This window comes from Mercenaria mercenaria, chromosome 13 (assembly GCF_021730395.1).
Source record: "Mercenaria mercenaria strain notata chromosome 13, MADL_Memer_1, whole genome shotgun sequence".
NCBI lineage: Eukaryota > Metazoa > Mollusca > Bivalvia > Venerida > Veneridae > Mercenaria > Mercenaria mercenaria.
Genome location: NC_069373.1, coordinates 27,277,597 through 27,420,999, shown reverse-complemented (window position 1 = coordinate 27,420,999; position 143,403 = coordinate 27,277,597). Strand labels below are relative to the sequence as shown.

The window sequence follows — 143,403 nt, the reverse complement described above, 5'->3', positions numbered from 1 at the left end:
TTCTATTATCAATACTGGATACCTGTGTAGAAAGAGAATGATTTATAGTAAGTTACCAGTAGATCTAGATTTCTATACCTATTCTAGCGACAACATGGACAATCCATCATCATAGTTGTACCTTTCAGGATTAATTAGACAATGTACTATATGCATTCAATTAGCCTGGGAAGCCATTGATAATATTTGTGCTTTATCACAGGAAATCATACCTAAAGATGCCACTTAATCTGTGCTAGCTAGTGTTAATTGGAATTCATTGAGTTTCTGATATTATCAACGGGAAATCTGAAGGAGTTTCCAAATTCCGTAGATTACTAGGTCTGAATTAATATAACATCTTGACAGCTATGACGCTAATTTAAGTTTAAACTGACAATTTTAAAGAACAACTTGCTGGAAAAGCTATGGGAGGTACAAACTGAAATTTGTCTATGGCCCGGAAATGCCCGGAAACCTTCGGAAGTACACGCTTCCGATCTGTCTTTTCCGTGAGAATTCCGTTTCTAATTTTAGCCATGGATTATTACTTTCAGAAGTTATCGTTCTTTATCAAACACCCGCATATTTCGGGTGCAATACAGGTGGCGCTGCAGTCGGAAAACAGGTTTCCCCAGGCTGTCAAAATGTTAGAAATTGTCAGGCTGGATTCCCAGGCTAGTTTCCGTACCAAAAAGCAATAAAAACACCAAATTCTAATGTGTGTCCATAACATAAAGTTTGGCAGTAATTAAGTTTTTAAAGCATTGGTCAATGGCTTTTATCGTTTTGCTAACAAGCAGATTAGAATAAAATGTATGTCTAGTCAAATACGGAATATATAATGGATATATTGGACAGGCACGTGGTACAAATGTGATTCGCTGAGAAAAATATGTATTGAATGATATGTGTATATTCTAGATGCAAATTATAATTATAATTAAAATTCAAAAAAAATGACTGTCGAAAACGGCCGCTGTAATTGCAATTGGCAGTTGTTGAAGTCAGCTGTCGGCTATCGAAAATACAGCTGTATGAAAGGAAAGTAAAAAAAAATGTCTTGCATACATGTTATGTGCTTCGTAGTGTCTCTTCTTCATGTATATTTTGTATTTGTTATATATATTTGTGTTTTTAGCTCACGTGTCACGAAGTGACAATGTGAGCTATTGTGACCGCTTGATGTCCGTCGTGCGTCGTCCGTCATGCGTCGTCCGTCAACAATTTCTAAAAAATCTTCTTGAAAATCACTGGGCAGAATTACACCAAACTTCACAGGAATGATCCTTCGGTGGCCCCCTTTCAAAATTATTCAAAGAATTGAATTCCATGCAGAACTCTGGTTGCCATGGCAACAGAAAGGAAAAACTTTAAAAATCTTCTTGTCCAAAACCACAGGGCCTAGGGCTTTGATATCGGGTGTGTAGCATCATCTAGTGGTCCTCTACCAAAATTGTTCAAATTATCCCCCTAGGGTCAAATATGGCTCCGCCCTGGGGGTCACATGGTTTATATAGACTTATACAGGGAAAACTTTGAAAATCTTCGTGTACAAAACCACATGGCCTAGGGCTTTGATATTTGGTATGTAGTATCATCTAGTGGTCCTCTACCAAGATTGTTCAAATTCTCCCCCTAGGGTCAAATATGGCCCCGCCCGGGGATCCCAAGTTTTACATTGCTTATATAGGAAAAAAAGTTTAAAAATCTTCTTGGCTGAAACCACAACACTTAGACCTTTGATATTTCATATATCATATAATTTGTAGCATTGTCTTATGGTCCTCAACCAAAATTGTTCAAATTGTACCCCTTGGGTGAAAAGAGGCCCTGCCCTGGGGGTCCCAAGTTTTATATAGACTTATATAGGACAAAGCTTTAAAAATATTCGTGTCTGAAACCATACGACCTAGGTTTTTGATATTTGGTATGATGCATTGTCTAGTAGTCCTCTACCAAAATTGTTCAAATTATGCCCCTGGGGTTAAAAGAGGCCCCGCCCTGGGGTCACTTAGTTATTATGTGAGTTATATAGGAAAAATACTTAAAAAATCATCTGATCCTATTTCCAAGACTGTTTAATTATAATTACCTGATGACCCTAAGTAATATGATGCCACTTGACTGTGACATTGACCTTCTGACCTACTATCTTGTTTTTTAAGATACAGCCTTGAAATTTTGATGACATAACACTGTTTTGCACACAAATCGTAAAACTGAATTTCATTGACCATGAATGTGACCTTCTGACTTTCTTAATATTTTATCATCAGTTTGACATTTGAAACATGTAGCTCATATTACTCAGGTGAGCGATCCAGGGTCTTCATGACCCTCTTGTTGCGATTTCTTTCGTCTTTCATTTGTGTACAATGTGTATACTTACAGTCAGTAAACAGTTTATATATACTTATGTTTGGTCCTTATTGTCATGACGAGTAATTCAGGTTGGTTTCATTATCATTGTCTTTTCGGTTTAGGGACTAAGAGTTGCTTAGTTCCTTTCGTCCGTCCGTCCGCCCGCAGTGTCTTGTCCGGCTGTGATTCTACATACATGGACTGATTTTCAAGTACTGATTTTTAAACTTCAAACATGTGTTACCAATGACACAAGTATATGTGAGCCCCAATGACCACCTCCGATGTCATTATCACAAACAAACTTTAACACAAAGCTATATATGAGTATTTTGTGTCGGACTGGCAATTTCTGCATGCATGGACCAAATTTCAAATATATTCAAGTTATTCCATAGGTTTATAAAGCAATATTTCTTGTCCGGCGTATTACTTAATTTTTCCTTGAGAGATATTGAAATATGTTACACAAATGTTAACTACAGCCAAAGGATTTTGGACATGCAAGTGTCATCACCCTTCTTGAACATTAAGATCGAACTTTCAGGTCCGGTCTCTTGCAAACATTTTATCCGAAGCACAACTTTGTTACTCAATGTGGTATTTTGAAATAATTGTATATACAATTATTAATTATATTATACAATCAATAATGTATAATAATTACACAGTAAAGCTCAGAAAGGCCAAGGTTGCATTTTAAATTAATGTTTATACTATAGTGTCGTATAGTAGAACTTTTATTTTCATGCGGTTTTATTTGATAGCTGACTGTGTTGCATGGCAATTTCACTTATTTCAATGTCCTTTTCCTGACTTTTTGAATAAAAAATCTGGATTAAATAGCTGGCTTACAGTTTCTAGGTAATGATATTATGGGTTTACTCTTTTTTTTTCGCATTACACATGATTATAATTTCAAAATCAATTCAATATTATATTGTTTATGGATATACTAATTAACTAAGTTGCCAGTTGCTTCGGGATAATGTATACATAAGAATACACCTGACCAGAATTTATAGGAAAGTAAAATAGCCTGTTCGTGACATTACGATGTCGTGGACACTTGATTCTGATAGCAATTTTAATCATCCCCAGCTTTATTATATTTGACTGGCATATCATAGTAGGTTGTCCCCCTTGAAAATTATCCGATAATCAATATTGGTTTTCCTGCTGATATTACTTTGAGCAATAGATTATATAGGAAAATTATTTTCAATGATTAATTTCAAATATGTCTTTTGGTTTGTGAATATTTTACCAGATATGACAGTATACATCAATTTCTCCTCTTCCAAAACATGACAACTTATGACCACATATGTAGTTGTTCTTGACTTTATAAACAATACAATAGTATATTTATAATTGCAATAGGATAAAAGCTTCTTGCTTCCATTTAATGTCGAAGTATACCAAGAAATTAAAAACTGTTGGATTATTTTACAGTTCTGATGTAACTTAAACGGTGTTAATTTACGGAACTGCATATACCAACAACTGATGTACGATTCAATATAGATTTTTGAAATAATAACGTTCGTAATTGTCTCATTAGACAAAAAATAGAAAACAAATGAACAGAACAGAATAGAACAGAGCTTTGATTTTTCACCCAACTGTTTATGAAAACAATACGAATCAACATAAATTACATTAGTTCCGACTGAAAGCTGAATATCTTTGAAATCTTGAAACGTTCGGCGACAGGAGAAAAACGGCGTCAATAAGAATAATTTTCTTAGAAAATAGTGTAATTTGCATATTAGGCGACCAGTAAAAGCTGGCAAGAGGGAGCGGGGGAGAGAATGTGTACATTTATTTAGATAAAAGATACAGCATGATTTTCACGCTACTGTACGGAGAAAGGGGGAAGTTAACAGACGCGCAATATCATATCTATTTTAGAAGTGAAAACAAAGCATGAAAAAAACAAAAAACAAAAAAAAAAAAAACAAAAACATTTATAATAGCATGCTTTGCATGAGTTTGCACGGTAGGATTATTTCTTAAGTACGACCTATATTTTTGTCATGGTTTTGTTCGTGGAAAGCATGCAAAATAGACACACTTTAGTTTACACGGATAAATTGTATTTCATGATTGAATTGTATAATAAGTACATACACATGTCTGAATAGCATATTTGATTTATGTATATCATTGATTATATAAGACTAAAGTAACTTATGGCCAGTTTTGCAAGTATATATGGCCGGTTGCAGGACAGATCGTCCGATAACTCGCGGATCAACGCTGAGCGGCAGGTTGAGTTATCTACCTATAATCTCCAGATTATCCCGGAGTCAGATGGGTTGCGCATGAAAATTTCAAGGCTTACTCAATTGAGTAATGGATGATCGGCGAATCATGTTTATTTAGCATTCACATGTATAGTGGGTGTATGGGTATACACGGGGTTTAGCTTTATAAAATTAATAGTAATGATAATACTTACTTTATTTCCTGAAGGTTTCATACTTAGTGTACAAATACAAATATTGTACAACTTATTTCCAGTAAGACCTTCAGTTAAATTTCACATACATTCACACATCTACACAATCATACAGTCAATTTATGATTATACATTTATACGAAAATACACATATCAGAATTACTTAAATTTTCTTCGACAAACAGGTCTCAAATTAAAGAAGTCTTAAATAAACATGATATACACGAAGTATAAGTATAACAATAACTATGTTTTATTAGAATTACCATGCGTCGCAAAGATTCATTCACGACAATTAAGATGTGCCAAAAGGAAAGTATGTCTAATAAAAAATATATATGTTCCAGATTTGGATAATAAGATAACACATTTATAATTATTATTGTTAACCGAATTATTCAACATTCATGCTCATTTGGAAACAAAAGAACCGCGCCATGAGAAAACCAACATAGTGGCTTTGCGACGAGCATGTATCCAGACCAGCCTACGTATCCGCGCAGTCTGGTCAGGATCCATGCTGTTCGCTAACGGTTTCTCTAATTGCAATAGACTTTGAAAGCGAACAGCATGGATCCTGGCCAGACTGTGCGGATGCTGGTCGCAAAGCCACTATGTTGGTTTTCTCATGGCGCGGTTCTTTTGTTTCCAAATGAGCATGAATGTGGAATAATTCGGTTAACAATAATTACATTAATTCAACAAAATTCTTGTTTCAATACAAGTAACTGAAGATGCCTAGGCAAAAGGGCGTTTTATTTTCTCCTTATGAGAAAGAAGTTTTTATAGAGCTTGTAGAGAATAATAAAATCATAGAAAGCAAATGTAACAATGCGAAAATATTTTGTTTCAGAAGGAGGGGGCTTTGACGGAGATAGTAACATCATAATATATCTTTATTTGAACTCTATAAAGTTCCTCAAACATATCCAGGTAATCAAACACAGACAAACTTTAATTTACCTCATGTACAATTGAAAACAAACCATGTATATAAATTGAAATATGCTTTGACTCGGCGATAAACCTACTAACAACCAGGTTTATACAAGAAGTGTCCACTGAGAAATCATTACCGTGAGAATTTCGTCGTGCAACCCAACCATATCTTGGCCAAGAATTGTAACGGTTACCTAAGAAGGCGTTTCATGCAACCCGTTTGATCGGCGGATCACAATAACTCTCGTTTAACTCTAGCTTATGGCCGTCTTGCAACCGGCCATTAGTAATGTCTTAACCCCCGATTTAAGCCGTGTCGGATATATTTACAACACTTAAGTCAGCACGTGAATAACGGGGCACGACAAAAGTTAAACCTTCGATTGGATTTTTCTGCTTTAAGCGGTGTCAGCAATGGCTTATCTTTTTATTGTTATTTTAAACCTGGGGCATAGGTGGTTTAAGAAAAGATGGTGGTGGAATATTTGGACATGGATTTAAATTTCCAGCATGAAGTTATAGCAGAAATGTTGAGGAGGGAGAGAATGATACCGGACTGAGCAAACCCTTTCGTTATGTACGACGATTTGGACATTTGGATAGATTTCGTCTCAGTGCAAGCATAAATATATAATGGCCAGTTTTTCAACTCTAGCACTAAGGAAGGCTCAAACCAGTATTAGTTAAGCCATCGCTCAACCTTGTTGTCTAACGGATTTTTACTAATACTCGGCGGGTATTTTTGCGATGTATTAGCTAAGCCTTGGTCACACACTACGAAGATGTAGATACAGTCATCGGACTGTTTCGCTGTATGTTTTCATAGATAAAACGTGTTACTTTGGTGATTAACTACTTCTCAGAAAATACAAAGACACAAAAACACTAGCGCCCGTCTAATGAATGAAAAGAAAATGCTGGGAAAAAGGTAAATTTATTTCAAGGTAAGACTACAAACACTCCTTTGTTTGCTCATTGTCTTATTGTTTTCTTTATTCCTGAATATTCCACCTTTCTTGTACAAAACACTTGTAATATGCACTTGTAATTAGGAATGCATTTGTAAATTTAAATCAATAGTATAGGTACTCAAATAGCACTTGCAAATGCATGAATTTCAAAATCCACACGTCATTGAAAGGAGACGTATATACACAGACGTGTATATCCATATTTATTATACCTCACATAGATGTCCAATGCAAATTTCCCATTAGTTTAACTTGCATAATATATTATATACCCCAGTGATTTTATATCACATGCGTAAAATCGTTATTTTCAATTTCTGCGCAGGTGATATGATCCATAATTTCATATCACATGCGCAACAGTGTTATTTTGTTTTTCTGCGCATGTGATATTATTTTTTCATATCACCCGTTGAGAGATTGATAGTTTCGCATTGATTAAAAGATTGAGTCGATAAATCTTCAGACGAGGCGCTTATATAATTATACGTTAGGATTAAATTACCCTTTTCTGGTGCTCTTGCATGTGCGAACACGGCCGTTACTTTTTAAGCTAGGTACAAAATATTTCGAAAACAATTTTTCATCAAATATTGAATCGAAACTACCACAATAAGTTTGGAAATGATATAACTAAGAAAATGAGTGCTCACACTTATATGTTTCGTTTAGAAAAAAGAAAGTTATCGCCGTTTTTCGAATGCTACTGATTGACGCAATGTTGAAATATTAAAACAAATATAGTGGTCAGCGATATGTAAACATCTCGACTAAGTCTATTAAAAAATTAGTCTTATTACACAGCAAAGTCGCCACAAACTATGAGTGCTAACAAGTAAAGGCTCTTTAATTCTGTCTTCATTATTTGTTTAGTAATTACTTTTTAATGTTAAATAAATTATTATGTTGATTCTCCAGTAAATGCTTTGACCCTTATAAGCTTTCGGTATAATAAAATAAATATTGCATTCCTGAGAGGGTGATATGAAAAATGTTCACCCCTCGGAATATGAATATAGACCACGGCTGGCGCCTCGGTCAATATTCATATATCTCGCGGTGAACATTTTTCATATCACCCTCTCAGGAATGCAATATTTATATAATATATGTTCACCTACATATTTGTGCGTTACATATATTTATAATTAATTACATGCACTTATATATTTATGCTTGCACGTATATTTTGAAACGTGTACAAACGTAGCGAATTTAGTAAAGTTAAAGGCCTAGATTCACTACTATATAAGTGTCCCCCCCCCCCCCCCCCAAATCCAATATACAACTCCCATCTTATCTGCTGCTTATCAGCGATTATGTAATAGCAACTGATTAGAGAGCAATTACCACAGCAGGGACCCCAACTAGACCATGAAGATGTGTGCAGTGGAGTTGAAAGAAATTAATTTTTCTTCAGTAAATGTGGAATGATAATAATAATAATTACTATTTTGATATTATGTAGATGATAATAACTATTATTTTAATGTTATAATAATGATAATACTAGAAATAATCATAATCATAATTATTATTTTCATTATTATTATTATTATTATTGTCATTATTATTATTATTATCATATGTATATTATTATTATTTTTATTTTATTACATACAGGATGATAAAAGATACAGTAATAATATTGAAAATAATAATGATAATAAAACACAAGTATAGTAAAAACTTCTTGAGTTCTTTGTGCTGACAAACAATATTTTTTTATTTGGAAATTGATTTTCATGTATTCATGTAATCAACATTACGTCGGCATCGGCGTCGCCGTTGGTTTAAGTTTTTTTTTTGGCGACGACGTCTAAATTCGTTTTCGTTACCTATGCCACGAGACTTCAGTTTGCAAATCAAACTACTTGATAACGCATTATAGATAATTTATCAAAATGGAAGATTTATGCAACACTCTTCCTGATTGGACGACAGTGTCAATTTCTTTCACTCTGTTGATTGTGCTACGCTGAGTGAAATGTAGACAAAGCGTTTATCCTAAACGACGCTGTTCACAGTTTTAAAGCTAACTTTCGCTCAGTATATTTAGCAAGAATATTGATATATCTCAAAATAATAAGTAAGTTTAATAAATATGATAAAAACCTGTTCAAATACCAACATATATCAAATTAAAGAAGGAGCTGAATACGGTCTGCGTATCACATGAATAAGGGTGTGATAAGAGTCTTTTATGTAGAGAAGTGCTTTTTAAAAGATTTTCCTTGTTACAATTGTCGTCTGTATATGAAAAGGTTTCTTGCTTTTGTGACTTATTCAGATTGCATATTAAAATGAGTACTTGTTTGCTTTGATATATTTGTTATAAATTATTTAACTGAATTATTATATATGAATATTTTTCTTTAGTATGGTATGCAAATATTGAACTCAGTTGAAATCTGTTTTATTATATATATGCTATATAATGACTGAATTTCATTACACTGAAATGAAGGTACGCTGCATACAGTTTATCTATGTAATATGACTACGGTCAACCTTTGTTTATGAAACAGAAATATTGAAATAATTACAATTGTATGTTTTGCTTGACCTTCACTTTTTTATAGGTGTGACGTCATTGTCCAAAGATTCATGAATAGCGAATATGCATTTGTTAAAGCGGGATCAGTTGGCCTATTTTATAAATAAATAATAATAATAAATAAAAAAAAATCCTTTAATTGATTTTTTCTCATGTATTCTAATCAAACTTGATTTGGAGCATCTTTATTAGGCCCGCAACCAACTTTGTCCAGCTGGGACATTTGACCCCTTTTAGGGGCTGCTAGAGCTAAAACTAGAAATGCCTTTATACAGCGTCTCATGAACAGCTTGGTGGATCTTTGTCATACTTGGTCTGGAGCATCATTATAAAGTCCTCTTCCAAATTTTATATAGGAACTTGGGCCCTATTAGAGACCACTATAGCTAAAAGTAGATATGCCTTTCTTCGCATTAACCACTAAAATGTAATGGATTTTTATCAAACTCGATGTGTAACAATATCGTAAGGTCTCCTGCTATTTTGTTACAAATGGGGATAGGGACCAATTTAGCTAAAAATATAAACACGTTTAATGACCTCTTCTCATGAACCGCTTCATAAATCTTCATCAAACTACTGCTGTAATTATTTGTCTAAGGATAAACGAAACAAAATTGCAACCCTACGAAACCTTTGCGAAAAATTAAAAGAGAACCATTTAAATTGTTAAAGTGCGGTGTTCAGTTTTGCAATTCGAAAAATGTTAGATGAAAGATGAATGTTAGATGAAAAATTCATAAACTTCTTTCCTTATTACAATTCGCCGACCATCATTTTTAAAGATATTTCTTGTGATAAAGTAAAACATATCTAATACTAGCTTTGCTGAGACAAAATCTATCCAAAAGTCCAAATCGTCGTACATAACGAAAGGGTTTGCTCAGTCCAGCATCATTCCCTCCCTCCTCAACATTTCTGCTTTAACTTCATGCTAAAAATTTAAGTCCATGTCTAAATATTCTGCCTCCATCTTTTGTAAACTACCTATGCCCAAGGTTTAAAATAACAATAGAAAGATAAACCGTTGCTGACACCGCTCAAAGTAGAAAAATCCAATTGAAGGTTTAACTTTTGTCGAGCCCCGTTATTCACGAGCTGACTTAAGCCTTGTAAATATATCCGACACGGCTTAAGTCGGGGCTTAAGTCTTTACTTAATAGTCGAAAAACTGGCCATGAGAAAGGCTAAAACCAGTATTAGTTAAGCCATCGCTCAACCTTGTTTCCTAACGGATTTTCACTAATACTCGGCGGGTATATTTGCGATGTATTAGCTAAGCCTTGGTCACACACTATGAACATGTAGATACAGTCATCGGACCGTTTCGCTGTATTTTTACATATATATAACGTGTTACTTTGGTGACTTACTATTTTCGCGAAAGAAAGTCTCATAGAAATCATAGAAAAATACAAAGACGAGTTGGTTTAAGTTTTTTTTATAAAGTAAAACATCTCTAAAACAAGTTTTACTGAGACGAAATCTATCCAAAAGTCAAAATCGTCGTACATAACGAAAGGGTTTGCTCAGTCCCTCCCTCCGCAGCATTTCTGCTTTAACTTCATGCTGGAAATTTAAACCCATTTACTAAATATTCCGACTCCTTCTTTTCTTAAACCACCTATGCCCCAGGTTTAAAATAACAATAGAAAGATAAGCCATTGCTGACACCGCTCAAAGTAGAAAAATCCAATTGAAGGTTTAACTTTTGTCGAGCCCCGTTATTCACGTGCTTACTTAAGCGTTGTAAATATATCCGACACGGCTTAAGTCGGAGCTTAAGTCTTTACTTAATAGTTGAAAAACTGACCAATAGTGTGTGACCACAGCTAAAATATGTCTGCCGTTAGAATACAAGGTTGAGCGATGGCTTAACTAATACTAGTTTAAGCCTTTCTTAGTGCTAGAGTTGAAAAACTGGCCATTAGACACTATAAATAAGTAGACAGAGTGAATCAGAGCTAATAAAAAAATGAGTTCGGATATCAATGATACACATACACCAATGCTGATAAGAAAAATCAGAATCTTGATTCATAAATAGACAAGAACATTCAAACAAAGTGGGAGTACATTCATCTTCACACAAGTTTCGGTTTTCTCGAGGAAAACTACATGTTTTTGTGGGAAAGCTCGTTTATAAAATAATCCTCGGATTTCAATGTTTAGCCGTTATTTTCTGGCGAGATTCAAAGTTTCAGAAGAATAGAAAAGAAATTTATTTAAATGTTTTCATTTTCTGTTACATGACAACACGACTTTCGCAATATCATGTTGTTTTTTTACAGAAATGTTTTATATCTTTATAAGAATAATATTTCTATATGAATCTATAAAACAACATGATATATAAAAAAACTGGCTACACGTTTTATTGCTTTCTATGGGGTAATATGCGAGTTTAATTTCCTTTTATTGCCCAGAGCAAAATATTAAGATCAATGGAAAATTCGTGACAAAGAATTATTGACTTGGGTCATGAATGGCACGACTTATAGCTAATGTAAGGGAGACAATCCAGTTTGAAGTGAATTGCTTTAACACAGTCAATAATTAAAGGAGAGAATTCTTGAAAATTCTTGTTAAAAGCTGACCATGTATATTTTCCTCATCACCCGACAAACTGTAATAAATTTAAAAGCATCGTAGACAGGAAAATGGGTGCTTTCCTCGCCACAAAGCGTTTGCCAAACATTCTTAATTTATACACTTCTGCCAAATGCTTTTCACGGACCATATGTGTAGCTAACGTATAAACTAGAACTTGGGCCAAGTGTTTTAAGTTTATTTGTTATAAAAAAAAAGGAAATTACAACAAAAAAAATAATAATGAGCAATTTTCCACGCGTGTACGATGCCGCACATCCATGTGGGTAAGCCGTCACGTGGCTATCATCACAGGCACATTAACGTGGGTTAGCCACCACGTGGCTATCATCACAGGCGCTTGAAGCTCTATCAATAAATATATGTATTATCATACCCACCTACCTAATAAACTATGAAACAATCATCATTTTACAAATAAAACATACATACATAACATGAACAGAAAATATTTTATTTCTCACAAAAACTATTACAGTTTCTAGTGACAAGCAATAACATTTTGATATTCATCTGATAACGAAATTGTGACACTAAGAATACAGATGTGTCCAAATGAATGGATGGAAAATATTTTCGGATGGACATACATAATTAACAACGGTTTGATGTGTGTCGATATCTGTACAATAACATATATATACAGTCTAAAGCTGATATTTCTACTAGTATCACCTTCATTATACAATATGTTTAATATCTTAGACAGAAACGAATATTATACATATATAAATATCTGCCCTAAACTCACAATATGTCTTATGATCTGGCATATTACACATTCACTCTAGTGTTTTGTAAATAGTAGTCTTATGGCATAAAAACAATATACTTCATTATAAACAAACCTGTTTCTCACTGCAAGATCGCAGTCTACTAGACAAATTCAAGTCATGACTGGAATAGTCTCATACATGTACAATGCTGCTTTAGAACAGAAGTTATATTTACAAATAACACAAACATAATTACCGGTATACATAAAATAATTCATATTACAGTCTAAGTGTGCATATTTCAAGTGCATCCTGTATACATTTAGCTAACATATATAGTTCTGGTTTATTTTTGGTGGATAACAGTTGGGTAAATTCAAACATACTTGGTCTAGATCTATAATAATGCTTGATATATTTACGTCTCACTTGTTCATACGGGAAACATTTAAATACAAAATGAAATTCATCTTCTATATCATTGCTATTACATATTTGACAAAACCTTAAATTTCTATCTATTCTATCTCGACCATATCGGCCAGTCTGTATTCTTAGACTATGAGCAGACACACGAAGTTTTGTAAGTGCAATGCGCAGATTGCGAGACACAATATTATTTAAATATGGTCCCAGTGCTAACGATTCTTTAACACTTTTATACAGAGTCAGTACTTCCATACTATTAACACCATTTCGCCATTCTTGGGTAAATTCGTCTATCAGACGTTGTTTAAACATAGAAATAAATGCTGAATCTACATTCCTCATCAGATGCCTATTATTTATAATGTCATTCCATTTATACAAAAACCCGTATTTTGACAAAAGATCTTTAACATGAGTAAACCAATTTACTTTGCCCACGGCGGAATCATTAAGCTCGGAGATTACAATGGTTTTAAATATAATATTATTGCACTGACATAGTTTTAACTAATATTTTACAATGCGCACATACCTATTAAGATATAAAGGTTACCGTCCCAATTCCCCATAATACTGCAACATTACATGTGGATTGCCTAACTCCTATACACGATAACGCCTCCTCTCCCAAGTGCGAGGTTGTTAAGTCTTTTTTGGCTTCTGAAAAGGTGCAAGTTGTAAACCATCCGCCTTATTCACCTGACCTGAGTCCCTGTGACATTTTTATATTTCAAAGGTTTAAGAAAATGCTTTCTGGAAGGAAATATAAGTCCAGAAGTTCTCTTGGCAGCGCCATATATCAGTGTCTAAAACAGATACCAAAAGACTATTTATCTGCTTTTAGTGATTGGGTAAAAAGGTTACAGAAACATGTGTTTCGGTAAAGGGGGAATACTTTAAAGGTTTGTAATAAAAATATTTTTATATAAAACGTAGCACTTAAGAAATCCGAACCCAATAGTAGTAATATAAATACTAAAACTGGCGAAGTTTGACCCCAATTTGACCTCTTACCCTTGACCCAAACTGACCAATGCTGACCAATTAAAAAAAAACACAGGTTTTAACAAATTACTGTGAAAACCTTTGGTTTGATAAAGTACTGAGAAAATATATATTTAACTTTCAAAATATCTTAGAAAACTTTAACAAAAACTTTACACCCGGACTGAAAAACAATTTACAAAATAGTTTTAGCTTCTGAAATTGCATAGGATCATTTCTTGATAAATGCGACTTCATTTTACAAGTTTATGAACAAAAAAAGAATACTTTGTAGACATTTCTCATTCTCTTTTCTATTAAAATATGAACATAAATCATTTTTACATTTTAAACATATTTCCCCCCAGTGACGCAACAAAATAGTTCACATGCCTTTGTAAATAATTATTATATATGTATGCTGCAAAAATGGTACTTGGTCACAGGGGGGAAAGTGTTTAAAATTGTAAGAAACTACGTACCAGGTGTAGGCAAATGAATTTTACATAAATATTTGACACTTATTGCATGTGTTTCCTAAACCTTACATATCTACAGCTTTATTCATATTTGTAAATATTTCAAGCATAGGAAACACTTAACTAAATAAATAGCGGACATAGAAAGTCAAGCTAGAAAGCAGACTGATCCTTATAAGTATATCTTATGAATTTTTCAATCAGATCTATTACCTCTTGACAGTCGTAAGTCCGTCGATTGAGTGTCATCAGGATTGATACAACTGCGTCTGTCGTAAGTCAAGAACCAAGCAAGTGGCTTATATTAGACATATTACATATATGTGTCTTCAACGTCAACATGACAAAGAGATACAGACGAACTTCTGTGGGAATAGTGCCACTTTGGTGCAAATCGTTTACTTTTTGTAGGACACAATTGAAGCGAACCTAGAATGCATTTTAAGAACAACATTTGCTTTTATTCGATGCAGCATCCTATACCCTAACAGAACTACACCAGACACCATCTCCTTTACTGACCCAGTTGCTACCAGAACTAACACTGACACCCATAGAACTAATACTGACTCACCCAGAAGTAACACTGACACCCCCAGAATTAACATCAATTCGCTCACACGTCTGAAACTTATTTCGAGGCCAACTAAAATATTAGTTAGGACTTCAAAGAACTAACACAGACACCCTAAGAATATCTACATAAATGTTGGTACTAGCTAGTGAAGTTCTGTTCCACTGATATAAAATGCTAAAAGTAAGGCATCCCTGAACCCACAGTGGAATAGGCATTCCCTAACGTGACCATAACGTCATGTACATTACGAACCTTACCAAAAATAATAACTCTAACTACAAATAACATTTCAGATTATTATTTGATAATCGTCATATACGAAGCACATGCGAGGCGCAACATGAAAAATACACAATTTTAACCATATTATTACAACAATTCATAATTTTCAATACATTTATACATATAAATATATACTTTTGGCATTAAACATATGCCTAATAACAACATGAAAGCTTATTTCTCTCATAATGTAACTTGTACATATCAGTTTACTAATCATTAGTACTTCACACTGCCAATAACGTCAAAACATTACTTAAATATAAAATTTAACGTGTGAACAGTTACGCCTCGCAAAGCTGAATGACCACTTTTCATAAATTATTACCGTTTATCAATGCGCTATGTATTATAGCGCATAATCAACTGTCCGTGACTATCTTACAGGGAAAATTGTTTTCATTTAATTCGTAAACTCAAACTCAGAAAACTATATGTCTCCTGCACCCCTCCGCTTCAACTGAAAAAGGCCAACTACGCCAATGTATGGCCAGCTACACCACTGCATGTACGCAATAATAATCCTCCACATAATGCCCTGTCAGTATTGTACATTTGTAAATACAATATAGCAATAGATGTATAGAAAACAAACAATAAGCTATGATCAATGCATCAGTTATCATGGGCACTCGGGTGGAAATAACTGAAGTACAGTTATGGGTCCAAAAGTTTTGTTCCACTTTTATTTTTTCCTTTTCGTTTATTCTTAAAATGTCAATAAAACTGATAATCTGCATAGTATAAGTTTATTTATTGTGTTAAAATATTTCATAGTAGACCTACCTTTAATGCCGATGTTTATTTTAAACTAAAAATACACATTTTAAATTGTTTTAAAATATGACCCTTAGTTACAAACTGTTCGAATTTCAAGAAAACAAATATTAAATAAAACTATTTTTTGTAACAGTTTGATAGGAATATAACTTATTTATCAGTATTTGAAGCCATTATGTAAAACTATCAGCTATTGAAGTCAAGAAATAGCATTGAACTTAGGGCAAAATCCGTAGCATAATGTCCGATGTCCTTTGTAACAATGTATGTTAAAACATGCGATTAAACCGTTCATATACTGACTTTTTAACCTATAAATTTATCCCACTATACGATCTACCGGTATCGTTTTGCTGAACAGGCGGTTATTGGTTTCTCGCTGGAGAGAATGAATGCTCTTGGTTTTAGTTACTATATAAATTTAGCCGTGTAGAGTTTTGTCCCTTTGACCATGTGAAAACGATAAATCAGAACAGCTTTAGTAAAATGTGAAATAGGAAGTGATAGTGTTTTCATTTTGTTTTATATTGTTAACTCTCAGTATTTTATACAATAAATCATAAATGTTTATACCATCTTGTAACATTTTAATGAAAAATAAACAATAGTAACCGCATAATACACTTGTTTTGTCTTGATATTGTATGTTATTGTATTTTACATCCGGGATGTAATTTATTACTTCTTTTGGTGGTGGTAAACCGAATGGGTCAAAGTATATTTTATTTACATAACATACCCAGTGTGTTCCAGGCCTAACAGAGTCATCCAAATTTATAATTCCACACAACAGCGAGCCACGGGGGACCATGTATGTCATCAAAATTTCAAGGCTGTATCTTAAAAAACAAGAAAGTAGGTCAGTAGGTCAAGGTCACAGTCAAGTGGCATCATATTACTTGGGGTCATCAGGTAATTATAATTAAACAGTCTTAGAAATAGGATCAGATGATTTTTTAAGTATTTTTCCTATATAACTCACATAATAACTAAGTGACCCCAGGGCAGGCCCTCTTAACCCCAGGGGCATAATTTGAACAATTTTGGTAGAGGACTACTAGACAATGCATCATACCAAATATCAAAAACCTAGGTCGTATGGTTTCAGAAAAAAAAATATTTTTAAAGCTTTTTCCTATATAAGTCTATATAAAACTTGGGACCCCCAGGGCAGGACCTCTTTTCACCCAAGGGGTACAATTTGAACAATTTTGGTTGAGGACCATAAGACAATGCTACAAACCAAATATCAAAGGTCTAAGTGTTGTGGTTTCAGCCAAGAAGATTTTTAAACTTTTTTTCCTATATAAGTCAATGTAAAACTTGGGACCCCCGGGCGGGGCCATATTTGACCCTAGGGGGACAATTTGAACAATCTTGGTAGAGGACCACTAGATGATGCTACATACCAAATATCAAAGCCCTAGGCCATGTGGTTTTGTACAAGAAGATTTTCAAAGTTTTCCCTGTATAAGTCTATATAAACCATGTGACCCCCCGGGGCGGGGCCATATTTGACCCTAGGGGTATAATTTGAACAAACTTGGTAGAGGACCACTAGATGATGCTACATACCAAATATCAAAGCCCTAGACCATGTGGTTTTGTACAAGAAGATTTTCAAAGTTTTCCCTGTATAAGTCTATATAAACCATGTGACCCCCCGGGGCGGGGCCATATTTGACCCTAGGGGGATAATTTGAGCAAACTTGGTAGAGGACCACTAAATGATGCTACATACCAAATATCAAAGCCCTAAGCCATGTGGTTTTGTACAAGAAGATTTTCAAAGTTTTCCCTGTATAAACCATGTGACCCCCGGGGCGGGGCCATATTTGACCCTAGGGGGAAAATTTGGACAATTTTGGTAGAGGACCACTAGATGATGCTACACACCAGATATCAAAGCCCTAGGCCCTGTGGTTTTGGACAAGAAGATTTTTAAAGTTTTTCCTTTCGGTTGCCATGGCAACCAGAGTTCTGCATGGAATTCAATTCTTTGAATAATTTTGAAAGGGGGCCACATCAGGATCATTCCTGTGAAGTTTGGTGTAATTCTGCCCAGTGGTTTTCAAGAAGATTTTTTTAGAAATTGTTTGACGGACGACGCACGACGGACATCAAGCGGTCACAATAGCTCACATTGTCACTTCGTGACATGTGAGCTAAAAACACAAATATATATAACAAATACAAAATATACATGAAGAAGAGACACTACGAAGCACATAACATGTCTGCAAGACATTTTTTTACTTTCCTTTCATACAGCTGTATTCTCGATAGCCGACAGCTGACTTCAACAACTGCCAATTGCAATTACAGCGGCCGTTTTCGACAGTCATTTTTTCGACCATGCCTATTTAACGGCTAATATATTTTTTCAGAAAGAACGTAGAACCTGAAACTTCACACAGGTGTTCCAAAAGGACACATCTGTTAAACCAGATGATAAAAAATTTCACAACCTGTCATAAAAAAACAACTTGCCCGAAACTTTGGATTTTTGTACGACTTTTCAAACTGAAGAAACTGTTAGCGAATTTCAAAAAAACAAAAGATCGTTTTCGGCACAGAAATTGTAAATGTAAGCTATGTCCATTTCTTGGCAAAATTGTCTAGTTGATTTGCAAGAACTGGCTTCGTTTCAATAGAAATAAATGAAAAACTTTACCTACAGATTTACAGCTGGGTTACATTTCCAGCGTTTTTTTTTCTCCAGCGGGCGTCAGGATAACCTGTTATCCAGTGTAGGTCTGCTACCCTAATCAAAGCACTAAAAGTGCTGAATGCGGCGGGCTTAAATAGAAGACAAGCTAGCGGAGAACTGAAATAACGGAAGATTATATTTTAAAATCTCTCTTTCTCAAAACAGTGAGATTTAGAATTTTAATTATAATTTCATCTAGAATATACACATATCATTCAATACATATTTTTCTTAGCGAATCACATTTGTACCACGTGCCTGTCCAATATATCCATTATATATTCCGTATTTGACTAGACAAAATTTTTATTCTAATCTGCATGTTAGCAAAACGATAAAAGCCATTGACCGATGAAAGTATCCGCATGAATATCAACTTGATGCAATGTTGCATACGTCTAAAAGATGAGTTCATGTCCGTTTGATTGCCTTTTTCCTTTTTTACCGAGAATAAAAGGCATAGAATAACAAGAAAACAATGGCCAATGGATGCTCACCAAAATAAGATTATTGCATATTAAATGAAACAAAAGGACCATGATGGCCCTATATCACTCACCAGAGTTGATCTGACCTACTGACCTAGTTTTTGACCTCGCATGATCACACATGACCCAGTTTCAAACTTGACCTAGATATTATCAAGACAAACATTCTGACCAAGTTTCAGGAGGATCGGATTACAACTGTGGCCTCTAGAGTTGTAACAAGCTTTTCTTTTGATATGATCGGGTGACCTAGTTTTTGACCCCACATGACCCAGATTAGAACTTGACCTAGAAGTCATCAAGACAAACATGCTGACCAATTCTTATGAGTTTTAAACTGAAACTGTGGAGGTTAACAAGATTTTCCTTTGATCTGGCCTAATGACCTAGTTTTTTATTCTAACTGACCCAGTTTCAAACTTGATCTAGAGATCATCTATACAAACATTCTGACCAAGATTCATAAAGATTGGGTTACAACTGTGGCCTCTAGAGTGTTAACACGCCTTTCCTTTAATTTGACCGTGTGACCTAGTTTTTAATCCCACATGACCCAGATTCAAACTTGATCTAGAGGACATCAAGACAAACACTTTATCCAATTGTCATGAATTAAACTGTGGAGTGTTTACAAGATTTTCCTTTGATCTGGCCTACTGACCTAGTTTTTGACCATACATGATCCAGTTTCGAACTTGACCAAGACATCTTCAAGACAAACATTCTGACAAAGTTTCATAAAGATTGGGTCACAAATGTGGCCTCTAGAGTGTTAAAAAGGCAAATGTTGACGGATGACGCATGTCGCACGACGAACGCCGCCTGACAATGACTAGTCACAATAGCTTACCTTGTGCACTTCGTGCTCTGGTGAGTTAAAAAGTGGAATTCACTGACGGGGCACATATAGTTTTAAAAAATACTCATGTTGAATAATAAAATATTAAAACCTCATTGGAAGATCATCCCACCATAACATGAAGATAAAATGCGCACCACCTCTTGTTGCCAAGAAATATCCTGACTAGAATGGCTCTATAGTTCATTAAAGTTGAACAATCAAAGGGCAGTAACTCAGTGATAATCATCAGACCGGAACATGAAGATAATATGCAACTTCTGATAAAGTTTCTATTGTATCCAGCCACTCAGGACAAAAAAATGGTACTATAGTGTACTAAAGTTGAATAATAAAAGGGCAATAACTCAGTGAATCATCTGACTGGAACAAAGGGCAATAAGTCAGTGAAAAATCATCTGACTGGAACATGAAGAAATATGCACATTTCCTCTTGGGAGAAAATCTTCTGATAAAATATTGATGAATTCCAGGAAATGGAATTTTTGTATACTATGATATGTAATCACAGGACAATAACTTTGAAAAATCATCCAACCAGAATATGAAGATAATATGCGCATCTGATATAGTGATAATTATTATTTAACAAGAGATTTAAAGAAACAAAACCTTTAGTTGGTGAAAAATGGCTGTTTTTACTGGCACATATACTGTACCAATGCGCATAACCATCGGGAGGCGATGGTACGATGATGAAAATGCGATGGTACGATGGTGATAACGCGATGGCATCATCTTAGCACCCACTTATCAATAAGCATCAGCAGCTTTGCGGAATAACGCTATTAGCGTATCGTGTTTTATAATTTTTGTAGTGATTCCTAGTGAATGCTTTAAAACTTAATTACTGCCAAACTTTATGTTATGGACACACATTAAAAATTGGTGTTTTTATTGCTTTTTGGTACGGAAACTAGCCTGGGAATCCAGCCTGACAATTTCTAACATTTTGACAGCCTGGGGAAACCTGTTTTCCGACTGCAGCACCACCTGTATTGCACCCGAAATATGCGGGTGTTTGATAAAGAACGATAACTTCTGAAAGTAATAATCCATGGCTAAAATTAGAAACGGAATTCTCACGGAAAAGACAGATCGGAATCGTGTACTTCCGAAGGTTTCCGGACATTTCCGGGCCATAGACAAATTTCAGTTTGTACCTCCCATAGCTTTTCCAGCAAGTTGTTCTTTAAAATATGTCAGTTTAAACTTAAATCTGCGTCATAGCTGTCAAGATGTTATATTAATTCAGACCTAGTAATCTACGGAATTCGGAAACTCCTTCAGATTTCCCGTTGATAATATCAGAAACTCAATGAATTCCAATTAACACTAGTTAGCGCAGATTAAGTGACATCTTTCCTGTGATAAAGCACAAATATTATCAATGGCTTCCCAGAATGCATATAGTACATTGTCTAATTAATCCTGAAAGGATCGTTCAGTCACCTAACATAACAAGTTAAACCTACAACTATGATGATGGATTGTCCATGTTGTAGCTAGAATAGGTATAGAAATCTAGATCTACTGGTAACTTACTATAAATCATTCTCTTTCTACACAGGTATCTAGTATTGATAATAGAATTGTAATTAAGTATAACTATTTAGTGTGTTATAACCTTTAACGCGTGGAAGAGACTAGGTTATAAAACACTAAATAGTTGTTGTTCTTTATTCTATATAAAACTGACCTATTTCCAATGACCGCAGCACACATCAGGACCCATTTTAAATTTCTGTAACTTACATTTTCTTGAAGAATATTGTCAGTGCTAACTAAAAATCAAAAGAAAAGTGGGGGTCATGTTTGATGCAAGAAAAATAATTTCAGTCAAACACACAAACTGCAAAATCAGCTAAAAAATGAGACCCCAAATTATACTGGTGGTGTATGATCTAAGTTTCCATGAACATTTTTGTCATGTTGTTATTTCATTATGAAAATGTTACCTCCATGTCAAGCATAGATCTGTCATGTGATTTTAGCAAAATAATTGCAAAGAAAATAAGGAAAATAGCTCTACAGAGCAAAAAAACTGAGGACTATTTGTATCCGCCATTATGCAACTACCATTTTTTTCGGGCCATTTTTCTATTTAGTGTCTGTATGCCTCTATCACAAAAACAAGATGGCGTCATAAACACCAATAATTAAAGAAGTCCGGTAATACCTATTAAAACAAAAAATATCATTCGCCTAGATTTTGCTCTTTATTCTTAGTAAAATGCAAGAAGGTAGGATAATATACAAATTTCATCAAATGCATTTTTACGGTGTAATAACAATGAAAATGTGGACTATTTTGTCACAATGTGTTGTTTGGTTTTGTCCAATGACATTCCGCGAAGTAAAATAGTTCTGTTCTTGAACTAGTTTGACGGGTTTATTACTGTATAAAACAGGTTTACCATACAAGATATAAATACTTTAAAAATCATCACGCAGTTAACACTAACCCTTCTTCTCATTAAACTATCTGTTTTACAAGAATTATTACGCTTCAATTTGATGTGTTATTCGGATTGTCTTCAATTTTCGATCTTCTGCATGATGGCACACCTTGTAACTGTGAGTGTTAACTAAGCGGCAGAGGCCGCAAGCGGCCCGCCGCAAAAATGGCGCATATTTGCTCTTGTCCGCACAATAAACTCCTTATTTCAGTTTCGATCTGCAAAGGTAGCAGATGCCAGTTTTCGGACTTTTCGCAAACCGGCCGGAGACTGTCTTCCTTCGATTCAGCAGAATTCAACTAAACAATGTCACGGCAGTGTCTGACAAATCCATTGCCCGGAGCCCGCGGGCTACCAGAAATTTTCGTCGGGCTACCAAAAAATTCCTGACGTAAGCCCGCCGGGCAACCATAAATTTAAAGCTTTAGTAGCCCGGTCATTGTATATTTTACAAAATCAACATCTGGTCGTTTCCTCAATTATAGCTTGCAATAAACAACAACTGACTGTGTAATGATTATCCGGTTATAACCAGTTCAAACTGGTTTAATCCCGCCCTCTAGCTGCAGAAACAGTCTCCGCCTACGCGTATCACTATCAAAATATGTAAGCCAGGGCTTTTCCCACCACAGGCATCAGTATCGGACGTCTTCCTTCGATTCAGCAGAATTCAACTAAACAATGTCACCGTGAATGTGATTTGAAAGAAATAAAGCATGTAGTTATCATGTATTTGTATGTATTCTTAAAATCCAATAGAAATATTTGCCATTTATAAGACACTGTAGTCCATAGGTAGCTAATAGTGAAACAGGTTCGCGAAAATATGGACAAATTTTCCAAAATATTGCCATATTTGGCCTTGTGGCAAAAAGTGAGGGGAAAAGCAGGAGTCCAACAATGCATATAGTGCCTTGAACACAAGCCTCTCCTGTATCTATTCCGCATAACAAAACTATCTGTCAACCGGTTACTTTTTTCAGTACTCCTTGAATTAGGCCTCTGTTGTTTTGACATTTGCACATAGAGCCAGCAATCAACATTCGCAGTTTCGCATCTGACCAACTACAGGACACTAATTCCGTTCAGGCCGGCTGTATACTTGTCAGAAGTTTTTTAAATGTCCATTACACATCACCAATGCACAAAATCCGCATTGAATATCATTTTGAATGAAAACACGACCTTCAGTTTTGACACTTACCTTTATTTTAAGATTTTGACCCTGACCAATTCGCATCTAAGGCTGGAAACTACCAACTGTGCTACCAAAAAACTTGCCGTGTGGGGTGTATAAACACGAAAACCGTCTCATTTCATGCAGAATGCATTCTAGATATGTAGTGAAAAAGTGTAGATCTAATTGAAGCACTAGCTCTACACAAGTTTGTGCTAGATATGGGAAAATTAGGATCTATCTACTATGGACTTCTTGAAGCACATTTTTCGACTGATTCACCATTCCTACAGACAAGAGACAGTCACAAATTATGCCCTTAGACTGTGTTACTTCCCTTGTCTTACATGCGCTCATGTAGATTTGTTTTTCGTCTGCAGTAGTATAGGGATCTTTCATGCCTGCCTGTGTAAGACAGGTTTTTCCCTACCCGAGTGACAGTGTGGAATGAAAAACCGAGCGTTAGCGAGGTTTTTTTTCCAAGCTGTCCCGAGGGTCGGGAAAATAGCTGTTTTAATCGGGAGAGTTTTAATCAGGCAGACATGTTGGATAATTTTTCTTGCCTATTACGTTCAAAATATATTGTAATGACAAATAGATTTGGGTATTTCCTGGCATTATTTATATAGTTTATGACGTCATAATAGTGCCAGTACTATGTGACGTCACCGGAGTGCACGCTATTTTAGACATGGTTTTTCCCTATGGAAAGTGCTCGGACAAATGTATACTTTCCCCGCTGGGTAGGCAAGACTATTCTAAATATACGCAGCGTGACGTAAACACGGGTAAAGACTCAGCCAATCATTGCTCGCTGGAAATCTCTAGCAGGCGTTAATTTATTTATAGGGATAAGTTCTTTATACATTTTTCATATTTTCCTTAAAATGATACAGTATCTTTTGAAATAATAAAAATCGTTTGCATTTTTCAGCTCTTAGATCTAATTCCTTCAGGTAGAAATCTAAACATTTCAATAACTGCCTTATATTTCTTTTATTTACAATATCATTTTTTCATTGTCACATTTTAATAACTTCTCTATACCAGTGGCAAAATCTTAAAAGCGTATCAAATATAGTCGCCGGTTTACGCGACTAATAGAAATTATTATGGCAACAATGTCATTCGGCCATAAATCCTTCACAGACGCGGAGTTTGAACCTATGCGTCTGTGAAGGTTAGTGTGAGAATAATTCTTTCAATCTTAAATTATCTCCTTTCCAATAATTCTCACAAAACCTTTGGACATCATAAGCGTAGACATTCATAAGGTTTTAAGCGGTCCTGTACCAGACACCGGCGCGAACAGCAACGAACAAAATGGTCTCTGCGTAATAAGAAAAGTGTTCATAGCGGTACTGGCACAAAGAGAATTACAAATAATGGTATGCTCAAGATATAAAGCGGACAAGCGGCCACCTTTGTCTCAGTGACCCAAAATGAATAGGGTTCATCTTCAGTCCAGTACAAATGTGAAGACCACAGACATCAATTAAGGTACTGAAGGAACAATGACGTACAAAGTCATTCATATTTGTCTATATGCTGGGGACACAAAAAAGAAAACTCATGCTGAAAGAAGAAGTTTTTATTTTCATAAAAAGAAGTTCAAATCAATTGAACGTTTTCGTTCTCTGCTCAATAATCGTAGTAAATAACATACTGTGTTCATGCATCAATTCTTTTTTTCTGGCATGCAGAAAACAAAAAATCTCGAAGACGTAAAAGATCAACATAACACACAAATCTATATGTAAAATAAAGGCATAAATTGAGTACTGAGATAAAAAAAATCAAAACGATACAAAATAAAAAATACAAGTCATCTAAAAAAAAACTAAAACAATTGATGGAAAATTGTGATCCATCATAGAAATTGTTATGCTGATATAGCACCTTTCTTGTTTAGTTTTGTTTCTTTTTGTTTTCTGTTGTGTTTTTTTTTTAAAACATAAACTTCCATGTGGTGAAGGCTGACCAAAATATTACACTTTCATGTCTTAAAGGTATTTATAGTGTACATTAAATTGTGTACTAATTATTCTTATATTTTCAGACAGAGTCATGAAAAAAATCGGCATACCCTCACAGCACATCGACCACGCCCTGTAACACCAAAAAATAGTTACTGAACTATTGTAAAGTCTAACCAAAATATAATACTTCATTATCAAAGACGTGAAATATTTCGTCTTTTGCTACATCCTGACAAAATTTCGAGCTTGAATCTGAAATATATCTAATCACATGGTTTGATTTAAAGGGAATTCCTATAGTTTTTATGCGCATCTTTCTGTGCAGCCGACACTTTCTATGGAAAAGTGAAGTGAAGTCAACATTTGTTGAAACGTGACAGACGATCTTAAATATGAGGAATCTTGAATGAAATAACATTTTTGATAAGTTTTATCAGTAATCAAATGTTGATAATCGTTTATGTTGTATTGACAAGTATCATGCCTGACAGGTATCTTGCCATTTTTGTGATTGTGCTTTCACATCGCATTTTAGTGACAAAGACAGTGTTGTTCATATAATGTAGGCATGAAGGGGGCAATTAGCCGGATATGCCTCCGTGGTCCACTCGAATGTAGTCCACATCAATATATAGTGCAATTTTCCCGCCTAGTAAAGGCGATTTTCATGCCAGATATAAGCTTTATTGATGCTTGATTGTAAAAATGAATGTCCGCAGATGATTTTAAGCTACGTTATATGCTTCAAAAGTTGATTTGAAGCTGCCTTGTAAAATGAAAGTGAAAGTAGGTATTTCCTGATGTCTACCTACGCAATATTAGCGTTTTCATCACATGTCTCAGTCACGTGACCATGGTTTCACTGCATTATGGTCAACCCCATATTTTTTGGGTATATTTTGATTGCCTAAAGACAGACCTTCAAGACAAGGGTAGTCTCACAGGAAGTGAAAGGCTAGAAATCTTGATAAAAATATGTTATAAGTTGTTAATTTTATATAGAAAAAAGTAGCGGAGGCATTTAATACCATCATACCTGTAAGACAATTGACTTAGTACTGATAAGACAATATCACCTTTCAGATTATTTAGAATTCAATTATAGAAAGAATTAACAATTTTTAAAACCATTTTTTTAACTTCTAGCAGATATACATGTAATCAATTTGGTCAGGTTCGCGCCATTTTCGTCCGACAGGTGTTGTATTGAAACGGTCTTAACATAAAATTTAGACTGGTGACTTATACATTTTTAGCCATTTTTATGCTCACAATACAATTATTTATACACAACAAAAACAGGAAAAAATTCTATGAAACAGTTTTTTCAAAATAAAAAAAAAAATTCTTCACTACGGGTATTTTTCATTGAAAAAAGTATACAAAAGTGAATATGAAACAAGATTTTTTTTCATTTGTACCCATTATTGTAAGGATATAGTATTACAAATATGACTGTAATATTAAATAAGTATATGATAAAATCTGTAAAAAGAATAAACCTTATTGTGCTGTCTTGATGTATATATATATATGTAATATTAAAAAGCAGACAATTATGAAAATGTTGAAAAATCGCCGGCAGTTTCAGCGATAGTGGGTGTGTTCAAAACAATTTTTCACAAAATCATGCCTGGTGACCCATTGTTTTTATTTGTTCATTGTTTTCAGCACAAATGTTCCTATCATATATGTGAATTTGAAAACATTCTATGAAAGGAAAAAACTAAAGGAATTCTCTTTAATTGTCAAATAAAAACATTTTGGGTAAACTGCCATGACAATAAGTCTGTACTTTCAGATATTTCATGACACCGGATTGTCAATAAGAGTATTTGTGATATATAAAACAACAGTTAAACAAGAGGGCCCTGAAGGCCCTGTATTGCTCACCTGACCTATTGACCTAAAGATCATCAAGATTAAAATTCTGACCGAGTTTCATTCAGATATGGTCATAAATGTGGTCTCTAAAGTGTTAACTAGCTTTTCCTTTGATTTGACCTAGTGACCTAGTTTTTGACCCCCACATGACCCAGATTCGAAGTTGACCTAAAGATCATCAAGATTAATATTCTGACTAAGTTTCATGAAGATACAGTCATAAATGTGGCCTCCTGAGTGTTAACAAGCTTTTCCTTTGGTTTGTCCTAGTGACCTAGTTTTTGACCCCACCTGACCCAGATTTGAACTTGACCTAAAGATCATCAAGATTAACATTCTGACCATGTTTCATTTAGATATGGTCATAAATGTGGCCTCTACAGTGTTCACTAGCTTTTCCTTTGATTTGACCCAGTGACCTAGATTTTGACCCTATATGACCCAGATTCAAACAAGACCTTAAGATCATAAAGATTAACATTCTGACCAAGTTTCACGAAGATACAGTCATAAATGTGGCCTCTACAGTGTTAACAAGCTTTTCCTTTGATTTGAACTGGTTACCTAGTTTTTGATCCCAGATGACCCAATATCGAACTCATCCAAGATTTTACTAAGGGCTACATTCTAACCAAGTTTCATTAAGATTGGGCCAAAATTGTGACCTCTAGAGTGTTAACAAGTTTTTCCTTTGATTTGACCTGGTGACCTAGTTTTTAACCCCAGATGACCCAATATCGAACTTGTCGAAGATTCTATTGAGAGTAACATTCTGGCCAAGTTTCATTGAGATTGGGCCAAAATTGTGACCTCTAGAGTGTTAACAAGCTTTTCCTTTGATTTGACCTGGTGACCTAGTTTTTGACCCCAGATGACCCAATATCAAACTCGTCCAAGATTTTATTGAGAGTAACATTCTGACCAAGTTTCATAAAGATTGGGCCAAAATTGTGACCTCTAGAGTGTTAACAGTCAAATTGTTGACGACGGACGGACGACGACGGACACAGGGCGATCACAAAAGCTCACCTTTGAGCACGTTGTGCTCAGGTGAGCTAAAAAAGGAATAATTGTATACAAAAGATTAAATGCATGTTTTGTTGATATGGTACACTTTTACAGTTCACTAGTACATGTACATCCTGTACATATGTACAACCCGTCTGGTTCACTAGTACATGTACATGATGTACAGTTCACTAGTACATGTACATTCAGTACACACGTACATCCTGCCAGTTTACTAGTACATGTATATCCTGTACGGTTCACTAGTACACGTAGGTCTTGAACAATAAATTTGTTTTAAACCATCTATAATGGTTAATGCTGATCAGTTGACTAATATATTAAATATTTATATATAAATGATAAAACCCGCATGGTCATACAATGAACCCAAAGTTTCTGGTGCAGAACATTTCACGAGACTAATAAGAAAGAAAAATACAATCGGAGTACACACGAAAAAGTCGACATGTTTGCGTAGATTATAACTCACTACTTCAGACAGAAATGATTAATACTTATGTCATAATGAGCTGTGATGATTTAGGTATAATTCTCAGTCCACACTTTTACATGATTTTTCAGTAACAGAAAAAAAGAAGATTTTAACTGCTCTTAAGTTTACTGTTTCCAATAATTTCTCTATATGATAGAACAGCCACAGCAGCATTGTTGGGGATAATCCGGTGCATAGACCTTCCTCTCCGAACCGTACACCCAGTAACGGGATTTAAAGTCTTCCCATTTGTACTCTACCTCAGTGACTGGTACACCACGAAGTGTTTGGCGCTGAAAATACAATAATTGAAAACTCAATTTCTTTGAAAATGCACATAAGAACATAAGACTTCGGGTACTGTTATTGTTATTTCGGACTGAAAACATAGCATAACATCCAAAATCTGAAATCTGATATACCAGGAGAATATATAAGCCGTCAACGTAAAAATCTTACAGAAAGCAAATATTACACAACAGATAGATATAGAACAATACCTCGTGTTTAAAGGGAGATAATTCAGATGTAAGACAATACGAGTCACGACTATATAGTACTAGTATATGGCGACTTTCAGCTGTAGTTGTGCAGACAGGCCATGAGTGCTTCCCTAGATTTAACTGACAACTGGACTGAACCACTTACTCTCAGAAAACCAGTTACATTTCTTGCTCAAAAAGAAGACACCTGGTGTGACTTGAAATAAGAGTATTGTGGGACAAGTGATTCAAACATTGCAGCGGTATCAACGCAGCTACAGAAGTGCCAATTGCTTACTTGTTTGTGTATCAGTTCGTTCGGCCATTTGGTTCTGTGAGCATTGACCATCTTAGCTGATTGCTCATTAATCTCTTTCACTGGGTAAGTATTGATTGGCCATACCTGAAATATTCCAAACTGAAACATGTACCTGATCCTACATACGTGAAATATTCCAAACTGAAACATGTACCTGATCTTACATACGTGAAATATTCCAAACTGAAACATGTACCTGATCCTACATACGTGAAATATTCCAAACTGAAACATGTACCTGATCTTACATACGTGAAATATTCCAAACTGAAACATGTACCTGATCTTACATACGTGAAATATTCCAAACTGAAACATGTACATTATCTTACATGCGTGTACCTTATCTTAAACACGTGAAATATTCCAAACTGAAACATGTACCTTATCTTACAAACGTGAAATATTCCAAACTGAAACATGTACCTGATCTTACATACATGAAATATTCCAAACTGAAACATGTACCTGATCTTACATACGTGAAATATTCCAAACTGAAACATGTACCTTATCTTACATACGTGAAATATTCCAAACTGAAACATGTACCTGATCCTACATACGTGAAATATTCCAAACTGAAACATGTACCTGATCTTACATACGTGAAATATTCCAAACTGAAACATGTACCTTATCTTACATACGTGAAATATTCCAAACTCAAACTGAAACATGTACCTGATCTTACATACGTGAAATATTCCAAACTGAAACATGTACCTGATCTTACATACGTGAAATATTCCAAACTGAAACATGTACCTTATCTTACATACGTGAAATATTCCAAACTCAAACTGAAACATGTACCTTATCTTACATACGTGAAATATTCCAAACTGAAACATGTACCTTATCTTACATACGTGAAATATTCCAAACTGAAACATGTACCTGATCCTACATACGTGAAATATTCCAAACTGAAACATGTACCTGATCTTACATACGTGAAATATTCCAAACTGAAACATGTACCTTATCTTACATACGTGAAATATTCCAAACTGAAACATCGACCTTATCTTACATACGTGAAATATTCCAAACTGAAACATGTACATTATCTTACATACGTGTACCTTATCTTAAATACGTGAAATATTCCAAACTGAAACATGTACCTGATCTTACATACGTGAAATATTCCAAACTGAAACATGTACCTGATCTTACATATGTAAAATATTCCAATTTGAAACATTTCAACCATACTAGAATTTAACACAAACTTGTGTTAACTGGGTAAGACATGATTATTATATAACAATGCAATACTTCATGTATACCAAACACACAACTTTTTTGTGTTGAAGATCGTGCTTTGATCTTAATCTTTAATATATGCAAGAATTTACTCCGTACTGACCATTGGTAGTTCTTGTTGGAAGAGAATATTTCCGCCAGCAGTTGCTACAAGTTCGTCGGGCATGTCGGTGGTCTCCAGTATGTAGTCGTCATCATGGTTTATACTTGCAAATATAGTAGTTAAAACCTATTCAATATCCGACTAAATCCTTCATACCTTTTAACAATCTACACAATACAGTATGTATGTATTCAAAGAGATTCTTGTTTATTTTCAAACAAGTGTTTTTTTCTCTAAATTCATTGGTCGGCTTCTGTTTACAAAATCCATTACTTTGATAGTGTTGGAAGAAAATACAAATGTACAACATTATTTCGATTGTATCTTTCGTAATGCCCGCCAGATTTTCGCTACACTTTTGCAGAGAAGCTAGCTTTAAAAAAATGAATTCCTTATTCTATGGCTTTGACTGACCAATTCTGTTCGAAAATGCAAGTACGCACAATTGCTCGACACGGTAGCTCTAAAACATAACTTCACGCATTCACTATAAATGATGAATTTTTATTCCTTCTCTTGAGAAGGAATATTATAGTTTGGTTAGTCACACTTGACTGAGCTACTGATATCGAAAGCTGTTGTCATTACAAGCTGGCCAGTCAAACTCCGCGACCTTAGAAATAACCTATGACGTTAAAACTATTCTTTCCTAATTGAGGCGACTCTCTAACTGAACACGTCCATGGATTACATATTACTAAACCCGAGGATGGTTGACTGATTCTTTTATTTCCTCCATTCTTGAAGAACATAACATATGTACAAACAAATTTACATGTAAACAACTAAGTATTATCGTTATTTTCAAATGCATGGTTAATATGTGAAAACAAACCCCATTGCGACCCTTTAATTATGTGTAACAAATTCACGCATCGAATCATAACGGATTGGCCGGGTCAATGTCTTATTGCCGTATTTACTCAACTGAAAGTGGTAACAGATTTAACTAGCGTAAATATCTACTTGACATTTTTTGGCAGTATAAAACAGACATTGCAACCAAAATTTTACAAGATGATCATTATATATTTATATAGATGTGCCCTAGAAGGAACTTTTGGTATGCTTTAACTTGTAAAATAGCTTTACATTCCCCTAAACAAAAGCTACTCACAATTTCACTTTCAGCTGGATAAAGCATTTAAGCTTTCTATAACCTTCACAATCATCGCACGTGACACGCCCGTCACCTCCGCAGTCCATGCACCTGTAAACATACAATATGTGTACATTTGGCATGATTTGCGCGTACGAGTAATTAAGACTATAGATCGATACAGGAAGATACATTTTTCGAAGGGGCCGTCTCAACATAACTTGATCACTGGTACATTAGTATATTATATGTGGTAGGAAACATGCGTATTACGATGATAAGGCCCGGGGTATTAAGCCACCACTTTGAGATGGGGGATATAGGTTTCGCTTTTTCTGCATGAGGAAGAATTGACCTCATGACCGATATGGCAGAAAATCGAGACAACAGCTATATGGTATTGGTAACGGGTGACCAGCATTGCGATGTCGATATCTATTGCCTCCGGGTATCATCAGCTGGATGTTTATTTCAATTTCAAGAGGTTTTCCATAAGAAATAAAACTAGAATGTGTCTGTAGGACACAGGGTGTGCCCCCACTGGTATATCTGTCACAAATATGGGGCAATAATTCAAATGTTTGCTGTCTTAATGGGGTATAACCTCAACAAACATTTTATGAAAAGGATTCATTATTCTAGGCCCTATACTTTTTGAGCTATGAGCATCACAAACAAAAAATCCACTATTTTGGCTATTTCAAGGGCCATACCTCTGTAATAAGAGCTAAGATTCTCAAGAAGAATGCCAAGTGTGCAAGGTCACATCACGATAAAGACTCCAGCAAGGTTTCCTGAATTTACATCAAATACTTTTTGAGCTAGGTACATAATAAGGTGAAAAAGTGCATTTTTTTTACTATTTCAGGGGCCATAACTTTAAAAATAGGGTGTGGAGCCAGCCAAAAAATTAGAGGTGTGCAAGTTTATATCATGATAAAGACTTACGCAAGTGTTCAACCATTTATATTAAATACTTTTTGAGCTAGGTTTGTCACAAGGTGAAAATGTACAGTTTTGACTATTTCAGGGGCCATAACTCTAAAAAAGGGGGCGCGCCCAAATGAAAAATAGGAGGTGCACAAGTTCATATCATGTGTAATAGTGGCCCCAGGTTCTTAGCATAACCTCGGACTGACAGACAGCAAGTGATCACAATGGCGTTACACGGACAGACGGACGGATAATCATGAACACACTTGTAGACAGTGGGACACTGGATGTTGGACACTGTTATTAAAGACGAACTAATATATAGTGACTAATATATTTTATTTAGTATATATTCAATTATACTAATATAGAAACTAGCTATTAAATGAATGATAATTATATTGTAAGTCCTAAATTTACTTAAAGAATTATATTTATATTAATTTAATTGAAAATATAATGATATGGCCGAATTTAATGGTCAACGATATTCGTTTATGAGCAGTGGACTAAGTCCAAGTTTAAATGTCAAGGCTAAGCCTTGTTATACTGACCTTAGAGGTGCAGTATTTAACCGACCGATACACTATTGTGTCTCGGTATATATACGGTCAGTGGTAGAACAAAAACAATTGATTGGTTAATCTAAGGAATAAACAAGTTCTTAAACCAATCAAATATGTAAACCAATGAAAATAGAATATAGTTAAATTCTGATCAATGACAGAAGGCGTATTATCTTAACATTAAAACTCATGCAAGGTTTCATGAATCTATATCAAATACTTCTTCAGCTAGGCATGTCACAAGTTGAAAATGTGCATTTTTGACTATTTCAGGGGCCATAACTCTGAAAATAGGGGGGGGGCGGACCAAAACGAAAAATAGGGGGTGCGCAAGTTCATATTACGATTAAGACACATGCAAGGTTTCAAGAATGAATCTATATCAAATACGTTTTAAGCTAAGCGTGTCACAAGGTGAAAATGTGCATTTTTGACTATTTCAGGGGCCATAACTCTGAAAATAGGGGGTGGAGCCTGATGAAAAATAGGAGGTGTGCAAGTTCATATCATGATTAAGACTCATGCAAGGTTTTATGAATCTATATCAAATACTTTTAGAGCTAGGCATGTCACAAGGTAAAAAATGTGCATTTTTGACTATTTCAGGGGCCATTACTCTGAAAATAGGGGGCGGAGCCAGATGAAAATTAGGAGGTGCGCAAGTTCATATCAAGATTAAGACTCATGCAAGGTTTCATCATTCTATAACAAATACTTCTTGAGCTAAGCGTGTCACAAGGTCAAAATGTGCATTTTTGATTATTTCAGGGGCCATAAATCTGAAAATAGGAGACAGAGCCAGACGAAAAATAGGAGGTGCGCAAGTTCATATCATGAACTAGGCCCGTCACGAACTTCGGACGGACGGACGCACAGATGCACGGACAAGACCAAATCTATATACCCCCACCACTCATGGGGGGGGGGAGGGCGGGGGGAGGGGAGCACAACAAGCATTGCATGCACTTTTAGTTACAAACTATGTTAAAGAAGGGACCTTTCATAAGAAATTTAAAAAGTCATTTTTTACCAAAACAATACTTAATATGTAGTTTCTTAAATTTTTGTCTTTCAAGTCACAAAATATCAATAAATAGAAACAAATAAATTTTAGAATTGACATTGTAAAATCATGTCGATTTATAATAGTTAATTCTGCTCTTTCTTTTCTGTGTGACATATAGTTTATGCTATCAAATGTTTCAGGCCCCAGGTTAAAATCCTGATAATGACCTTGTTAGATTTTTACAACCACGTCCATTTTTAATTCACAAAAATACACTATAAAAGTTGTGTTTTTTGAAAACGGTTGATTACAATTTATACTATTACATGTGTAGATTTTATTTTATTTGATTTTTTTTTTACTCTAAAATGGTTCAATATCATACGTATATCAATTAAATAATTCTTTATATATCGGGAAAGTAAGAAATTAAATGATTCGAAAATTATGGTACGTTTTTAGAACAAGAGATCACAGAGTGATCTTGGCGCCCACCAATGTGCCATTTTTGAGTGTTCCAAATTTCAAGACTTACTGACTAGCTCAAGGTCAAATTTCATTTCCGTACACAACACTGTGCATATGGTCCAAATTCGAAAGCTGTAGCTTGAGAAATGTGAAAGTAGGTCACTAGATCAATTTCAAGGACAAAGTTCTTTGAACACAAAACTATGCATGTGCATCAAGTTTGAAGGCTGTAGTTTGAGAAATTTGAAAGTAGGTCACTAGGTCAATCTTAAGGTCAAAGTTTATTTCGGTACACAAGACTATGCAAGTGGTCCAAATTTGAAGGCTGTAGCTTGAGAAATGTGAAAGTAGGTCACTAGGTCAAAATCAAGGTCAAATTACACTTCAGAACACAAATCTATGCAAGTGGTCCAAATTTGAAGGCTGTAGCTTGAGAAATGTGTAAGTAGGTCACAAGGTCAAAATCAAGGTCAAATTACACTTCAGAACACAAATCTATGCAAGTGGTCCAAATTTAAAGCCTGTACCTTCAAAAATGTGAAAGTACGTCACTAGGTCAATGTCAAGGTCAAAGTTTGTTTCGGTACACAATCCTATGCATGTGGTCTAAATTTGAAGCCTGTAGCTACAGAAATGTGAAAGTAGGTCACTAAGTCAATCTTAAGGTCAAAGTTCATTTCGGTACACAAAACTATGCAAATGGTCCAAATTTGAAGGCTATAGCTTGAGAAATGTGAAAGTAGGTCACTAGGTCAAAATCAAGGTCAAATTTTATTTCGGAACACAGAACTATGCATGTGGTTCAAATTTGAAGCCTGTACCTTCAAAAATGTGAAAGAAGTCACTAGATCTATGTAAAGGTCAAAGTTTGTTTCGGTACACAAAACTATGCATGTGGTCCAAATTTGAAGGCTGTAGCTTGAGAAATGTGAAAGTAGGTCACTAGGTCAAAATCAAGGTCAAATTTCATTTCGGAACACGAAACTATGCATGTGGTCCAAATTTGAAGCCTGTACCTTCAAAAATGTGAAAGGAGGTCACTAGGTCAATGTCAAGGTAAAAGTTTTTTTCAGTGCACAAAACTATGCATGTGGTCCAAATTTGAAGGCTGTAGCTACAGAAATGTGAAAGTAGGTCACTAGGTCAAAATCAAGGTCAACTCATGTCAAGGTTCATCTTGACACTCAAAACCATACATGTGGTCCAAATTTGAATGTTGTAGGTTATTGACAAGAATATTTTAAAAGCTTTTCCCTATATAAGTCTATATGAACCATGTGACCCCCAGGGCGGGGCCATATTTGACCCTAGGGGGACAATTTGAACAAACTTGGTAGAGAACCACTAGATGATGCTACATTACAAATGCAAAGCCCTAGGCTTTGTGGTTTGTACAAGCAGATTTTCAAAGTTTTTCCCTATATAAGTCTATGTAAACCATGTGACCCCCGGGGCGGGGCCATATTTGACCCTAGGGGATAATATGAACAATCTTAGTAGAAGACCACTAGATGATGTCACATACAAAATATAAAAGCCCTAGGCCCTGTGGTTTAGAACAAGAGGTTTTTCCAAATTTTTCCCTATATAAGTCTATATAAACCATGTGACTCCCGGAGCAGAGCCATATTAGACCCCAGGGAAATAATTTGAATCATCTTGGTAGAGGACCACTAGATGATGCTTCATACCAAATATCAAAGCCCTAGGCTCTGTGGTTTTGGACAAGAAGATTTTCAAAGTTTTTCCCTATATAAATCTATGTAAATTATAGAAATAAACAAAGGGTCATAACTCACTAAAAAATTGTTGAACCAGTCTGATTTTCAGGGGGACACAACTAGGGTACCAATACATCATTCTGACAAAGTTTGGTCAAAATTCCCCTGGTAGTTTCTGAGGAGATGCGATAACGAGAAATTGTTAACGGACGGAAGGACGGACGGAAGGACGACGGACCACGGACACAGAGTGATTTGAATAGCCCACCATCTGATGATGGTGGGCTAATAAATAAAATTGAGACTTGTGTCACCCTTGGTTAAATTGATCATTTTCTCTTTCTTTTAAAAAATATTAGCAATCAGCGTGGTACAGGTATTTTGCCATTTTCAACGTGAATATAACTACAAAAATTTTACCAAACTGTTGCAAAATAATAATTACAAAAAAAAACAACAAGAGTGCCAGAATGTCATAATATATGTCCGTCGCAGCAAATTAGCAAATAGCACTTGTATTTGCAAATGGAATCTTAATTTTGTGGTTGTTTAGTAATTATTGTAATTCTTTTGTTTTTTTAAGTCCACAAAAAACTCCTTACCAAGTAGAGATACCTTGAAATACACCTAAAATTTGAAAGTAACATCTATGTTGTATCACAGAAAAGTGGTCTTGGTTTTTTCCTACGGTCAGTTATAAAAAAAAGTTACAATACAGGTTATTTATAGTAACAATGAAGGGAAGTTAAAAAAAAAAAAAAAAAAAAAAAAAAAATCCGAAACATTTTGTTAGTCCACACAAAAATCCTTACCCGGTAGAGACAGGTCAAAATACACCTCAACATTGGATGTAATATGCATGTTGTACTACAGAAAAGTGGTCTTGATTTTTTCCCTACGACTAGTAATGAAAATGTTGCAATACAAGCTATTTATAGTAACAACAAAGGGAAGTAATTATAAAGAAGGGACCTGCGCATTACACTCCGTCTCATGATGGTGTACAACTGTGCCAAGTAACATCAAAATCTCTCCATGCAAGAAGAAGATATGGTTTTGTATATTTTGACCTCCAAGTGTGACCTTGACCTTAGATCTAGGGAACTGGTTCTTGCGCATGACACTCCGTCTTATGATGGTGAACAAATGTGCCAAGTTTCATCAAAATCCCTCCATGCATAAAGAAGAAAAGCTCCGGACAAAGTTTTCATTCTTTTATCCTTTGACCTCCAAGTGTTATCTTGACCTTAGACCTATGGACCTGGTTCTTGCGCACGACACGTCGTCTCATGATGGTGAACAATTGTTCCAAGTTAAATCAAAATCACTCCATGCATGAAGAAGATATGCTCCGGACAAAGTCATTCTTGAATTTGACCTGTAACCTCTAAGTGTGACCTTGACCTAGGGACCTCGTTCTTGCGCATGACACTCCGTCTCATGATGGTGAACAATTGTGCCAAGTTTCATCAATTTCCCTCCATGCATGAAGAAGATATGATCCGGACAGAGTCTGTGGACACCGCCCGCCCATGGACCCGCCCGTCAGGGGCGTTTCCATAATACGTCCCGTTTTTCAAACGGGCGTATAAAAAAGGATGCGAGAAAGTAAAATGGCATTACAATTATATTCAAAGACGCATTTATAGCCTTATCAGTGTTGTATATGTCTGTGTTGTTTTAACGCTCCTTATTTAGTGGTAACTGGGGACCGATAAAACGGATATATACGCGTGATGGATCAACAATTTCTATCAGCTTTCATTCATTAAGATTACAGAATATAAATGACATTCATGTAAAATCATTTTAGACCATGTACGATCAATTATGAAAGTTTCATAATGACAATTTTCATGATATTTCAACTGAAAAAAAATCATGAAACCAGTTCAAATTTTCACGAAAGTAAAATTATATTTCCACACAATGAAAACAAAATGATCATGATCGTTTTTTTTTAATATCATAAAAAGTTCGTTGATATCATGAAAACATAGGTATTGCTGATGCAGTTTAAAGCACTGACTAAAAATATTTTCATATTTATCTTGCATTCATGGAAAATTTATCTGTTATCATGATATATCTTTAGTTTTTATTAAAACCGTTATTATTGTTGCAAAAGTTTCATGAAAGTTAAATGGTGGAAAATCAATTCCGTTTTAAAACCAGATATTTTATTTACAATAAAAAATACACTCTTGTACATGAAAATCCTCCGGACATTTCCGCCTTTAATTTGACCTAGGCAGACTCTGAATCTATTATATTTTTTTATTTGGCATAACTGACACCGATATTTAAATAAAAATTAAACAAGAGGGCCAAGATGGCCCTAGGTCGCTCACCTAAGAAACACACCATAACAGTGTAAAACATGTTTGACCTAGTGATTTCATGGAAACAAATATTCTGACCAATTTTCATTAAGATTGGACCAAAAAATTGGTCTCTTGCAATAAAACAAGCATTTTCTTAGATATGACCTAGTTTTTGACCCTAGATGACCCATGTTCAAACTCGACCTAGATTTTATCAAGGAAATCATTCTTACCAAAATTCATGAAGATCAATTGAAAAATACAGCCTCTATCACATACACAAGTTTTTTCTTTGATTTGACCAAGTGACCTAGTTTTTGACCTCAGATAACCCATATTCAAACTCGACCTAGATTTCATCAAGGCAATCACTCTGACCAAATTTCATGAAGATCAATTGAAAACAACATCCTCTATTGCATACACAATGTTTTTCTTTAATTTGACCTAGTGACCTAGTTTTTGACCCCAGATGACCCATTTTCGAACTCGGCCTAGATTTTATCAAGGTAATCATTCTGGCTAAATTTCATGAAGATCAGTTGAAAAATACAGCCTCTATCGCATACACAAGGTTTTTCCTTAATTTGACCTAGTGACCTAGTTTTTGACCCGAGATGACCCATTTTCGAACTCGGCCTAGATTTCATCAAGGTTATCATTCTGACCAAAATTCATGAAGATCAATTGAAAAATACCGCCTCTATTGCATACACAAGGTTTATCTTTGATTTGACCTAGTGACCTAGTTTTTGATCCGAGATGACCCATTTTCGAACTCGGCTTAGATTTCATCAAGGCAATCATTCTGACCAATATTCATGAAGATCAATTGAAAAATACAGCCTCTATCGCATACACAAGGTTTTTCTTTGATTTGACCTAGTGACCTAGTTTTTAACCCGAGATGACCCATTTTCGAACTTGGCCTAGATTTCATCAAGGTTATCATTCTGACCAATATTCATGAAGAATAATTGAAAAATACAGCCTCTATCGCATACACAAGGTTTTTCTTTGATTTGACCTAGTGACCTAGTTTTTGACCCGAGATGACCCATTTTCCAACTCGGCCTAGATTTCATCAAGGCAATCATTCTGAGCAATATTCATGAAGATCAATTGAAAAATACAGTCTCTATCGCATACACAAGGTTTTTCTTTGATTTGACCTAGTGACCTAGTTTTTGACCCCAGATGACCCATTTTCAAACTCAGCCTATATTTCATCAAGGTTATCATTCTGACCAAAATTCATGAAGATTAATTGAAAAATACAGCCTCTATCGCATACACAAGGTTTTTCTTTGATTTGACCTAGTGACCTAGTTTTTGACCCGAGATGACCCATTTTCGAACTCGGCCTAGATTTCATCAAGGCAATCATTCTGACCAATATTCATGAAGATCAATTGAAAAATACAGCCTCTATCGCATACACAAGGTTTGTCTTTGATTTGACCTAGTGACCTAGTTTTTGACCCGAGATGACCCATTTTCGAACTCGGCCTAGATTTCATCAAGGTTATCATTCTGACCAATATTTATGAAGATTAATTGAAAAATACAGCCTCTATCGCATACACAAGCTAAATGTTGACAGACGACAGACGACGGACGACGGACGCCGGACATCGAGCGATCAGAAAAACTCACCTGAGCATTGCTCAGGTGAGCTAAAAAGGTAAGAATAACAACATAAGAAGAAATGCGCACCTCTTTCTTTTTAGAACTAGGATATTAACTGCAGTATTTAATTGAATTTCTCATGTTGTTAAATTTGTGATATTAACACAAAAAGACTTATTTGCGAAGTAAAATTGATACAGTGAAACATCGCTCGCTCGAGCATCGATGACTCGAGCACCCGGGTTCGCTCGAGCAATTCACGTGGTCCCGGCCGATTTCCTTCTATTTTCTATGTGAAATTACCATGGCTGGGTCGAGCATCGATAACTCGATCGCTCGAGCATGACACCTGGTCCCTGTGTATTAATCTAGTCTTCGTTTCTTCTGGCAAACTCGAGCAGAGATGTCAAAATTTTTCGCACCTTCGGCGGTCAGAATGTATCAGTTATTGAAACATTTTCACACACCGTGAGAATTGTGTGGTCTACTCCCCAACTATCTTAGATGTTTGTTTGTCGGTATATTTCATCTTATAAAGAGACTAATTATTGATAAAAGGTTGAAGAAAAGTTTTATTGATAAAATTTTGATCAATTACTGATTACTTAAAACATCTTTTCTTCGGGATCAAGAAGATAGTTATGAGATCTTAGTATTTCAATCAGCAGTTGTAAGGAAATAATATAGCCTTTTCAGAAAACTGAGACGATAATTCTGATATGCACTTGTTGATAAATAAAAATAAAAAAAGTCTTAGTTGTTTCTTCACGTGTGCTATTTACAAATTACATATTGAAACATTTATTATAGATAACGTTTGTAATACGTTTTTTTTTTAAATGTCACAAGTATGTTATTATTACGCATCACCGTTTACTCTGCAAATGGTCCCGATTACAATTGGTAAAGCAAACTTCAATTTTCTTCATATGTTGGTCAATGTATGGGTCACTCGAAACCATGGATAACTCGAGCATTTTGCTCATCCCCTTGCGACCTCGAGCGAGCGGTGTTTTACTGTATAAAACTTACACACATTGTGTCGAATAAAACATTCAATCACAAATTAACTAAACTGATTAAAGCATATACTTTAACCTTTTGATCACGATACCGCATGTTCACGTGACATGCCGTCTGCTCATGACGCTACAACAACAACTTCGCAAAGAAGTTAATTATTCTTCGAAATCAGTGGAAATTATAGTGGACGCAACTTGACCCCGATGGTTGACCTTTGCATTATAGTACATAATGAGGCACAACCTATTATTGAAAAGGAGTGTATGTAAAACACGAGCTGCAAGAAAAAAGGAAATATAAGTTTATGTAAATATAAATTAGTGTATTTGAAAGTTATAACTGACCAAATGTAAGTATATATACTTTGAAATTGCAATGTTTACAAAATTATTCAATGTAAATATACATGGTTACCCTAAGCACCCTTGATTACTATAATGAAATAATCGCTATGAATAATCCGCCTAAGGTCAACCATCGCGGTCAAGTTGCGACTACTATAACCGTCTCGGAACGAATCAAATTTTTATTTTACAAAAATGAAATAAATATCATTCAAAAGACAAATTTATTGAGAGTAGGAAACCATTTGCACCTAAGCTTTCATATTAATGGTTTTATCCAAAAAATTACTTTTAAGAAACGCATGTATGAGATTTTTACAAATTTTATATGGAAAATAAAGGGGAAAGATGACAAGATGATGGCATTAAACATCATGTTAGGAACGAATCAAAAATAAAAATGAAATTTAATTTAAAAAATTAATACCGTGTGATGAATCAAATGTTGAACTTTGGTAATATTTTTGCACCTAAGGTTTCTTATTTTTAGTAATTTTGTTATTAAGTAAAATGTGTACATGCCCTTCTTATTTCTATATAGAAAATCTGACCGCTATCGATTATTGGCCGAAGGAATATTCTTCGATATAATCGTCCGTCCGTCTGGCCGCCAGAGAAAATGTGTAATACATATCATTGTCATATTCAACATTAGGAGTTGCGCACCAGAGTTTTAGCACATCTGAGCACAAAGTGTTCAAAGCGAGTTGTTGCGGTATCACTGTGTTCGTTGTCTGTCTTCGGCCGTCGTTCACGATCCATTGTTACCACTCTAGAGTCGTAATGAAACTTAGTCACATGCAATGTCGTGTTGACCTTTACCCTGCTAAATTTCTACAGTGGACTGGTCCATCATTCAATTGTGGCAGTACCACTTATTATTCAAAGGGGTGATTACTGAAAATTTACTGACTGAATACACGGCCTGTAAACACTGGCTCATCCTCTTTGAGGAGATGAGTTGAAAAAAGAGCCAGTGATACTTCCGAGGAGGCGCTAATGACCGGAACTTTATGCAGAATGTAAACAAAGAAGAAGGGTGAGTTGATTGTTTCCTTTCTCAGATAAATTTAAGGCCCTATTTCAAAAAATAGCCAATTTAGTTCCATTCAGAAATAAATATACTTTTTATATATGAAGGCCATTTTGCAAGGTAAATGCATTCCTTGACGTGAGAACTTTTGAAAGTTGGAAAATAGAGCAAGTCCAAACCAAAAGTAGACATTTTCCCATATATTTCGCCCAAATTTACACAAATTTAAGATTTTATAGTCCCTGCATCAATCTTGCTGAAAAGCATATCTTACTGATGCATGACTTATTGGTTTACTAGCGAGTTTATCCGTACATGTGCATTTAACACCATGTGGAGGAGCCATCGCCGCAGAGGAGGCGCTAAGAACCGGAGTGGGAGCCAAAGCACTTTGAAATTGAGATTTTTTATGTATCATCAATTCCCACATACCAGAGCTATATCATGATTCCATTGGATTGTGACAAACATCTGATGGATGATATTGTAACAACATCCTATTCATTTAGAATGTATTACAAGATATTTACACTTCTCTTTTCTTTTGCACTTGTCTAATGATGGGCTATCATGGCGTTATAAGTGTATACAGAACAGAACATATACTTATTAACTTGTACAACATGTACACGTTAGATAACATACATTACAAAACACAGATTCAACAGGTCACGATATTCAAAAGTTACAAAACAAATATAACTAAAACACATACTAGTATACACTACTTATTAGAGGATGAGCACAACAATAATTACCGTTGCAAAAGTGAAATTCTTCGATTTAAAGACAAGTTGATAAATTTACATAATCTGAGGAGTTTATTTTTATCAGTGCACTTTAGCAATTCAATAATGTTTATACATATTTGGTCTGTATAAAATAAGATTCAATATATTTTCTATCTAAGATCAGCTAAACATGGACATTACAGAAAAAGTGAATTCATCATCTATATCATTTAAATTACAAAAAATACAAAAACGTTCATTTCTTGGTATTCTATTAACTCCATATCGTCCAGTTTGAATTCTTAATGAATGTGATGAAACCCGAAATCTAGTTAAATAAAATCTAAGATCGAAGGTAAACATCAAGATAGCTTTCATACCAAATGTCACCTTAACATTATCATACAATTCCAACACAGTGTTCGACGACTTACTATTACACCATTCTTGAGCAAACATTCAAAACTTTGTTTAAAATAGTAAAAGTATGTTTCAGTATAGACGTTGGGTTTTCAAACACATATTAATCCATGGTCACATAACATTTTTTACACTAGAAACCAATTTTTCTTTCCATTTATACAATCCTTTCACTATACGAACAACCTTTGTATAACAGTGGATACGGCCTAATTCTCTATATACTGTAGCATTTGCTGTATTTATTTTACATTTAGTATTTTCTCAAAATTTAAGGTGATTCTCTAATTTCCTAGATTTACTAAATCCCATATTTCGACGATACTTAGTATAGATCCTACGAATGAGTCAATAACTACATAGTACCTTTGGTTTCATTTTATATTTTCTACAATTATTAATAGAACATTTAATGCTTTAATGCTTACCCGCTAATTGTGCTGATTTAATACAAAATGCCAGTATAGTTGAAAACGTACCGAGATAATTAAATCATTAACAACCTGTAGTATATTACCATCATATGTAAATTCTTCATTTGAAATAAACCACCACGTTTTCGAAAAACAACTACTTTAGTCTTTTGCGGTTAACTTCTAAACTCCATTTTTTGCAGTAACTGTCAACAACGCAAGAGAGCATTTAATTCCTCTAGACTTACCAAGAATAACATATCTCAGCAAATAAAAGTAAAATGATTATAATATCGTCAACAGTTAACCAGAGTTTATATCATTTGGAGAACAATTCCAAGTCTTCAATAAACAAAGAAAATAGTATTGGCGAAATTACCTCCCCTTGACGCAATCCTACTGAATATTAAAAAGACACCGTCCTTCGGTGCTGACAGTCATTCTGATTTTTTTTTATAATAGAACATTATGTCTACCCATGATTTTCTAATCTAAATAAGGGCCATCACTCTTGCAAAAGCAGGATAAGTTATGCTTCTGATGTACATGTCCACTTATGATGTTGAAAAACTGTTGCAAGTTTTAAAAACAATAGCTTTGATTTTATGAAAAGTTGACTTTAAACTAATATCAACCAGAAAATGATTTTTCTAAGTCCAAAGGGGCAATAATATGCAAAAGCAGATGGATTATGTTGCTTGCTCGTAACAGGGTCAGCTTATGATGGTGAACAGATTGCAAGTTTAAAGCAATAGCTTTGATAGTTTAAGGAAAAAGTTGACCTAAACATAACATACTTAACCAAGAAATCTGATATATTTTCAAGTCCAAAGGCATAAATCTTGCAAAATCAGATGGATATATTTTCTTTAGTACAGGGTCAGCTTATGATGTCAACAAGTGTTGCAAGTTTTTTAATGAATAGCTTTGATAGTTTTAGATAAAAGCTGACTTAACCTAAAACTTAACCAGAAAACTGATTTCGAAGCCAAAAGGGCAATAATTCAGGGCAAAAAGCAAGATGGAGTTATGTTTCTTGATGTACAGGTCTGCTTATGATGGATAACAAGTATTCCAAGTTTCAAAGCAAAAGCTTGATAGTTTAGAGAAAAGTTGACCTAAACATAAAAACTTAACCAGAATTGATATTTTCTAAGTACAAAGGGCATAAAATCTTGCAAAAAGCAAGATGAGTTATGTTTCTTGCAATACAGGTCAGCTTATGATGGTGAACAAGTATTCAAGTTTCAAAGCAATAGCTTTGATTTAGGAGAAAAGTGACCTAAACATAAAACTTAACCAGGCAACGCCGACGCAGACGCCGACGCCGACGCCGACGCCGACAACCGCTCAAGTGATGACAATAACTCATCATTTTTTTTCAAAAAATCAGATGAGCTAAAAAATCAGAATAACAATTACACGATCGCACACAAGATTTAACCTTTTCGTACATATCTTTTATAACTCTTAATATTTTACCGTCTATTCAAAGTTTGAATAATTTTAACCACAATGCGTTTCTGTCAATACCGTCGTATGCCATTTTCAGATCTACGAAACAGCAATAGAGTCTTTTATTATCATCTAGGTATTTCTGTACAAGATTTAACAAAATAAAACTAGCATCAACAGTTGATCTTTCTTTCCTGAAGCCAAATTGCGTGTCCGATATAGTATTATATTGTTCACAAAAATTAGTAATTCTTTTATTTAAAATAGTTGTGAATAAGTTCGACATGCAACTTACAAGAGTTATCCCCCTATAATTTTTTACATTACCCTTATCACCTTTTTTATGTAGAGGTACAATTACACCCTCGGTCCAAGTTTCAGGGAAAAAACCGCTACTTAGTATACCATTAAAAATATCGCATAAATGGCCAGCCAAAATGTCAATGGATTCTATAAAATATTCATTTAATAAACAATCATTTCCACAGGATTTGTCTCTTTTCAACAACTTTACTGCATCCAGAACTTCTTCTATTAAGATAGGACAATTTAACAAACACTCTTCATCAAAAGTATTTTCATTGATATCATATAAGTTGTATAATTATGATATTTTCTATGTAAGGGATATTTCCTAATGCACAACGGTTTTCGTGTCCAACGCATTTTGGATTTTTTAATAGTTAGTGTTTTTGTGGTAGTCTTGAAATGCAATTGCAATATGTGCTTCACTAGGTACTTACAAATGCTAAATAAATATATTTGTTTACTTGTAAATTGCTTAATTCGATTACATATATGAGAAAATGCTAACACTCAAAATACTCTCCCAGATGTTCTAACGATAACAATGAAACTGAAAACGTTAGATGTTTATTCCCCGGTGGAACCGCATATGGGTTTTGTCTTATCCTTGTCCGTTTGTCAGTCGTTCTGCAGTCAAAGTCATATTAAGTTATTATTTAGTACTGGGAGTTTGTAAATAGGGTGCCATCTGTTGAGGCAATATTTGATGTCAGACTTTTTTAATTAATGCTACGTAGTCAGAATGTGTACTGACCGTTACTAAGCTTACAGTTACAGAATTATAAATACAATTTTATAATTTTACTTAAATAACGTTTGTAAGGAAACATGTATGTTGTTTCTTTTAAACAGACTCATCTGGAACGAACAGAAGTAATTATATCATACAGAATTGGGCATCCTTTCTTTGCGATTCCTTTCAAACATTTAAAATGAATTGACCATTTAACATTAAACTATGTAGCCGTTGCATTGATACATACACATATATTTTTAGCTCGATTTTTCGAAGAAAATGTGGAGCTATTGCACTTGCACCGCCGTCGGAGTCGGCGTCGCCGTTGGTCTTTTTTATAAAGTCAAATATCTCTGTTACTATCAAAGCTATTGACTTTAAATTTAAAATAGTTATTTACTATCAAAGTCTACACCAGGAGAAACAATCCCTATAACTGATTTGAATTTTGATGGAGTTATGCCCCTTTTTAACAGAGAGTTTTTGGTTAACCCTTTTGATAGCATCAAATATCATTGTTCCTATCAAACAGAACAGAACAGAACAAAATTTTTTGAGACTTGTACATCGTACATCGTCTAAACACCAATATTACAATATACATAGTCACGTTCATACAATTTTAAAGAAAGTAACAAACATGTTGTTAACTAGAAAAGAGAAAACAATACCTAGACATATAATATATAATCAAATATAATGCAATTAACAAAGGAAGTGAGAATACAATGACATGGGTTCTTTATAATGTATTAATAATGACCAAATTTCTTTTTTTGATTGCCTCTTTGACACATTTACACACATTTCTAAACTCATCTTTGTTGGTCGAATTTAGTAGTGAATGGAACTACTGACTTGAAACTTAAAACAGTTATTCACTATCAAAGTCTACACCAGGAGAAACAATCCCTATAACTCCGATTTGAATTTTGACAGAGTTATGCCCATTTTTAACTTAGAACTTTTAAGTTTTATAAAGCTTTTACTGGCAAAGCTCTAATTCAGACTCAAGCACTGAGAAAAGTCGAGTGCGCTGTCTTATGGACAGCTCTTGTTATTTTAGGTAGAGTATGTGCATTTGGGTAGTATAATACAATATCAAGCATCAAATTACAAACATTAAAACGAAATAGATATTACATTGCGAGAACGAAAACGCTTTATACGAGTGTTAATCAACCAGGAAAAGAACTGGTCAGTGGCTCCGACTCTGGACATTTGCGCCTCCTCCAAGGCTTTGGCTCCTCCTCTTAGCCAAAATTGAACATAGAGGGGTAAAACCCGCCGTTAAAACACATAAATAATTCAGATTTAACATACCATTATGGGAAAAATTGGTACAATGTATGTTTACTCTTATTTGTGTAAATTAGGGCGAAATATGTGGGTAAATCTCCACTTTTGGGTCGAACTTGCCCCATTTTCCAACTTTTAAAAGTTCTCACGTCAAGGAATGCATTTACCTTGCAAAATGGCCTGCATATATAAAAAGTATAATCATTTCTGAGTGGAACTACATTGGCTATTTTTTTTAAATAGGGCCTTAAATTTATCTGAGAAAGGAAACAATCATCTCACCCTTCTTCTTTGTTTACATTCTGCATAAAGTTCCGGTCATTAGCGCCTCCTCGGAAGTATCATTGGCTCTTTTTTCAATTCATCTCCTCAAAGAGGACGAGCCAGTGTTTACAGGCCGTGGAATAGCGAACAGTGTAGACCATGATCAGCCTGTACGGACATGCAGGCTGATCTTGGTCTGTACTGGTCGCAAAGGCAGAATCACTTGCCACCAGCAGGCTAATGGTTAAGAAAATCTTGGCGGATTTTGAAATGGGTTATCCGGCTCAAAAACTAGGTGACGGTAGGTCAAATACTTTTGGCGATATGTGTAACACAAATTTTCTCTGACAGATGGACGGACAATTTAACGCCAAATCTATTTCCCCACACCGCAATGTGGCGGCACAGTAAGCAAGACCTTATCACCATTATGGACATGTTTTCCTACCTAAATTATGTAAAGATGGGCCCCTTAAAATACGGAACGTCCACAGTCCACTTCGTCATAATTCGAAAATGCCTAGTAACAGTAAAAAGTCGCCTAAAGACCACACTAACTGAACATACACCGACGGTAAAGGACAACAGCCTCAAAGAAAAGTGGACAACTTTAAGTTCATTTTAATTTATTTTTAATAAATATTATAATCTTTATATAATACTAGAAAGTCGTTTGGTACATTAATTTTTTACTTAAATTTTCGATAACATTTGTTTAACTTTATCAAAATAGCGAGTATGCAGTTGCATACCACAGACATGTTTCGGAATCAGAGTTTACAAATGACTGAAAACTTATTCGGCGACGCCGTCTAAATTCGTTTTCGTTACCTATGCCACGTGCAGACCTGGGGTAATTAAAAATGTAATTGTAATTAATTGCAATTAAATTACATTTCCTAAGTAATTGAATGTAATTTGTAATTGGGTCATTTATCAATTACATGTAATTGTAATTTAATTAATTACAGAGCAGTTTTGGGGTGTAATTGACAATTACATTTCAATTACTTTCCAATTACATGGCACATGCTAATCCAGTTTGTTGTGCAAATAGTATATATATGTTTATTACCAGTGACACTTTAACATGCTAATTTGCATTTCATAGCTGTGAAAAATAATAAAATATAATGGTAGGTGTTAATCCCTTGGACATAGCTCCTTTGTTCTGATATAATTGTCTTATTAGAACTAACTGGTAATCTTTGATGATGTTTGTCACTATGTTTTTGGAGAAAATGATCAAATTATGATTTGAAATTGTTATTTGCATCATTGTTATTTAGATTTTCATCAGAGCAAAAACTGTAATGCTTAGCATATCATTTTTTATCTGTGATAAAATTTGTTGTATTAAATGCTACAAACAACATAGCATTTGACATCACAGTTCTAACAAGATAAAAAATATTATTATTGTAGACATTATGAGTAATCTACAGTTTTAGTGACATAGTTATTCTAGGATGGCTTATGAATGTTTTACAACTTATTTTCAATGTGGTCTTTGGATAACATGTAGTGTCAAGAATAAAAAATTTAACTAGAAAATGCTTTTGTAAAAAAGCGCATGTCTCCCCAAATGCAAAGTCCTATAGGCAAGAAGTCAATAGGGGTCAGGAGAGAAAGTCAAAGAGACACTGATGGTTGGCTGCAATAGGGATAATCTACTTGGCATGTCCAGTCATCCCGCTAAATTTCAACACTCTTGGCCTAGTGGTTCTCAAGTCACTGTTCAGGCTCCAGTGACCTTGACCTTTGATCAAGTGACCTCAAAATAAATAGGGGCCATCTACTCTGCATGTCCAATCATCCTATTAAGTTTCAACATTGTAGGTCAAATGGTTCTCAAGTTATTTTCAAAAAATGATTTTACATGAACAGGCCACTGTGACCTTGACCTTTAATTGACTGACTCCAAAATCAATAGGGGTCATCTACTCTGCATGTTCAATCATCCTATGAAGTTTCAACCTTCTGGGTCAAGTAGTTCTCAAGTTATTGATCCGAACTGGTTATCAATGTTCAGGCCCCTGTGACCTTGACCTTTAATGGAGTGACCTCAAAATCAATAGGGGTCATCTACTTTGCATGTACAATCATCTTATGAAGTTTCAACATTCTGGGTCAAGTGGTTCTCTAGTAATTGATTGGAAATGGTTTTCAATGTTCAGGCCCCTGTGACCTTGACCTTTGACAGAGTGACCCCAAAATCAATAGGGGTCATCTACTCTTCATGACCAATCATCCTATGAAGTTTCAACATTCTGGGTCAAGTGGTTCTCTAGTTATTGATTGGAAATGGTTTTCAATGTTCAGGCCCCTGTGACCTTGATCTTTGACGGAGTGACCCCAAAATCAATAGGGGTCATCTACTCTTCATGACCAATCATCCTATGAAGTTTCAACATTCTGGGTCAAGTGGTTCTCTAGTTATTGATCGGAAATGGTTTTCAATGTTCAGGCCCCTGTGACCTTGACCTTTGATGGAGTGACCCCAAAATCAATAGGGGTCATCTACTCTTCATGACCAATCATCCTATGAAGTTTCAACATTCTGGGTCAAGTGGTTCTCTAGTTATTGATCGGAAATGGTTTTCAATGTTCAGGCCCCTGTGACCTTGACCTTTGATGGAGTGACCCCAAAATCAATGGGGGTCATCTACTCTTCATGACCAATCATCTTATGAAGTTTCAACATTCTGGGTCAAGTGGTTCTCTAGTTATTGATCGGAAATGGTTTTCAATGTTCAGGCCCCTGTGACCTTGACCTTTGACAGAGTGACCCCAAAAACAATAGGAGTCATCTACTCCAGCAGCCCTACAACCCTATAAAGTTTGAAGGTTCTAGGTCAAATGGTTCTCCAGTTATTGCTCGGAAATGAAGTGTGACGTACGGACGGACGGACGGACGGACAGGGCAAAAACAATATGTCTCCTGGGGGAGACATAAATATATGTTTAAAATGTAAATTATTAAATACTGAGGCAAAAACAATGTCTCCTGGGGGAGACATAAATATATGTTTAAAATGTAAATTATTAAATACTGAAGTATACTAGTTAAATTTGAAACATATTGCAGAACCATGATCATATAAACTTCAGAGAAATTCAGACCTTAGAGAAATACCTGACTTTACATGCATCATTCTTCTCTAACCGAATTCTGCTTGACAATGTATTAACTATTAATTTGGGCTGACCTTTAGCTCCCTTTGCAATGATATTAAAGACTGAGTGATGATTTCCCGCAAACACACATTTTACTTTGAGCTTAAATTCAATTTTGAAATAATTGAAATCAGTCTACAGGTGAATTATTATGTATATGTAGTACAAAGTAAAAGAACTTTGCTACAGTGTTCATGTAAGAAGTACCAAATTTGGTATTGTAACTGAATGTAATTAATTACAATTTGCTATGTAATTGTAATTTAATTAATTACATTGTTAAATTTGATATAATGGTAATTGTAATTTAATTGGCCATTTCTCCATGTAATTGTAATTTAATTAATTACATTTTAAAGTAATTGACCCCAGGTCTGGCCACGTGACTTCAGTTTGCAAATCAAACTACTTGATAATGCATTATAGATTATTTATCAAAATGGAAGAGTTATGCAACACTCTGCCTGATTGGACGAAAGTGTCAATTTCTTTCACTCTGTTGATTGTGCTACGCTGAGTGAAATGTAAACAAAGCGTTTATCCTAAACGACGCTGTTCACAGTTTTAAAGCTAACTTTGGCTCAGTATATTTAGCAAGAATATTGATATATCTCAAAATGATAAGTAAGTTTAATAAATATGATAAAAACCTGTTCAAATACCAACATATATCAAATTAAAGAAAGAACTGAATACGGTCTGCGTATCACATGAATAGGGTGTGATAAGAGTCTTTTATGTAGAGAAGTGCTTTTTAAAAGATTTTCCTTGTTACAATTGTCGTCTGTATATGAAAAGGTTTCTTGCTTTTGTGACTTATTCAGATTGCATATTAAAATGAGTACTTGTTTGCTTTGATATATTTGTTATAAATTATTTAACTGATTTATTATATATGAATATTTTTCTTTAGTATGGTATGCAAATATTGAACTCAGTTGAAATCTGTTTTATTATATATATGCTATATAATGACTGAATCTCTTTACACTGAAATGAAGGTATGCTGCATACAGTTTATCTATGTGATATGACTATTTTCAAACTTTGCTTATGAAACAGAAATACTGAAATTATTAAAATTGTATGTTTTGCTTGACCTTCACTTTTTTTATAGGTGTGACGTCATTGTCCAAAGATTCATGAATAGCGAATATGCTATTTGTTAAAGCAGGATCAGTTGGCCTATTTTAGAAACAAATAAAAATAATAAATAAAAAAAAAATCCTTTAATTGATTTTTTTCTCATGTATTCTAATCAAACTTGATTTGGAGCATCTTTATTAGGCCCGCAGCCAACTTTGTTCAGCTGGGACATTTGACCCCTTTTAGGGGCTGCTAGAGCTAAAACTAGAAATGCCTTTATACAGCGTCTCATGAACAGCTTGGTAGATCTTTGTCATACTTGGTCTGGAGCATCATTATAAGGTCCTATTCCAAATTTATTTATATAGGAACTTGGGTCCTATTAGGGACCACTATAGCTAAAAGTAGATATGCCTTTCTTCGCATTAACCACTAAAATGTAATGGATTTTTATCAAACTCCATGTGTAACAATATCATAAGGTCTCCTGCTATTTTGTTACAAATGGGGATAGGGACCAATTTAGCTAAAAATATAAACACATTTAATGACCTCTTCTCATGAACCGCTTCATGAATCTTCATCAAACTACTGCTGTAATTATTCGTCAAAGGATAAACGAAACAAAACTGCAACCCTGCGAAACCTTTGCGAAAAATTAAAAGAGAACCATTTAAATTGTTAAAGTGCGGTGTTTAGTTTTGCAATTTGAAAAATGTTAGATGAAAGATGGATGTTAGATGAAAAATTCATAAACTTCTTTCCTTATTACAATTCGCCGACCATTATTTTTAAAGATATTTCTTGTTTTAGGTAATAAAATACCCTACCCTACCCTACCCTACCCGACCTATCTACCTTTCACTTTCATATTAAAATCGAGGCGTTACGAATCCGACAGCCAGTTAAGTTATACGTACATTCGTTGCCCAGTTCCAAAGCAAAACGGGCAGTTTTCTTCATATTCGTTTCCTTCAGCATCGGTAGCAGTTCTATTTCCACTTCCATCACAACTGTCACATTCAACTCTACCCCACCCGTCACAATCATCACATGTCTCCCACCCTCGGCCTTTACAATCCTTACATTTCTGAAAATGATAACACGTATATATTATTATTTCACTGACTTGCTGATAGGTCGACGGTGCAGAGTGAAAACAGGGCTCTCATGAGAAGATTACCATGTTCTATGGTTTGTCATCTGGGCGTGTTTGGATAACTCAATCTATGTTTCACAATAACAGAACGACCTCAAGTTGCATTAAAGACGTAATGGAACGTAAATAGTAAAGAAATAGTAATGGCGATGGCCATTTTGCGTAGATTCATTTTTGCTGAAACATGTAATTCCGTACCATTTTATTATTAAATATTATTACCTACTATATAAGGCTACAGTATGATTTATGCAGATAATGGTTTGTTGTCACGTGTCAATCCGTAAATGTCAAGGAATATTATTTCAACGTTTTTCTATGTAATGATATCTTGTGTTATATCAAAAGGTATTTAACTACTGACCTTGACTTTTGCAGTATGTGGGACCTCCTTCTTAATTTTATCATCCTTGAATTCCTTTTTAGCCGAAACAGGTATATCCCAAGGCTTAGGCGCCTCACCATTTTCAGGACCGTCCACATGTCCACCTTTATATGGAACCTTTTTCTTTTTTGTTGATCGGTTTTCTGAGAATGTTTCTAGTATATACTGAAACGAAATATACAAACTTCATTAGCATAATCAAAGCACTGAGAGTACTGATGGGGCGGTGCATTTCAGCTGTTTTTGTAACATTCTTAGATGAAAGTCAAATACTGAGATAGGAACCTGTGGTTTGCGCAAGAGACTTCATCTGACCGACAATGACACTCATGCCAAATATAAGATAGACTGCATGATAAAATGTGAAACACCACATTTTATCAATTATATTCAAAGAGTTTAATAAATTCAACGTAAAATAGTCACAAATGTAAGATGAATTCTTTTTATCACATGTTAGCCTTTCTTGTCGAAACACCAAATATTCGACTTTCTTCTGCTATATAAACAAGTCAATTTGACCGACGTCGCCTATACTATAAATCACGTCAATGTCAAAGCTTTATTACAACAGTGTAGAATCGTTTTTATTTAATGGCTGTATTACACTCCTGCAACGCCATTTATGTAATAAATAGAGAATATTAGGGTACTGTCATATAAATTTAAATTTATTAAGCGAGTCAGAGAAAATATAAACAAGAGGGCCATGAAGGTCATGTATCGCTCCCCTGAGCTACTGACCTAAAGATTATCAAAATTAACATTCTGACCAAGTTTCACTAAGATATGGACATAAATGTGGTCTCTAAAGTGTAAACTAGCTATTCTTTGATTTGACCCGGTGACCCAGTTTCTGACCCGACATGACCCAAGTTCGAGCTTGACCTAAATATCACCAAGATTAACATTCCGACCAAGTTTCATGAAGATACAGTCATAAATGTGGCCTCAATAAGCTTTTCCTTTGATTTGACCTAGTGACCGAGTTTTTTACCCCACCTCACCCAAATTTGCACTTGACATAAAGAATATTAAAATTAATATTCTGACTAAGTTTCATTAAGATATCTTCATAAATGTGGCCTCTTTAGTGTAAATTAGCTTTTCCTTTGATATGACCTGGTGATCTAGTTTTTTTATTCTAGATGACCTAGATACAAATTGGACCTTACGATCTTTAAGATCAACATTCTGACCAAGTTTCATGAAGATATAGTCATAGATGTGGCCTCTACAGTGTTAACAAGCTTTTCCTTTAATTTGAACTGGTGACCTAGTTTTGACCCAAGATAACCTGATATCAAACTCGTCAAAGACTTTATTGAGGGTAACATACTGGCCAAGTTTCATTAAGATTGGGCCCAAATTGTGTCCTATGGAGTGTAAACAAGCTTTTCCTTTAATTTGAACTGGTGACCTAGATTTTGACCCCAAATGACCCAATGTCAAACTTTTCTAAGATTTTATTGAGGGTTCCATTCTGACCAAGTTTCATTAAGACTGGGCCAAACATTTGACCTCTAGAGTGTTTACAAGCTTTCCCTTTGATTTGACCTGGTGACCTAGTTTTAGAGCTAAGATGACCCAATCGAGAACTCATCAAAAGTTTTATTAAGGGTAACATTCTGACTAAGTTTCATTGAGACTTGCTCAAAAGTGTGAAAATTTCTGCGTGATAACTGTTCACATTGGGAAAAAATGCCATTTATCAGGGTTCGAATTTAGCCTGATTTTCTACTTGCATTTTTTCGCAAGTGGTATTGTTTTTAACTTGCTAAATGAAAAACAACTTGCATTTTCCGCGACATGTTACTTTATTAGAACATTAACACAAACATCCACGTGACAAGTCCAGCCAATCGTATTTGCGCTATATAAATAGTAACTTATTAATAGATTACCAAAAAACCCACCGGATGCGGTAAACGTCATCAAAATTGGCGCAGGTACTTGTCAGCAGTTGAAAAGACATGCGCACGGGACATGTATCGAGAGTAAATGTCCTTTTTACGACGAAAGATGAAAGAGTGCTCCGAAAGAAAGAACAGTGTAAGATCGAGACGACCGTTAGAAATGCACATTATTCTGCCAAAAATTTTCACTCGAAAAAAAATGCTGGTGTCTGAATCTCACCTTGCAGTTTGAAATGTGCACTCGCATTTCGCGAGTATGGGAGCTTAAATTCGAACCCTGTTTATGGAAAGAAGTTGTTAGTGTAAAATAACTTATGGTGTCCTAAAAGTTGAGGGCATCTACAGCGCTATTTAAATCATACGACATTTAAAATGGTTATTCAGTTTCAAAAGATATTTGAATAACGAAACAAGAATATCGTTTTTCATTGTACACTAATAGAATGAGGTCCAATTGATTGGATACCAATTTGTGAAAATGTGCGTTTTGTAATATTATTAAACCGAATGCGACTGGAGCCGTACACCTGTTGACTTTCAAAGAACAACTACCTTTGACGATGTAATTTAATGCTCGTTCATGATCATCATCAAATACATTCGACTACCCAGGGGTGGCAAATTCAATTGTCCGTATTGCCCAGGTTGTCCCAAAGCTTGTACGGACGAGTCTAATTTGACTAGAATTTACTATATACATGTAACTACTATACGGACAAGTACAAATTTAAATAGCAACTGACAAAAAGGACAAACAAGTCAAAATCAGATTTTGCCACCCCTGCTACCTTGCATAAAAATCTGAAGATTAATACGTCAAACCGTTACAGTGTACGAAATTCAGATTTGAATCCACTAGCCTGTTCGAGCTATCAGACTGGAAATTTTCCAAGCCCAACACCAATTTCACTAGCCCGAACTTTAATACCTTAAAATGTCATAATTTTTGCACCATATAACATTCTGTTTTACAGACATCTCTATGCATGTTTGAAGTAATAAAAAAGACATACAGTACATGTCTGCCATATGTTTTTGAAAAATTTTAACTCTAAATACTCCAGTCCAGATCAGCATCGTCAGAGTCCAAAAGCATCGGACATGACACTCCTTGCCAAAACAAAATCTAAACTGTTACGCCCAATTTTTTAGGATCCGCACTCGCCAATTACTGCAACTCGGACTGTTGACAATTTGCAAGATGTAATAACGAGTGCTGAATATACATTTACACACACGCTGATAGCATAATTTAAGCTCCGCCTACTGCAGGTACTTGTGAGATTTTCGCGAGAAGTATGAAAGCTAATCAAATCATCTGTTACGCTAGAGATGATTGTATTCAGCCAATTAGCGCTGCGGTTACGTCTTTGACACTGTGTTTGATTGTCAACACGTGAGAGTGCAAAACCAACAATAATTCCATAAGCGTTTCTCAGTCTGGATGCAGTACTCGTTTAATTAGCATGATTTTTTAAACAAATTAGGAAAATTCGGTAGCCTGGTCGGGCTTGTACCTGCAGCAAATCGGTAGCCCGAGCTGAAATTTGGTAGCCACTGGCTGTCAGACTACCGCGAATTTCGAACACTGCCATTATCTATCTATTTATACTGCATTACCCCTCTTTACGAGTATTATGTGCAGCTGCGGGCCTGTACAAGAAATTTAAAAGTAGAATTGACAGTAGAATACTAGAATACACAAACAGCTAAATTATTGAATAGAGCCTAAATAAGTTGAAATAAATCAAAAATATTATAAAATAAGAGTAGTCCAATGTACATGCTCATTTTACCTTCAACATTCATTAATTTATATTTCATTTTTAATCTGCATTGTAACGTCTAAAAGGGCCCTAATACGTAGAATGAAGCATTTTCTCAAACGTAAAATATACGATGTACGCAGATTTAAACAGTTTAGCCTACCGTTATTTATCATATTCTAGTAATATATCGTTTAAATTTACCTTTACAAACCCTTATATTCAATGTATGCCAATTGTGTAGAGTTTTCAATACACATTCCACCATTTTTCAAGCATATGCAGCAGGTTATGATAATAATATATTTAGATGCGACTTAGACGAAAAACAACGTGAACTATTTGCCAACTGATTTAGAGCGAAAATATTTCGTCTAAAATTGATTCTCAAAATAAATTGTATTTACACAACATTCGGAATATACCGGCAATGTTGCACACCATAACACAGATACACAGCGATACATACAGTTGAAAGAAACAACTCTATATTTTTATTTAACATGAAAAGTAACTTTTATTTTGTAATTATTCACATATGCAGTTGAAAAAAGGATTATTTTCGGTGTAAGTAGTGTTCTTTCACTTCGGACTGGGTTATGTTGTTCGTAATTTGAAGAATAAAGGTGACATGATGTGTGTTCACTTCTGGCTACATGTTATAAATGCCGATCCGATAAGACCGGACATAACAGATAGACGTCAAAATGTTAAAATATGTTATGTCAGGTCTTATTGATAGGACTAAAAATATGAGCTGATAAACAAACGCTAACCTTGTTTAACTTTTTGCCCGACCTCTCTGTTCTGCTTAACATTCTTGAATAATTTTGATTTGCTGCCTTGCAAAATTTTGTCCGAAGTTCAGTTGTTTATCGAATTACCCATCTTCACCAAGCAAACAAATGACGTGACTTATACACACGCCATCACGCCGCTTGACAGAACAAATAGGCAACCCGTATCCTCGATGATTTTATTCAATAACACTCCATTCCAGATGCAATATCTTCCTAATTTGAATTGCAGAAAGCTAAAATCCTGAACAAATGCTAAAAATGAGTCACCTTTCGTTTCCTCAAGCGTTTCCGTTATAAAAACTTTTATGTAGTAATTGCAAATATGGTATGCATACACTATACATTTGTACCATGGTCTCACGAACCTAATAAAAGTCCAGTTTATAATAATAATCGCATAGATATGTTTTTTGGCAGTTATTGGAAAGAACAAGATGGCGTCGTTTTAAGAAAAAAATTTAAAAAGTAGTCCGCCAGGCTACAAGTCACTGACTTGTATATATTTTTAGACAATTCAGATTAAAACCATGTGGGGTTTTCCCTCATGACGTCAGAGTGTAAAAATAGTCTGGTTTACCTGCCCCTCATTCACTGTCGTACTAAAATACATAGTACGACGGGAACCAGACAAGTCTAAAATAGCCGCAATATAGGTCATATTCATCCGCTTTGTTTTCGGTGCTCTTCTTTATGAGAGGATGTAGAAAGTGGATGCGCTTTGCCGTTTTGCACTAAGAAGTGACGGGCTTTCATTTTCCCGTCTTAATTCCATTGGAGGCGGAGCTTACGCACCGCCCCAAAAATAGAGTCACTGGTAATGCGGGGAACTTGTGCTCTAGTGTCTCTAGTAATACGTAATAGTAATACGCGATGCTTGCTAAAAGAGGTCCCTTTAAATATTATGTATTTGTACACAGGTCTCATAACTAAATATTCAAAATACCAACAAGATTATATTGATGCCCCTATATCGCTCGCCTGAATGCTTGTTCAAGTAAGAAGGTGTAAGTAAAAACATAGAAATTAACTCATTCATGAGTCATAACTCTATTATTTTGCAGTATTGCCCCTGATCTAAACTGTCTGTTATCTGGCAACAATATACATGATGTGTTAGTATAGTGAAGATTGCCCCTGAAATGATGTCTCCTACATTGTCACGATATGGAATATTTTTCCCCAAAATTTTCCAAAACCCTAAAGGATTTCTTAAGGCGAAACAGTTCTCTGCAAATAAATGATACTCCTGGGATTTCATGCCGTAGTGCCAGTAAGAGCAGAGCCTTGTTACCGCCTAAACAGTTACCCCGAGCCAGACATTTCCATCCGCACCTGCATCCAGTGAAAGATTCTTATATTGTTCTTCTTCAAATTAGTCTAAGATCATGTTCACACATACACGTTTGGTGTAAGTTTTTTGATAACTGCCAAAGAAATGTGGCCTTTAATGTGCTAAGCAAGTATGAATTTAAAACAGACTTTTTTTTACTAAATCAAACCAGAATCATATGAAGGTTGTTTAAAAATATATGTATACGAAATGAGATCTCCACTTAGGTGCTTAGGTGGGCTAAAAAGTAGCCAAACGTAATATTGTATTCTTGGAAATAGAGTTACATGTACTGGTGTTATGATTTATGCGATTTACACAGCAGACATAAGCAAACCTGAACATAGCAGACATAAACAAACCTGGACATAGCAGACATAAGCAAACCTGGACATAGCAGACATAAACAAACCTGGACATAGCAATCATAAACAAACCTGGACATAACAGACATAAGCAAATCTGGACATAGCAGACATAAGCAAATCTGAACATAGCAGACATAAACAAACCTGGACATAGCAGACATAAACAAACCTGGACAAAGCAGACATAAGCAAACCTGGACATAGCAGACATAAGCAAACCTGGACATAGCAGACATAAGCAAACCTGGACATAGTAGACATAAGCAAACCTGGACATAGCAGACATAAACAAACCTGGACATAGCAGACATAAGCAAACTTGGACATAGCAGACATGAGCAAACCTGGACATAGCAGACATAAACAAACCTGGACAGTCTTGCAACATTTCAGACATGCTTATCTTACCTTTACAGGATTTTGAACAATTTCGAGACATCAAATGGTAATTTGATTTAGCTTTTAACCTTATTTCTGAAAGAAGTATCCCCTTTGGATATTTAATTGTATATATAAAGGTAAAAAGCCTGAAAAGGGCAATAGAACAAAGTAAAGTGTGTCCCTAAACTGTTACAAGAAAGGAAATATGGTTTGAAAATACGTGTTGTTTCTTAAAAGTGAAATGTTAACTTCAAAATTAAACTCTTAAAATGGATTTTTCTTACATGTAAGGCAGTGACTCCTTTAGTGGAGAGGATCTTGCATTCTTTCGCTGGCTTGCTTCCGTAGCACAGCTGGTCATCTACAAACTTCTCTAGAGCCTTCTTACAGTCATCTTCAGTCAACTGTGCTGTGCTGCAAAAAGGGAAAAGAAGACGAAAATTGTACAACATCAAACTGTCTCTTCTGGTATCACACAAGAAATATTCCCGTCAACTTTTGTCGTTGCATTTCGTTTCCGGCCAAAACTTCACTCGGTCCCCTGTTTCACCAATGACACCTCAAATGCCTTCTTTGAAATAACTTTTGGAAATTATTACCTAGTTATGTCTTTGCAATGAATATATTACTATTTGCAAAAAAAGAAACAACAAAAAACTATATCTTAAAGTCGAAATTACTGAAACCGTCTACCACATGAAATAAGCTACTCTTTTCTTACAAATATTTCAAATGCATCAACCAGTACACATAATTATATTTTACTGTTCACCAATAATACGTCATGTACTAATCAACATTCTAATACGATCAGATTCATTTTCCTATTAAACAAAGAAGGCAGAAAACAGTGAATTATCATACAACAAATCACTGTTCTGACGTTACAATTATTACGTCATGGCGTTAAATGGCATAGCGGCGCGCTGGAAAAGAAACCGATTGAAAACGGGCAAATATTTAATGAATGTCGTCAAGGATGTATTTAAAAATCCTTGGTAACGTGTTAGAATCGAAATAATATATCTCATTTAGTGATTTGCTCTTGAATAAATCATTGTTTGTCGTTCAGATGCGTATTATTATATCACTCCCCTTACAGAAGAAAAAGGCCTGCTGCGTACTCTTGCTGTGTACATACAGCGTATATGATGCGTACATGATGTGTACTGAAATCAATAGTACGCAGGATATACACCGCACATACACTGATAGTACGTTTGTAGTACACTTTTGACATGCAAATGAGCTCTGCCGCGTACTACTTGCTGCGTACATGCTGTGGACTACATAGTACACAGGATGTACGCTGGAGGAACTTAGTATGCGGGAAATAGTACGCAGCATATACGCGGCACATACACTTTTCACATGCAAATGAGCCTGCGGTGTACTACCCCTGCGGCGTACATGCTGTGTACTCCTGCGGCGTACATGCTGTGTACTCCTGGCCCGAGTCCTGCGGCGTACATGCTGTGTACTCCTGCTGCATACATGCTGTGTACTCTTGTGGCGAAACTGCTGTGAGAATGTAAATTCCTTACCCCACCAACTTTCGTATGCAAATGCTGATCATTTGGACAGAAAAAAACAGAAAAAAGATAAGTGACATGCATCAATAAGTATTTACCCTTACCAAAATAATGTAGACTGATGTTATCAAATAAATTAGTATGCTTTTCTCCATCCACTTTTAAATGAAATAAATCAAATTTTGTAGCATGTAATTTGGTAAACATTTGAAGAAAATGGCATAACTGCATCAAGGGGAAACAACTTTAATGCAACTAAATATAAGTGTTATGATTTATTATAGACGATGTGTGCGTAGTATGTATTTATTTTGATTAAAATCCATCTGAGAACAATCTAGGACTGGAATTATATAAACACTTATACACTTTTACGTCCGTAAAAAGTAGCGCACCAAAAAATTGTGGATTGATTTTTTCCAATGGGGCGAGCGCAATTAGCCAAAAACGTTCTGAAAATATACGAGCGGCAAATCCGATGAACAACTTTTTAATTTGGTGAGGCCTTAATGAGTTAACATAATGAGCATTAAAGCCTTTATAAAACATGATAGAATGGTGTTTTGCTTAAGAGTATTCAAATAACAGTGAGAGCTATTAATTCTTCTCATTCGGGCGCTGTTGAGGCATTATCTTGGTAATTATTTCATGTATTACAAAATGTAATGCAACGAAGTTCAAATAAGGCTTTTCAATTATCCAAGTTAGAAAGCTCCAGGATTAATTCAAAATGAAAAAGAATATATTTTTACACTGCATGCAAGGTGCAGCTCAGAAATCACTAAGATGTAAGCTTCACAAATGAACATTGCAAATAGTTTGGCAAATTTTCATTGTTCAGAATACCGGTAATCTGAACTATTCTATGCTATTAAGATAGAAGTTACTCGGAAATCAAGTTCTTGCTTCCAAAAAAAAAAAAATGTACAAATCCTTCCTGCATGAAGTGTACTTCAGACTTTTACCTAAAAAAATTCAAAGTATAAACACCAAAAGAAAATGAACAAGTCCCTCCCGCGTATATGAAGTTTACTTCAGACTTTAACTTATAAAAAAAACACTAAGTATAAATGCCAAAAGAAATTGTACAAGTCTTTCCCGCGTATATGAAGTGTACTGCACAAATTTCAAAGTATCTGCAGTGTACATGCAGTGTACTATTTTCTTGTACAAGTCCCTCCTGCGTACATGCAGTGTACTCCTTAAATTTTCAGAGTCTGTGCTGCGTACTTGAAGTGTACTAGTGACCTCCTGCGTACATGCTGTGTACTCGTCGAAATAGTACGCGGCATGTACGCGGCATGCGGTGTATGTAAAATGTACTCCTCTGGCGTACTACTGTGTTCGCGGCATATACACAGCAAATACGCAGCATGTACGCCACAGAGGCTTGCTTCTGTAAGGGTCGGGCTGCGCCCTCGTGATATAATTCCTTCGCATCTGAACTCCAAACAATGATTTATTCAACGACAAATCACTGGATGAGATATATTATTTCTTAAATAACATGCACAAATAAATACCGTATTTATTATAAGAAGTATCAAAAGGTTAAACCACGAGTTCTGATAACATAAAGGTAGAAATATAAGGAAAGGTTACTGAGAAAAGTCTGAGAAAAATGCAAAGCTTTCAATGAAATATTATTTCAGTAAACAAATTGAAAAGGGAACGAAAAGTTGTTTAACGTGCTTTTATTCTTTGAATTAATTAACGCGTATTTGTACTTACTCAGAAAACGTCATTGGAGGTTGCTCTCCTGTCGGACCTGTTGGGGCTTGTGGCGGCTTGACATCCGCTAAAATAAAGTACATATAGAGCTATACTTAAATTGTAAGTATTTGTCTCTGTAATTTTCTGAATAGAGACTTTCACAGAATAACTTTAGAGTAGGGTGTACTGAATAACAATGTGTCATTAATAGAAAGAAGAATTCAGATGGCAATAAGACAGGCATATAAGTTGACCAAACAATTTTGTAACTGCAGTCTCGTGGTTTCGAGCTCCTCCGGGGTCAGACTCACACCTCAGACAACATCAGTACTATTGTTTTGTTTCACCAAATGTATTCAAAAGTGATTCTAGTAAGCTTAAGGTTTTCATTGCAATCAATCTGAAATAAATTAGTGTAAACAAAACATGTCGGCAAAATGTTTGTGTAGGCTACCATTTATCTTTGTATGGCCTATGATTTTGGAATATATTAAAATGTTAATTCGGCCGATTATATTCAACAATGTTCCTAATAACAATGCCTCTGTGTAGTCGGGAAGTATTTTTCTGTCTTCATGTGGCATAAAGAAACGCAATGGACTAAGACATTTTTCTTCGTTTTCTATCAAATATTCATTTTATGGCACAATTTTCAATAGAACTTGTAACCCTATAGAAAACGTTTTGACCCGGTTTGTCATGAGGCTTAGGGTAACAAATTAAAACAAGAGCACCGCCTTGCGGGTGCTGACGCTCATCTGATTTTTTTTGTATAATAGAAATATTGTCCTACCCATGATTTTCTAAGTCTAAAAAGGGCCATCACTCTTGCAAAAAGCAGGATAGAGTTATGTTTCTTGATGTACAGTGTCCACTTATGATGGTGAAAAACTGTTGCAAGTTTTAAAGCAATAGCTTTGATAGTTTATGAGAAAAGTTGACTTAAACATAATATTCAACCAAGAAAATGATTTTTCTAAGTCCAAAAGGGGCAATAATTATTGCAAAAAGCAGGATGGAGTTATGTTGCTTGCTGTACAGGGTCAGCTTATGATGGTGAACAAGAGTTGCAAGTTTTCAAGCAATAGCTTTGATAGTTTAAGAGAAAAAGTTGACCTAAACATAAAACTTAACCAAGAAATCTGATATTTTCTAAGTCCAAAAGGGGCCATAAATCTTGCAAAAAGCAGGATAGAGTTATGTTTCTTGCTGTACAGGGTCAGCTTATGATGGTGAACAAGTGTTGCAAGTTTTAAAGGAATAGCTTTGATAGTTTAGGATAAAAGCTGACCTAAACATAAAACTTAACCAAGAAAACTGATTTTCTAAGTCCAAAAGGGGCATAATTCTTGCAAAAAGCAAGATGGATTTTATGTTTCTTGATGTACATGGTCTGCTTATGATGGTGAACAAGTATTCCAAGTTTCAAAGCAAAAGCTTTGATAGTTTAGGAGAAAAGTTGACCTAAACATAAAACTTAACCAAGAAATCTGATTTTTTTCTAAGTACAAAAGGGGCCATAAATCTTGCAAAAGCAAGATGGAGTTATGTTTCTTGCTATACAGGGTCAGTTATGATGGTGAACAAGTATTTCAAGTTTCAAAGCAATAGCTTTGATAGTTTAGGAGAAAAGCTGACCTAAACATAAAACTTAACCAGGCAACGCCGACGCCGACGCCGACAACCGCTCAAGTGATGACAATAACTCATCATTTTTTTTCAAAAAATCAGATGAGCTAAAAAAATGAGATGGTAGGCAGAACAATCGGGGTTTGTTACAAGTTCGGATTATTCTTTTCTGTTGGAAAAAAAACAACATATATTTATGTGTAATTGGTTTTAGCGACCAATAAACCAGATATCTCTCAATGTCTTTAGACATTGCTTCTTTCCGAAATAAAATCCGATCAAGAACAACTCTCGTAGGAAAATGCTTAACCATTTCGCTACTACGTTAATTCGCGATAAAGCGCATAATAGCTCTCTCTAATGACAACTGGAAATTAAAAGATGGCAGAATTTTCATTTCCCCTACTTCTTGTTTCAATACAGTACACTAAAATTCGACAAAGAGATTTTATAAAATTGTTACATACTATTCAAACGATATATAATCAAACTTACAATCTCCGTGGAAAGCGTTTCCACCATATCCAGGTATGTCATCAAAGTCTGGATTTGCCCTGTCTTTTTTCGTTTTCTTTGGCTTTTTCTCCTTTTTGCCTTTTGGTGGTTTGTCACCTCTCTTTTCCTTTTCTTCATCCGCACCTGGTGCCCATTCTGTAATCACAAGGAATCTTAAAGCAGAGTTTATATGACTCCCAGTTTGCAAGTATGATTGTTTCTTCAACTCGCTTCACTCACATGTTTTCATTTAGTATTATCTATACCACTCCTTAGACGGATCCCTATAAATGAACTCAAAAATGAACTTTAAACGCACCAAAATACCACGCCCCCAACACAAACTCCTGGACCAGACTCTGTCTATATTTACAAAACGGTCATTCTTCAAAAGAAATAGCATTATTTACTTCAAATATTAACACTGTGTGTCTGCTAAAATGGTTTTTAAACATACTTTTTTGTCAAGCTCTTGACGAAGGTAAAGAGCTTGTGCAGTATTTTGTGATATTTCTAAAGCTGTCTACGGGGTCTGGCACAGACGTCTTACACACAAACTTTCTCTAACAGAATTCTCTGGAAATCTCCTAGACTGGTTCAATGACTACTAATGTGTTCATCAACAGCGAGATGTTCTACTTGGGGTCTTCGATAACCTTATTAATTACAAATGCTTTGGTACCACAAGGCCCAATACCTGGGCCTCTTCTATTGACAATCCTATTATGGATACGGAAATCCTGAACTCGGATCTAAACCAAAGGTAAGTATTGGGCAGAAACCGGGTTAGTGCAATTTAATCTTAATAAAAGTAAATGTGCTGATATCCAAAAGATCCCGAAAGCAGAGCCACCCATCAGTTTTAATGAACAATACTCAAATTTCTGATAGAGAATCTCACAAACATCTAGGAATCACGGTATCAAAACAAGAGTTGTCCGTAAGACAGCGCGCTCCACTATTCGGCGATTTGATAGTAAAATGAATTTATGTCTCAATAAGAGACCTCTACTTTAAAAGGAAGATACACCAAGATATAAAAAGACCCTACTACCCAGAGGGGTTAAAGGTCAAGTATGGAAGGGGTAATGATGATGACGGTAAAGATATATTTTGAGTTTCAATTCATTATCTTATACAGTCCAGAAAACGAAGTGTGTCAAACAATTTAAGTATTAAGGCGTAAAAAAAATTGTTTGTTTCGATATCCCGACCTACCCTTAATTTTTGGCCCGACCCTAAATGTTTTTATGGCCTTGGAGAATTTTCTTTTCCAACTTTTTAACAAGAAGTTGCAAAACTGCACTTTCTATGCTTTAAACATGGTCAGTGATGTTAGAAATCAACTTACTGGTGCTCTAAAGGCATACCCCCTTATTTGTATTCATGTTTTGACACAAAAATAATTTCCGAAAAGTCTCAATTAAAAAAAAATCAGAAAAAATAAAATTTTCCGACCTACCTACCCTAATTTTTTTTAGCATGTTACCGGAAACAAAAAATTCTTTTTTAGGCCTAAAGGGGCATAATTTGGTCAAAAATACAAATTAGAAGTATGGGGATTATTACCACACATGTAGATGATGATGATAAAGATACATTTTAAGTTTCAAGTCATTATCTTATATTGTACTAGAGTTATATCCAGAAAGCAAAGATTGCCAAAAAACTTTAAGTACAAAAGGGGCATAATGCTGTCAAAAATACAATTAGAGTTATGGGGATTGTAACCACACATGCAGATGATGATTACAAAGAAATCTTTTTAATTTCAAGTGATTATCTTTTAAAGTACCAAAGATATGTCTATAAACGAAGCTTTCGAAAAATTAACATGAAAATAATTCCAAGTATAACTCCTTGGTGACCTTGACCTTGGGTATAATGGGCCCAGCCCCTGTACATACTTTGTTTGTATGCTGGACAATGTTTATGTGAAGTTACAGTAAGATATAAGCAATAATAACAAAGATATGACAGAAAAACAAAGGTTGCCGAAAAACTTTAACCTTAAAAATAACCTAAGAATAACACCTTGGTGACCTTGACCTTGAGTATAATGGGCCCAGCCCCTGCGAATAGTTTGTTTGTATGCTGGACAATGTTTATGTGAAGTTACAGTTGGATATAAGCAATAGTAAGAAAGATATGACAGAAAAACAAAGGTTGCCGAAAAACTTTAACCTTAAAAATAACCTAAGTATAAACACCTTGGTGACCTTGACCTTGGGTATATTGGACCCAGTCCCTGCACATACTTAAGTTACAGTAAGATATAAGCAATAGTAACAAAAAAAAACCCCAAAGGTTGCCGAAAAACTTTAACCAAAAAGGTCACGCCGACGCCGGGGCGAGTAGAATACCCCCCCCCCCCCCCCTATTCTCCGAATAGTGGAGCTAAAAATGGTCTTGGTGAGAACATACTTACAATATCAAACACAAAGCTTTGTACCGGATCAATATTATGAGAAAACTTCAATTCACACTAGACAGAAAGTCCCAATATTTTATCAGACCTGACTAACGATATACAGACATCGTATAGGATAATTGACACGAAAAGTGTAGACGGAGTTGGAGCAGATACAGTTAGGAGTAGCAAGCATTATTACAGCAAGTACTATTATTGCAACACGTATTATTAGAGCACGTGATAAGCACGTATTATTACATCACGTATTATTGTAAAACATTTGCAGAACGTATTATCACTGGAGCCACGGACTTAGCCTCATTCTCCAATCTTTACAAAGAAACTTGTCTTGAAACCCTCAAATCTAGAAGACGAAAACATAAGTTAGTAATGGTCTATAAAACGGTTAACTGTGTAGTCCTTCACATTCCTCTGAGTGTTGAGGATGTCACTCCTTATAGGTTAAGAAATCGTCCCAAAACCAAAAACATACATTTATGTACAATGAAACATTCAGTTCCTATCAAACTCACTCCTTCATTACACCATCAACGAGGTCGTGGAACAAACTACCTACAGAAAGCAGAAGCGGAGACAGCCTTGGCATATTTGAACAAACTCATCTCCAACCATACAGAAGTACCTTCATATTACTATCATGGCACTCGAATCTCATACAATTCATAACCCAAATACAATGTTCTCAACAAACATCTTTTTTTCCGAAAACATTACTGATGATCTCTTCTGTCAATGCGATAAAATTGTTGAAGGTTTATATCCTTTTTTCTTCAACTGCCATCTATTTTCTGACCAAGCGACTATTCTCTTGCGCCAGCTACAGCAAATTGTAAAGTTTACTCTGTCAGCATTGCTCCTCGTGAACCCCAGTCTCGGAGACGATATATAAATGCCAAGATATTCGACTTTGTACATGCATACATGTCTAATACAAAACGGTTTAAACAAACATTATTACATGTGTAGTTTCACGCCAAACCTTACAACTGTTATATCAGCGAACATAGCTCTGTTACAAACAAGAGGGTCATGATGACCCTATATCGCCACCTGTTACACTTGGCATTGGAATCATCAAGATAAACATTCTGACTAAGTTTCAAGAAGATAGGGTCATAAATGTGGCCTCTACAGTGTTAACAAGCTTTTCCTTTGATTTGAGTGGTGACCTAGTTTTTGACCCCACATGCCCCAGTTTCGAACCTGCCCTAGGAATCATCAAGATAAACATTCTTACCAAGTTTCAAGAAGATAGGGTCATAAATGTGGCCTCTACGGTGTTAACAAGCTTTTCCTTTGATTTGAGTGGTGACATAGTTTTTGACCAAACATGGCCCAGTTTCGAACTTGCCCTAGGAATCATCAAGATAAACATTCTTACCACGTTTCAAGAAAATACTATAGGGTCATAAATGTGGCCTCTACGGTGTTAACAAGCTTTTCCATTGATTTGAGTGGTGACCTAGTTTTTGACCAAACATGACCCAGTTTCGAACTTGGCCTAGAGATCATCAAGATAAACATTCTGTGCAAGTTTATATCAAACCAAAGCATAAATGAAACCTCTATATCGCTAAAAATGCCAAAATTAGAAAATTTTGCCCCTTTCAGGAGCAGTAACTCTAGAACCAATGATGGAATCTAGCCGGTTTTCGAAAGGAACTAAGATCTTATTGTGATTTAAATTGTGTGTAAGTGTGGTTAAAATCGAATGTAAAATGTCACTTCTATCGTGTTCACAAGGTAAAAATTAACAAATCTGGCTATTTCAGGGGTCAATCAGGGGCCGTAACTCCGGAACCTATGATTGGATATGACGGATTCATCATGAAATCCAAGATCTATTGTTGTTAAAGATATTTTGCAACTTTGTATCAAATCAAACCATAAACAAGAGTGCCGCCAAGCGGGGCAATATACGCCCGAAGGGTTACACCAGAGGATGGGAGCAAAATTTAAAGAACTTGAGTGTTGAAGCCCAAAGGATAGGAACAACAAAAAGAAGAAATTACAAAAAAAATTCTAAGTCCACAAAAAAATTCTTACCAGGTACAGTTATGTCAAAATACATCTAAAAATTGGATGTACCATCCATGTTGTACCACAGAAAAGTGGTCTCGGTTTTTCCCTACGGCCAAAATAAAAAAGTTAGTTTCAAAATAAGCTATCTATAGTAACAAAAATGGGAAGTAATACAAAAAACAATTATTGTAAGAGAACAAAAAAGGGATTTGCCAAATAAAAACAAGAGCACTGCAATGCAGAGCAATATACACAAAGCAAATTCATATATGACCTTTGACCCCTAAGTGTGACCTTGACCTTGAAGCGAGTCATCCAAAACATGCTCTCTGCACGTCGTCTCAGTGTTGTGAACATTTGTGCCAAGTTTCTTTAAAATCCTTCAACCAGTTCAAGAGTTACAGAGCAGACACAGCAAAGTCATATATGACCTTTCACTCCTAAGTGTGACCTTGACCTTGAAGCTAGTCATCCGAAACAAGCGCTCTGCACGTCGTCTCAGTGTGGTGAACATTTGTGCCAAGTTTCTTTGAAATCCTTCAAGCAGTTCAAGAGTTACAGAGCGGACACAGCAAAGTCATATATGACCTTTCACTCCTAAGTGTGACCTTGACCTTGAAGCTAGTCATCCGAAACAAGCGCTCTGCACGTCGTCTCAGTGTGGTGAACATTTGTGCCAAGTTTCTTTGAAATCCTTCAAGCAGTTCAGGAGTTAAACAGCGGACACGAAACACACTCATATGACCTTTGACCCCTAAATGTGACCTTGACCTTGAAGCTAGTCATCTGAATCAAGCGCTCTGCGTGTCGTCTCCGTGTGGTGAACATTTGTGTCAAGTTTCTTTGAAATCCTTCAAGGGGTTCAAGAGTTACAGAGCGGACACGAAATTGCTAACGGACGGACGGACAGACGGACGTTCTAACGAAACGGTATTTATGTGACACCCCCATTGTTCTCTCTATTGTTCTAACAGTCACATAAAAAGACAAGAGGACCATGATGGACCTGAATCGCTCACCTCTTCCCACATGACCCAGTTTTGAATATGACGTCGTTTTTTCTATTATTTGACATAGTGACCTTCTTTTCGAGCTCATGTGACCCAGTTTTGAACTTGACCTAGATATTATCAAGATAAAAATTCTGACCAATTTTCATAAAGATCCATTGAAAAATATGGTTTCTACAGAGGTCACAAGGTTTTTCTATTATTTGACCTATTGACCTAGTTTTGGAAGGTATGTGATCCTGTTTTGAACTTTACCTAGATATCATCAAGGTGAACATTCTCACTAATTTTCATGAAGATCTCATGAAAAATATGGCCTCTAGAGAGGTCACAAGGTTTTTCTATTTTTATACCTACTGGAATAGTTTTTGACCGCATGTGACCCAGTTTCGAAACTCACCTAGATATCATCAAGGTGAACATTCAGATCAATTTTCATGAAGATCCATTGAAAAATATGGCCTCTAGAGAGGTCAAAATATTTTAATAATTTTAGACCTACTGACCTAGTTTTTGACCGCAGTTGACCCAGTTTCAAACCTGACCTAGATATCATCAAGATGAACATTCAGACCAATTTTCATACAGATCCCATGAAAAGTATGGCCTCTAGAGAGGTCACAAGGTTTTTTTATTATTTGACCTACTGACCTAGTTTTTTAAGGCACGTGACCCTGTTTCAAACTTGACCTAGATATCATCAAGGTGAACATTCTGACCAATTTTAATGGACATCCATTCACAAGTATGGCCTCTAGAGAGGTCACAAGGTTTTTCTATTTTTAGACCTGCTGACCTAGTTTTTGTCCGCACATGACCCTGTTTCAAACTTGACCTAGATATCATCAAGATGAACATTCAGACCAATTTTCATACAGATCCCATGAAAAATATGGCCTCTAGAGAGGTCACAAGGTTTTTCTATTTTTAGACCTACTGACCTAGTTTTTGACCGCACGTGACCCAGTTTCGAACGTGACCTAGATATCATCAAGATGAACATTCAGACCAACTTTCATACAGATCCCATGAAAAATATGGCCTTTAGAGAGGTCACAAGTTTTTTCTATTATTTGACCTACTGACCTAGTTTTTGATGGCACGTGACCCAGTTTCGAACTTGACCTAGATATCATCAAGGTGAACGTTCTGACCAATTTTCATGAAGATCTTGTGAAATATATGGCCTCTAGAGGGGTCACAAGGTTTTTCTATTTTTAGACCTACTGACCTAGTTTTTGACCACACGTGACCCAGTTTCGAAGTTGACCTAGATATCATCAAGATGAACATTCAGACCAACTTTCATACATATCCCATGAAAAATATGGCCTCTAGAGAGGTCACAAGGTTTTTCTATTATTTGACCTACTGACCTAGTTTTTGACGGCACGTGACCCAGTTTCAAACTTGACCTAGATATCATCAAGGTGAACGTTCTGACCAATTTTCATGAAGATCTTTTGAAATATATCGCCTCTAGAGAGGTCACAAGTTTTTTCTATTTTTAGACCTACTGACCTAGTTTTTGAAGGAACGTGACCCAGTTTCAAACTTGACCTAGATATCATCAAGGTGAACATTCTGACCAATTTTCATGAAGATCTTGTGAAATATATGGCCTCTAGAGAGGTCACAAGGTTTTTCTATTTTTAGACCTACTGACCTAGTTTTTGAAGGCACGTGACCCAGTTTCGAACTTGACCTAGATATCATCAAGATGAACATTCTGACCATTTTTCATAAAGATCCAATGAAAAATGTGACCTCTAGAGTGGTCACAAGCAAAAGTTTACGGACGGACGCACGCACGGACGGACGGACGGACGGACGGACGACGGACGACGGACACCGCGCAATCACAAAAGCTCACCTTGTCACTTTGTGACAGGTGAGCTAAAAAAGGTCACATAAACAGAACGGAATGAATGACATCAAAGAGAAAGTACCGTTATGCAGTCACTTAACCATCATTTCGCGGGCACGGACAGGCAGACAGACGGACACCGGCGTCATAACATAATACGTCCCTTCGGGCGTATAATAAAGTCTCTATATGGCTGCAAAAGCCAAAACAGCAAATGTAAGGGGCCAAATCTCTGGAACCCATGATGGGATCTGGCCAGTTTTTGAAAGGAAACGAGATATTATGCCAATACAAGTTGTGAGCAAGTTCGATTAAAATCTTTTGTAAAATGTGGTCTCTATCGTGTTCACAAGCCAAAATAGAAAATTTCGGCCCTTTAAGAGGTCCATGATGGGATATGGCCAGTTTTCGAAAGGAACGGAGATATTATGCCAAATCAAGTTGTGTGCAAGTTTGACTAAAATTGATTGCAAAATGTGATCTCTATCGTGTTCACAAGAAATTATGGACAGACGACGACGGACGGACGGACGACGGATGAAGGGCGATCACAAAAGCTCACCTTGTCACTACGTGAGATGTGAGCTAAAAAAGAACCTGAATATCTAAAAAGACAATGGTCATAATAAACTTCTTCCGCTCTTATCAGTAGTATAGGGGCCACTTTGGGGGCAAACAATCGGGCGCCATCTTGGATGACCTAGTTACTATAATTAGTAACTCATTTGCATATAAGAATTCATAATAAGTGCGCGTGTGCAGCGGCCATTTTGAATTCTAATGACGTATTTATGAAAATGCTTAGGAATGTCTTGTATACTTATCTAGGGCGTGTTCGCGCATATCGAGGGTCAGCCCTACAGGTCACAATAGCCTAAATAGTTTTCCCTATATATTCTATATAAAACTGATTTTTTTCAAAGAGCTAGCAAACAGAGCTAGACCCATTTCAGAGAACAAATCCTTTCCTCATTTTAAAGAGTTATGATAAAACTGATATAAAATGAAGAGAAAAGTAGGGGTCATGTATCTTCTAAGAGAGATTTCTCTGGTCACATTACTGTAAACTGACATCAAAATCACACTTCTGTGACCCGGAAGTACTACTCATACTAAAATTGAGCTTGACTTCACCGAATACAACCTGCTCTCCCACGTTTCCTACCAAAATGTCAACAATACATCCACAGTGAAATTTAAACAAAAATTAGCCTCAATTTAGACCTCTGTTAAGCGAAAAATTAGTATTCAAATACTTGACAGCCATTACGCGACTAGACCAGATGGCTCACACGCTGGTTCCTTTTAGTTTAGTTAGGCCCGGAGATAACACGAAAACAAAGCTATACGCATGCGTTATAAAGAACCTCTAGTATAAAAATCATTCGAAAGAAAATGTATAATATAATTACGTACAGCTGACCAGTCATTAAAACTATACGAGAATACCTATTTATAAAATGAAATTAAAGGACAAACTATTACCCACTCAACGGATGTAAACCCGTCGATATCCCACGCTAAAATGAACCAACACTTTTAGAATACAGATTAAAACCGTCGTTTCTAAACATAAAATAGCCAATCAGAAGGCAGCGAAACGAACCAATAAAACATCTCCAATAAAGTCGTTTTGACCAATGAAAACGTCGAAATGTTAACCAATCAATCCTCTCCCTCCTCCATTCCTCCTCCTCCTCCTCCTCCTCCACTTCACTCCTCCTCCTCCTCTACTCCTCCTCCTCCTCCTCTTCCACTCCTCCTCCTCCTCTCCTCCTCCCCCTCCTCCTCCTCCTCCTCCCACTCCTCCTCCTCCTCCTCCCTCCTCCCTCCTCTCCACTCCTCCTCCTCCCACTCCTCCCTCACTCCCCTCCACTCTCTCCTCCACTCCTCCTCCACTCCTCCTCCCTTCACTCCTCCTCCTCCTCCCTCCTCCTCCACTTCCTCCTCCTCCTCCACTTCCTCCTCCTCCACTCCTCCTCCTCCTCCTCCTCCTCCTCCTCCTCCTCCTCTTCTTTCTCCTCTGCCCCAAGAAAGCGTAAGAATGATAAACAGAATAAAGCAGTGTCTTTTTGATAAAAGATACTTACATCGATTTCACAAATGCATCAGTTTGTCATCAGTCTTTCTCTAGGATCGATAACATGCGGAGACATCAACGTTATGTCCACGGAAATGACGAAGCCACTGACAGCAGTTTTTCACCGCCATTACAAGCATGGGACATCTCAAGAGAGACCACGTTTCAACATCCGTTTTCTATGGTCGTTTCTGGACCAAGTGGTAGCGGAAAAACTGAATGGACAAGAAAACTGTTATCATCAAATCTTGTAAGACCTCAGCCTGAGCGTATCATATGGTGTTTTGGACAATGGCAACCGTTGTATGATGAACTTCGGCGTGAAATTCCCGGGGTCGAATTTGTACACGGTATTCCAGACTACCTAAACGATTCCCAATACATAAATGGTCATCGAAGGAACCTGCTGGTCTTTGACGACTTGATGACTGAAGCTAAATGCGATCAAAGAATTGCTGATCTCTTTACCAAGGGCAGTCACCACAGGAACATATCTGTCGTATATCTCACCCAAAATTTGTTCCCTTAAGGTAAAGCTTGTAGAGATATCGCTTTGAATACGCAGTATCTGGTGCTATTTAATAATCCTATTGACAGACAACAAGTTGCTACATTGGCCAGAAGAATTTACCCTTCGTCTAGTAACATCTTTATGAAACGGTTTGAACGAGCGACATCAAGACCGCACGGTTATTTGGTAATAGACTTAAAATCGAGCAGCCCAGAACAACACCGTTTACGCGAAAACATTTTCGAGGCGATCAATCCAGAAAAGAGAAAACGAACGAATGATGAATATAAACAAGAAGACTATTTCAATGGAGAAGGATACTTATCTGACAAAAATGATGACAAGGATAAAGATGAGGAGGAGGATTATGATGACCATGATGATGATGATGATGATCATGATAGTGATGATGAAACAGAAAATAGAAATAATGTTACAAGCTTTGTAAAGAAACGATCTTTGATCAAGGGACCTCCAGGTAAACGTAGAAAAGTTGAGATTATAGAAGAGCGATCACGCCGTGAGATATGGGATAAGCGTTTTCAGTATCCTCTCAGACAATCTATTAAAGAACAATTCAGCGCTAAAGTTAACAACTATACGGAACAAGGGCTCTCTTTTGAAGACGCGTACCGTCACACCGCTAATGACGTGCTGCCTGAACTAAGAAAGAGACTGAGACAAAATTATGCCCGATTTCTATTCGACTTTTATGAGCTACAAAACGACCCTACTCAGCAGCAGATTATACAGTCGGCTAAGAAACTTAAAAATCAGCACGGGATGACTGTCAAAGAATCTATTCGGCAAGCCATTGCCCTTAGAAAAGACCTTTTTGTTGAGTTGTGGACCGATCATAAAACCAAAGGAGACTATTCAATGGAGGATAATAATAAAGAAAGTGATGACGATCAAGAATCGGATGATGATGAATGAACGTTGTAAGAAGGATTGGCGTGCTTTAACTTTCACCGTGTCAAAATGGGTTCCATAGAAGTGTACGATTATAAACAAGAACAATGGGTCCCGGATAAACCGGACCCTGAAAAATGGATACAACATTTCAAAGACCTGAGGGACGGATACGTACGGCCTGATCATATGGGCCGTTACTTTGTAGGAAGCGGTGCATGTCTAAGAAAAATGGCCGAATTAAAAGAGGAACGAGAAAGGGAATCACAAGAACAAAAAGGGGAAGATCTCCCCGTAGTTAAACTTGTGACACCCGTAGCCCAAGCGGTTGATATTGCTAGGTCGGAAATAAGACAGTCACGAAAGCAAAGTGATCTAAAGCGACATAGGTATAAAATGGACACACCTTTGAGTCGTGATTTAGACAGCCCAAGACGTAAGAAATATCGCGAAAGCATGACCCAAGATACTATAGATTGGAACACCTATACATTTTAAAATGAATAACTACGAACTCGAGGAAATGTTAAAAGAGTACCCTATGACAATAGGCGCCGCGGACCAACTTCAAATACGTAGAGGACAATACGTCATTTCGAATACAGACACGAGCCAGGGATCAGGAAAACATTGGGTGGTCTTTTACTTTCCAAAAAGAGGGCCCGACGAATTTTTCGATTCACTAGGTAATAGACCGGAGCACTACAAAGTTCATTTTGAGCAAGCGTTAAAGAAGCGTTATTGGATGAACTTCAGTCAAATACAGGATACGGATTCAAACATATGCGGGCTGTATTGCGTATATTATATTATGAACCGATGTTCCGGACGAAAAATGAAGGACATTTTAAAACCGTTTGATGCGTATCGCAAGAAGTCGAATGATGAATTTATTGTTTCTTATTTTAGTTGATACATGTAGCCTGTTTTAGTAATACAAGCTTTGGCAATAAAAAATTAAAAGAACAATATGTCTTTGTTATTAATAACCTATAAATTCGAATATGATTTGACGGAAAAGATTAGGCGTCGGTAGGTGTACTAAAATAAAACGACATATTCCTTTATTGTATTTTATTTCGTTTCACAAATCCATATTATGCTTTTTAATAAGCGTCTCTCGCAGTTCTAAATAAAGAGCTACATCAATGATATCTACAGTAAAATAAAATCATGTTTATTATTCTTCTCTCGAACTGGAAACCAATCGTATTGAAATTCTTGACCACCCCCTCGTATCACATCGTTGACATGAAGCGCTATTTCCTCGTTCTCAGGAATATAAGTCATCCAGTCACTTTCGCCCCAATATTGAAATTCATCTGATGAAAACGACGATCAAAGTGTCTTTAAAAGATCATAGGTTGGAAAATTTTTGTGTCGTTATTTTACTAAGAGCCATTCTATACGGCTCATAGTCCAACATGTAACATAACGATATATACGGTCTTTCTACACAGCCAGAAAATAGTTTTCTACAGAGATCCGATGGTAACACATCCATCATTTACACTATTTAAAACTGCCTCTTTAGCCTGTCTTTCATACAAATTTCGTGTAACTGATCAATACAATTCAGCAACTAGTTCAACGCTTTAAAATGCTCTTTTCTACCAATTTCTGTTTGCATGATGATCACAGAGCATAGTTAGTACATCTATGTAGATATTTCAGGGTCCTTCGGGTTCCGTGCTGATGTTACAGGGGCAATAGGAATTTGGTTGCAAGCTATGTTCGCACCACTTGAGTTCTATTTTCGGATGATATTTGCTCATGTATTGTCGGAGCATATATACCCATGTAGAGTAATTCATATCGAACTCTATTCTGGTTTTTGTTATGTCCTTGTACTTAACATAGAGGACACCCCTTCGCTTCCAGAAAGTCGCGTAAAGCACACTCTATGTCTACCAAATAATGTTCGTCAGGCAAATTAATCTCCATGTCCGTATACGGATCACCAGTGTGGATGATGGAGAAGTCTACATTCAAATTCGTCCTGTTTCTTATATAGCTTGTCAATAATTCTACCAAATGTCTTCCGAAAACCCAAAATGTACTTTACTGTAATGCACTTCGTAAAGCCATACTTTGTGATGTACCGGACACACTTCCTTTAGGTCCGCAGCGAAGGAATTCATCATATTCTCGAATACTCCCGAGCTAATTTCCATGATTTGACTTCTGAATGATTTTGTCTGATGAAAGCGCTATTATATGCTCGCCACAAAGCCTCGATTTCAAAAGGAGGCTTGTATTTTTAGTAAGAACGTCATTTATCTCAATTCTGATTGGTCAATTAAAATAGTAACACTGGATTAAACCGGTAAAAACCAGATAAGAGGCACTTATTTTCAATAATTCTTATTTAAAGGGCAAATATTAAACTTTCCCTGCGGTTTTATCTCAGTATTGGAAAACAAAGTCGATCCGTGTTATCGCTTGTCAAAATTCTGCTTCCTGATTGGTTGTAGGTAGCGAAGTGTTATATACTGGAGTTCTACAGGTAAATATCATTCGATTCGAGGATCTCAGGTAGAGCGCACATCACGGTTTATGCTGTATGAACGATTAAATTAGGTATTTCTATTTCATTTTTCGTATCGGGTTTATTAAAGTCATGTTGCTATAATCATTTCTATACTTATGTATAAAGCGTTAACGCGTTGTTTAAAATCGATAAATATGTAGCGCGGAGTAGACGTAAAGCGATACGTGTCTTAACCTGTCTAGTGTATTGGGAAAATGTTACCGTTTGTCAAAATACTGCATTCCGATTGGCTGATGGTAGTGATGTGTTATATACTGGAGTTCTACAGGTAATATCATTCGATTAGAGGATCTAGTAAAGCGCACATCACGGTTTATGCTGTATGAACGATTAAATTAGGTATTTCTATTTCATTTTTCGTATCGGGTTTATTAAAGACATTTTGCTATAATCATTTCTATAATTATGTATGAAGCGTTAACGCGCTGTTTAAAATCGATATATGTGTAGCGTGGAGTAGACGCAAAGCGATACGGGTCTTAACCTGTCAGGTGTATTGGAAAAACGCTACCGCTTGTCAAAATACTGCATTCCGATTGGCTGTTGGTAGTGAAACGATATTTCTATTCAACCATCTAAAGATTTGATTCATTAGGCGAATTTATCCGGACAGGTAAGTTGTATGAACGATTGAATTAGGTATTTCTGTTTCATTTTTTCGTATCGGGTTTATTAAAGACATTTTGCTATAATCATTTCTATAATTATGTATAAAGCGTTAACGGCGCTCTTTAAAATCAATATATGTGTAGCGTGGAGTAGACTTAAAGCGATACGTGTCTCAACCTGTATTGGAAAAACGTTACCGCTTGTCAAAATACTGCATTCCGATCGGCTGTTGGTAGTGAAACGATATTTCTATTCAACCATTGATTCATTAGGCGAATTTATCCGGACTGGTAAGTTGTATGAATAATTTAGTGAATTATTTCTATTGTATTTCGTATCGGGTTTATTAAAGAAATTGTAATCATTATATTAATGCGCTCATAAATCGCGCTATGTAAAATCATCGTATTTGTACGTTATAGAACGGGTTTAAGCCTGTCAAAATAGTTTATTCTCTGATCAGTATTCAGACTTACCGTTGTCATTTGCAGAAGAGAACGCCTGATCCCCGCAAAATTCGTCTGCGCCGGTGAAAGTGTTAACGGTAAAGTTTTCCATGTCACCCGTATGAATTCCAATGGATGACGGCTGTGCACTCTCTTATATACGATTCGCTTTCTGAATTCGCGATGTCATTCGTTAATAATATTGAGCGTTGATTGGTTAAGATTTTGACGTTTTCATTGGTCAAAACGACTTTATTGGAGACGTTTTATTGGTTCTTTTTCCTGCCTTCTGATTGGCTATTTTATGTTTAGAAACGACGGTATTAATCTGTATTCTAAACGGATAAAGAGTGTTGGTTTATTTTAGCGTGAGATATCGACGGGTTTACATCCGTTTAGTAGGTAATAGTTTGTCTTTTAATTTCATTTTATAAATAGGTATTCTCGTAGGGTTTTAATGACTGGTCAGCTGTACGTAATTATATTATACATTTTCTTTCGAATGATTTTACTAGAGGTTCTTTATAACGCATGCGTATAGCTTTGTTTTCGTGTTATCTCCGGGCCTAACTAAACTAAAAGGAACCAGTGTGTGAGCCATCTGGTCTAGTCGCGTAATGGCTGTCAAGTATTTGAATACTAATTTTTCACTTAACAGAGGTCTAAATTGAGGCTAGTTTTTGTTTAAATTTCACTGTGGATGTATTGTTGACATTTTGGTAGGAAACATGGGAGAGCAGGTTATATTCGGTGAAGTCAAGCTCAATTTTAGTATGAGTAGTACTTCCGGGTCACAGAAGTGTGATTTTGATGTCAGTTTACAGTAATGTGACCAGAGAAATCTCTCTTAGAAGATACATGACCCTTACTTTTCTCTTCATTTTATATCAGTTTTATCATAACTCTTTAAAATGATTTGTTCTCTGAAATGGGTCTAGCTATGTTTGGTAGCTCTTTGAAAAACGTCAGTTTTATATAGAATATATAGGGAAAACTATCTAGGCTATTGTGACCTGTAGGGCTGACCCTCGATGTGCGCGAACACGCCCTAGATAAGTATACAAGACATTCCTAAGCATTTTCATAAATACGTCATTAGAATTCAAAATGGCCGCCGCACACGCGCACTTATTATGAATTCTTATATGCAAATGAGTTACTAATTATAGTAACTAGGTCATCCAAGATGGCGCCCGATTGTTTGCCCCCAAAGTGGCCCCTATACTACTCTTATCTCTAAGGTTCTACAAACAAATGTAACTGGGGTCTTAGAAATAAACATGATATTCCTATACTACAACCTGTTTCAAGTTAAATGATTTTCTTATTATTCATTAAACTTCAAATGGACACAATTTCCCCTGCCTTTAATATCAACCCAATTTTTTCCTTCAACTAACACCTTTGTATCTTTCCAGGTTCGTACTTGGTTTTTGTTTCCTCCTTAAATAAACATAATTTCATGTAAGTATAAAACTCAAATTTTCATTGTTACCATAATTGTAATGCAATTATTTTATTTTATGTAAGTCTTTAGACTTACTTCTTAATCCTGTTGATATATTATATATGTATGCAGGTGTATGAAATAAATATTGTTTAAACTAAGTTTTTTGTTTAATATTGGTTTAATAGGTTCACTTCCCACAGTGCCCCTTGACTTCCGTACCACTTAGTACATAAGTAACACCATCTCCACATCACTCAGAAGCGGAGAAGGAAAAATGTCACGGTGGCCATTACCTATCCTGGACTACAGTCGAATCGTCACGGTGACCATTACATATCCTGGGCTACATTCGAATCGTCACGGTGACCATTACCTATCCTGGGCTACAATCGAATCGTCACGGTGGCCATTACCTATCCTGGGCTTATTCGAACCGTCACGGTGACCATTACCTATCCTGGGCTACATTCGAACCGTCACGGTGACCATTACCTATCCTGGGCTACAATCGAATCGTCACGGTGACCATTACTAGTACCTATCCTGGGCTACATTCGTATCGTCACGGTGACCATTACCTATCCTGGGCTACAATCGAATCGTCACAGTGTCCATTACATATTCTGGGCTACATTCGAATCGTCACGGTGACCATTACCTATCCTGGGCTACAATCGAATCGTCACGGTGACCATTATCTTTCCTGGGCTATAATCGAATTGTCACGGTGACCATTACATATCCTGGGCTAGAGCCCGCAACCTACTAAATGGTAGTCTTATGTCTACTGACCTAATTACACCAGCCTTTCTTACGGATCTATTTATCAGCGATTCAAATATTTTTTCATTGTAAAGACAGGTTTAAGATATAGGTTTCTTAATGTGTTTTTTATATGCAATGTCATACCCAGCTATTTATATTATGTAGTTACCCGTAACGACGGCTTTTCAATACTCCTATGTTTACTGACTATAACAAAACAGCAACACAAAATACAGTACTGAAAAAGTTAATTAGAACACACTCAACGAACTATTTTACTACGATTTTAAGTTATATAAAAACGAAACAGGCACTTCAGATCTAAGAAAATCTGTTTTTTCTACGAAGAAAGGATTATGAATACTGGGACATATTTCAACTATTCACTCCATAGCAAGCTCGAACTTTGAGTTCCGTAAACTATTTATATATACAAAAAAAAAAAGATTAAAATAAATTCAATTTTGTATGATTAACCAATACATGTACAAATGCTTTCAGACAGAATGGCGTTCTACACATTGCAGAGAAAATACATCCAGTGAATTGCACGGGAGTTCTTTTTCCCGCCTTCTTTGAGAATTCTATTAGTTACATCGCATAGCAACTGTGCATTACAATGACCGACTGTAAAATGAAATGATATTGGTTAGTTCTAATGAAATCAACTCGACTAAAATAAGATAACTGAAATAGGACCGAACAATCTTGACAAACAAAAATGGATTGAACATACATCAAAATGCTGATGAATAATAAGGACAATGTAAATATTTAATACGATATTTGTCAATTACTGGTTTGTGTATAGGTATCGCACAGTAATAAGGCGCTTTGAAATGTAAACAAACAAAAACAGTAGCATAAATTTCAGTCAATACACTACGTTTACGATGCAAACAATAATTCCTCGTTGGCCGAGCGGTAACGGTATTCGTGTTATACTTTTTCGTCGGGAGTTCGATTCCCAGACCCGTAAACATATTTTTTTTTAAACTGTATTTAATTTCTTTTTTTTTTTCAATACGATTCAACGAAAACAACACGGGTTGGTTAATATAGTACTAACTTGTTCACTGACTTATGTCACTGTTAACACGTAATCATGTTTAAATACGCATCGTCTTTAATATGATCTTACGTTTCTGCAGCTTTCGTGAATGAATTAGAAACCAGAGAAAACGAACTTAAAGTATGTAAATTAAATGCAAAATGAAAAAAAAAAAATGGACGGATGCAAGGTTCGAACTATCAAAACTATCAATACAAAATGATTACATGTCTATCCACTCAACCTACTGCGCTATCAAGCCAACTATTGAACTTACTTCCTATATCTTTTGTTTTAAAAGAGAGAGCTAAGTACTGATTGTTTATTTACATGTTGCTAAAAATAAAAACGCCATAATACTGTGCGGTACTTATACACAAACACAATCTATAGATAGCCAGGGATACACCGTTTTAATTATTGGCTGTCGAAGATTGGTTGTCAGATCTAATTCCCATACGGTTTTCATTGTCATATTTCTTTGTATTGATAAATGTTTTATTGCATTGAATAGTCAATAATAATTTAATAAAATGGAAGGGTCTCCGTGGGGGCAATGTGTTAAGTAAAAGTGATCACTTTGAATCACTTGTCCCTCACCACTGTGGGTTCAATTCCCCGGCATGCACACCCTCACCATTGTGGGTTCAATCCCCCATACAGACCCTCACCACTGTGTGTTCAATCCCCCATACACGCCCTCACCATTGTGGGTTCAATCCCCCGGCATGCACACCCTCACTACTGTGTGTTCAATCCCCCATACACACCCTCACCAGTGTGGGTTCAATTTCCCATGCACACCCTCACCACTGTGTGTTCAATCCCCCATACACACCCTCACCATTGTGGGTCCAATCCCCAGGCATGCACACCCTCACCACTGTGTGTTCAATCCCCCATACACACCCTTAACATTGTGGGTTCAATCCCCCGGCATGCACACTCTCACTACTGTGTGTTCAATCCCGCATACACACCCTCATCATTGTGTGGGTTCAATCCCCCGGCATGCACACCCTCACTACTGTGTGTTCAATCCCGCATACACACCCTCACCAGTGTGGGTTCAATCCCCCGGCATGCACACCCTCACTACTGTGTGTTCAATCCCCCATGCACACCCTCACCATTGTGGGTTCAATCCCCCGGCATGCACACCCTCACTACTGTGTGTTCAATCCCGCATACACACCCTCACCACTGTGTGTTTAATCCCCCGGCATGCACACCCTCACTACTGTGTGTTCAATCCCCCATACACACCCTCACCATTGTGGGTTCAATCCCCCGGCATGCACACCCTCACAACTGTGTGTTCAATCCCGCATACACACCCTCACCACTGTGTGTTCAATCCCCCGCCATGCACACCCTCACTACTGTGTGTTCAGTCCCCCATACACACCCTCACCACTGTGTGTTCAATCACGCATACACACCTTCACCACTGTGTGTTCAATCCCCTGGCATGCACACCCTCACCACTGTGTGTTCAATCCCCCATACACACCCTCACCATTGTGGGTTCAATCCCCCGGCATGCACACCCTCACTACTGTGTGTTCAATCCCGCATACACACCCTCACCACTGTGTGTTCAATCCCCCATACACACCCTCACCAGTGTGGGTTCAATCCCCTGGCATGCACACCCTCATTACTGTGTGTTCAATCCCCCATACACACCCTCACCATTGTTGGTTCAATCCCCCGGCATGCACACCCTCACTACTGTGTGTTCAATCCCCCATACACACCCTCACCACTGTGTGTTCAATCCCCCATACACACCCTCACCACTGTGGGTTCAATCCCCCGGCATGCACACCCTCACTACTGTGTGTTCAATCCCCCATACACACCCTCACCACTGTGGGTTCAATCCCCCGGCATGCACACCCTCACCACTGTGGGTTCAATCCCCCATACACACCCTCACCAGTGTGGGTTCAATCCCCCGGCATGCACACCCTCACCATTGTGTGTTCAATCCCCAATACACACCCTCACTACTGTGTGTTCAATCCCCCATACACAACCTCACCATTGTGGGTTCAATCCCCCGGCATGCACACCCTCACCATTGTGGGTTCAATCCCCCGGCATGCACACCCTCACTACTGTGTGTTCAATCCCCCATACACACCCTCACCATTGTGGGTTCAATCCCCCGGCATACACACCCTCACTACTGTGTGTTCAATCCCGCATACACACCCTCACCACTGTGGGTTGAATCCCCCGGCATGCACACCCTCACTACTGTGTGTTCAATCCCCATACACACCCTCACCATTGTGGGTTCAATCCCCGGCATGCACACCCTCACACTGTGTGTTCAATCCGCATACACACCCTCACCACTGTGTGTTCAATCCCCGCCATGCACACCCTCACACTGTGTGTTCATCCCCCATACAACACCTCACCATTGTGTGTTCAATCACGCATACACCTTCACCACTGTGTTTCAATCCCCTGGCATCACACCCTCCCACTGTGTGTTCAATCCCCCATACACACCCTCACCATTGTGGGTTCAATCCCCCGGCATGCACACCCTCACACTGTGTGTTCAATCCCCGCATCACACCCTCACCACTGTTGTTCAATCCCCCATACACACCCTCACCAGTGTGGGTTCAATCCCCTGGCATGCACACCCTCATACTGTGTGTTCAATCCCCATACACACCCTCACCATTGTGTGTTCAATCCCCCGGCATGCACACCCTCACTACTGTGTGTTCAATCCCTCATACACACCCTCACCACTGTGTGTTCAATCCCCATACACACCTCACCACTGTGGTGTTCAATCCCCCAGCTGCACACCCTCACTACTGTGTGTTCAATCCCCCATACACACCCTCACCACTGTGGGTTCAATCCCCCGGCATGCACACCCTCACCACTGTGGGTTCAATCCCCCATACACACCCTCACCAGTGTGGGTTCAATCCCCCCGCATGCACAACCCTCACCAGTGTGGTGTTCAATCCCCAATACACACCCTCACTACTGTGTGTTCAATCCCCCATACACAACCTCACCAGGTTCAATCCCCGGCATGCACCTCCTGTGGGTTCAATCCCCCGGCATGCACACCCTCCACGTGGTGAATCCCCCGGCTGCACACTCACTACTGTGTGTTCAATCCCCAATACACACCCTCACCATTGTAGGTTCAATTTCCCATACACACCTTCACCATTGTGGGTTCAATCCCCCGGCATGCACACCCTCACTACTGTGTGTTCAATCCCCCATACACACCCCACCATGTGGGTTCAATCCCCATGCACACCTCACCACTGTGTGTTCAATCCCCCATACACACCTCACCATTGTGGGTCCAATCCCCAGGCATGCACACCCTCACATGTGGTTCAATCCCCCATACACACCTACATGTGGGTTCAATCCCCGCATGCACACTCTCACTATGTGTGTTCAATCCCGCATACACACCATCTCATCCCCCACCTCAACGTGTGTTCATCCCATACACACCTCACCAGTGTGGGTTCAATCCCCCGGCTGCCACTCACTCGGTCATCCCACACACCTCACCATTGTGGGTTCAATCCCCGGCTGCACCCCCAATGTGTTCAATCCCGATACACACCCTCACCACTGTGTGTTAATCCCCCGGCATGCACACCCTCACTACTGTGTGTTCAATCCCCCATACACACCCTCACCATTGTGGTTCAATCCCCCGCATCACACCCTCACTACTGTGTGTTCAATCCCGCATACACACCCTCACCACTGTGTGTTCAATCCCCCGCATGAACACCTCATACTGGTCAGTCACCTACACACCTCACCACTGTGGTTCAATCACCGCAACAACCTCACCATGTGTGTTCAATCCCTGGCATGCACACCTACCACTGTGTGTTCAATCCCCCATACACACCTCACCATGTGGGTTCAATCCCCCGGCATGCACACCCTCACTACTGTGTGTTCAATCCCGCATACACACCCTCACCACTGTGTGTTCAATCCCCCATACACACCCTCACCAGTGTGGGTTCAATCCCCGGCATGCACACCCTCATTACTGTGTGTTCAACCCCATACACCTCCCATGTGTAATCCCCGCATGCACACCCTCACTGTGTTCAATCCCATCACCTCCCATGTGTGTTCATCCCCATCACACCTCACCATGTGGGTTCAATCCCCCGGCATGCACACCCCCCTGTCACCCCATACACACCTCACATGTGGGTTCAATCCCCCGGCATGCACACCCTCACCACTGTGGTTCAATCCCCCATACACACCCTCACCATGTGGGTTCAATCCCCGCATGCACACCTCACCATTGTGGGTTCAATCCCCCATACACACCCTCACAATTGTGGGTTAAATCCCCCGCATGCACACCCTCACCATTGTGTGTTCAATCCCCAATACACACCCTCACTATGTGGTTCAATCCCCATACACAACCTCACCATTGTGGGTTCAATCCCCGGCATGCACACCCTCACATTGTGGGTTCAATCCCCCGGCATGCACACCCTCACCACTGTGGGTTGAATCCCCCGGCATGGACACCCTCACTACTGTGTGTTCAATCCCCAATACACACCCTCACCATTGTAGGTTCAATTTCCCATACACACCTTCACCATTGTGGGTTCAATCCCCTGGCATGCACACCCTCACTACTGTGTGTTCAATCCCCCATACACACCCTCACCATTGTGGATTCAATCCCCCGGCATGCACACCCTGACCATTGTGGTTCAATCCCCGGCATGCACACCCTCACTACTGTGTGTTCAATCCCCATACACACCTCACCATGTGGGTTCAATTCCCATCACCCCTCACCATGTGGGTTCAATCCCCCGCATGCACACCCTCACCACTGTTGTTCAATCCCCATACACACCCTCACAATTGTGGGTTCAATCCCCGGCATGCACACCCTCACTACTGTGTGTTCAATCCCCCGGCATGCACACCCTCACCATTGTGGGTTCAATCCCCCGGCATGCACACCCTCACCATTGTGGGTTCAATCCCCCGGCATGCACACCCTCACTACTGTGTGTTCAATCCCCCATACACACCCTCACCATTGTGGACTCAATCCCCCGGCATGCACACCCTCACCATTGTGGGTTCAATCCCCCGGCATGCACACCCTCAATACTGTATGTTCAATCCCCATACACACCCTCACCACTGTGGGTTCAATCCCCCGGCATGCACACCCTCACCATTGTGGGTTCAATCCCCCGGCATGCACACCCTCACCATTGTGGGTTCAATTTATCATACACACCCTCACCATTGTGGGTTCAATCCCCCGGCATACACACCCTCACTACTGTGTGTTCAATCCCCCATACACACCCTCACACTGTGGTTCAATCCCCGCATGCACACCCTCACACTGTGTGTTCAATCCCCCATACACACCCTCACCACTGTGGGTTCAATCCCCCGGCATGCACACCCTCACCATTGTGGGTTCAATCCCCCATACACACCCTCACCATTGTGGGCTCAATCCCCCGGCATGCACACTCTCACTACTGTGTGTTCAATCCCTCACTACTGTGTGTTCAATCCCCCATACACACCCTCACCACTGTGGGTTCAATTTCCCATACACATCCTCACCACTGTGGGTTCAATCCCCCGCATGCACACCCTCACCATTGTGGGTTCAATCCCACATACACACCCTCACCATTGTGGGCTCAATCCCCCGGCATACACACCCTCACTACTGTGTGTTCAATCCCCCATACACACCCTCACCATTGTGTGTTCAATCCCCCGGCATACACACCCTCGCTACTGTGTGTTCAATCCCCCATACACACCCTCACCACTGTGAGTTCATCCCCCGGCATCCTCACTACTGTGTGTTCAATCCGCCGGCATGCACACCCTCACCACTGTGGGTTCAATCCCCCATACACATCCTCACCATTGTGGGTTCAATCCCCTGGCATGCACACCCTCACTACTGTGTGTTCAATCCCCCATACACACCCTCACCATTGTGGGTTCAATCCCCCGTCATGCACACCCTCACCACTGTGGGTTCAATCCCCCGGCATGCACACCCTCACTACTGTGTGTTCAATCCCCCAAACACATCCTCACCATTGTGGGTTCAATTTCCCATGCACACCCTCACCATTGTGGGTTCAATCCCCCGGCATGCACACCCTCACTACTGTGTGTTCAATCCCCCATACACACCCTCACCATTGTGGGTTCAATCCCCCGGCATGCACACCCTCACCATTGTGTGTTCAATCCTCCATATACACCCTCGCCATTGTGGGTTCAATTTCCCATACACACCCTCACCATTGTGTGTTCAATCCCCCAGACAGACCCTCACCACTGTGTGTTCAATCCCCTATACACACCCTCAAGACTGTGTGTTCAATTCCCTATACACACTCTCTCCACTGTGTGTTCAATCCACTATACACACTCTCTCCACTGTATATTTCTTGTATGGTTAATGTTATTGCATGAATATCAAATATTAAATCAACATGGCAAGGGGTCCGTTGGGCAAGTGTTAATAAAAGTGATCACTTTGATCACTGTCCCTCACCACTGTGGGTTCAATTCCCCGGCATGCACACCCTCACAATTGTGGGTTCAATCTCCCGGCATGCACACCCTCACCACTGTGTGTTCAATCCTCCATACACACCCTCACCACTGTGTGTTCAATCCCCTATACACACTCTCTCCACTGCGTGTTCAATCCCCCAGACAGACCCTCACCACTGTGTGTTCAATCCCCTATACACACCCTCAAGACTGTGTGTTCAATTCCCTATACACACTCTCTCCACTGTGTGTTCAATCCTCTATACACACCCTCACCACTGTGTGTTCAATCCCCCAGACAGACCTTCACCACTGTGTGTTCATTCCCCCATACACACTCTCACCACTGTGTGTTCATTCCCCGATAAACACTCTCACCACTGTATGTTCAATCCCCCATACACACCCTCACCACTGTGTGTTCAATCCCCCATACACACCCTCACTACATGTGTTCAATTCCCCATACACACCGTCACCACTGTGTGTTTAATCCCCCATACACACCCTCACCACTGTCGGTTCAATCCCCCATACACACCCTCACCACTGTGTGTTCAATTCCCCATACAGACTCTCGCCACTGTGTGTTAAATCCCCCATACACACCGTCACCACTGTGTGTTTAATCCCCCATATACGCCCTCACTACTGTGTGTTCAATCCCCTATATAGACTCTCTCCACTGCGTGTTCAATCCCCTAGACAGACCCTCACCACTGTGTGTTCAATTCCCTATACACACTCTCTCCACTGTGTGTTCAATCCACTATACACACTCTCTCCACTGTGTGTTCAATCCCCTATACACACCCTCAAGACTGTGTGTTCAATTCCCTATACACACCCTCACCACTGCGTGTTCAATCCTCTATACACACCCTCACCACTGCGTGTTCAATTCCCCAGACAGACCCTCACCATGCACTGTGTGTTCAATCCCCTATACACACCTTCAAGACTGTGTGCTTAATCCCCTATACACAAAGACAATAGCAAGAAGACTGTAAAAAGAACTGAAAAACGTTGCTGGGGCTACCAAATATATGTTCTATATTGTACTTACGTCCAGGTGTCTCGTCAGGATCATATTCGCCTGAAATGATAAAATTCAATAAATCACACTTTATTACAATATGCATTGTTTAATATTGTATACACCGCAACACCGCTAAATGTCGCAATTACCGTTAAATGTCGCAAGGTTGACGTTAAATGTCGCAACCACCGCTAAATTTCGCAAAATCATCTGCCGCTATATATGTCGCACCTTTAACGCTAAATGTCGCAAGACTTTGTCCACCGTTATATGTCGCAACACCAACGCTAAATGTCGCAATGCCTATTCAAAACTTTAAGCCCGACGGAAGTATTGTGTACTTTTTTGAGGTCAGCAGACTTAACATGTTATACAAATAATCATCTTTGTTCTAATTGCTAGTACATATAGAAACATACAGATGGCCCTATATCGCTTGCATGAATTTCACAGCTTATTTAAACAGTTTTGACAGAGGGTCACACACAAAAATATGTGTGAAAATACTTTGAAATAGGACCAGCGTTTTCTGACAGGAAGATTTTAAAGTTTCTACTACATAAATGATGGGGTAGGGGTAAGAAAGTGGGTGAAGACATTTATACAAATGCAAACCACCAAAGAAAGAAGCAAAAAAAAAAAAAAAAAAAAAGAAAAGGAAAAACAAAAATAAAATCTGAAAAAAAAAAAACTCGTGAGGATTCGAACCCACAAAACGATTTGCTTATATCCAATTGTTATCTGCATTTTACCCGACTGAGCTATGTTACCATATACTTAGTGAATATTTAAAATGAAGAAATACTAATATTTATGTGTCAAGTAATGTGCAAGCTTTATTAATTGTTATTCCATCAGTTATCATGAAATAGACTCGTCCTCGCGTTTCGGCGGGAATCACGTTATTATTGGGGATTAGTACCGTGTGTGAGTAGTACAGCCGTCGTGTTTACTACATGTCAAGATTTAGCCGTTATTTCTCATGTTTGAAATAATTTACATTTGATAGTGATAACGCTTGCACACGCCGGAAATCTGTCATTGCGGATTTAGTCGTTTTCATTGCTAAGCCTGGCTCAATCCACTTCCCCTGTTTTAAACATGGCGTGAGTTCTACTTCGTCTTTGTTTGAATATCATCGGCAAATTCCGACATTTAAATCAAAAGCTGTGTGTTATTTGGTAAGTATAAATGTATGAGAAATGATGTCCAGGCACAGCTAAGGTACATGTGATCGCACCTACCTGATGTCTAACAAACACATTTAGGGCAATATGTAGTAAACGCGCGTATACTATTTTTAGCTTACCTGTCACGTAGTGACAGTGTGAGGTTTTGTGATCACCTTTCCTAGCGAACACGATATAGAGACCACATTTTGTATGTGATCTTTATCAAAGTTGCACACAACTTGTATGGGTATAATATATCGGTTCCTTTTGAAAAAAGGCCAGATCCCATCATTGGTTCCAGAGTTATGGTCCCTTCAAGTTTCATAGAGATACTGTCATAATTATGGCCTCTCGAGAGTTAACAAGCTTTTCCTTACATTTTATCTGGTGACCTAGTTTTTGACCCCACCTGACCCAGATTTAAACGTCACCTATAGATAATCACGATTAATATTCTGACAAAATTTATTTACGATATGGCCATAGATATGGCCTCTAGAGTGTTAACTAGCTTTTCCTTAAATTTGACCTGGTGATCAAATTTTTGACCCATCTGACCCAGATTTGAACTCGACCTAAACATCATCAAAATTAACATTCTGAAAAAAAAGTTTCATTAATATATGGTCCTGAAAAAAAGTTTCATTAATATATGGTCACAAATGTGGCCTCTAGAGTGTTAACAAGCTTTTCCTTTGATTTGACCTGGTGACCTAGTTTTTGAACCCAGAAGACCCAAAATCGAACTCGTCCAAGATTTTATTTAGGGTAATATTCTGATCAAGTGTCATTAAGATTGGGCCAAATTGTGATCTCTAGACTGTTAACAACCTTTTCCGTTGATTTGACCTGGTGACCTAGTTTTTGAGCCCAGATGACCCGATATCAAATTCTTCCAAGATTCTATTGAGGGTAACATTCTGACCAAGTTTCATTAAGGTTGAACCAAAAGTGTGCATATGACCTCCACAGTTAACAGTCAAATTGTTGACGACGGACGACGAAGTCGGACGATGGACATAGGTTGATCACAAAAGTTCAACTTGCTCAGGTGACCTAATAAACCCTCATTTTTCCTCTAATGACACTTCTTTTTGTAAAATGGGGACTTATTTCTTTCGCAGATTTTTTGTTCAGTGAAATTAGAAAAGTTTCATGTTAAATTTCGTGTGTTTATGGCAAATACAAAGACAAAACTAAAATAGAGCTGTTTACTGTGCGACGCTGTCAAGAAAGCGATCCACAAAGGGTTAGTGGATTAAATCTGGCGCCGTTTCACTACAGATCACCCCATTTACTGTTCATATTTTCAAAGCTTATTAATTCAATGGGTTGAAGTTCTAGAAAATATAGTCTTGTGTGCGACACATCGTCTCATGATGGTGAACATTTGTGCCGAGTTATTTCAGTATCCCTTAATGCATAAAGAAGTTATAGCACGGACAAGAAAACACACCCTGTTTCACCTTGAAGTGTCACTTTTAAAAGAAAAGGAAATGAATAAGACGGACATTAACTACATATTGCCGATATTTGTGTGTAAACTTTGAGAGAGGTAGGTGTAATAGTATCGAAGTAATTGCACGACCAAATTTATGTGGACACATATACAAACAGACCGAACAGACAGACCGCATGGTGACTCCTATATACCGCCCTCCTTCAAACTTTGTTTGCGGGTTATAATTGTGAAGAAATACTACAGGAGCTTAGGAAACGCCGATATTTTATACATAAGTCAGTCGCAAACAGGCATACAGTCTTTTTTCCGAAAGTCGCAAGCACTTGTACAGTACTAAAGCAAGCATGCATACAGTCAGGTAATCACACCGAATCTTCTTTCATTGACGGTTATAAACAAATTGGAGATTTTAGCAATGATTTTATTTTATTTTACCAAACTAGTATTGTTTCTTTATCCATGAAACAGTGGAACTGACATCGTTTATAGGGTGTGATCTCGAGCGCACGGCATTTTATTTCGACCGCCCGACGTCTTATCTCGAGTGCATCTTATCTGGATTGCGGGACATCATATCTCGAACGCTCGACATTTTATCTTGAGCGTTCAATATCTTATCTCGAACGCACGACATCCTATCTCGATTTCACGATGTCTTATTTCGATCACACGACATCTTATTTCGATCGCTCAAGATAATTTAATTCAAAAATCATAAGATAGTTGCCGATAACTTTCCTACACGATACCAAAAAACAAGTGACCTTCTGTCAAAAATGAAGGCTTTACTAGCCCAGCCCAGCACAGCCCAGTCCAGTCTGATTCATTTAAGTAAAATCTGCTGGAAGATATATTCTTGTAATAGGGAAATGTATGATATATGCGACATAAAATGGCCTTGCCACCGAAGGATCGAATCCTTATATGTTGAAAGACAACCAACCGCAAATTGGTGCACATGCGAGTAATGCGAACTGCACCGACTTTGATAACGCTTTTTCATACAAAGGCGTGCACACGCGAGACTTTAACCTGTTCGTATTACTAATCATACGCTCGCAGCCAATTAACCTAAACCTAACACTGTTCCTGTGTTTTGTACCGTGCAGTAGTAAAAAACGAATGGATTCCTATTAATTGGTCATGGGTTCTAGTTCTTTGTTTGAATTTTACAGTTAATGTCATAGTAACACATCATCATCATCCCTACCCGCAATAACAATATTCCCTCACTCTTCCGTCCCACCCCCAAACATTACCCCCACCCCCTCCCCCACCACAAAAAATATTTTTTTACTATTTGTTGGTATTGTGTCTTTGATTCCTGTATCATTATATAACACAATAGTATGTTCATTATTTGCCTCGCGTAAGTGCATGCATTTAATCAATATTATCTTTGACATAGTGCAAAACTATTCTGATCTGCCATATCGGTTTTAGATACTTCTCTGTCGGGTTGTCACAGAGCTAATGAAGGAATCTAATTTTTATGCAGAAATGAAATAAAGATTGAATGTCGATGCTGAGTTTCGAACCCACATGGCAAAAGATCTGTTGAACATGGACAGTATGCTTTACCACTGAGCTAATTTGTAATTGGTACTACATGTAGTAAATATTCCAAAAATATATAGATTGTTACATGATAGAAAAATGTTGAATTCCCTATGTTCCATTTTAATCTATTTTTTATAGTCATGTTTGTAAATATCAAGTTATCGTTGGGGCATAGTATTTGTAACGATTACATGTTTATGTTATTATTGAGAAAAAGGGAATCGGGTAGTGAAACCATTATCCGTGACAAAATAGTTGTACTACTTTTGAATCTTGTTGACTGATTTACCATGAAGTAATCCCTGAATTACTAATAAAGACTTAATCGACTTTTCCGATGTTTTCGTTATCGTTTTCTATTTATAAGTCCATTCGCAGGATACTTGCGGGTGCAATAGTTTTTCACAAGAGGGTCATGATGACCCTGGATCGCTCACCTGAGTAATATGAGCTACATGTTTCAAATGTCAAACTGATGATAAAATATTAAGAAAGTCAGTAGGTCACATTCATGGTCAATGAAATTCAGTTTTACGATTTGTGTGCAAAACTGTGTGCGTCATCAAATTTTCAAGGATGTATCTTAAAAAACAAGAAAGTAGGTCAGTAGGTCAAGGTCACAGTCAAGTGACATCATATTACTTGGGGTCATCAGGTAATTATAATTAAACAGTCCTGGAAATAGGATCAGATGATTTTTAAAGTATTTTTCCTATATAACTCACATATTAACTAAGTGATCCCAGGGCAGGGCCTCTTTTAACCCCAGGGGCATAATTTGAATAATTTTGGTAGAGGACTACTAGACAATGCATCATACAAACTATCAAAAACCTAGGTAGTATGGTTTCAGACGAGAAGATTTTTAAAGCTTTTTCCTATACAAGTCTATATAAAACTTGGGACCCCCAGGGCAGGGCCTCTTTTCACCCAAGGGGTACAATTTGAACAATTTTAGTTGAGGACCATAAGACAATGCTACAACCCAAATATCAAAGGTCTAAGTGTTGTGGTTTCTGACAAGAAGATTTTTAAACTTTTTTCCTATGTAAGTCTATGTAAAACTTGGGACCCCCGGGGCAGGGCCATATTTGACCCTAGGGGATAATTTGAACAATCTTGGTAGAGGACCACTAGATGATGCTACACACCAAATATCAAAGCCCTAGGCCATGTGGTTTTGTACAAGAAGATTTTCAAAGTTTTCCCTATATAAGTCTATATAAACCAAATGACCCCCGGGGCGGGCCATATTTGTCCCTAGGGGGATAATTTGAACAATGTTGGTAGAGGACCGCTAGATGATGCTACACACCAGATATCAAAGCCCTATGCCCTGTGGTTTTGGACAAGAAGATTTTTAAAGTTTTTCCTTTCGGTTGCCATGGCAACCTGAGTTCTGCATGGAATTAAATTCTTTGAAAAATTTTGAAAGGGAGCCACCCAAGGATCATTCCTGTGAAGTTTGGTGTAATTCTGCCCAGTGGTTTACAAGAAGAAGATTTTTTTAGATATTGTTGACGAACGACGGACGGCGCACTACGCACGACTGACGACGGACATCAAGCGGTCACAATAGCTCACATTGTCACTTCGTGACAGGTGAGATAAAAAAATCAGAGGATCATTTTGTTGGCAGACGGACAGACAGACGGGGGTCAATCTTTAGTCCCCTCCTGTCTCATCTCATCGATATTTTGAAATCGTCAGGTAACACTTCTTAGCGTGATTTCCATAGAGAATCGACGGTTAATTTCTTGCATTACATAGTAGGGACCCTGTGTATACTTTCAGTTTCTAATTTTGTATTTTATGATGGTATATATGTGTAAAACTAACATGGAATACTATAATCATTATATAATCAAGTACGGTAGCGAGTCACAGACACCACCCCCCCCCCCCCCGCCACCTCCCCCAATGGATTAGTACAAGCATAGCACGAGGGATTCGACATTACATGACAATATATACATGACGGCTGATCAATAGCGACAATTTTGTATGCATTTTTATTTCATTTACGTCTTTTTAAAGAACATAAATCGCCTACTGTAGTCGCAAAATGCAATACAGTGTCACTCGCAAATACGCGTTCAGATCAAATATCAAAATTGGCAAGTCTGCATACAGTGAATGTTTTTTCGCCGACTAGATAAAAATTATTTTCATTCAAAAACGCAACAGATATGAAACATCTTATTTACATATATTGATGGAGTATGCATACTTATTTCAGAAAACATCATGGATTATTGGATTACAAACCAATTTGACGTGTTAGTCATCAGTTTCGTGACTTGGTCGAGTGAATTTTCATGCAATGAGTGTGATCAGTCAACATTTTGGCAGCATTTTGTAAACATTACCTGTCAGTTTCATCTATTATATCACCATATACACATATTTAAGTTAGACTTATCGTTAAACTTAAATTTACATACAATGTTAAACAAAATAATTAATTTCAAGACGATTTCTTACCTTCCGCGTGTCTGTTTATTGTTTTGATCACTCGCAAGAGCAAGAGGGGAAATACAGTCGTTTACAGGGTGTGGAGATAAGATACCATGTTATCGTGACAAAATGTCATGCATTCTAGATAATATGTCGTGCACCCAGGATAATATGTCAAGTGCTCAAGATATCTTTTAGAATAATTGCAAACAATAGTTGTTCTTTGTATATTGTTAATGGCATTTTGTTATGTTAAAAAGCATTGCCGTCATGGCCGTAACTTATTTTTTCTATATGTTTTGTCAAAACAATTTATCGCAAATGATTCTTCATGGAACCAGTTTACTTAGACTGTTCACACTACAGGATTTATGAGAAAAAGATGACCGCTGGTGGCTCCGGCTTGCTTTAAAATGTGTTATAATATATGTCTGAGCTGTGAAACTCGAGTGATCAATCTAGAATCGTCATAACTCTTTTGTTTTAAGAAAAAAGATCTCAAGCGCTCGACATATCATCTCGAGCGCACGTTATCTATTCTCGAGCACTCGACATCTTATCTCAACAAGTGCAAAACTATTCAAATTGTCACGGCGAATATGATCTCAGACTGTTTTATATTCACAATATATCTTTACCACAGAAAATGTCCCCAGAGAGCAACGAATGGAATAAAAAGTAACATGAACAGTACTTGAATACCCTCACTCAGTAAACCATATATTCCCATTCAAACATCGGTATTTGGTAAAAAGAATTCTAGTATATGTTACAAAATTCTATTGTCATCCGCTGTACGTCGTGTCGCATTGTTGTGCTACGTGTTGTGTGTTGACCGACGCACGACATGCTATACAATGCGCGACATTACGAAACGAATCCCGACACGCCGTCCGACAAAGATACGACACGACGCGCGGCTTTACTATCGCATAAGCTAAACAGGACTCCGTTGGGCCTAAAATAATTTAAGTACCATGGCGAGTACCGCGTCGAGGCTCAAAGTTAACCTTTAAATATCAAATCAGTTACGTAGGTATGGCGCTGAAACATTAAAAAACAAACATGCAGTTCAGAACAGTATGTAATTTCTAAGCCCTCCCCATAGTCCACACATTCCATGCTCTGGCATGCACGAACACACCTAATCTTACCTCAGGTTCAGAATTATTGAAAGTAATATCCAAGTTGTAATGACTCTTGAACTTACCTAAGTTATTTCTATTGTTATTTGCTGTGCGACATTTGCACCTTGAGTAACTGTCTCTGTAAATGTTAGCCGCGCACAATGCACTTTAAGTAACTGTCTCTGTAAATGTTAGTCGCGCACAATGCAGTTTAAAGTAACTGTCTCTGTAAATGTTAGCCCCGCACAATGTACTTTAAGTAACTGTCTCTGTAAATGTAAACCGCACATAATGCACTTTGACTAACTGTCTATGTAAATGTTAACCGCGCACAATGCACTTTGAGTAACTGTCTATGTAAATGTTAACCGCGCACAGGTCACTTTAAGTAACTGTCTCTGTAAATGTAAACTGCGCACAATGCACTTCGAGTAACTGTCTCTGTAAATGTTAACCGCGCACAGTTCACTTTAAGTAACTGTCTCTGTAAATGTTAACCGCGCACAATGGACTTTAAGTTACTGTCTGTGTAAATGTTAACCGCGCACAATGCACTTTGAGTAACTGTCTCTGTAAATGTTAACTGCGCACAATGCGCTTTGAGTAACTGCCTCTGTAAATGTTAACCGCGTACAATGCATTGTGAGTAGCTGTCTATGTAAATGTTAACCACGCACAGTTCACTTTAAGTAACTGTCTACGTAAATGTTAACCGCGCATAATGTACTTTAAGTTACTGTCTATGTAAATGTTAACCGCGCACGATGTATTTTAAGTTACTGTCTATGTAAATGTTAACCGCGCACAATGCACTTTAAGTAACTGTCTGTGTAAACGTTAACCGCGCACAATGCACTTTGACTAACTGTCTATGTAAATGTTAACCGCGCACAATGCACTTTAAGTAATTGTCTCTGTAAATGTTAACCGCGCACAATGCACTTTGAGTAACTGCTTCTGTGCGTGTTAACCGCGCATAATGTACTTTTAGTAAATAACTGTCTACATGTTAACCGCACACAGTTCACTTTAGTAAATAACTGTCTTTGTGTGCATGTTAGCCTCACACAAGCAGTAAATAACGTAAGTGTCAGCCACACACTATGTACTTCAAGCAAATAACTGTCTCCGTGCATGTTAGGCCCATAAATGTACTTTAAGTCTACATAATTTTTCTGTAAATATAGGACTAGCTTTTATCACTTGAACAACGATTTATATAGTCTGTAAACCTTTGACAGTTAAATTAATATATAGTTGTTCTGTTTTCTTTTCACTTACTTTAATTTTCTAGTATTTTTTCCCTTCATAAGTGCATACTTTCTGCATTCTGTTATAACAATTGTAGTCTTATCATATGTACATAAAATGTTTAGGAAAAGTATTCAGATAATTTACTTTGTAACTTTTTTCCTCATCCTAAAAGTCATAATACTGTTTATGTTATGTTTGCTTCATTTACAAAACAAACATACACCAATGTTAACATAATTTCAGTTTTGGTTAATTCTAAACTCGATCATTTCAACAGAATATGAAACTGGAGATGGTTCAAGCCAACCAAACATGCAATATAGATACAAAGATCAGACACTTCACCTGAAACAGTCTTAATTTCCTAAACAGAACAACTTATTTTGTGAAATGTTTGACTGAACTGTCACTTATCTACGAAAAATCGCATTTTGTTAAGATCACATCAAGCGTCATTGCAGAATCTGAATCGGGAATAAAGAAGGTAAATATTTGTAGCTGTCCGCATGTTTGGTTGCCAACAACAACAGCTAACTCAAAACGTATTGGAATGACCTTTCTCGATGAACCGCTCATGGGCTACGGCCGAAATGCCAAAATGTGAATAGACTGCGGTCAGTCAGCTTGAATTACTTTAGACCGACAAAAAGACAAACATTTATCTACAAACGATAGAATCAGTAAAGAAATTCTGCAAATAAATGTCGAAAAAAATGAACAAAATATTCTTACCCGGAGATTGTGACATATTCCTTTATTGATTACCTAACAAACGCAAGTATTGCCTGTAAGTGTTTAGTGATTCATGCTAATTTATCCGTTTCAGGATTTAAACACTTTTTTTCTCAGCTGATCCACCCGCCACGTATCCGCCATAATATTTACCCTAGATACCATCAATTTTAATGTTCCCTATAATGTACGGGATTTAGGACCCCATCAAAGTAATTCAGACCAAACAATCTGTGTAATCGAACACTGCCTTGATTGTTTAGTTATAGGTGGTTCTATCTTTACAAACGTATCAAATGATCAAAAAACTATTTATGTTAAAATGAATAAATCTATACAATTTCGCAAAAGCAATATTTTATCAAAGGGCAATTACGGCATGGCTAATTATGACTGGTACTATTTACAATAACCTGGTATACTAGACATGGTAAAATAACGGTGAAAAACTGTTTTATTATAAAATTCTTTATATTTTTATTCATTATTGTTTATGAAATTATTCAGTTCTGCCCCTAAAAATTAAATTTCGAAAATGTATGTTTCAGAAAGTAGATAAAAAGATAAAGAATTTGAGAAATGCATGGTAACTCATACCTACATTTTATTTGTCTGTGTAGACATTAGGTTGGTGGGGGGGGGGGACGGAGTTAGGTCCCTACAAACTCCTTTTCCATCAGTTTTAATTCGAACATTCCAACCATGGCATTTTTTAAAAATACCTGACTAAACTGTTTGCTGAAAGATCATTTTTTATGATTTTAACATAATGCTAAAAGTAAATACTGGTGGGACTCCTTGGTCGGGTGCAGGGGCGGATCCAGGATTTTAGGTTTGAGCGTGAACTTTAGGTACTTTTAAAATTTGTTTTGTGTGATATATAAGGAGACGTTCAACATGACTGTTTTGCTGTGTGGCTGACATAACCCTGAGTTACAAATAATACTAAATGAAGACATGCGACAGAAAGCGTAAACTCTCTTTTACATAAGAATATCCACTTCCCTGAATACTGATTAAGATACGTGAGCAGGAAGTTTTTGTTTGTTGCTTAGAATATTACCAAAGCTGGCTATAATGCTATTATGACTTTCGGGCGAAGCGAGCAAAAAAAATGTATTCAATTTCACTGCAATATCGCTTCTGTGTTATAGTTATAGTTATTTTATCACATGATTGAAATAAAGCCATGTAGGACCACATTCGTATCAGATCGCATTTGTAACAGGTGTTAAAAATGCGATCGCATATGTAACAGGTGTTACAAATGAGATCGCATATGTAACAGAAATCAAGCACATATGTAACAATTTTTGAGACGAATGTGATCGATGCCGATTTTTGATGTGACATCTGATCACATTTGTCACATGTCATTTTCGATCGGAAAAATGAACAAAAAAGTGCATTTTTACATCTGAAACACATTTGTAACATGTTTTAGATCACTTGTACGAAGTGACAAAGTAAGCAATTGTGATCAACCTTTATACGTCGTCCGGACACAAACATATATATTACAACAAAATAACAAAACAAATCTAAGTTCAGTGGGGAGCTGTGACCTTGATCTTGGATATAGCAATATGGATCATGATCGCAACACACCTTCTATCCATGCTGACTATGCATGGGCAAGTTATACCAAGGACAAGAACCTATATATAACTGCACGAACGCACACATAGAGGATATTTGTTTGTTTTGAGTGAATATGGAAGTGAGAAGTGAGAAAATTTCAAATATATGTGAACATTTTCTCACTTCGAGGTGAGATATATTCAATATTCACGAAAAACAAACAAATTTTCTTTTTCTTTTATGCTCAATTACGTTGAGGTGTGCATTTTGCAACAATTTTAAATCTCAGCGCGGGAAACAGACGCGCATTTATGTTTGAAAACAGACATGACGTCAGACGTGTTGTGACGTTAGAAAGACGCACACAACATAAAGTTCCATTTTATTTTATTTTTTGCTGCATAACGTTATGAAATTCTCATTAAGTAAAATAATTTGAATCGAGAAATATACTATAAAGAACAAAGTGCGGCTACAATTTTTATCCTGTTTTAAGCAAATAATTTAAAATTCATGCACAATGTATGAGGGGGCGGAGCTATATCTCTCACAGTGTGAAAATATAGATTTCATATTTTCACAGTGTGAGTGATGAGACATAAAAATATTTAACTGATAGAATACAGTATTTCATTAGTTAGCATAAAACAAACTCCGCTATTTCACGGCGGGATTATAACAAAAGAAGACCTATTACCTCACAGGCGGGCTCAGTGGGGTGAGGGTAATTAAAAAATTAAGGTGTACCTATTTTCTTAAAATCTCATAGACATTAGTTCGCAGCACAAGGTCGGGCCCTCCTAGACTTAAGGCTAACGACTCCGTCCATGACAAGTTGTATACGATTTGTCCCAGGACATGGCAACTTCCTGTTTGTCACCCAACTTGAAACAGCTCTGGATGATGAAGGATAGTTACTTATTCCCTATTCGGAGAACACTAGGTAAAAGCGTGGAGAAAATGATCCTTGCCGGTTCAACAGAATAAAATGAACACACTAGATCATAGCACGGGTATGTATGAAAGAGAAACCGAATAAGGAATAAGGAACTGATTCCCTATTCCTTTTTCAGAAGTCGAATAAGGAATAGAACACAGAAGATGAAAATATTTTAAATCTTTTCAAAAAGTGTAGGCCTATTTTCAACGGATATGAGAGAGTGAAGTACATTTGTTGTTTTAAAGTACACTAGATCTAAGATCAAGGGCACAAGGTAATGACGGTCAAATCCTTCTACTTGATTATAGGTAAAAGTTCAACTAAAATTCGTGGTTGAGTATCTTTTAATTTTACGGCATTATTGTAGTGGTTTATTTATTCAAAGGTCAAATCACTACCTGCTTCAAATAATTACATACGTACTGTAAAAAAATAATTTGCTCCCCTCAAAAAAATAAATCCCCCGCCCCGCCAAGATGTTCACGTTTGACCTTGACCCCTCTCGCCCAAAAAATGCCCTTAAAATTTATCGTTCTACTATTCTGCTGGAGTTGTTATTCTATTCTGCTATTCTGTTAACTTCACAGTACCGTAATTTTCACACACGAATTCGTCACATGTGTGAAAAATTCGTACTAATTCCTTACACATGTATGACATATCTGTGAAAATTTCGTTGATACAAAGAGGTGGTTAAAAAATGGGTCTCGAAAATTTCACAATACCAACTTGGGACATATTCGTACGTATTTGTCATGCTATGTGTGAGGAATTCGTACGAAATTTTCACACGTGTGACAAATTCGTTTGTGTGAAAATTACGGTTCAACAAAGGTAAGTTGTCGGCAACTGTCTAAAACAAAGTTATATTTTAGTAAAGTACGGTGGTATGTATAGGACGCACACTTATGTTGTTTTTTCACTTATCACGAGCAATCAAAATAAGATGTCGTGCGATAAATGTCGCAAAATCATCTGCCGCTAAATGTCGCAAAAAAATGCCCACCGTTATATGTCGCAACACCAACACTAAATGTCGCACAGCAAAATAAGGGAAGTTAAACAGGCTTTACAGCTTAGAGATAAGATTGGGTGAGTGCATGCTTGCATGCATGAGTTTGCAATGAGGGCTGAAATTTTTCTTGAGAGCCACGAGTAAGAGAATTTAATAGGACAGAAATTAAGCTCCAACTCTTACAAAAAGAATCATAGGGCAGAAGTAAAACCTACCTACCTACATTTCTTCCAAACTTTGCAAACTAAAGAATAAATGCAAAACCAAGAACTTTTACAAAATGTAACAAAGTATTTTCAAACATTCACCCTTCAGCGCACCCGGTGACCCCTTCTATATTATATGTAAAGCCGCCATGCATATTGGATAATCCGCAAATGAGTGAATTTTCAGAATCGATCATCCGTGAATCTATCCATTATTTTACATAACTTGGATTCCAAGTTTATAACCGTTTAAACGTTTTTAATGTTCAAATCAATATTCATTTTTTTCTTACTATTATAATCTGTAACACGCAATTATACTTTATACGGCATACAAGCTTTTACTGTTATTTTTTTTTTTAAATCTATAACAGTAACAAATATTGGACTTTCCGTAGTTAAAATATAGTAACAATCCACCGTTCATAACTCATCATATCGGTAACGTTTGTACGCATTCGCCAATTTGATTTATACATAATAAATTATAGAGATGGTACCTACCAAATAAATCTAAGGGAAACAGCTCTGAATTGACCAATAAATTGAAGCTAACATAAAACATTGGACAAAAGTGAAAGAAAAATCAGATGGGTCCTTTTTCCAACAACTGATCAGGCAGACAAAATATGACCTACATTTGTTTAAATCACATTGTATTCAATATACAATATGCACACTTTTCTCATGGCTTACACTGACAGTTATTTTATAAGTTGTAGTGAGGCCCTGACAGAAAGTTTAGTAATGCATGAAGATAATGCAAAATAATGCATAAATTCCTTTAAAGAAAATTTACGAAATTAAGAAACGTTATTAAGTTCTGATCTTTTAGTCAATGTTATTTATTGTTCTTAATGGTGATACATTGGTTTACACAAAATTTATATATTAAAATGTAAAATTTCTATATCCAACAATGAGAAATAACAAAAAAAAGTTAAACTAGTATCACTTTTGTGTAACAAAGTAGCTAGATTGCGTATATATATCACTTAAATGAATCATTTTGAAAGTGTTTCTTATGCTTTAGTCATTTGGAAGAGTTTCTCTTACTGTTCAGGAGTACTTTGCTTCAAATAATGTAACACAAAAATTAATTGTAGTCAAATATAATTACAATGTTTTAAGGCAGTGGTTGTAATTACAACATTTGAAGGTGACTCATAGATAATGACTCTATGTAATGTATTTTAAGCAATTCAACATTCTCTGGATGGAACTATCACGATCATTGCTTTAATTGAAAAACGAATAAATGCTGAAAAAGTATATGGAGTTTGCTTTATTTGATGATTTTCGATACAGGTCATATACTTAAACAAGCAATAAGGTGTTTTATTTAAGTGAGCGAGTAACTTCAGATATCAACATTAATTTTTTACCTAAACTGTTTACAGAACTTGAAAAAAAAAGAAAAAAAGTTTTTGTTAGGGCCTCCCATTTACAATTATATCTGCAATTATCACCTGAATTGAGTGCATTTATGAATGGGAAATATTGATGGTAAAATGGTGTAGGGGTTTGTTTACATTATAAAATCTTTAATAACTTATTTCAGGTAAACTTTTGGTATGGTTTTGGCAAGCTTATGATAAAGAGCATTTCATTCTCTTTCACACAGAATTTTTTCAAGCGTTTTAGACTCTTGGCTAGTCTTGGATTTTGACTTTATTAAAAGACAAAAGGAAGTTCAGTATAGGCTCTTTCAAAGTGTTGAAAGTAGACTAAACTTACATTATACTCTATTGAATTTATTTACCTGTGGAAACTTTTGATAAAGACTATAATGGGGGAAATCCTAAAATCATTGAAAAGCTGTCAATACAAGAGTTGTCCATTTTGCTTAAGATATTTTGAAAAAGTCGTTTTTTAAATATCAAATAATTCTATTTTTACACGGAGAAGAGGAAAAGTATAAATATATTTAAAAAAAGTGGTGCACTTAGCTATCATTTCACTCTGAAAAAAATATGTAAAGATGAATTTGAATTTTTTAGGTACCATCTCTACATCATGTGAATAGAAAGTCCGAACCATTTTACATGCTAAATATATGTGTTATAATAAATGGCGTTTTGTCTCCATGTTGAAACTGTAATATTCATTATGGTCTTATTTCTATCTATCTATCTATCTATCTATCTATCTATCTATCTATCTATTTACACTGCCTCACGCCTCTCTAGAGTATTATGGGCAGGGTGCGCGTGATTAGAATAATCAAAGTACTGAAAGTACAGTAAGGCTGGCTACCACAAAACACTGAATGAAAACTGTGCGGGAAAGATGTTTGCAAAATCTTAGATATTATTGGTTCTCCTTAAACTAATGCGAGCATAGGGTACTGTTGTGATGAACCATCTTGGTTAACTTGTGAAGGTAGTGTAATGATATTACAGACTATAGATGGTGTGAAAAAAATACATTGTGTTTGCTTCATTAGTGATACAAACGGCACATAATTCTCACTTGAGAATCTGAAACAGCAAAAATTAAAATCTTACAAAAAAGTCAGGTTCCGAGAACGTAATCCAATCAAACCACATAGGATAAGGAGCGAAATTCATTGTTTATTCAAGAAACCTAGTTTTTCAAATGTTAAACCATGATGTACGGTCGATATATTAGAATTAAAACAAGAGCACCGCCTTGCGGGTGCTGACGCTCATCTGATTTTTTTTGTATAATAGAAATATTGTCCTACCCATGATTTTCTAAGTCTAAAAAGGGCCATCATTCTTGCAAAAAGCAGGATAGAGTTATGTTTCTTGATGTACAGTGTCCACTTATGATGGTGAAAAACTGTTGCAAGTTTTAAAGCAATAGCTTTGATAGTTTATGAGAAAAGTTGACTTAAACATAATACTCAACCAAGAAAATGATTTTCTAAGTCCAAAAGGGGCAATAATTATTGCAAAAAGCAGGATGGAGTTATGTTGCTTGCTGTACAGGGTCAGCTTATGATGGTGAACAAGTGTTGCAAGTTTCAAAGCAATAGCTTTGATAGTTTAAGAGAAAAGGTTGACCTAAACATAAAACTTAACCAAGAAATCTGATATTTTCTAAGTCCAAAAGGGGCCATAAATCTTGCAAAAAGCAGGATGGAGTTATGTTCCTTGCTGTACAGGGTCAGCTTATGATGGTGAACAAGAGTTGCAAGTTTTAAAGCAATAGCTTTGATAGTTTAGGATAAAAGCTGACCTAAACATAAAACTTAACCAAGAAAACTGATTTTCTAAGTCCAAAAGGGGCAATAATTCTTGCAAAAAGCAAGATGGAGTTATGCTTCTTGATGTACAGGGTCTGCTTATGATGGTGAACAAGTATTCTAAGTTTCAAAGCAATAGCTTTGATAGTTTAGGAGAAAAGTTGACCTAAACATAAAACTTAACCAAGAAATCTGATATTTTCTAAGTACAAAAGAGGCCATAAATCTTGCAAAAAGCAAGATGGAGTTATGTTTCTTGCTATACAGGGTCAGCTTATGATGGTGAACAAGTATTCCAAGTTTCAAAGCAATAGCTTTGATAGTTTAGGAGAAAAGCTGACCTAAACATAAAACTTAACCAGCCGACGCCGACGCCGACAACCGCTCAAGTGATGACAATAACTCATCATTTTTTTTAAAAAATCAGATGAGCTAAAAATCAACTATGGTTCACGGCCGTGAACCTATATTTACGAGTTTACGAACATGAACCCCTGTTTACGACCGAGGGCCTAGGTTTATGATCGTGAACCATAGTTTACGGACGTGACATGTATGGAAAATGTCCAATAATAACATGAACGCAGCTTCACAGTCGAAAACTAGGTTTAACGATGGATAAACTAGGTTTTTTCGAACGTAAAAGCATGTAAACCTATTCTTTCGAGCAAAAACAGGATTACTTCGTAAACCGTAGTTCATGCTTGTAAGTGTAGGTTCATGTTGTACACCCAAGTTAAAGTTCAATCGAGAAACCTAGTTTGTCGGACGTAAACATGGGTTCAAGAGAGTAAACTATAGTTTACTCCCGTTATCCTGTGTGTTCGCTCGAAAATTTATGTAAGTATTCAATTATCCTAGTTTTTCGACCAAGAATGTAATTATTGGATAATTTGATTGCAGAGAACCATTGTTAACGGACGTGAACCTATGTTTACGACCATGAACTTGGGTTTACGAGCGTTAACCATAGTTTAAGAACGTGAACCTAGGTTTACATTCGATAAACTTGGTTTCTCGTACAAAACTATGATTTTTGGTCATTATCCTATGTTCACGAGCGTAACCTATGTTTACGGTCGTAAATCCATGTTCACGGTCGTTAACCTAAGTTCTCGATCGTTAATATATGTTCACGTTCGTAAACTATGCTTTACACTCGTGAACCCTGGTTTACTCCCGTAAACATAGGTTCACGCTCGTGAATTAGACAAGAGCACCGCCTTGCGGGTGCTGACGCTCATCTGATTTTTTTTGTGTAATAGAAATATTGCCCTACCCATGATTTTCTAAGTCTAAAAAGGGCCATCATTCTCGCAAAAAGCAGGATAGAGTTATGTTTCTTGATGTACAGTGTCCACTTATGATGGTGAAAAACTGTTGCAAGTTTTAAAGCGATAGCTTTGATAGTTTATGAGAAAAGTTGACTTAAACATAATACTCAACCAAGAAAATGATTTTCTAAGTCCAAAAGGGGCAATAATTATTGCAAAAAGCAGGATGGAGTTATGTTGCTTGCTGTACAGGGTCAGCTTATGATGGTGAACAAGTGTTGCAAGTTTCAAAGCAATAGCTTTGATAGTTTAAGAGAAAAAGTTGACCTAAACATAAAACTTAACCAAGAAATCTGATATTTCTAAGTCCAAAAAGGGGCCATAAATCTTGCAAAAAGCGGGACGGAGTTATTTCTTGCTATACAGGTCAACTTATGAGGTGAACAATGTTTGCAAGTTTTAAAACAATAGCTTTGATAGTTTAGGATAAAAGCTGACCTAACATAAAACTTAACCAAGAAAACTGATTTTTCTAAGTCAAAAGGGCATAAATCTTGCAAAAACAGATGGATTGTATGTTTCTTGATGTACGGGGTCTGCTTATGATGGTGAACAAGTATTCCAAGTTTCAAGCAATAGCTTTGATAGTTAGGAGAAAATTTGACCTAAACTAACTTAACCAGAAATCTGATATTTCAAGTACAAAAGGCCATAAATCTTGCAAAAAGCAAGATGGAGTTAGTTTCTTGCTATAACAGGTCAGCTTAATGAGGGTGAACAAGTATTTCAGTTTCAAAGGATTAGCTTTGATAGTTTAGGAGAAAGCTGACCTAAACATAAAACTTAACCAGCAACGCGACGCAGACCGCCGAGGGCCGACAACCGACGCCGACGCCGACGCCGACAACCGCTCAATGATGACAATAACTCATCATTTTTTTTCAAAAAATCAGATGAGCTAAAAAACGGCCGAAATTCAAAGTTCAATTGAAAAACCTAGTTGAAACCTGGGCGTGTTTTCGCTCGAAAATATGGGTAAGTATTAGAAAAATCTGGTTTTACGATTGTTAATCCTAGGTTTTCGACCGTGAACCTGGGTTCATGTTATTGTTGGACAATTCGCGTGCCATAACCGTCTATATAGGTTTCTAAAGAAGCGATAATAAACATTGAGGGACATAATATCAGATAAAATATAAAGGTAACAAACACAGCATCTATATTTCGGTATGCAATCCCCGCTCCCCTCCACGACACACGTCATGTATGAATGTATGAACACTGATCAGATGGGGCGATTTTCTTGTCGGTATGAGGGAAATTTTGGGCTCGAATCAAGCTACAAACCGGACTGTTAATGATTATTATCTAGTCATGTTCCTTCCCTGATACGATGGTTAGGAAAGTTGACGTACCCGTAATAATGTACTCCTTCTTTTGAAGAGTATTCAATTCCTACCATGAGATTACTTTAACTAATTTTTCAGGAGGGCGTAGGTTCAAGCCCCTCAAGGACCAAACTTTATTCATTATATTTCTTTTTTCAAGTAAGATAAACTGTTGTTGTATTTTTTCTCAAGACTTATTATCATTGATCTGTCGTATAAAAGCGGAAATGTTTTATTTGACAGGCCATTTTTTGCAGTTTAAAATGAATTTAATCAGAAGGGTGAATGATTAGATATCTTTGAAAATACTTACATTTGTAACAGTTCTTAATTAGCTCGACTTTTTGAAGAAAAGGTAGAGCTATTGCACTCGCCCCGGCGTCGGCGTCGGTGTCGGCGTCGGCGTTGGTTAAAGTTTTTGATAAGGTCAAATATCTCTGTTACTATCAAAGCTATTGACTTGAAACTTAAACTAGTTCTTTACTATCAAAGTCTACACCAGGAGAAACAATCCCCATAACTCTGATTTGAATTTTGACAGAATTATGCCCCTTTTTAACTTAGAATTTTTTGTTAAAAGTCAAATATTTCTGTTACTATTAAAGCTTTTGACTTGAAACTCTAAATAGTTATTTACTATCAAAGTCTACACCAGGAGACACAATTCCCATAAGTCTGATTATAATTTTGACAGAGTTATGTCCCTTTTTAACTTGGAATTATTTTACTGACAAAGCTCGGATTCAGAGTCAAGCACTGAGAAAAGTCGAGCGCGCTGTCTTACGGACAGCTCTTGTTTTACAATTATTCTTTAGTTTACAAAGTTTGGAAGAAATGTAGGTAGGTAGGTTTTACTTCTGCCCTATGGTTATTTATGAATGCAGAGAGCAAGGCCATAATTTTTAAAAGTTGGAGCTTAATTTCTGTCCGACTAAATCCTTTTACTCGAGGCTCCCTAGAAAAATTGTTATCGACAATTTTATTTTGTGTCTTATAATTGTTACGCAATACTTTGAGGTTTCATTTAGAAAAAAAAATTGGAAAAATGAATTCTCTTCGATCGTTTTGCGCAATGGCTATCACTTTGAAATTTGTCTCTGTTTCAGCTGGAGGAAAAAAAAACAACAACATAATTTATGCAAAATTAACAAATAAAAAAAAAACAACGACACGGTAAAAGTCATTTAAAGATGAATTACAGTGCGAAAATATGTTAACTTCAGGACTGCATCAAGTTAATGTAATTGTTAAACATTACTAATACGGTCCCACTATCTTAATATAACCTGAAAACAGTTGAAAACGTGTTTTAAAACAAAACTCGCTTGCATCTACGCCCCCATCCTAAATTTGTCTCCGTTTCAGCTGGAGGAAAAAACAACAACATAATTTATACAAAATTAACAAATAAAAATCCCCAAACAAACAACAACGACACGGTAAAAATTGTTTAAAGATGAATCACAGTGCAAAAACATGTTACCTTCAGGACTGTATCAAGTTAATGTAATTGTTAAACATTACTAATACGGGTCCACTATCTTAATAATTAACCTGAAAACAGTTGAAAACGTGTGTTTAAACAAAACTCGCATACATCTACGCCCCCACCCTTTAAGGAAATTGGTGATAAAGTACTTTTTACATTATATCTTTCAGTATTCGTCAGAATGTTTAAAACGAATTTAGTATAAAAATAGCCTTAAAAACTACTGCTGTTAAATCAAGTAATGTGATAGTTTCTATCGTAAATGTAAACATTGTTTCTATAGCAAAATATAGCATGCACGCTGTTTAGGTATATAACACGTAGAATGTGGTCATTTGTTTCTTCTCACGTTACTGTGGCAATTCCACGCAGCGATTTCGTCCCGTAGTACCTATAGCAAATGATCTGAAAGAATAGATTCTTAAAGCCCACAATATAAGACCTGACATAACTCATATCACTATAAGTTCATTTTAATTGATATTTCATATTTCATGTTAGGTCGTCGAATAATGCGCAGTATAACTCCTATCGACAATTGTTTCTCGGAACCAGCGTTTGTTTGATTCGCATTAATTTTATAGACCGGGGTCATAATCTATAACGAAGCGGTCAACAGTGTTGAGTTACGAAAAAGTTCCATTCATGAAAAATCCAATTTTGATAAATTCAAGGCAAATTTGAGCGAATGTATTGCATAGACTTAGCACTTCATTGTGTGACATTTTCAGCCTGCCGATTCTGTTGCTTCTGTGATAAAAACGAGTAAAACGTAGGTTTCAGGACACTAAATTTTGAGGCAAAAATGGCCCAAAATGCACACCTTGAGCGACCTGTACCGAATTATCTGCAAATGACTGACCTAAAACGCATGCATCTTTTTAAAGCATGTGGCCAGACGAAAATAATGGTGGGAAGAAAAGTATCTCATAACCGTTTACTTTTTCCGCTATTTTGAGCTGAATCTGGATGGATGAATGACCGTTTCCATTTCGTCTGAATTCCGTTACCTCAGGTAAGACTTTAGACCAGGCCGTCTACACGGAGCTAGGAAAATCGATTCAAGTACATATTTACTTTACACAATAACTACTCGTACGCAGGAATCCTCAGTTCTGTATCTGTATCTGTATCTGTATGGTTATTACACTGCAGGACCTCGCGGTATATTCGCAGTGGGAGAGAGGCGTATTAGTCGCACGTCTGAAGGGCCGTTTTAAAGCCCTGTAATGTCCGCGCGCTTACAACCGAGGGTTCTAGATTGTTCCAATCAATAATTGTCTGTGGAAAGAATGAATGTTTATAAAGTTCACTTTTGCACTGTATAGGTTTAAAGCACTTGTTATGTTTAATTGCTGATCTGGTTACAATGTTAGATGTTGTAAAGTCACTAAAAGTTTTTGGTTTAATAAATCTCTTACCACAGATGGGGGCCAGATAGGATTCCATAGGCATAGCTGGCACCAGCCCCTGAGCCACCTTGAAGAAGAAGAATAATCTCGCCATCTTCCTTCTGTCCTGTAGTGGTTGGAGGTTGAGTTCCTGTAGCATTTTTGTTACGCATCCTTGTTCCTTGGTTTTATAGTCGCCTGTAATGAAACGTGCTGCTCTGCGTTGTACTTGTTCGATCTTATCTATATCACGCTGTATAAATGGATCCCAGACGATGGCACTGTATTCAAGAGTGGAACGTACAAGTGACAGGTACGCCGTTTTCCTGCAGTCTTTGGGGCAGTTTTTCAGGTTTCGTCTAAGAAATCCAAGAGTGGAGCTAGCTTTGTTGACAATCTTGTTTATGTGGTTTCCGAATTTTAGATCTTCTTGGAAGTTGACACCTAGGTAAGGATTCTCTTGCACCTGTTGAAGGATGTGGTCACCAAGTTGGTAAAAATTGGATGAGCGGTTATTAATGCTCATAACATACCATTTTTTAGCATTAAATTTCATGCCCCAAGTCTTGGCCCAGTCTTCAAGTGCGTGTAGATCGGCCTGTAGAACTACATGGTTTTGTCGAGAAGATATTTGTCGGTAGAGCAAACAGTCATCGGCAAAAAGACGAACTGAGGACGTAACACATTCTGGTAGATCACTGATGTGGCATAAGAAAGCTAGGGGTCCAAGAACAGTTTCCTGGGGGACTCCAGATTCGACCTCAACAGCTTCTGATGACTCGCCGTCAATGACTACTTGCATGGTCCTGTTTGTGAGGAAGTCACGTAGCCAGTTGTTTATGTTACCATTTATGCCATACTGCTCCATCTTATGAAGAAGGCTCTCGTGTGGGACCGTATCAAACGCCTTGGAAAAATCAAAGATCACAATGTCGATCTGCGAGTTCTCATCGTACATTTGAAGCAGGTCATGATAGGTGGTTAGTAGTTGGGACTCACAGCCTGATCTAAAGCCATGGTTCAAGGAGGATAAAATGTTGTTTCTATCAAGGTGGTCGAGGAGGTGTTTGCAGATTATGTGCTCTAGGAGCTTACAAGTGACACTGGTCAAGGATACTGGTCGATAATTTTCTGCGAGATGACAGTTGCCCTTCTTAAATACAGGTGATATATTGGCACTGCGCCAGTCGCTGGGTATGGCTCCTGAGTCCACTGATGTTTGAAAAATATGTTGTAGTGCTGGTGCGATGTACTCCGAGCAATTCTTCAGTATGATGTTCGGGATGTTATCTGGACCTCTTGCTTTGAAAATATCCATGTTTTTAAGGAGTTTGAGGATACCCTGTGTGGTGATCTTAAGCTTTCTGAGGGGGTATTTGGCTCTCTTACTAATCTCTGGTTTGCTGCTAACTTTCTTGGTGAACACCGACTTGAATTGTTCAACTAGGATTTGTGCTTTGTCCTTGCTTTTGTTGAAGAGTTGGCCGTTCTTTTTTAGCGGTTGTACTCCAGTGTTATCCTGCCTTCTTGACTTGACATAGCGCCAGAATGGTTTACTGTTCTTGTTATCAAGTGATTTTTGGATTGTTTCGTTTATGTGTTGGATTTCAGCTCTCTTAAATTCCTTCTTACATTCCCTCTGGAAGGTCTTGAAATGGCTCCAATTTCCAGTTTTTCGGGCCATCTTGTAGAGACGAGCTTTCCGACGAGTCATTCTTTTTAGCTTTCGATTAAACCATGGTAAAGATTTTCTTTTGTTACATATTTTTGAAGGTACAAATCTGGAGATAATATCATTTATTTCCGTCTTGAAAAGACTCCAAAGGCTCTCTATACTTTGGTCTTCATGTGATTTTAACATAGTGGGCAGTGATGACATCTGGAGATTAATATGTTCCCAGTTGGCTTTATGAAATAGAAAGATTTTCCGTGGCTTCTGTTTTATGTAGTGCGGCAGTACGTCTATATCAGTTACAATCATAGCATGGTCGCTGATGCCTGGAACAGATATGGAGCTCTTGACTAGGGATGGGTTTGAAGTAAACACCAGGTCGAGAGTGTTGCTGTCTCTGGTTGCCGGTTGCAGATGTACTTGAGTGAGACTGTGCTCTGCTGTGAAATCGATAAGGGCTTGCTGTACCTCGCGGTCTTGTGCACCTTTGGTGATGGTAAGTGTGTCCCAGTTGATGTTAGGGCAGTTAAAGTCGCCGGCGATAATAATATTCTTATCCTTCGCAGTTTGAGTGAGTTTCTTGACTGAGTCGCTGAGTCTGAGAATACAATCAAGGCTTCTGTGTGGTTCTATAAACATCATAAATAACCAGTTGAATATAAATGCCTTTAAAGTGCATCTGTCTATTTTATTTAAAAAACGTACCCGGGCCAAATGCGAAACTGGCCCCTGCCACTTTAACTTTGTGGAAACTCGATATATGGTTATAATAGTCTGGCGAATATCACCAGCCTAAAAACTGAAATACGGTTCTTTCAAAACAATTATTTTGTGTGATCTAGGCCTAGATCTACTGATCATAAAGTTTTTCTAGCATTCCGAAGAGCATTTAATAAAAACTAGTATTCGTAGGTAAACATCTACACTACAGGTAGAAATGTAAACATCTGCACTACAGGCAGAAATTAGTATAAACTGCCATAGCGATTCGGAATACCCGGAAATGACTCGAATTAAACGGCCGAGGTCACGGAGTTCGCGAACTTTTAAATGTATTTATATACGCAAAGCAAGTGATATTTCAGATTTCAGATAAAAGTTTTTTATTTGCATTTAAATGAATATGTATAGAATATTTTGTACATGTTGATTTAATTTTTATGAAAACTGGTTCGGCATACCCGAGGAGGCCTACACTGTAACTTCGTAGTCTACCAGTTTCAACTGTATGTAGGTTAGTCAAAATAATAGGACGTTTCGGGACAGCTTGGTAACTTTGGACTGTCTACATATGTTAAATCAATATAGTACATTTTTAGAACAAGAAGAAATTTACTTACAATCGCTTCCGGTCATTGTTTCGTTTCAATGATCAGTACACAGCTACTGAGCTAGATGGTATTTGTTCCGCACTACTTGATTATTTGATCTAGTTCATACAATCACATATTTTAACATCCTTGAACTGCATGCGCACTGAATTACTCTTTAATAACACATACTACAGGTAATTGCACTTATCTGAACACACCTGTTCAATGAAATCTCCCGTGAGGTCAGATTTTGTTCATCGATTATTCCGACCTGTTATAATATTGACAAATACCATCATTAGGCCTAAAAATAGATTGCTTGTTTCCGGTAACATACTAAATAAAAAGACAAACGGCGTAGAGGTAATAATGTTTGGCGCATGAAAAATTCTGAATATAAATAGGATGTACAGACAGAAAATATTTGGATATGTGTAACGGATATGCTTATTTTAGAAACAATTACTTACTATTTATTGTTACCATTTATTAAATAATCATATTAGGCAGTTTTAAGTCCTTAAACATAGATATTTTAAGTCTAGCCTAATTCATGTTCAGTCAACTAGGACTTTTCTACCTATTTTTGTATCTTTACAGTGAAAAGCGCATGTATTTCTTGCTTTTATCATTTTCTTCATTTTATTTGAATTAGTAAATTCAAGAAGGGCAGTTCAATAAGCTCTCAAACAGCTACATTTATTCTTTGGCATTTTGAAACTTATGTCATTTTATACAGTATAAAGATATTTTTATATCATCCCTTTTTCAAATAATTTTATCAGTAGGTTGTATTTCATGCAAAGTATGATTTTTCTAATTTTGACGGGAATAGTTTGCTATATATACTGAATTTTCTGCATGTACTTTTGGCCAGATCTACAGACGCTCAAGGTAACGTTTACCTATTATCGCCAGGCTGGTCATATCTCCCTTTATCCTTCTTTCCTCTCACTAAATTTATAACTCAGATTTTATTTTCGAGTGTATTTCAGATAATTAACATTGATAAAATGTAGTAAAACCTTATAAGTAAAATAAAGTATTTGTGTACTCTGAACTGGTTTTTCTTTTAGTTGCCAAACAACACACACTGGTCATAGCTTTCGCAGAAGCGGTGGTTCCAACGCCGCGGCGGTGAAGGATTCGTCGCAGAAGCGGTAGAGAAATATGGCCTACTGACTATATTTACGCTCTCATCGGTACTTTTTCTAACGAGTCTTTCACGTTTGACTGAAAACAACCAGTGAGAAAGGAGCCAACATGTGTATTCTTCCAGCCACAAACACTTGTTCAGTGCAATTCTGTGTCATTAATGTAAACACTTCTGTACAGTTTGACGAGATCTGCCGTTTTTGTAGAATTTCAGAAATGGTAAAATCTTGTACACAACGATCCCTGAGCACGTTTGCATCAAAATGTAAGTCTGACACTGTCAAGCAAAAACTTTTTCTCCGTAATCGGTGATTTTTCATTGCAAGCATACAAAATAATCGACCAAAAATCATTCCAACACAGTGTGCAGTGGGTACAGTTGCAACGCATTACGGTGGATCTTGTTTCTTTAATGTTCGCTATTGACTTTAAATTGGAGTAAACAGCATTTTCCCAGAATTTGATTGGGTAGGGCCATGAAATCACTTTGACATTAGATAGCAACAGAAACTGAAAGTTTAGAATAAATATGACATTGATTTGCACATCCGTAAATACATAATATCAAGTGACAATATTAATTTTCTGATTTGACCACATGCGACTTCTGCATCGTATGACTAAAGTACATTACAATTACTAATACGTAGCATACCTTAACAAAATGCCATTGAGCAGCTGTGTTACTGGAGTTAAGACTTTTTACAAGTAGGCTAATTTACCCCTTCTTCAACAATATTCTTTTATTTTAAGACGTTTACCACAGAATCTCAAAGTGTCCAGGAAAAAGTTTAGATTTTTTCTTAGTGACATTATGAGATTATTTGATTGCCCTTCGTCCGTCGTCCGTCAGTCGTCTGTCCGTCCGTCGTCCGTCCACAATTTCTTTTGAACACGATAGAGACCTCTTTTTTCAACAATTTTTAATCCCTGAAGGAGCCAAAATGTTAACCTTATGAACATGATAGCAGTGACATTTTACTTTCGACTTTTACCACACTAACACAAATTAAGTCACAATAAGATCTCGGTTCCTATTGGAAACCAGCTAGATTCCATCATATGTTCAAGAGATACTACCCCTGAAAGGGGCAAATTTTCTATTCTGGCCCTCTCAGCCATATAAGGTTTCATTTATGCTTGGATTTGATACAAACTTGCATATGTGTGCCCAATCACATGATCGCGCTACGTCATTTTGAGCCCAAAAGTGAAAGTGGAACGTAAACAAAAATTATAAATCAGGGCGTAAGTTTTATTATTCAATATATTGTGTTAACATCATGTACATCATTCGAAACCTATTTGAAAGTGCTACCCACGGTACTACGATTGTCCCTCCAAAACCTTCCCGTTTTTACGCTATTCCTTTTCAACCACTTTCGACAGGATGCGCTCAATGTGCAAGTCAGTTTAACAGGAATAGCATTAAAACGTACGGAAATCATAGTACCGGGGATAGCACTTTCAAATAGGTTTCGAATCATATGCATGATATAAACACAGTATATAAATTTAAAAAATTACGCCCTGATTTTCAATTTTTGCTTACCTTTCTGCTTTCACTTTCGAGCTCAAAATGACGTAGCGCGATCACGTGATTAGGTACACTGTACATGGAATTTTTATCTTAATACTCTCTAGGTCAAGTTCGAAACGTTGTCATGTGGGGTCAAAAACTAGGTCACCAGGTCAAATCAAAGGAAAAGACTGTTAACGCCATACGCCACATTCATGGCCTTATCTTCAGTAATGTTTATCACGATGATTCCAAGGCTAAGTTTAACTTTTAAAAGATAAACGGAGAAAACGAGTACAAACAACTAACAACAGACAAGCAGAAAGAAATGTTACAATAAATGAAAGACAAAAACTTCATTCTCCTCTGAAAACTGTCACAGCGCCAATCAAACATATTAAGAGACCTTTAACTCCTTGTTCTAGTTCCAAGAGGACGACAAGGAAACAGCTCATTTCAGTTATTCTTATTATAACAACTGAAGAGAAATTACAGCTGGGAACATACTTAAATATGATAAAACATGATTAAACAAGAAACGCGACAATGCCACGAAACCAGGTTTTCAACACTTTTCATCAGAATTAACAAGAGTGCCAGAATGTCACAATATACGCCCGTCACAGCAAATTTCTTTACTCTAGCACCTGTATTTGCAGATGTAATTTTAATTTTGTGGTTGTTTAGTAATCATTGTAATTCTTTTGTTTTTCTAAGTCCACAAAAAAACTCCTTACCAGGTAGAGATACCTTAAAATACACCTAAAATTAGAAAGTAACAACTATGTTGTACCACAGAAAAGTGGTCTTGGTTTTTCCCTACGGTCAATTATAAAAAAGTTACAATATAAGTTATTTATAGTAACAACTAAGGGAAGTTAATCTTAAAAAAAAAAATAAAAAAAAAAAAATAAAAAAAAAAAGTCCACACAGAAATCCTTACCAGGTAGAGATTGGTCAAAATACACCTCAAAATTGGATGTAACATGCATGTTGTACTACAGAAGAGTGGTCTCGATTTTTCCCTACGTCTAGTAATGAAAAAGTTACAATATAAGCTATTTATAGTAACAACAAAGGGAAGTAATTCTAAAGAAGGGAACTGCGCAAGACACTTCGTCTCATGATGGTGTATAATTGTGCCAAGTTACATCAAAATCCCTCTATGCATGAAGAAGATATGCTCCGGACAAAGTTTTCAGTCTTGTATCCTTTGACCTCTAAGTGTGACCTTGACCTTAGACCTAGGGACCTGGTTCTTGTGCATGACACTCCGTCTCTTGATGGTGAACAATTGTGCCAACTTTCATCAAAATCCCTCCATGCATGTAGAAGATATGCTGACCCTAACCCTAACCTAACCCTAACCCTATTTTTAGTAACAATGACCTTGACCTTGATCCCAGAAACCCCAAAGTCAATCCCAAGCTACAAATTTATATAAGTTTTCTATAAACCAAGTTTCATCATGATAGCTCATTCCTTAGTTAAGTTATTGACCGGAAACTCCAAAATCAATCCCAGCCTTTGTCTTGATATAAGCTACATACAAACCAAGTTTTATTTTAATATCTTTACCGAAACAAAAGTTATTGACCGGAAACCCTTTTTCTATTTTAAATAACAGTGACCTTGACCTTGACCCCAGAAACCCCAAAATCAATCCCATCCTTTGTCTTGATATAAGCTACATACATACCAAGTTTTATTCAAATATCTTTACCGAAACAAAAGTTATTGACCAGAAACACCAGTTTGACGCTGCCACCGCCGCTCGCCCGCCCGCCCGACCGACATCTACCCCAATCTAATAACTTAGGTTTTCGTTGAAAACCTGGTTAAAAACCTATAAAAATGACAAATGGTTGCAGCATGTGCAGTGTGTTGGAGAATACTCCCCCGCCCCCACCCGAATGCGAACCCGACTTCGATATTATGTGGCCAAAACAAAAAAGAGACAGCAGAAACCCTGTTAGTTGGTATATTAGATAAGTTGGTCTGTTCTATTACGTAAAAGTCGCATGTGGTAAGCATCTAATCAAACAATCGATATTTTCAGTTGATATTTTGTATATAATAAGGGAAAGGGAAAATGAAGAAAACCTTCATACTTTAATATCAATAATCATAACTGAGGTGTATTTAGTACGAAAGAACATTGCTTTATTATTTGGCAGTTGATTTAGTAAAATAATTATGGTTTAAAATAAAGCTTTTCGTGTGTGCATCCAATAGAACGGAAGTGCAAATCAACAGTATATTATTACTAAACATTAAGTTTCTGTTGCTGTCTGATGTCAAATTAAAGTGATTTCACGGACCTACCCAATCAAAATCCCAGGAAAATGCTGTTTACATAAGTAAAAAGTCCCTAACGAATATTAAAGAAACAAGATCCACCGTAATGCGTTGCAATTGTACCCACCGCACACTGCGTTGGAATCATTTTTGGTCAATTTTTTCATATGCCTGTAATGAAAATTCACCTATTCCGAAGAAATAGTTTTTGCTTGACAGGGCCTTACTTACGATTTGCTGCAAACGTGCTCAGGGGTCGTTTTGTACAAGATTTTACCATTTTTAATGGGAATTCTACAAAAACGGCAGTCGCTCGTCAAACTGTACAGAAGTGTTTACATTAATGACAAAGAATTGCACTGGACAAGTGCTTCTGGTTGGAAGAGTACACATGTGGGCTCCTGTCTCACTGGTTGTTTTCAGTCAAACGTGAAAAAGTCATTAGAAAACGTACCGATGACAGCATAAATGTAGTCAGTCGGCCATATTTCTCCACCGCTTCTGCGACGAATCCCCCACCGCCGCGGCGTTGGAACCACCGCTTCTGTGAAAGCTATGGCCAGTGTGAACAAAATAGATTTCAATTTAATACAATAATGAACCTGGGTTAATTTAAATCAGGAACTGTGACCACTCTTCGTCCGTCTGTCCGTCCAATTAAATCCTGTTCAAGTTGATACGTTAGTCAGTCCTGTTACATATGCATACAGGCCCGGATCCAGAAGTTTTCGAATGGGGGGCACCAGTCTAGAGCTAAAATGTCACCGCCAAGGTGCGTATAGCCACCCTTGCTATCCGGATAATACGAAATGCTGTGATTATTCCAAAATGCTACAAACTGGATGAACTGTCAAACTTGGTAAGGACATTGTTTTTTTTTCAATGTTTTCTAATTACTCATTTTAATCGTTTAAAGTGTTATAACTGATTCAACATGGTTAAGAAGCTGTATCATTTGCACTGAACAATTTGCATATGGGACATAATGTTCACTTTGGAAAGCCTTAAACAATGTTTACATTTTGCTTTTTAGAACGAGTTTGGCGATTCAAAACGTTGTCAACCTCATTTAATGGACTTTCGGTAATGAAATATTATTTTGTATTTTTCAGTGATTCTATAAACAATGATATGAACATATTCAGAAGTTTTTGTTTTAGATAAAATAATTTAAATTGAAAAATATATAAGCATATGTATTAGTCGATGGATATTGACCAAAGTGTTCATAGAAATTTCGAAGATAAAGCCCGAAATGTTATATGGATAACAGCCAACATTGTAGTTTGAAATTTTGCATATGCTGTTATTAGGGTAGAATGTTGTATTTTGAAGAAGTATACGCATGAAATGTGGTAACTTATTGCTGTAGCATGCTCATTGCAATGTATTATACACATAGTCAGTACCAGCTGTTCCTGAAACACAGTACCAGCTGTTCCTGAAAGATTTTTTCAAACGGGTAAATGTCTATATCTTTAATATTCGTCGCACTTTTAACAGAATTTAACTATTTTTGTTTGTTTCAGTTTTTAGCTCGACTGTACGAAGTATTGAGAGCTATCCTACTCGACCTGGCGTCGGCGTCGGCGTCTTTCCGCGTCCGCACTTTGGTTAAAGTTTTGATGCACTTTCTATTTATCTTTGTTATTATTAGATGGATTTACTTCAAACTTATATAGTTGTTCATCATCATCACCCACATCATATGACACAAGGATAATAACTCTGGCAGCAATATTTCATGAATTATCCTCCTTTTTTACTTAGAATTTCAGGTTAAAGTTCTGGTGCACTTTTACTTTATCTCAGTTATTACAGAATGGATTTGATTCAAACTTGAAGTAGTTGTTCAACATCATCACTCACATCATATGACACAAGGGGTATAACTCTTGCACCATTATGTTATGAATTATTCCCCCTTTTTCCTTAGAATTTCAGGTTAAAGTTTTGGTACACTTTCAGTTTATCTCAGTTATTACTAAATGGATTTGATTCAAACTTGAAATAATTGTTCAACATCATCACTCACATCATGACACAAGGGCCATAACTCTTACACCATTATGTTGTGAATTGTCCCCCTTTTTACTAATAATTTTAGGTTAAAGTTTTGATGCACTTTCACTCCAAATTAGTTATTTCTGAATGGATTTGATTCAAACTTTAAATAGTTGTTCCACCTTATCACCCACATCATATGACACAAGGTTAATAACTCTGTCACCAATTTTTTATGAATTATGCCCCTTTTAATTAGAATTAAAGTTCAATTTTGATGCATTTTCATTATATCTCAGTTATTTCAAAATGGAATTGATTCAACATGACACAAGGTGCATCATGCTTGCATCAATGTTTAATGAATTATGCGCCCTTTTTGCTAAGAATTATACTTATTTGATGAGTTTGATAAACTTGATCCTTATCTCTCTGAATACTTAATACTTTTGACACAGACTCAAGCTATTATCTAATATTTCATCCACATTGGAGTCATTAAACACTCAAGTGACAGCTCCAGCTTCGTCAAATGTGCCCCGTTTCACTATCCAGCATGGAAATAGTCGAGCGCGCTGTCTCCTGTGACAGCTCTTATTAGCACCACTATTTGGAGAATAAGGGGCTATTCTACTCGCCCCGGCGTAGGCGTCAGCGTTGGCGTGACCCTTCTTTGTTAAAGTTCTTCGGCAACCTTTGTTTTTCTGTCATATCTTTGTTACTATTGCTTATATCTTATTGTAACTTCACATAGACATTGTCCAGTATACAAATAATTTATATATAGGGGCTGAGCCCATTATACCCAAGGTCAAGTTCACCAAGCTGTTATACTTTGGTTATTTGTAAGGTTTAAGTTTTTCGGCAACCTTCGTTTTTCTGTAATATCTTTGTTAATATTGCTTATATCTTACTATTACTTCATATAAAGATTATCCAGTATACAAACAAAGTACAAGTAGGGGCTGAATCCATAATACCCAAGGTCAAGGTCACCAAGAAGTTATACTTAGGTTAGTTTTAAGGTTGAAGTTTTTCGGCAACCTTTGTTTTTCTGTCATATATCTATGTGCTTTATATGGAATATGGAAACCTTGGGGTAAAATGGGACAGCGGGGAAAAATAATACTTATACACATGTGTACTTGATACCAGGAAGGTGCAAATTGTACGCTGTGCCTTTTACCAGTATAAGAAAATGTTAAAAGTTTCATACCATCATGTTGTTACAAAGTAATTTACAAAAACATGTTCACACACACAAAACTGGTCAATCTGTAATGGGATGTCAATGAAAAGAAATCAATGTCGGCTATTATCCACTTTCAAAGACAACGCATGTAGGATATTATCCATGGTCATTTTCGGCTTTTATCCATTTTTCACACAAGGATCAATATAAATGGTTTTGACATAAAAACGGCAGAAGTAAACAACTTACTTGTCACTATGTCAGATAGTAAAATGGTAGAGCCGTATATACAGTGAATTACAAGCATAAAAACCACTCTAAATATTTTTTATGAATTTTCAAACTAAACTTACATTATTTTCGTAAATTATTTAACATATTGTGTATTGTATTCACAAAATTACAGTAAAATAGTTTGAATTCCATGGAAACAAATCACCAGTCGTTCTTTTTGCAACATCTGGTGGTTAAAATCTCTTATCAAGCCGCAGCAACTTAACGAAAAACCTGAAATTTTCAAAATCGCTGATCGGCCTTACTTGGAATTATCACAGCATTTCGTATTATCCGGATAACAAGGGTGATAGCGAGGTATTGGAGGGGAGGCCTCTGGTGTGTTTATTGGTGGGTGTACTCCCCTAATTTCAGAGGGGTCAGAGGACTCTCCGCTGGAAATTTTGAAACTCAGGCATGAAATGGTGGCCTCTGGTGCATTTTAAGTCTAAATTTTGAGGTAATAGAGGGGTTACTCCCCTCTTGGCGGGGGGAGGGGGGGGGGGGGGTGACGGTTGGGAGTCTGGGGCTCTCCCCTGGAAATGTTTGAAATACAGGCATGAAATGGTGGCTTCTGGTGCATTTTAGGTCTAGATTTTGAGGAACGGAGGGGTAACTACCTTGTTGAATGGGGGTCAGGGGGCTCTCCCCTGGAAAATTTTGAAATACAGGTATGAAAAGGTGGCCGCTTGGTCTAAATTTAAAAAAAAATATTCCTTTGCCAAAATAGTAGGGTGCATCTTTGATGAGTATGCTCACTTCTCAGCCAACTGGGGTGGGCGGGGGCACGGGCCCCCTCGGCCCGGTCCTGGATCCGGGCCTGGCATATACGAACACATTATTCCTTTGAAAATATTTCAACTAAGCAGCAAATTTAAATGATCAGTAGGTATCCTTTCAGTAATAGAAGGTCAAAATGATTTGACGTCCTGGGCTGATTTTGAAATAATTTCGTGTTGGGTCAGAATCCCTCATAAGTAACCCACTAGCACAATATGTCGACCAGCATACAATTAGTTGGACTGGAAAAAAGGGCTAAAAGTGGCAGGGGCCAGTTTCGCATTTGGCCCGGGTGCGTTTTTTAAATAAAATAGACAGATGCACTTTAAAGGCATTTATTGTTCCTTCTCTTGAGAAGGAATATTTTAATTCGGTAAGTCACACTTTACTGAGCTACTGATATCGAAAGCTGTTGTAATTACAAGCTGGCCAATTAAACTCCGTGACCTAGGAAATAACCTGACGTTAAACTATGGATTTATACCAGATGCCTACAGAATATTCGGAAAATATATCTGTTTCTTTCAAAATTATTTCTATCATGGAGTGTTTCCATCAAATACTGAGTTGTACGTACTAGCAAATACCAAATCACTCATACGTCACGTCCTCAATGTCGTCAGGCTCCTTACAGCGGGTGGTATACACAGCGAAGCTATCTGTCAAGTATGCAGATCGCGTGTCACTGATATCAATAGACACATGATTTCGGAATGCATTGGTTTTCATGAAATCAGAAAATCATCCCTTGTCGCAGTACTTGAAAATTTTGGGTACACAGTATTCCAGTATCTGTGCTATGATAATTCAGAACATTTTCTGCGCTGCCTGATAGACCCGGATATATTGACAGTACTAGGTTCAGAGGCTAGCAAGTCCCAGGACTATATGAACTTAACATATAAGCCCATTGGTTCTGCGCAAAGCGCTTATAAGTTATCTGCTAATTCTTAATAGTTTAACTGTACTTGTAATCAATTCCCAGGCCCTTCCTTAAAGTGATCTTGTTTTTTCGTTTCGGCAAGATTTCTAACAATAAGGAATGGTTGATTATATATAGCGCATACTAATTTGATGAATCACTCATGTGATTAAATTTAACATGACGACAAAATTCTGTTTGCATTACTTGAAGTCTTAACATATATTGGTATGTATTAACATATATTGATATGTATTAACATATATTGATATGTGTATATGTATGTGTACGTATAAGTATACTAGTTTTGACCAATATATAGATGAAACGTGTGATTTTAAATATGTATCATAAAACTTTATATATATAAAGAACTGTTAAGAGAACCATTATTAACCAAGCAAATTACGAATACATGACCAGGCTGACGAACGACGTCACATTATTTCAATTTTTTAGCATTCAGTCTGAAATTGCACCATGTAATGCCTGGCGGTTTAGCCAACTGTACTGCGAGTATTTACCGTACTGTCGGACGGTGGTGTTTGTATTAAGTCAGATATTTGCTAAAGATTGCATCAGAATATGCCCACAATGTCAATGTCTGTCACGATCAGTTGTACACCATGTGATGTTATTTTGCCCCTTTAAAGACACTTACAGACATCAGATGTGGAAAAGAATACATATATTATTAGGTAGAGAAAAATACTTCTCTTTCTGTTCATTATACTACAAAGAGCAATTTATTGAGCTACTGTCGGGGTTTCCAGCCCTTAATATTGAAGATGAAAAAAAGTATCCCTTTTTAAAACTGTTGCTAAGTCAACCCATTATTTGTATCTTCCGCTTCTTAGAATTATAATGTGATAAACATCTGAAAAGCCCAATTGACAGTTTATGTGCAGAGCCAAAATGGAAAGTCTACATGTTGTATATTGTTGTTATATCACTTCCTATATAATTGCACATTTGAAATTGTATATATTATGTATATAAAGAACACTGTTAATATGTGTTTATAACTGGCTGTAAATGTTTAACTTGTATATATATTACATTTGCATTGTCTGTAAATATTATATGCTCTTCTACATGGAGGAAATAAAGAATATCTACCTAATTGAGGCGACTCTCTACCTGAACGCGTTCCATGGATTACATATTACTAAGCCCGAGGATGATTGATTGATTCTTTTATTTCCTCCATTCTTGAAGAACATAACATATGTACATTCAGTCGACCAGATAGACATATATCAGCAAATTTAAATGTAAACAACTAAATATTATCGTTACATTCAAATGCATGCTTAATATGTGAAAACAAACCCCATTGCGACCCTCTAATTATGCGCAACAAATTCACGCATCGAATCGTAATGGATGTTTCATTGCCGTATTTACTCTACTGAAAGTGGTAACATATTTAATTTGTTGATGGATTTAACAATTTATGAACAGAACAGAACAGATATTTTATGTTAAATAACTAGCGTAAATACTTACCTGACATTTTTGGCAGTATAAAACAGACATTGCAACCAAAATTTTACAAGATGATCAGTTTATACTTATATAGATGTGCCCTAGAAGGAACTTTTGCTATGCTTTAACTTGTATTCAACTGGTTATTTATGATGTTTATAGAACTGAGGATTCCTGCGTACGAGAGTAGTTATTGTGTAAAGTAAATATGTGCTTGAATCGATTTTCCTAGCTCCGTGTAGACGGCCGGGTCTAAAGTCTTACCTGAGGTAACGGAATTCAGACGAAATGGAAACGGTCATTCATCCATCAAGATTCAGCTCAAAATAGCGGAAAAAGTAAACGTCTTTGAGACACTTCCACCATTATTTTCGTCTGACCACATGCTTTAAAAATATGTATGTGTTTTAGGTCAGTCATTTGCAGATAATACGGTACAGGTCGCGCAAGGTGTGCATTTTGGGCCATTTTTGCCTCAAAATTTAGTGTCCTGGAACCTGCGTTTTACTCGTTTTTATCACAGAAGCAACAGAATCGGCAGACTGAAAATGTCACATAATGAAGTGCTAAGTCTATGCAATACATTCGCTCAAAACTTGCCTTGAATTTATCAAAATTGGATTTTTCATGATTTTTTTCGCACTGTTATCAGCGCAGATTTGTGGAATTTTCAAATCTACTGTCCCTTGCCCCCATAAAGCAGTTGAATGAAAATAAGACCATAGCTTTTAAATCCCTAGCGACCATTATTTTCATGCATTATTTAAGATTTTTCAGCTGACCTTCTTGCCTCCATTGGTGATGTTATTGTTTTCGTCTGCACTTGCCATAGCGAGGCTCCAGTGGGGAAAACCCCTGGTGTCAAATTATGTATAGGTATCGCCACTGGCACCAGACCAGAAAGAAAATGCCTCTGTACATGTTATACCCTACCCCTAGGTATTCTGTAAGAACCATGGTCGTGAACGGGAAAATATACTAACTCATTTCAATCGCGCATTTCACAACTAAAACACGCAGTTCGGTAAATGTGTACTATGGATATTAAACACGCGATAATTTATCTTCCATTCTGTACCGGTCACTTTTCTTCAACACTTCTTGTCTTAGAAAAACAACGCGTATTTTACAGTTTTTCAACGTTATACAAAAAAACTTGCTTGAACTTCCCTGGTGAAGTTCCGTTCTAGATTACAGAACCATTCTGATTGGCTGATGTGAAAATGTATGTCAATCGTCATTTTACTACACGTGTATGCTAAAATGCGTATGTGCAGGATAAATGTGCAAAATGAATTAAATAAACAGAACAGATGTTTACCAATGTATGATTTCAAATTCAAAATCACATACAAGATGAATTTCATTCACCATTTCGAGTTTTATTGTATAACTGTGAATATTTTGCATTCTGTTTTTGTTTGTTTACATTTCGCCTAACATGTGCACACTGCTGTGACCTCTAGACCGGATGTTCATTAGGGGAGTTCACGCAAGTTTTTTCTGTAACGTTGACGGAAGCATAAAATATGTGGAGCATCTCTGCAACATGGAATATTGAGACAATGTGACTGGTGCACGATGGAAGATAAATTATCGCTTGTTCAATATACTAGGTACGCATTCACCGATCTGCGCGTTTTAAGTGAGCAATATGCGATTGAAATGGGAAAGTATATTTTCCCGTTCATGACCATGGTTCTTATAGAATACCTAGGGTAGGGTAAAACATGTACAGAGGCATTTTCTTTCTGGTCTGGTGCCAGTGGGTATTGCACAGTAATAAGGCGCTTTGAAATGTAAACAAACAAAACTATATTAAAAACTTAAGTCAATACACAACGTTTACGCTGCAGATAGTAATTCCTCGTTGGCCGAGCGGTATTGGTATCCGTCTGATACTTTTTCGTCGGGAGTTCGATTCCGGACCCGTAAAAAGTATTTGCAAAACTGTACTTAATTTCTTTTTTTTTTTTTAATATGATTCAACGAAAACAACACAAATTTGTTAATCTAATACTAACGTGTTCACTAACTTATATATTATGTCACTGTTATCACGTAATCATGTTTAAATACGCTTCATCTTTAATATAATCTAAAGTTTTTTAGGTTTTCGTGAATAATTGGAAATTAGAGACAAACAAACTTACACAAAGTATATAAATTAAATGCAAAATAAAATAAAAAAATGACGGATGCAAGGTTCGGACCATCAAAACTATCACTACAAAATTATTATATGTCTATCCACTCAAGCTACTGCACCATCAAGCCAACTATTGATCTTACTTCCAATATATTTTGTTTTAAAAGAGATTGCTAAGAATTGATTGTTTATTTACATGTTGTTAAAAATAAAAAAAAACTCCATAATACTGTGCGGTACATATGGGAATAACTCCGTTTCGTGAAATAATAACAAAGAATTGTTAAATTTTCTGCTTTATTTTCACGAAGAACATGAATTTGCCGTGTGTGCGAAACCGCGTACAGTCCGAAACCGGGAACACTGACTCTACAGCACTCATTCATCTGTAAGCGAGGTCACGGCCTGTAAACACTGGCTCGTCCTCTTTGAGGAGATGAATTGAAAAAAGAGCCAATGATACTTCCGAGGAGGCGCTAATGACCGGAACTTTATGCAGAATGTAAACAAAGAAGAAGGGTGAGATGATTGTTTCCTTTCTCAGATAAATTTAAGGCCCTATTTAAAAAAATAGCCAATGTAGTTCCACTCAGAAATGATTATACTTTTTATATATGCAGGCCATTTTGCAAGGTAAATGCATTCCTTGACGTGAGAACTTTTAAAAGTTGGAAAATGGGGCAAGTTCGAACCAAAAGTGGAGATTTACCCACATATTTCGCCCTAATTTACACAAATAAGAGTAAACATACATTGTACCAATTTTTCCCATAATGGTATGTTAAATCTGAATTATTTATGTGTTTTAACGGCGGGTTTTACCCCTCTATGTTCAATTTTGGCTAAGAGGAGGAGCCAAAGCCTTGGAGAAGGCGCAAATGTCCAGAGTCGGAGCCACTGACCAGTTCTTTTCCTGATTGATTAACACTCGTATAAAGCGTTTTCGTTCTCGCAATGTAATATCTATTTCGTTTAAATGTTTGTAATTTGATGCTTGATATTGTATTATACTACCCAAATGCACATACTCTACCTAAAATAACAAGAGCTGTCCATAAGACAGCGCACTCGACTTTTCTCAGTGCTTGAGTCGGAATTAGAGCTTTGCCAGTAAAAGCTTTATACAACTTAAAAGTTCTAAGTTAAAAATGGGCATAACTCTGTCAAAATTCAAATCGGAGTTATAGGGATTGTTTCTCCTGGTGTAGACTTTGATAGTGAATAACTGTTTTAAGTTTCAAGTCAATAGTTCCATTCACTACTAAATTTGACCAACAAAGATGAGTTTAGAAATGTGTGTAAATGTATCAAAGAGGCAATCAAAAAAAGAAATTTGGTTATTATTAATACATTATAAAGAACCCATGTTATTGTATTCTCACTTCCTTTGTTAATTGCATTATATCTGATTATATATTATATGTCTAGGTATTGTTTTCTCTTTTCTAGTTAACAACATGTTTGTTACTTTCTTTAAAATTGTATGAACGTGACTATGTATATTGTAATATTGGTGTTTAGACCACTGGCACCAGACCAGAAAGAAAATGCCTCTGTACATGTTTTACCCTACCCTAGGTATTCTATAAGAACCATGGTCATGAACGGGAAAATATACTTTCCCATTTCAATCGCATATTGCTCACTTAAAACGCGCAGATCGGTGAATGCGTACCTAGTATATTGAACAAGCGATAATTTATCTTCCATCGTGCACCAGTCACATTGTCTCAATATTCCATGTTGCAGAGATGCTCCACATATTTTATGCTTCCGTCAACGTTACAGAAAAAACTTGCGTGAACTCCCCTAATGAACATCCGGTCTAGAGGTCTAAGCAGTGTGCACATGTTAGGCGAAATGTAAACAAACAAAAACAGAATGCAAAATATTCACAGTTATACAATAAAACTCGAAATGGTGAATGAAATTCATCTTGTATGTGATTTTGAATTTGAAATCATACATTGGTAAACATCTGTTCTGTTTATTTAATTCATTTTGCACATTTATCCTGCACATACGCATTTTAGCATACACGTGTAGTAAAATGACGATTGACATACATTTTCACATCAGCCAATCAGAATGGTTCTGTAATCTAGAACGGAACTTCACCAGGGAAGTTCAAGCAAGTTTTTTTGTATAACGTTGAAAAACTGTAAAATACGCGTTGTTTTTCTAAGACAAGAAGTGTTGAAGAAAAGTGACCGGTACAGAATGGAAGATAAATTATCGCGTGTTTAATATCCATAGTACACATTTACCGAACTGCGTGTTTTAGTTGTGAAATGCGCGATTGAAATGAGTTAGTATATTTTCCCGTTCACGACCATGGTTCTTACAGAATACCTAGGGGTAGGGTATAACATGTACAGAGGCATTTTCTTTCTGGTCTGGTGCCAGTGGTTTAGACGATGTACGATGTACAAGTCTCAATAAAATTCTGTTCTGTTCTGTTCTGTTTGATAGGAACAATGATATTTGATGCTATCAAAAGGGTTAACCAAAAGGGTTAACCAAAAACTCTCTGTTAAAAAGGGGCATAACTCCATCAAAATTCAAATCAGTTACAGGGATTGTTTCTCCTGGTGTAGACTTTGATAGTAAATAACTATTTTAAATTTAAAGTCAATAGCTTTGATAGTAACAGAGATATTTGACTTTATAAAAAAAGACCAACGACGACGCCGACTCCGACGGCGGTGCAAGTGCAATAGCTCCACATTTTCTTCGAAAAATCGAGCTAAAAATATATGTGTATGTATCAATGCAACGGCTACATAGTTTAATGTTAAATGGGCAATTTTATTTTAAATGTTTGAAAGGAATCGCAAAGAAAGGATGCCCAATTCTGTATGATATTATTACTCCTGTTCGTTCCAGATGAGTCTGTTTAAAAGTAACAACATACATGTTTCCTTACAAACGTTATTTAAGTAAAATTATAAAATTGTATTTATAATTCTGTAACTGTAAGCTTAGTAACGGTCAGTACACATTCTGACTACGTAGCATTAATTAAAAACAAAGTCTGACATAAAATATTGCCTCAACAGATGGCACCCTATTTACAAACTCCCAGTACTAAATAATAACTTAATATGACTTTGACTGCAGAACGACTGACAAACGGACAAGGATAAGACAAAACCTATATGCGGTTCGACCGGGGAATAAACATCTAACGTTTTCAGTTTCATTGTTATCGTTAGAACATCTGGGAGAGTATTTTGAGTGTTAGCATTTTCTCATATATGTAATCGAATTAAGCAATTTACAAGTAAACAAATATATTTATTTAGCATTCGTAAGTACCTAGTGAAGCACATATTGCAATTGCATTTCAAGACTACCACAAAAACACTAACTATTAAAAAATCCAAAATGCGTTCGACACGAAAACCGTTGTGCATTAGGAAATATCCCTTACATAGAAAATATCATAATTATACAACTTATATGATATCAATGAAAATACTTTTGATGAAGAGTGTTTGTTAAATTGTCCTATCTTAATAGAAGAAGTTCTGGATGCAGTAAAGTCGTTGAAAAGAGACAAATCCTGTGGAAATGATTGTTTATTAAATGAATATTTTATAGAATCCATTGACATTTTGGCTGGCCATTTATGCGATATTTTTAATGGTATACTAAGTAGCGGTTTTTTCCCTGAAACTTGGACCGAGGGTGTAATTGTACCTCTACATAAAAAAGGTGATAAGGGTAATGTAAAAAATTATAGGGGGATAACTCTTGTAAGTTGCATGTCGAACTTATTCACAACTATTTTAAATAAAAGAATTACTAATTTTTGTGAACAATATAATACTATATCGGACGCGCAATTTGGCTTCAGGAAAGAAAGATCAACTGTTGATGCTAGTTTTATTTTGTTAAATCTTGTACAGAAATACCTAAATGATAATAAAAGACTCCATTGCTGTTTCGTAGATCTGAAAATGGCATACGACGGTATTGACAGAAACGCATTGTGGTTAAAATTATTCAAACTTGGAATAGACGGTAAAATATTAAGAGTTATAAAAGATATGTACGAAAAGGTTAAATCTTGTGTGCGATCGTGTAATTGTTATTCTGATTTTTTTTAATATTCAGTAGGATTGCGTCAAGGGGAGTAATTTCGCCAATACTATTTTCTTTGTTTATTGAAGACTTGGAATTGTTTCTTCTCCAAAATGATATAAACTCTGGTTAACTGTTGACGATATTATAATCATTTTACTTTTATTTGCTGACGATATGGTTCTTCTTGGTAAGTCTCCAGAGGAATTAAATGCATCTCTTGCGTTGTTGAACAGTTACTGCAAAAAATGGAGTTTAGAAGTTAACACGCAAAAGACTAAAGTAGTTGTTTTTCGAAAACGTGGTGGTTTATTTCAAAATGAAGAATTTACATATGATGGTAATATACTACAGGTTGTTAATGATTTTAATTATCTCGGTACGGTTTTCAACTATACTGGCAGTTTTGTATTAAATCAGCAACAATTAGGCGGGTTAAGCATTAAAAGCATTAAATGTTCCTATTAATAAATTGTAGAAAATATAAAATGAAACCAAAGGTACTATGTCAGTTATTTGACTCATTCGTAAGATCTATACTAAGTTATTCGTCCGAAATATGGGGATTTAGTAAATCTAAGGAAATTGAGAGAATTCACCTTAAATTTTTGAAGAAAATACTAAATGTAAAATTAAATACAGCAAATGCTATGTACAGTATATGGAGAATTAGGCCGATATCCACTGTATATACAAAGGTATGTTCGTATAGTGAAAGGATTGTATAAATGGAAAGAAAAATTGGGTTTCTAGTGTAAAAAAAATTGTTATGTGACCATGGATTTAACTATGTGTTTGAAAACCCAACGTCTATTACCGAAACATACTTTTTACCTATTTTTAAACAAAGGTTATTTGAATGTTTTGCTCAAGAATGGTGTAATAGTAAGTCGTCGAACACTGTGTTGGAATTGTATGATAATGTTAAGGTGACATTTGGGTATGAAAGCTATCTTGATGTTTTACCTTCTGATCTTAGATTTTATTTAACTAGATTTCGGGTTTCATCACATTCATTAAGAATTCAAACTGGACGATATGGAGTTAATAGAATACCAAGAAATGAACGTTTTTGTATTTTTTGTAATTTAAATGATATAGATGATGAATTTCACTTTTTCTGTAAATGTCCATGTTTAGCTGATCTTAGAAGAAAATATATTGAATCTTATTTTTATAACAGACCAAATATGTATAAACTTATTGAATTGCTAAAGTGCACTGATAAAAATAAACTCCTCAAATTATGTAAATTTATCAACTTGAGTAGTAAAGTAATTGTTTGTGCGAAGTCAATCTAACCCCATTTGACCTTTTAACCCTTGGTCCGAACCGACCAATGCCGGCCAATTTAAAATCCACAGGTTTTAAACCCAATTAAAAGTTTTTAAAGTTAAATTTAAATACATATGATATAGATGAGTTTACAGAATAAAATATATTGTTTGAAAGAAAGAAGATTTACTGATAATATAAACCCCCATTATGTTATAACAAAAAATGGGAGAAAAATGATAAAAGCTACCTGTTCATCTTGTGGAAAGATGAAATCAAAGTTTGTTAAAAGTACAGGGGGTAATTTAGATATTCACAAAGCAATGTTACCTTTATTACCTAAGAAAGGTTTAACACTTCCAGGATATAATTATTGTGGGCCAGGAAATCCCCTAGATAATGGACCCCCTGTCAATGAACTGGATGCAGTATGTATGGACCATGATTTATGCTATGACAGTGATGTAGAAAAGGGTACATGTGATAAGCAAATGCTTTCCAATTTAAATAAAACTAAATCAAAAACATTTGGAGAAAAGATTGCAAAACATTTAGTTGTGAAACCTATAATTAAAACGAAATACACACTTGGTCTCGGACAAAAACAAAAGTCAAAAAACGGGAAAAGGGGGTAGAGTATACCCCCGGAATCACATGGAGCGATGAATTAGCAGAAGAATTACACAAACCAATTAAAAGAAAATTTAGGAAACGAAGAGTGATAGTTAATGATATTGATGATACTTGGTCAGCTGATTTAGTCGACATGCAAGCTTTTTCAAAATATAATAACGAGTAAAGTACTTGTTAACCGTTATTGATATATTTAGTAAATATGCTTGGGTTATTCCATTAAAGAATAAAACTGGAGAATCTGTTACTGAAGCATTTGAAAAAATAATTTTAGAAGGACGATTACCAGTAAATTTATGGGTAGATGAAGGAAAAGAATTTTATAATAAAAAGTTTGAATCATTTTTGAATAAAAATAAAATTAATATGTATCATACATTTAATGAAGGAAAGGCTGTAGTAATAGAAAGATTTAATAGAAGTTTAAAAAGAATAATGTGGAAATATTTTACAGCAAATAATACTTATACTTATTTAGATAATTTTGCAGGATATGGTCGATAAATATAACAAAACAAAACATTCTAGTATAAAATGACACCAACCGAAGCCAGTAAAAACTTAAATAAAGGTACTGTTTACTTTAATTTATATGGTGATTTAAAGATATCAAAGAGCAAAGCAAAATTTAAAATTGGTGATCGAGTTCGTTTAAGCAAACTTAAAAGACATTTTGAAAAGGATATTACAACCAAATTGGACAGAGGAAATATTTATAATTTATAAAATTAATAATACAAATCCCAGAACATACACTATTAAAGATTTAAATGATGAAATAATTCAAGGTTCATTTTATGAACAAGAACTTTTACCTACTACACAAGAAGTTTTTAGAATAGAAAAAGTTATTAGACGAGACTATAAGAAAAAACAAGCTTTAGTAAAATGGAAAGGTTATAGGGAAAAATTTAACAGTTGGGTACCATTTAGCGATCTTGAACAAATTTAATTTAGAAATAAAAAGTTTAATTATATAAATGAGCAATAAAAATCTAATTTCTAATAATAATGGAATAGAAACAATAGATCAATTAATTATTTCACTTAACTAAACTAGCTGCTGCTTACAGAAAAGTTATAAATTTTGTGGGAGAGTAAGTACTGGATTATATATTACAGCAGGTTCTTTGGTTTGCTCAGCTGCATTAGCACTTGTTCCAGCTATTCCTGTATTTGTAGCAGTTGCTGGTGCTGTTCCATCAGTAATTACCATATTTACTAACAGACTAAAACTTGACGATAAGAAATTTATTTTAAAAACACATCATCACAAAATAAAACAACTTATAACAAAAGCACGGATTGGAAAAGTAAATAAAGAGATCCAAATAAAGTTATTCAGGATATTTTTACAATACTATTAGAAATGCAGAAAGAACAAAATTATTCAACACCTCTTGAAATGCACATGAAGGAATTTAAACTTAACGGATATAAAAGTAAAAAAAGAAAGAGTTTGTATTAACTTTAATTAAAGATTTTTTTCTATAAGTATTTTTTATAAATGAGAAAAATTATATCAGTTGAAGGTAATATTGCATCAGGAAAAAGTACGTTTTTTAGATATTATTAAAGAATATAATCCTAATTTTAATATAATTCCAGAACCAATTCACGAATGGCAAAATGTTATGGATCCACGTGCAACCGAAGGTTCCAGCTTCGCAAGTTATAATTCATATAACCTTTTTGAACTTGCTGCTCAAGAACCTTCCAAATATTTATTTCCTTTTCAGTTAACAACTTTAAACAGTCATATAAAAATGTTATCTTCTGCTAAACAGTTTGATGGTGTTTCTGTCCTTGAACGTTGTTATTTAACTAAACAGTAACGTTTTACAAAACAACATCACGACAACGGTGTTATAATGACCCCGAGTGGGCAGTATACAATCTTTTCTTAACTGATCATATTATAAAACCATATGGAAAAAACCCAATTGATGGATTTGTTTATGTTAAAACCGACCCAGAAATATGTTTTAAAAGACTTCAAAAAAGAAACAGAACGGAAGAAAACAAAGTTGGTTTAGATTATTTAGAAAAAACTACACAAATTACACGAAGAATGGTTAAACAGAATGTTTCAAGAAGGTATTAAAATTTTAACAGTTGATAACAATTTAGAAAAAATGACTTTAAAATCTTATTCAAAAGATATAGATAATATAAACAAATTTCTCAAATCAATATAATTTCATTAGGTGCGTTTTTAAAGATTTTTTCTATAAGTATATTATATATAGATGGTTAATAGAAAGGTAGATAGAATGATTATGTCAAATTATCTAGCACTTTAGGAGAAATAATGAATCCAGACAAAAATTCATATAAGAAAGTTCTTAAAAGAAGAAATGTTATTAAATCAAAACTTGATCAAATAGTTAGCGATGAATATAAAAATCATGTCATTGATAAATTACAAAATGTTATAGATCCTTATCTTTTAAAAAATAATTTATTTGAATGGGAACTGTGGTTGTCTATTAACTGAAGAAGAAAATGATGAAAGATTATGTGATTGTCCCAGACCAAATAATTATCGAAACAATCCTAAAAAAGTTATTGTAACCGACTGTGATACTAATGAAGAAAAAATATATAGAAGCACTTACAAAGCATCTAAAGAATTTGGTATTAATGCTGGGTTTAATAAAAATGTGTTGTGAAGGGACAAACCGAGTAAAATGTGGAATATCAAAAGTTAATGGAAAAAGATATAAATTTAAATATTTTATTTCTTCTTAAAGATAATTTAAAACTTTATTTATTTTATTATTTTTTTAATTATTTTTTTAATTATTTTTTTAATCCTTTTTTTGCTTGAAGATTTTTTTTCTAAATATAATATATAGATGGAAATCGAGAGATCTTCAAAACAATATTATAAGAAATTTGAAATTAAAATTACATATAGACAAGATCCAAAAAATCAATTATATTTAACTATAAACGACTCTTATGAAATACTTAAATCTGAACTTAAAACTTTAAAAGGTATAAAAATAAATGTTGTTTTAAAAATAACTTTTGCAAAAATGGATAAAACTGATACAATATATAAATCAGCTTATTTTCAATCAAAGGCTTTAGAAATTATTAACACAAACGAAATAAAAAAAACTTTACATCAAGCTTTTGATGAAATAATAAATAGAATTGGTAATTGGATTTCTGAAGGAAGTGGCTGGAGAATAGAGTCAGTTGATGCTCATTATATAAATAGATATAAGTATAGTCCATTGGCTGCTTCAAGTTATTTAGAATTACCAAAACCATTACAAAATTCAATGAAAGGATTAATAAATATAAAGAATGATGATAATGAATGTTTTAGATGGTGTCATTTAGCTTACAAATTTCCTGTAACAAAGCATTCTGAAAGAGTTTCAAATATATAAAAACATATAAACGATCTTGATTATACTGGAATTAAATTTCCTGTTACATTAAATAAATACCTAAAATAGAAGTTTTAAATGAAATATCATTTAATATATTTGGATATGAAGAAAATAGTATTTATCCATTGTACATATCAAAATATCAATACGAAGAACACTGTGACATGTTGCTAATTACTAATGATAAAATAAATGATAAAATAAATGATAAAATAACTGATGATGACTGTAAGCCCTCAAGAACTGTAGTCCAACATTATGTTTGGATAAAAGACTTTAATAGATTAATGAATAACAAAACAAAAAATACAAACAAGAAACATTTTTGTAGATCTTGCCTGCAACATTTTACTCAAGAAAGAATATTAAATGAACATATTCCAAATTGTTTAGCTATTAATGGTATCCAAGGTGTAAAAAATGCCAAAAGAGGGAAGTAAAGTACAATTTAAAAATTATCATAAAGGTTTAGCAGTACCTTTTGTAATTTATGCTGATTTTGAATCAATAACTAAAAAAGTTTTAACTGCTTTACCATCAACTGAATCTTCATTTACTGAACCATATCAAAATCATATAGATGTGGTTACGGCTATAAAGTTGTTTGTTGTTATGACGATAAATATACTAAACCAACCAGATTTATAGAGGTCCTAATGCAGTTTATAAGTTTATTGAAAAAAATGCTTGAGGAAGAGGAATATTGTAAAGAAATATTTAAAGAACATTTTAACAAAGATTTGAGAATGTCTAAAAAAGATGAAAGTGAATTTAAAAAACAAAAGTTTTGTCATATCTGTGAAAAAGAATATATAGAAGGTGAAGTGTCAGTACGTGATCATTGTCATATAACAGGAAAATTCAGAGGAAGTGCTCACTCAGAATGTAATATTAATTTTAAACTAACACATAAAATTCCTGTTATTTTTCATAATTAAGAGGTTATGACGGTCATTTTATTATGCAACAAATAGGAAAATTTAAAAAAGAAATTAATGTTATTCTAACAATATGGAAAGATATATGGCATTTATGATTTCTGACTTGGTTTTATTGATTCATTCCAGTTTATGTCTCAATCATTGGATAACCTAGTAAAAAATATTCCAGAATTTAAATATTTATCTCAAGAATTTGATTGTGAAAGCATTAATTTATTAAAAACAAAAGGTGTTTATCCATATGATTACATGGATTCATTTAAAAATTCAAAGAAACAAAATTACCTTCTAAAGAAGAGTTTTAATTTCAATTTTAAATGAACTAATATTTCTGATAATGAATATGAACATGCTAAAAAATGTTTGGAAAAATTTAAAATTAAAACAATGGGAGAATATCATGATCTATATTTAAAAACTGACGTATTACTTTTAGCTGATGTATTCGAAAATTTTAGAAAACTATGTTTAGAGTACTACAAATTAGATCCTTGTCATTATTTTAGTAGTCCTGGTTTAGCTTGGGATGCAATGTTAAAAATGACTGGAATTAAGTTAGATTTAATAACTGATATTGATATGTATCTTTTTATTGAAAAGGGACTGAGAGGAGGAATAAGTTATATTTCAAACAGATACAGTAAAGCAAACAATAAATATATGAAGGATTATAATTCAAAAGAAGAAAGCAAATACATTATGTACCTCGACGCCAATAACCTTTACGGTTGGGCTATGTGTCAACCTTTACCCTCTGGAAACTTTAAATTTATATCCGAAAAACAATTTAAGAAATTAATTGCAAAAGGTAAAACTAACTTTATTGTTGAATGTGATCTTGAATATCCAAAAGAATTACATAAAACCCACAATGATTATCCTTTAGCTCCTGAAAAAATTAAAATACCAGATCAATGGCTTTCTGATTATAGTAAAAATATTAAAACAGAATTTGAAATAGGAAAAAGTAATGTAAAGAAGTTGGTTCCAACTTTAATGAAAAAACAAAATTATGTAGTTCATTATAAAAATCTTGAACTATATACACAATTAGGATTAAAAGTAACAAAAATACACAAAATATTAACTTTTGACGAAAGTCCTTGGTTAAAAAAGTATATTGATTTTAATACTCAAAAAAGATCTAAAGCAAAAAATTCATTTGAAAAGGACTTTTTTAAGTTAATGAACAATTCTGTATTCGGTAAGACGATGGAGAATTTACGCAAGAGGATTAATATTAAATTAACTCATGATGAAAACCTTTTATTAAAATATATAGCAAAACCTTCATTTGTTAGTTCAACGATGTTTAACAAGAATTTGTTTGGTATTCATAGAATAAAAGAAAGTTTGTTATTAAACAGACCTTGTTATGTTGGAATGTGCATTTTAGATTTATCAAAATATTTAATGTATGATTTTCATTATAATTACATTAAGGAAAAGTACGAGGGTAATTGTAAATTATTATTCACTGACACTGATTCATTATGTTATGAAATTAAAACCAAAGATGCATATGAGGATTTTTATAAGGACAAAGATTTATTTGATAATAGTGATTATGATAGTAATTCAAAATTTTATTTCGACAATAATAAAAAAGTAATTGGAAAATTTAAAGATGAAGCTGCCGGCATTCCCATTGTTGAATTTGTCGGATTAAGAAGTAAAATGTATTCATATTTATTAGAAAACGAAGTTAATATTAAAAAATGTAAAGGAATTAAAAAACTTGTTGTTAAGAAAACAATAGTTCATAAAAATTACAAAGATACTTTGTTTAATTCAACCCAAA

General features: G+C 36.1%; 1 protein-coding gene across 2 annotated transcripts; it reads right to left on the bottom strand.

The window, feature by feature from the left end:
* Positions 1-25,400: 25,400 nt before the first annotated feature.
* Positions 25,401-117,772, bottom strand: LOC123529229 (protein SSUH2 homolog). Of its 2 annotated transcripts, none has more exons than XM_045309464.2 (11): positions 117,508-117,772; positions 92,264-92,293; positions 66,875-67,030; positions 64,769-64,835; positions 61,790-61,919; positions 54,924-55,109; positions 54,321-54,490; positions 32,485-32,577; positions 31,368-31,470; positions 29,972-30,076; positions 25,401-29,484 (listed from the first exon to the last, which is right to left on the bottom strand). In XM_045309464.2, the coding sequence occupies exons 1-11, from the start codon at positions 117,521-117,523 to the stop codon at positions 29,338-29,340; spliced, it is 1,203 nt and encodes a 400-aa protein (XP_045165399.2). In that variant the 5' UTR covers positions 117,524-117,772; the 3' UTR covers positions 25,401-29,337. The 2 variants fall into 2 exon arrangements, with proteins under 2 accessions (XP_045165399.2, XP_045165398.2); XM_045309463.2 differs by lacking the exon at positions 117,508-117,772 and adding an exon at positions 102,001-102,219.
* Positions 117,773-143,403: the final 25,631 nt, after the last annotated feature.

What these genes read in the sequence shown, in the direction of transcription:
- LOC123529229 (XM_045309464.2), bottom strand. An exon ending in AAACGCTTTCCACGGAGATT is followed by an intron (nt 64,836 to 66,874) that starts GTAAGTTTGATT and finishes ACTTTATTTTAG; the next exon opens with CGGATGTCAAGCCGCCACAA. An exon ending in AAGGAGTCACTGCCTTACAT is followed by an intron (nt 55,110 to 61,789) that starts GTAAGAAAAATC and finishes ATTTCGTTTCAG; the next exon opens with TATATACTAGAAACATTCTC.